General features: G+C 44.9%; 2 protein-coding genes across 4 annotated transcripts; one reads left to right on the top strand and one right to left on the bottom strand.

Annotated features, from left to right (window-relative positions):
• Window positions 1-27811: 27811 nt before the first annotated feature.
• On the top strand, window positions 27812-95365 carry CFLAR (CASP8 and FADD like apoptosis regulator). Of its 3 annotated transcripts, none has more exons than XM_044303174.1 (10): window positions 27812-27888; window positions 65583-65935; window positions 72538-72643; window positions 73620-73755; window positions 74897-74979; window positions 76011-76041; window positions 76448-76479; window positions 91981-92065; window positions 93195-93708; window positions 94834-95365. In XM_044303174.1, exons 1-10 carry the CDS (start codon window positions 27862-27864, stop codon window positions 94955-94957), a joined length of 1491 nt encoding a protein of 496 aa, XP_044159109.1. In that variant the 5' UTR covers window positions 27812-27861; the 3' UTR covers window positions 94958-95365. The 3 variants fall into 3 exon arrangements, with proteins under 3 accessions (XP_044159109.1, XP_044159111.1, XP_044159110.1); XM_044303176.1 differs by lacking the exon at window positions 27812-27888 and adding an exon at window positions 41032-41144; XM_044303175.1 differs by lacking the exon at window positions 27812-27888 and adding an exon at window positions 63763-63901.
• LOC122944655 lies at window positions 78528-86395 on the bottom strand. The gene is made up of 2 exons (XM_044303177.1): window positions 84606-86395; window positions 78528-79641 (listed from the first exon to the last, which is right to left on the bottom strand). Exons 1-2 carry the CDS (start codon window positions 85191-85193, stop codon window positions 79597-79599), a joined length of 633 nt encoding a protein of 210 aa, XP_044159112.1. The 5' UTR covers window positions 85194-86395; the 3' UTR covers window positions 78528-79596.
• Window positions 95366-144179: the final 48814 nt, after the last annotated feature.

Genomic DNA, 144179 nt, shown 5'->3' with positions numbered 1-144179 from the left:
CACAACAACAAGTACTGTATTATGACCATGTGAGGGAGGAAGATCAACTATAAAATCGAGTGATACCCACTCCCAGGGTCTGGAGGGGATCGGCAGATTCATTAGTAGGCCGTAAGGTCGCTTACGGTCATGTTTGCAGGTGGCACAAATTTCGCAGGAGGCGACGTAGTCCTGAATTTCCTGTATCATGTTGGGCCACCAGTAATATCTGCGGACTAAATCCACGGTTTTGGAGGTGCCCGGATGACCCGACATGGGAGTATCATGGCATAGTTGAATTACTTGTGTTGTAACGTTTGGTGGTATGTATAGCTGATCTCCCTTATAATAGAACCCTTCATCATCCATACGGAGTCCTGGAGGTCGATCCCTTTCATTTAGGGTTAAACAGTCCTTGAGTCTTTGTCGTAGAGCTACAGTGGCGATAATTTTTTCGGGTGGAATTACCCACGAAGGGAATTCTGCCCCTGGATGGGGTTCATTCAAACAAGATAGGGCGTCTGCTTTTCCGTTTTTTGAGCCGGGTCTGTATGTGATTTGAAAATCGAAGCGGTCGAAGAAAAAACTCCACCTTACTTGGCGAGAGGATAATGTCTTACCGGTCTTTAGATATTGGAGGTTGCGGTGGTCTGAGTATATGGTGATTGGGTGTGTCGAGCCTTCCAATATATGTCTCCAATTTTCCAACGCGTTTTTTATTGCCAGAAGTTCCTTTTCCCCTATGGGGTAGTTAACCTCGGCCGGATTGAGTGTCCGGGAGAAAAACCCTACCGGGTGTAGGGGCGTCATTAAAGATGAACGTTGAGATAAGACAGCTCCTACAGCATTTTGGGATGCATCCACTTCGAGGACGTACAAGTTGTTAGGGTCAGGTATGGTGAGAATGGGAGCAGATGTGAACCTGTCCTTCAGTAGTTGGAATGCTTCCTGAGCTTCTCCATTCCATATGAACCTCGTGTTGATGCTTGTAAGTTTGGTAAGTGGTTTTGTAGTCGCAGAATAATTCTTGATGAATTTCCTATAGAAATTAGCGAACCCCAAAAACCTTTGAAGTGCCTTCCTGGATTTTGGAGTGGGCCAATTTTGTATACATTCAATCTTTGTCTGGTCCATCTGAATCCCCTCGGGGGAGATTTCTCAAATTTAGCGTACAGGCAATGGGCTCTCAAACGTGCTAATACCCAGCGCACATGTCTTCTATGGTCTTGGATGTTGTCAGAATAGACCAATATGTCATCGAGGTAGACAATGACACAAACATCCAGTAGATCTCGGAAGATATCATTTATAAAATTTTGGAATGTTGCAGGTGCATTGCACAGTCCGAACGGCATCACTTGGTACTCAAAGAGTCCGTAGCGGGTGCGAAAGGCGGTCTTCCACTCGTCTCCTTTTCTGATCCTTATCAAGTTATAAGCTCCTCTAAGGTCCAGTTTGGTATAGACAGTGGCAGTGCTGAGGCGTTCAATCAGTTCGTTAATGAGAGGCAGTGGGTACCTGTTCTTTACCGTCACTTTATTTAGGGCTCTATAGTCGATGATAGGACGGAGACTGGAATCCTTGTTCCGAACAAAGAACATTCCCGATCCTGCGGGTGAAGTAGAGGCCCTAATGAATCCCTTTTTCAGGTTTTCCTCTAGATATTGTTTGAGGTGGTCTAGCTCAGGTTTCGCCAATGGGTAGATTCTCTCCGTGGGTATTTCACTTCCTGGAAGTAGGTCTATGGGACAGTCGTATGTCCTGTGAGGCGGAAGCATCTCCGCATTCTTTGAGCTGAACACGTCGGCGAAGTCCTGGTAGTGGTCTGGTATGTGGGTGGCGCCAACCAGTAATATGGAGTTTGTAGGATAGCAGGTTTCCTGGCAATACCCCGAATCTAACCCTACCCTCCCTTGGTCCCATAGTAGTGTTGGTCTATGTAGTTTTAACCATGGTAGTCCTAGTATGATAGGGAATAAAGGGGAGGGTATAATGTCAAAGGACATAAATTCGGTGTGGTTGTTTTCACACGTCACCATTATAGGTAGGGTTTGGTTTTGAACTGGGCCTGAGGCCGAAGTAGTGCCGTCAATAAAACTCACGGACAACTTCCGGTTCCGGCGCTGGGGATGCAGGAGGCAGCGTGAAGGAGCTCCGGTGACCTCTCACCATACTACACCCTGCTCATACTATACCGGCATTAGGGGGCTGCGACAGGTACGTCCCGGTCCCTGAACATCTAGAGTCCATGAGTATATGGACCGTTACCTACTACGGAGCGGCAAAAGGAGGATCTCCAGAGGACGGGGCAGTGCGATAGACGGCGCGCTCGGCAAGATGGCGGACTCGCGCCCTGCCACCCCCTCTCCGCTGAAACAAGTGCTGCTAGAAGACGGTGCGATGGAGGAGCAGGTTGTCCAACAGACTTCCTCCGTGGACATTGACTATAAGCGGCTGGCCATAGAGGTGGCCCGACATCTGGCCCCGGATATCAGGGACACGCTTACCGCGACTCTGTCAGCGTCCCTGCAGCAGCTTCATGAGGCGGTCTCCCAGCATGACATGAGGCTGGAGGAGCTGGAACAGAGGGTAGTGAGGGCTGAAAACGAAGCGGCAACGTGCAGCCAGAAACTGAACGAGCTCTCTAAACAGAATATGGTTCTATATGACCGGGTAGAGGACCTGGAAAACCGGTCCAGAAGAAGTAACTTGCGTCTGGTGGGACTACCTGAGAAGTATAAGCCGCAGGCCTTGATGGACATTTGTGAGTTTGACCTGCCGAAGGCGCTGGGAGTAGAGGGGCGCTGCAAGGTGGAAAGGGCACACAGAATAGGCCCGGTATTGGAGGAGCAGCAGGAGCGGGCTGGTGCGGCAAGAGGCCTGGGTCCTAAACCGCGCCAGGTCATTATGAAGTATCTGGACTATTGTGACAAGGAGGCCCTGTTGAGAGCGTATAGGGCTAAGAAAGGCCCATTAAAGTTGCTGGGCCATGCTGTACTACTGTTTGGAGACTACTCTGCGGCTGTCGCCAAAAAGAGGAGAGAATTTAGCCGCGTATGCACTCTACTACATCAGAAGGGCCGCAGGTTTCAATTACAATATCCCGCCAAGCTGAGGGTACTACACTCTAATGGTTCCAGCACAGTCTACCATGACCCGACTGCAGCGGAAGAGTGGATTAACTCCATACAGAACCCAGGGGAGTCCATGGATGAAGACCAGAGGAGAGGAAGAGGTCCTTACGGTGCAGAGAATCCAAGTGACTTGGAGCGGAGAAGAGGGGGGGAAAGGGAGAGTGTTGAGCCCGGAGCAAGGGGGCGAAGACTTTCGGGTAGAAGAGCGGACTCGTACCCTAGGAGATGACTTCTGTTACCCGTCTTGTTGTTAGAGGACGTATGAGTTACTACTCGGCTATGGTGGGACTGTTCCGTCTGCTGAGTCGTGTTGGTAGTATCGTTCGGGTATTTTGTCTATGTTGGAGTAGTACAGGTGGATTGCTATATTTGAAGTAGATGATACTAGTTATAGCATAATTAGCCATGGGCGAAGGTTCGGCATTTTTGGGAGGGTGGCCTCTAGCGGGGAAATTGGAATTGCTTGCTTAGTTAACATGGTGGGAGGGAGCTGCAACCCAGAAAAAAAGGGAAGTTACTGCAGTTGTTTAGTGGTGGTTACAGGGGGAGTGTAACAGTGTGGGGAGGTAGTGACGTCAAGAGGGCGTTGCTAAGGAACGAAGAATTGTGGGTTACCTAACGGGTGTTTATTTGTTTGTTTGTCGTTTGTCTACAAGGGATTTCTCTGGGCCTTCTCGGTGAGTGACGTGGACCCCTGACTCGGTAGGTAGATTGGGATACATTAAAACAGAAATCAAGGGTGGGAAAAAGGAAAAGAAAAGTATAAAATCAAAGACAAACAAAAAAAGGGTAAAAGGGAAGACGCCACCGAAATGAAGGTAATAACGTGGAACGTTAAGGGTTTGAAGTCACCTCATAAAAGGTGGATGATTTTGCGACATCTTAAAAAACTCAAACCGGATGTGGTCCTTCTGCAAGAGACCCATCTTGAAGAGCAGGATTTTGATAGAATGAAAAAGCTATGGGTGGGCAAAGTGTTTTGGTCCCCGTCATTCAACCGAAAGGCAGGGGTACTGACACTTATTAGTAAACAGTTGAATTGCCAGGTTTTAGCACAGTCCAGTGACTCCCAGGGAAGGTGGGCTCATATTTTACTACAGGTGCAGAACATGCAGTATAGCATACACAACGTATATTGTCCCAATACGGGGAACTCGTCCTTTCTAAAGGATCTGGAATTGAGGCTGCTAGGGGATGCGTGTGTGAATAAAATTGTAGGAGGGGATTTCAACGCGGTTCTGCATGGTGCAGCAGATCGGAAGAGGGTAGACGGAACGGTGGGGGGGGGGGGGGACCTCCCAAGACAAAGCATTGCAGCAGTTGTTGGTCGGTGGGGGACTAGTAGATGACTGGCGACGAACTCATCCTGACGATAGCAGTTATACCTTCTATTCACACTCCCAAAATTCCTGGTCGCGAATAGATTACCTGCTGGTGACTCACAATCTATTGCACAGGGTGCTACTATCGGACATAGGGGACATTGTGATCTCGGACCACGCGCCGGTGACACTACTGGTTAGGGATGACTTCCCTAGGGGACCTGATTTCATATGGCGTTTCCCCTCTCAGCTCTGCGCTAGGGAGGAGTTCATAGAAAAGCTGATTATTTGGTGGGAGGAATATAAATCAGATAATGCGGATCACCTGGAAACACCAAACCTTTTCTGGAGTGCTTCCAAGGCAGTGCTGAGAGGCAGAATCATGGGGTATCTGGCAGGTCTTAAAAAGAAGGTCCATTTGCAGTTTGATCAGGCGAGCCAAAAGGTTAGGTTGACCTATTTAGCGTTTAAGCAGGACCCCACAGAGGCTAATAGGAAAAAGTGGATAGAGGAACGCCAGGTCTTTGAACACTGTGCTAAAGAGAGAGAATTATTGCGGAGCTCTGAGTTTGAGGCTAAGCTATTCAAGTTTGGAAATAAGTCTGGGAGGCTTCTAGCCAATTTAGCGAAGGGTCAGAGACAGCCGCAGTATATTAACAGCTTGAAAAACTCTGCGGGGAAAATCGTGCATGATCCGGCTCGGATTAACTCCATTTTAGGGGAATATTATGAGCATTTATACAAAGACGGGGGGAAAGTGGATTTGAGTGACACCCTCCTTGACAAAGTTGGCCTACCTAAGATGACCGAGGAACAGCGGAATGCATTAAATGCAGAAATTACGGAGACGGAGTTGCAGGGAGTGATAAAGGGGTTGGGTAACTCTAAGGCTCCAGGACCGGACGGTTATACTGGAGAATACTATAAGGCATTATGTACCCAGGTCTCGCCAGTGTTAGTGAAGGTTTATAACAGCATGTTTGCGGGTGGACCGACCCTGGACGGAACTAGCCTCTCCTATATTAAACTGTTACCCAAGCCGGAAAAGGATCCATTGTTACCGGGTTCATACAGGCCTATTTCCCTGATAAATGTAGATGCAAAAATACTGTCAAAACTCATTGCGGACCGATTGGCCAAAGTGATGCCATTTTTGGTGGGACAGGAGCAGGTGGGTTTCGTCCGGGGTCGCGCCGCGGTGACGAATATTAGAACAGTACTGGCTGTCTTGGATAGGGTGCAACATGATCCGGAGGAGGGTGAGTCACCAGCCATGCTCACATTGGACGCCAAAAAAGCGTTTGATAATGTCAGGTGGGCATGGCTGGAGGCGGTCCTAGATAAAATGGAGATCACAGGTGCCTTTAGGACTGTCTTGTCGCAGATGTACCATAGGCCACAGGCGAGGGTCTTTACGCAGGGGCACTTATCAAAACCATTTAATTTACAAAAAGGGACTCGTCAGGGATGCCCCCTATCCCCTTTGCTATTTAATCTGGCACTGGAGCCGCTGGCTAGAGAGCTATGCAAGTCTAACCTATTTGAGGGGATAAGGGTAGGGAAGTCGCAAGTGAAGGCGGCTTTATTCGCCGATGACATTATATTATTCATGTCCAAACCGCAGGGGCAGATCAATACCGTTTTTAGGGCATTGGAGAGTTTCGGGAAGTATTCCGGGTATAGAGTGAATATGTCAAAGTGTGAACTACTGCCGATCAGCCAGAGGACTAAGTTTGAGGGGGGGCGGAAATAGGGGTGTTATGGGATCCTTGATAAAATCCCAAATTAGGTATTTGGGCATAAAGATTGGGCGGACACCGCATTCTATCTATCAGCTTAACTATCCACCTTTATTTCACAAAATTAAAGAGGATCTAGCCAGATGGCAACCGCTACCGTTATCCTTAATGGGCAGGTGCCATGTAATTAAGATGTTAGCAATGTCCAAGCTGATGTATCCACTCCAGACCATACCGGTGCTCTTAAGGCATGTGGATGTGAGGAATGTGGAGAGATGTTTCACGAAATTCATTTGGAATGGCAAGAAATCGAGAGTCTCACTGAGGAAGTTGAAACTACGGAGGGAGATTGGAGGGTTAAATGTGCCCGATGTCAGGGGTTACAATTTGGCGTGTCTGAGTAGACATCTCCTGGATTGGTTTAATGGGACTTCCCACTACTCGAATCTGAGGTTGGAAAGGCAGCTAGCGGCACCCTGGGATTTAAAGGCCTTGGTGCATACCAAGTTGTCTCATTTGCCCCGCTTAGCTAGGTGCTCGATAATCTTGCGAGACTCCATTATAACGTGGAAAAACCTTAGAAAATCATACAAACTTCCGTATCAGATTTCGAAACACCTCCCTTTGCATGACAACCCAGCCTTTGCACGGGGGCGGATGGAGCGGTCGTTTAGGGAATGGAGGATCAAGGGCATTAGGACGGTAAGAGATCTGTTCCATACTCAGGAGAATAGATGGGCGACTTTACGTGAATTGGAAGATAGGTGGGGACTGACAGGATCCAATTTGTTCCCATATTTACAGGTTAGGCACTATTGCGCTAGTCTGGCTATCAATATGACTGGTGAGTGGAATCAGAATAAATTTGATTCGTTCATTATTTCTGGTAACAGACAATCCATATCGCACCTATATGGCAGTTTGAGGTGCCTTTGGGAGGACTCAACCTCTCAGGGATTGTTTGGAAAATGGGGGAACAAATTGGATTTGACGGAAGTTGGTCCAATTGCAAGAGTTGGTATAGCGGCCTTACACAAGGCAGTGGGGAATGAGACGATGAGAGAAACCCACTTTAAAATTGTCCATCATGCCCTGTATGGATTTGATTTGCCAGTGACGAGTGCGAAACCCAATAGGATGGTAACGTGTCCCAGGTGTTCAACGCCCAAAACTGATCTTCTGCATGGACTGTGGAGCTGCACAAAATTAGTGGAGTATTGGAAGATGGTGGGATTATTTCTTAGAGAGGGCAGTAATTTTCAAGGGGAACTGGATGTACAAAGGGCAATACTGCATGCGAGACAACAGGAGGAGTCGAATGAGGGGGGAGATAGGCAGGATGGAGGTTTCTCAGCAATGGGACATAGGATAGTGCTTGAGGCTAAAAGATGTCTGTTGTCCAACTGGTTGGATTCCAAAGTCCCATCTAAGGATGAACTTCTTAGACGCCTGTGTCACATGCTACACTTGGAGTGGCTGGAAGCAGCAGGTAAAAAGGAAACGGCCGGCAAAAAGCTGTACAAAACATGGAAAAAGTTCATGATTAATTTTATGGAGAGGGCTGAAACAGTGAGGATCATGAAGCCGTTCACCCTGACTGCTTGGTATTTGCAGGAGGACCTCAGGGGACGATTGGGGAGGCTTAAGGTTTGAGTCTTTGATGGTACGGGACGGGAGGTGCAGGAGGGCGTATAGTGGAGTCAGGAGATTTGGTTGATGTTGGTGGCAAAACAGGGGGGGCCCAGAGAGAAATGTTTGTATACCCTTGGTAATCGTATTTGAATTGTATTCTTTATGTGGGGGGTGGGGGGAGGGAAAAGTGTTGTGGGGGGGAGGGTAAAAATTGGAAAAAAGGTATTGCATTATGTTGATGGATCTGAACAAGGCTGTGTCAACTACTTTGTATTCAACGGTTGCTTATGGTTATATGATCTTTATTGTATTTTGGATGATGCTGTATTGTCTTTTATCAAGATCATGATGCAATACAAATAAACATCTTTGAAAAAAAAAAAAACTCACGGACAACGGGGAATTCTTTTTGATCAAAGGAATTTTATTTCGCTTAATCAACAGCGTATCGATAAAATTCCCGCAGGATCCTGTGTCCACCATTGCGTCAACGGTAAGTCGATTTTGGTCCCACTGTAGAGTAAGAGAGGTGTATAAGTAACCCGGGGTTCTGAACTGGGGAACTACATTTTTACCTAGAGCGCATCGCTTACCTTCGGACTTTTTCCGTATTACCGGGCAATCTTCTACCCCATGGCCTTCGGAAGAGCAGTACAGGCAGAGATTCAGGTTGCGTCTTCTGGTTTTCTCTCTCTCTGTTAGGGGGCCCCTGAGGGCACCTATCTCCATCTTGTCTTCAGAGGGGTGCATCTCGGCAGCACGGTGCATCTCGGTTTGTCTACTGGGAGGTACATACCCATAGCACCGCTCTGCTCTGCGTTCACGGAGACGCCTGTCGAGGATGGTGACACGTTGCATTAGATCTTCAAGGGTGAGGGGCATGTCTCCTCTTGCCAACTCATCCTTCAGTGTTTCGGAAAGGCCGAGACGAAACTGGTTTCTGAGACTGAGGTCGTTCCACTCAGTCTCACGAGCCCACCACGTATACTCAGCAATAAAATCCTCAACAGGCCGTCTGCCTTGTTTTATGCTCCTGATGGCGGATTCTGCCGTCAGCTGCTTGCTGTGGTCTTCATACAAGAGGGCCATGATTGCAAGGAATTGGTGGTAGTTGTCTAGGACGGGGTCCTCCCTCTCCAAATAGGTATTTGCCCAGGCTCTGGGCTCCCCCCTAAGAAAGGAGATCATTGTGAGGACTTTTATCCGATCTGTACGGTAAGTCCTAGGACGAAGCTCAAACATTAATTTGGAAGCATTTATGAAATCTCGGAACTGTTTGCGATCCCCTGTGAATAGTTCCGGAGGACTGACCTTTGGCTCAGGTCCATCCCTTGGGGGGTTTGTGTTCTGTGCGACAAGGTCTCTGAGAGGTTCTCAACCTTCTGTGAGAGGATGACGATGTGTCCTGCTAATTCCGCTGGATCCATTGAGGTTCCACTAATATGTAATGCGCCGAGCTGTTTTGTGAGGATCTCAACTGCGGAAGCGCTTTGCATTAACCAGTGCACAAGACCCAAAAGACAAGTGGGGTTATAGATCAGGTTCAGTGGTGGATTCCCAGGCGGCTCTCTCAATCAATGGAGCGGAGAGTTAGGGATCCTAACATCATACACCTGTTCCCTACTCTGAATCTATTATTAACATAGGGATGCTATACCCCCTACAGGTGGATGCAGCAATCCATAGGGTGTAGGCATACAGTTATAGTCCATGAACTTTGTATAGCATGATACACACCTCCCTTGCAATAACTTAAACAGAGAACAGAAGCATTCGATATTATTGCTTAGTTGGAAGGTAATGATAGTCCAGGTTACATTCAGTCACAGGAATGACTAATACTTGCGATTTGGTGGAATCCTGAGAAGTGTCCCGGATTGCCAGGGATCTTAGTGGTGTCAGGAGTAAGGGTCCCAGGAGGTTTGGGGTTCGGCTCCAATGCCTATGGGGAAAGGCTTCCGTGGGAGCATGCACGGCGCACACTCCAAATTAGTGGAACGCCGTGCATAGCTCCCTCGGCGCTTATATCGGGTTGCTCCGCCCCGTGGGAGGAGCCCCTGACGTCATCGCGCACGTTGCGTTCCAGCCTGGAACGCAAACGCCGCTGTGTGCCGAATCCTTACAGTATGCAACATAGGGGTAGGTATACTATAAATTGCGCTGAGAAGTGATGTTAATTATGCTGAAAAGCAGTTACTAGAAAAAGCATAGTATTGAGGATGTGTGATCCAGTTTCACTCTTATATTTTACAATAACTATTTTATGACGTATCACTATCTGTTTTAAAAGTAGGGAAATTGAAATTTGGAAAGTTGTGAATTTTTCCAAATTTTTTTCTCATGACACTATCATGAAGTAAAATGTGTCATGAGAAAAAAAAATCTCAGAATGGCTTGGATAAGCAAAAACGTTCCAAAGATATTACCACATAAAAAACAGCCTGGTCCTTAAGGTGAAATATGGCAGGGTCCAGAAAGGGTTAAAGAAGGTTGGGAGACATGAATTGAAGATGCTGGCAAACCTCTTCTTAGTGGAATTGATGGGAAGCTGGACTGTTCGCCCATTGCACCTGAGATCTATTTCTCCTCAGCTGGTGCTGTCCCGTTCAGGTGTGTAGGTTGCTTTATCTATATGACATAAACAGCCACGTGAGCTTTCCCTGCTTTGCCTACACTGGAGAGAGATAAGCACATGATGTATTCATTTGCCTCAATTTACAAAAAGGTGTCAGGGGACCCCTTTAATTCAAATAGATGGGGGTCCCAGAGGTGGGTCCCCACCTAGAAAAGAAGTGACAGGCAAGGAAATTCAAGAGAAGGGAGAAGCAAAAAGAGGCTGAGTATTTGCATTGAGATCAGAACGCAGGCTTTAAGGCTGAAGTCGTGAAAATGGCGCATTTAAAAATAATGGGGGTCATTTATAAATTGCATCTGTTTTTTAGATTATTTTTTTCTCTGGCATACTTGATTGGCCTTTGTGTGTCCTGCCAAGTATTTATGATGAAGCGCAGGACAGGTGATGAATTAGTCGTGGTGTTCTTTTATTCGTCAGTTTTTAGTTGCACCTAGTGGTTTCTGTCCAATTTAGTACATCTATGTATGAAAAAGTCGCTAATGTGCCGTAGAAAGTCGCATCTTATGGCGTAAATACACCACCCATGCAGAGGCGTATAAATTATACAAAATTTGCGGCTAAAACAGATGACAAAGGCTCAAGTACATAAATCACACTAATTTGGACACGCCAAATAAACCACGCCCCCAAAGTCAGTCAAAAAACTAAAACAGTCGCACCTGGAAAAAGAGACGAAAAACCAGGTGCTAGTAAATGCAACTAAATAATAGACAGACAAAATGAAAACACCCAAAACTAGCCCAAAAAAGTCTGCATCCACGGCCCTAACAAAAAGATAGAGCATGTCCTATTCTTGTCCACAAACTGCGGATCCGCAATTTGTGGACCACAAAACACTACAATTGTGTGAATGCGCCCTTACTCACAGCATCAAAGTGATCTATGATGCTGTGAATATGGGTCAGAAAGTCCCGTGGTCAGGCAGGGACACTATAATTCAGGCACATAAATAGTCTTGTACAATGTATGCCTGAAACTGGCCTTACAGAGGCAGGCTTATATACGAAACGCTTGCAATTCTGCAAAGTTACAGGATGCATGGATCCAGATAATCCCCTTTTAATTTAGGGGGAAATATTTTAGGCTTTCATTTAGGCTCCATTCACACATCCGTAATAATGGGTCCACATACGTTCCGCGAATTGCGGAATTCTCTATGGGGACGGAATGGATGCGGAGAGCACACTATGTTTTTTCTCCGCATCCACATTTCCGGAGCGCGCCACCGATCTTCCGGGCCGCGGCTCCCGAAAAAAATAGAACATGTTCTATTCTTTTCCGCAATTACGGACAAGAATAGGCATTTCTATGGGGGTGCCGGCCGGGAGTATTGCAGATCCGCAATGCACTACGGATGTGTGAATGGACCCTAAGGATACATTCACACGACAGTGTGTAATCCTTTCCGTTTTGCGCCCGCAAATAACAGAATCATGTGTCCGCATTTTGCGGACGATTGACTTCAGTTTTCGTTCCGTATGTCTTCCATATTTTACGGTATTGCGCCTATCTTTTTGCGGAATGGAAGGATCGCTGACCCATTTACTTGATCTCCATGCGCCTGCCTAACGGACGGTGCCCGTGCATTGCAGACCGCAATTTGCGGTCCACAGCACGGGCTTCACACGTTCTTTTTTCGGTGCGGAAGCATGGAACGGAACCCCAGAAAGTACTCTGTAGTGCTTCTGTAGTATTCCGTTCTTTAGTTCCGCATCTTCGGATTTGCGGACCCATTGAAATGAACGGGTCCGCATCCGTGATGCGGAATGGCCACAGAAAGGTGCCTGTGTATTGCGGATCCGCAAATGCGGTCCGCAATACGGCAACAGGCATCACACTTTCGTGTTAACGAGCCCTAAATGCGCAAACACTGTCCGCACATTTTATTCACCCATAGGAAGGAATAAATCCGCATCTATTACGCAAAATGCGGAACGAATGCAGATCGGATGCGGATAAAATTATACGGTTGTGTGAATGTACCCTAGCCCAGGGCAAAGCTACAGTTTGTTACCCTGGCCAAGACAGAATGGTTTGTTGATGATGCCCCCAGCATCTTGGGCACTGCCCTACCTCCACCACCCCCAGTTACACACCTGCCACCTTTCATTCCAATACATGTAGGTGGGAAATTACAGAACTGTGATTCTGATGTGGAAATGTTTGTGTGCTTTCAAATTGCATGGCACAAAACTAATTACGTCATAACGTGAAGAGGATAAAAGTCTGGGCTATAAAGGGGAATTCTGGAGAACACAGCTTTGGAAACCTGCATTTACAGAGGTCCGAGAAACACTCTTCTTCCAGAATATGTCAAGCCAATATTACGTCATCTGCATCATATGATTTTCCCCACTCATTTTCACTTCTCATTAATACATATTTTAAAGTTTTCTTTCTGATCTTTGGTCATATAAACAGACAGGCAAATGAAGCTGAACCCCATGTGACTGAGATGATGGAATTTCAGCATGTCTAAGTAATAACATCTGAAAAAAAACTCAAATTTGTATTCCTCATGTTTTATTACTGCAAAATCTGTATGGTGAGATTGAAAGTTTCGTTATGACAAACATCATTTTTGTCACAGATGTCACAGTTTGTGTTGCTGTGAAGCTTAGGGCAATAATGATGGTAAGAGTCCGTACTATAGGTGCAGTAAATGTGCGAGCCCAGGAACTCAGCTGGTGCCCCAAACAGACCCCCTCCTTTAACAACTACCAGGATTGGATAAAACTCTGATCCCTGCAGTTAGGCCTCTTTCACACGGGCGTTGCAGGAAAACATGCGGGTGCGTTGCGGGAACACCCGCAATTTTTCAGCGCGAGTGCAAAACATTGTAATGCGTTTTGCACTAGCGTGAGAAAAATTGCGCGTTTTGTACCCAAACCCGAACTTCTTCACAGAAGTTCGGGCTTGGGATCGATGTTGTGTAGATTGTATTATTTTCCCTTATAACATGGTTATAAGGGAAAATAATAGCATTCTGAATACAGAATGCATGGTCAAATTGCGCTGGAGGGGTTAGGGGTTAAAAAAAAATAAAAAAAAAATTTAATCCACCTTAATCCACTTGCTCGCGTAGCCCAGCATCCTCTTCTGTCTTCACCTGAGCTTTGTGCAGTAACAAGGACCTTTGGTGACGTCACAGTCATCACATGATCCATCACCATGGTAAAAGATCATGTGATGACTGTGACGTCACCAAAGGTCCTTGTTACTGCACAAAGCTCAGATGAAGACAGAAGGAGATGCCGGGCTATGCAAGCAAGTGGATTAATGTGAGTTAAAAAAAACCTTCCAGCGCAATTTGACTATGCATTCTGTATTCAGAATGCTATTATTTTCCCTTATAACCATGTTATAAGGGAAAATAATAATGATCGGGTCTCCATCCCGATCGTCTCCTAGCAACCGTGTGTGAAAATCGCACCGCATCCGCACTTGCTTGCGGATGCTTGCGATTTTCACGCAACCCCATTCATTTCTATGGGGCCTGCATTGCGTGGATTATCGCACCGCAACGCACAAAGAGGAGCATGCTGCGATTTTCACGCAACGCATAAGTGATGCGTGAAAATCACCGCTCATGTGAACAGCTCCATAGAAATGAATGGGTCGGTATTCAGTGCGGGTGTAATGCGTTCAACTCATGCATCACATCTGCGCGGAATACTCGCCCGTGTGAAAGGGGCCTTAGACAGACGCCCCATCAGCCCTACGAAACGCTATCATGGCGAGTCAGTGGGTTGGCTAGTATCTTTGCACACCTATTAAGATGTATTACAGTGTATGTAACATATAAGTGATTAGAGGAATGCAAAAAGAGGAAAGTAATTTCACCCCCCTCCCAATCACACTTTTTTCTTTCAAAGCCATCAAAAAATTTTAAAACATTTAAACAAAATGTATACATAATTTATATTGCCACATCCATAACAACCCTAGCAATAACATTATCATATTATTTATCGCGTTTTTTGCTCTATTTCCCCCAAAACTGGTGAAACATAATTTAAGACAAGAAAAAAGGAGAAATAGGAAAATGAACGTGAAAGACATCAACTTCAAGTACAGGCTTCTTTCACATCTGTGGCACGGATATCGGGATGCCTAATCCAGAGAATGCTGGGAATCGGCTGGATAAAAACCACAGGGGGGCAGCATTTTGTATGTGGCCGATTTTTGGGGGCAGTGAGCATTCCATTTGCATCTGGCAGCCTGTTCTCCACTTGAACAGCCTGCCATAATCCATGCCGCCACGGGCCGATTGGCCATAGACCTTACAGGGAAATCTCCTGGTGGGCCGATGCTCAGGGGCTGCCTGAGCCCTCCTCACTGCCAGCCAGTGGAAGTTTTTGGGGCAGTATTTTGTGATGGACTGTGGTATTTGGCTCTGTTGGGGTGGTACAATGTGCCACAATATGGTATTGCTGGCCTCGCCTACTTGTGTTGGCATTGCCTTCCATCAATTTAGATCTGACTACTGTACATAATGGGGCCACGTTTGGTATTTTTTCCAGGCCCACGTTAAGTTCCCAGTCCGCCGCTGCATGGCGCAGTAGCCAAACACATCTTACCATTGTCACAAGATAATCGATGTTATTCACTTTACCTGTGTCAGTGTTTTCTGGTAGCACCATGATGCTATTTTATTAAATATATACACAAGGGCAACCTCCTCCGAATAGTGATAAGATATATTACGCTAAATGTAAAAGTACATAATAGTAAAATCTGTGACATCAACAGTCTACTCTTGGACAATATTCTTTGACTGTTCCATTGAGGTGCGTGAAATCATTTATACATAAGAAAGACCCCTATGCGGGTTCATACATGGTATTTATAGGTATCTGTATCAATAAATATGTTTATTTGGATGCTGGCAAATTTTTCATGGAGTTTGGAGGGAACACTTGCCGTTGCATTGGGCAGTTGCCAGTGTACGCCTCTGCTGTCCACACTTCTTCTAGATGGTTGCCAAAAAGCAGTTGAGAATTACAATACACACTACAAACAGTGCATTGTTTGTTGTGTATTTCACTCACTTTTTTTTATAGGTCCATGCCGTGTTGTTTTAAATCCAGCATGCACTGAGCAAAGTCAGTGTTTTGTTTTTTGTTTTTTTTATAGACAGTTTGGGGGGGGGGGGGAATGTCTGAAAAGGTTTTTCAAAAATGTCACCAAAAAGCTTGTAAAAATGTATGACATTCGTGGCATTTTGTACAAGGCAAAAACATTGCATAAAAAAACCTTAACCACTTACCGCTACGCTAACGCCGAAAGGCGTCATCTCTGCGGCGCTCCCAGGCTACGCTAACGCCGATTGGCGTCATCTCGCGTGAGCCGAGATTTCCTGTGAACGCGCGCACACAGGAGCGCGCGTTCACAGGAAACGCATAGTGCACAAGTTCATCTGCAGCCTGCCGGCCGCGATCATTGGCTGGCAGGCTGTAGATTTTTGAATCGTCCAATGAAATGGTTATGTCAGACGCTATTTTGAAAATAGCGTCTGATATAACTGCTGCCTGGTCCTCTGGTGGTCCCTTTCGCTTGGATCGACCACCAGAGGACACAGGCAGCTCAGTAAGTAGCACCAAACACCACACTACACATTAGATATTACCCTGTCATTTATTAACCCCTTATTTAGCACCTGATCACCCATATTAGACTCCCTGATCACCCCCTTGTCCACCCCCCTGTCATTGATCACCCCCCCCTGTAAGGGTCCCTCATCCCTGCCAGGTAGTTAGCTACTTGCTAGGTAGTTTAGCGCCCACCGCACCGCAGTCACCGATTAGTCGCTGATTAGCGTCATCGCTGTCGCTAATCAGCACTAGTACTATATAGTATCTGTAAGTGATCAATACTGATCGCAATCAGATCTATATAAGTACATTAGGGTCACCTTAGGTTCTACAAAAAACGCAGTGTTCGCCCAATCAGGCCTGATCTTGTGCGCACACTTGCGTTCAGTCCGCCCCGCCGCAGTGACAGAATTTTTTTTTTCTGATCACTGCAAAAACACCGTAAAATCGCTGCGGCGCTATAAAGATCACTTCTGAGCTTTTTGGATCTTTATTAGCGATCACAGCTTTACTTCGCAAGCACTCCCTTTTACTAAGCAGGTTTGATCTTTTTACCCGGGTAGTCTCAGAGGAATACCCCCTAAATTTAGTGAACCCAAAATGTCAAACAAGGGGTATTCCGCTGAAGAGGCCTACAGGATTCTGGCCGTGATGGATGAAAGCGATGGGGACGCCTCATCCGCTGAATCCAGTGGTTCAGAATATGAACCTGTAGACAGCAGTGGCACTCTAACGGCTAGTGAGGATGACGAGGTAGAGGTCCCTGCTACGGCCAGACGTACCCGATCCCATGTAAGAGTTCTGCCTACCCTGCATGATGATCCTCATTTGCAGCAGAGTGGTGCTAGCGCTGATCTTGTTTATGGTGCGGCATACACCAGCAGCGCAGCACAGCCTGGACCTTCTACCAGCACTGCCGTATTCCCTGGTGAAGTGGCGAGCACCAGAAGGGCAGTTCCAGCTGGTACGGTGGCACGTGCAATAACTCCCCTGTCGCAGCCACCGCGTTCACAGGCCCGCAGAACCCTTAGTCTCCCAGAGGTGCTGGCAAATCCTAATTGGCAATCCCCTGATTCCGCCGCACCCGTATTGCCCCCTTTCACCGCCCAGTCTGGAGTTCGCGTGGAGACGGCTCATTTAGGATCGGCCCTTCAGTTTTTTTAGCTGTTCTTCACCGCGGATCTCTATGACCTAGTTGTGGCAGAAACCAACCGCTACGCCACACAGTTTATTACCGCCAATCCGGAAAGCTTCTATGCCCAGCCTTTCCGGTGGAAACCAGTCACCGTTTCCGAGTTTAAATTTTTTTTGGGCCTTCTCCTCAGCATGGGTCTAACTAAAAAAAATGTATTGCGGTCATATTGGTCTAAAGACCCAATACATTTCATGCCCATGTTCTCTGCTGCAATGTCTAGGGCACATTTTGAGGCCATCATGTGCTTTATGCATTTTACGGACAATAGCACCTGTCATCCAAGAGGCCACCCTGCTTTTGACCGGCTCCATAAAATTCGGCCCCTCATAGACCATTTGTCATCCAGATTTGCAGATGCGTATACCCCTAATCAAAACATCTGCATAGACGAGTCCCTAGTACATTTTACCGGGCGCCTTGGCATAAAACAGTACATCCCCAGCAAGCGCGCCCGGTATGGGGTCAAACTGTATAAGCTCTGTGAAAGGGCCACAGGCTATACATATCGTTTTAGGGTCTATGAGGGAAAAGACTCAAAACTGGAGCCGGTCGGATGTCCTGACTACCTGGGGAGCAGTGGCAAGATTGTCTGGGACTTGGTGTCACCCTTACTCCACAAGGGGTACCACTTATACGTGGACAATTTTTACTCAAGCGTGGCCCTCTTTCGGCACTTACATCTAGTCGGAATTCAATGCTGTGGCACCGCGCGACCTAGTAGCCGGGGCTTCCCCCAACGGCTCGTTAGTACCCGACTTGCACGGGGGGAGAGGGCTGCCTTGTGTGACCAAGAACTGCTCGCGGTGAAGTGGAGGGACAAGAGGGACGTTTACCTTCTGTCCACCATTCACGCAGACACGACTGTCCAAATTGAACGGGCAACTGGAGTCATTGTGAAACCCCTCTCTGTCCACGACTATAACCTTCACATGGGAGGGGTGGACTTCAATGACCAGATGTTGGCTCCCTATTTAGTTTCCCGCAGAACCAGACGCTGGTATAAGAAGGTGTCTGTTTATTTGATCCAATTGGCGATGTACAATAGTTTTGTTCTCTACAGTAAGGCTGGGAGAACAGGATCCTTCCTAATATTCCAGGAAGAGATCATTTCGGAAATCCTGTATCCAGGAGGGTCCGTGCCCCAAGGCCCTAATGTAGTGAGCCGGCTACATGGCAGACACTTCCCGTCTGTCTATCCTGGTACCCCAACTCAACGTTCCACAAGAAAAAGATGTCGTGTCTGTAGCAGGGGTGGAATAAGGCGTGACACCACCTTTTTTTGTCCTGACTGTCCTGACCAGCCTGCCCTATGCATAGGGGAGTGTTTCCGCAAGTTCCACACTCAGGTACACTATTAGCATAGGGATTGCGTACACAGGACAGGCACACAGGGGTCTTAGGGCCCTTTCACACAGAGCTGCCACAAACCTCTCCTTTCACCTGGGGCAAAGTGCATAATGTACTTCGCTGCATCTCTGGGCGATTTGCGCTTTGCACATTGTCCCATGGGGAAGGAGAGGTTTGTTCAATAAAGGTAAAAAAAAAAAAACTAAAAAAAAAATCACCGGTAAGCAAAAAAGTTATTGTTCTGTTTCAAAAGTTTATAAAAGTTAATGTTAATAAATTTATTGCGTTGCGGCCTGGTTTTTTTTATTTTTATTTACCTTCTAGGTGGACCAAGCGATCAAGCAGCTGCAGCACTGATGTGCATTCTGACAGAAGCATTGCGCTGCTGTCAGATTACACAAAAGTCAGTGTATGCGGTGCTGCAAGACGAGATTTCTCCTCTGCAGTAACAGATACGTTTGCCAAGGCATACGAGCTGAGGAGGAGGCGTCGTTCCTATGCTTTGGCAAACACTTTGTATATAAAAAAAAAAAATCCCGGCAATGATTTATTCATCCACATCGATTGATGTGAATGGAGAAATCGGGTTTGCCAGGGCATACGAGCTAAGTGGGTATGGATGTTGGGCGGAGCTCCTATGTCCTGGCAGACGCCTTTCCCCTCCTTTTTTTTTTGGGCAGAGATTTTTTCATCCACATTGATCGATGCGAATGAAGAAATCTGTGCCGTTCATTTTTTTCTTTCAGCCCAGAGGCTGAACGGGAAAAAAAATCTCATCACCTGTATGCTCAAATAAGGAGAATAGCAGAAACTCCTAATGCTGGCCATACATGTAATGATTGCGGAGACCCTCAAATGCCAGGGCAGTACAAACACCCCACAACTGACCCCATTTTGGAAAGAAGACACCCCAAGGTATTCGGTGAGGGGCATATTGAGTCCATGAAAGTTTTAAATTTTTGACCCAAGTTAGCGGAAATTGAGACTTTGTGAGAAAAAACTAAAAAAAAAATCAATTTCCGCTAACTTATGCCAAAAATGTTTTTTTCTATGAACTCGCCATGCCCCTCATTGAATACCTTGGGGTGTCTTCTTTGCAAAATGGGGTCACATGTGGGGTATTTATACTGCCCTGGCTTTTTAGGGGCCCTAAAGCGTGAGAAGAAGTCTGGGATCCAAATGTCTAAAAATGCCCTCCTAAAAGGAATTTGGGCACCTTTGCGCATCTAGGCTGCAAAGAAGTGTCACACATGTGGTATCGCCATACTCAGGAGAAGTTGGGGAATGTGTTTTGGGGTGTCATTTTACATATACCCATGCTGGGTGAGAGAAATATCTTGGCAAAAGACAACATTTCCCATTTTTTTATACAAAGTTGGCATTTGACCAAGATATTTATCTCACCCAGCATGGGTATATGTAAAATGACACCCCAAAACACATTCCCCAACTTCTCCTGAGTACGGCGATACCAGATGTGTGACACTTTTTTGCAGCCTAGGTGGGCAAAGGGGCACACATTCCAAAGAGCACCTTTAGGATTTCACCAGCCATTTTTTACAGATTTTGATTTCAAACTACTTCTCACGCATTTGGGCCCCTAAATTGCCAGGACAGTATAACTACGCCACAAGTGACCCCATTTTGGAAAGAAGACACCCCAAGGTATTCCGTGAGGGGCATGGCGAGTTCCTAGAATTTTTTATTTTTTGTCACAAGTTAGCGGAAAATGATGATTTTCTCGTACTTTTTTCCATTGGGGGACACAGACCATGGGTATAGCTTAGAGGTATTAGTAGGAGGGACACTATGCAAATGAAAGAGCTCCTCCTCCTCGGGCTATACCCCCCGACTCCAACAGGAGGAACTCAGTCTTTGCTTAGTGTCTGTCCAAGGAGGTGTTTGTTATTTTTTTCTGTTTTCAGATGGGGACGTAGGTCAGCATTGCGCTTTCCTGGCCCCCGTGGAGTGTCTGCCACCGTCTTTCGACGTGTCCTGGCTACCTCCCATCCCCCCACAGAAGAAAAGTGGATCCAGGCTCTACATGTCAGCTCTGGCATCCCACCAGCTGCTGGGACGCCTGCTGCCTACCCTCCTCCAGAGCACTGTTCTCCTGGATTGGAGTCAGAAGTCTGAAGAGGCGCATCCCTGCTGGTCTGGACATCGAGGGAGCATGCTGAGCAGATAAGTATTGCCCAGTCCCTCCCCCTCCCTCTGTGTCTGTTTGTCTGTGGCTACCTGGGTGAGCTTGAAGAAGGATCCTGATGGGGCACTTTCTTCATTTTGGCACTGGAGTACTGGCATCTCTTCCCCCTTAAACTGTGGGCTTCAGCGCTTCTCTCGTCGGGCCTTGGCTGCTGCGCTCTCTCAGCGCGCGCCGGCAGGCCGCTCCTCCATGGCCTCGTTAACCCCTGCTGCACCACGTGAGGGGAGTCGTGGTGTTTGTTTAAATCGCGCGCGCGCGCTTATTTTCGTGCATATTTTCGCGCGTGCGCTTATTTCCGCGCATATTTTCGCGCGTGCTTATTTTCGCGCATGCGCTTATTTTCGCGCGCTTTTTTCGCGCCATAATGACGCGTTCGGGGGGGCGGAGCCTCGGCATGCCGCTCTGGCTCTCCTTACACCGGAGACTCTGTTTGCTCACGGCCGTGCAGCTCCTCATCACTCTACTCCGTTTTGTTATTTTCTTTCTAGATGGGGACACAGGTCGGCATGGCGCCTTCCTGGTCCCCCGTGGAGTGCCCGCCGCCGTCCTTGGACGCTGCCTGGCTGCCTCCATTGCCCCCCAAAGAAGACAAGTGGATCCGGGCTCGACCTGCAGCTCCGGTATCCCACCAGCTACTGGGTCTCCTGCTGCCACCTTCCACCAGAACACTGCACTCCTGGACAAGGAGTCAGAAGCCTGAAGAGGTGCATCCCTGCTGGTCCTGGAGTCGAGGGAGAAGATCTGCAGGAGCAGATAAGTATTACCTGCATCCCTGCCTTACCCCCCTCCTCCACCCCTCCTCCACGTCCCTGGGAGCCTGCGGTCCCCGCTTGGGCATCTGCCATGTCCAGCGCGGCCGCTAAATTGGTCTTAGTCGCCAAGGCAACCATGTCCTTTAATCCTGTGGCGCTAACGACTCCATCTCTCTCAGTGGTCCCCACAGTGGGTGCCTGACTACGAAGAGGCAGCGTGAGCGGCAGCATCCCACCTCGGATGTCTCCGTCTCTCCACCCCCCTCACCTCGCCTGTGGCGCTTTCGGACTGCTCTTCCCCCTCCCTAGGGAGAGTAATCCGAAGGGGAATTATCCGGCTCGGACGAGCCAGGTCCTTTTTGGACTATAGGGCATTTTCAAATCCTGTGACGCCAACCACCTCTCTAAGTGGTTTTCCACAGAAGACGCCCGACTACTAACAGGGAGCGTGAGCAGCAGCATCCCTCCTCGGATGGCTCCGGCTCTTCCCCCCCCCCCTCGTCTAGAGGCGCGTTCGGGCGACTCTCCCCTCCCTTAGGGAGCGCAAGTCTGAAGGGGAATTTCCGGCTCTGATTAGGTCATGGAGCGGGACCCCTCGCCTAAGCTCACCACCAGGGTGGCTGACTTAGTGGCGACTGTCCGAGACACCTTTATTCTCCAAGGGGATTCTCCTCCTTCCACTTGTCAGGAGTTCCCCCTTTTTCCGTCCAGGCAGTCGGAGACTACCATGTTCCCGGTCCATGAGGGATTTTTCCGCGGTCATGTCCAGGGCCTGGGGTAGTCTTAATAAGGTTCTCGACCACCCAGCGCATGAATATACTTTCCTTTCCCTGCTGACCGCGAGGAGAGGTGTCTCCTCCCCCTAAGGTTGGTCCTCCGGTGGCCGGATTAGCCAATTATATAGCCCTTCCTGTCTTAGTCAGTTCCTCTTTCCAGGATGCTGTAGACAGACGCATAGACTCTCTTCCAGGTCCTTTTTTCGCTGGCAGCGCGTCCCTGTGACCTACCTTTCACTCAGCAGGGGTAGCCAGTGCTCTCTCTGTGTGGTTACAGCACCACCACCAGGAACTGGCGGTACGAGATGCGGCTACTGACACACTGGAGTTGGTTCTCCAGATGTCTCAGGCTTCTAAGATTCTTTGCGAAGCTTCTAGGGACATTGTTTCCCTCTTTGCCCGCAGGTTGGCCATCTCTGTCACTCAGCGCGAAGAGATCTGATTGAAGGTGTGGGACGCTGACGCCTCCACCAAGCGTTCCCTTGCTAATCTCCCCTTTGGGGTTTCCAGACCTTATGGGGATCAGCTGGACGAGTTCATCTCTGCATGCCTTTTTGCCGTTTCTCATCTGGTAGGCCGTCGCCTGCTTCCTCCGCCGGGGGTCTCAGGTCGCCCGCAAAGAGGCCTTCCTTTACACCAGCCTTCCCGGCACTAGAGGGCCCAGTCAGCCCGCCCTGCTGCTCCTCGGCCTATCACATGTCCCGATTGCGGAATCCCACCATCGATTCCTGCGCTTCGCCATTACGGGTCGACACTGTCAGTTTGTCGCCCTTCCTTCGGGTTGGCGACCACCCTGCGGGTCCTTGCCACGGTCCTGGACCACTCATGGCGCTTCTTCGTACCAGGGGCATTCCTTTGCTGCCCTATCGGGACGATATCCGGATGGAGGCCCCCCTCTCTACCGCAGACCAAGGACAGCGTCCGGATCACTGTTCAGACTCTGGAACGGTTCGGCTGGCTGGTAACTTTCCCAAACTCCTGCCTCTTCCCGTCCCAGAGGCTCTCCTTCCGGAGGATGATTTTGGACACCTCGGCTGCCAAAGTATTCTGCCAGCCTTCAAGTCCTCCCAGATCCAGGGGGCAGTGTCGCATCTGCTGCGCTCCCCGTGCCTCTCCATTCGGGAATACTTGCAGGTCCTGGGTCTTATGGTAGCCTCTTTCGAGGCCTTCCATATGCCCAGTTTCAGCGGGTTCGGGCAGCTCTCCCTTGGTGGCTGTTCCCGATGAACCTGAGGTCGGGGAGTTCCTTTCTCGCATTCTCCTGGACGATCGCCACCACCGATGCCAGCATCCTGGGTTGGGGGGGCGTTTTCCAGTCTCGCACGGTTCAAGGGATTTGGTCGGCGGCAGAGTCTCGCCTTCCAATCAACTTTCTGGAACTGAGGGTGATTTTTTTCCGCTCTCTCTCTCCTATTGGACCTCTCTCCTTGCGGGCCTCCCAGTGCGGGTTCAAACGGGCAATGCCGCGGCCGTGGCCTATATCGACCATCAGGGCGGGACCCGCAGCCGGATGGTGAAGAGAATTCTGACGTGGGCGGAGACGCACGTTCCGGTGTTGTCAGCAGTTTACATTCCAGGAGTGGACAACTGGACAGCGGACTTTCTAAGCCACAACAAGGTGGATCCAAGCGAGTGGTCTCTGCATCCAGAAGTGTTCGAAGAAATCTGCCACAGATGGGACCGTCCGGATGTGGACTTAATGGCGTCCGGGTTCAACAACAAGATCCCAGTGGTCCTGGCTCGCGCCCGAGATCCGAAGGCGTACGGATGGATGCGCAGGTGTCTCCGTGGCAGGACTTCAGCCTCCTCTGTTTTCCTCTCCTACCAAAGGGTCTACGCCAGTTCGAGGTGGGAGGGAATCCGACCGTTCTCATCGCCCCAGAGTGGCCTCGCCACGCGTGGTTTTTCGGACGTGGCTCGGTTGCTGGCGGACGCCCTATGGCCTCTTCCCGACAGACAGGACCTACTGTCTCAGGGCCCGTTCTTCCACCAGAATTTACGGTCTCTTCGTTTACCGGCGTGACTGTTGAAACCGCCATCCTGATGAAGATGGGGTTCTCGGATTCAGTGGTTAGGACCATGATCAGTCCGGGGAAGTCTTCTTCCTCCCGGATTTACTATCGTACCTGGATGGCCTTCCTGTCCTTTTGTGAGGGTTCGGGGTTCCCTCCCCTTCGTTTTTCCATCTTGATGGTACTGTCTTTTCTTCAGTCTGGGCTTGTGCAGGGACTGTCGCTTAGTTCCCTGTAAGGTCAGGTTTCGGCGCGGGCCGTCAGGGGTCCCTTGCTCTTAAGGGTCCGGTGGTGACCTTTCTTCAGGGGGTGGCGCATTCGGTTCCCCTTATGTTCCCCCTTTGTCTCCTTGGGATCTCAATTTGGTTCTGCGCGCTCTGCAGTCGGCCCCCTTCGAGCCTTTGAGGAGGGTCTCTCTGACTGTTCTCATCTGGAAAGTGGTCTTCCTTGTGACCATAGCTTCTGATACAGCTACATGGCGTAGTGATTAAAGTTCTGGGCTATTATGCAGTGGCTGTGAGTTCACATCCCATCACAAGCTTTTAAGTCAGACTGGTGTCGAAGCTGGCCGCTCTTTCCTGTCAGGAGCCTTTCTGGTTTTCCACCAGGTTTAAGTTGTGCTCCGTCCAGTCCCCTTCTTTTTGCCCAGGGTGGTCTCTCCCTTCCACCTTGATCTTGTCCTGCCTTCCTTTTGTCCTTCTCCGGCTAACCCCAAGGAACGCACTCAGCATTCCCTGGATGTTGTACGGGTCCTGAAGGTGTATCTCGCGGCTACTGCTTCCGTCCGCCGTTCATGGCGCTCTGGATCTGCTTGGCTATTTCCGCGGCTTGTCGCGCTTGTGGTGGAGTTCCCCCTGCTAGGATTGCCGCTCACTCCACTAGGGCGGTGGGGGCTTCCTGGGCAAGACGCAATCGTGCCTCTGCGTCTCAGCTGTGTACGGCGGCCACCTGGTCGTCCTTGCATACCTTTGCAAATTTTTGTCAGTTGCATTCACTGGCTTCGGCTGATGCGGCTTTGGCCGCAGGGTTTTGCAGGCTGTGGTTCCTGTTTGACCGTTGGGCGTTCCTCCTGGCGGTGCTGATATTTTTTCCCACCCCATGGACTGCTTTTGGACGTCTCATGGTCTGTGTCCCCCAATGGAAAAAAGTACGAGAAAAGGAGATTTTTGTGAAACTCACCTGTAAAATCTTTTTCTCGTCTTTTCCATTGGGGGACACAGCTCCCACCCATTATTCCTGTTGCAGGAGGGGTCTTTAGTTCAGTTTTCTGTTTCTGGTTGGACCTTATGGCTTGGTCCGATGGTTTCCAGGATTTTTTCTTGCTCCTTCTCCTACTGCTTGTGCAACGCCTGAGTTCCTCCTGGTGGAGTCGGGGGGTATAGCCCGAGGAGGAGGAGCTCTTTCATTTGCATAGTGTCCCTCCTACTAATACCTCTAAGCTATACCCATGGTCTGTGTCCCCCAATGGAAAAGACGAGAAAAAGATTTTACAGGTGAGTTTCACAAAAATCTCCTTTTTTTTATTTTGATTTTTTTCCTTACAAAGTCTCATATTCCACTAACTTGCGACAAAAAATAAAAAATTCTAGGAACTCGCCATGCCCCTCATGGAATACCTTGGGGTGTCTTCTTTCCAAAATGGGGTCACTTGTGGGGTAGTTATACTGCCCTGGCAATTTAGGGGCCCATATGCGTGAGAAGTAGTTTGAAATCAAAATCTGTAAAAAATGGCTGGTGAAATCCTAAAGGTGCTCTTTGGAATGTGTGCCCCTTTGCCCACCTAGGCTGCCAAAAAGTGTCACACATCTGGTATCGCCGTACTGAGGAGAAGTTGGGGAATGTGTTTTGGGGTGTCATTTTACATATACCCATGCTGGGTGAGAGAAATATCTTGGCAAAAGACAACATTTCCCATTTTTTTATACAAAGTTGGCATTTGACCAAGATATTTATCTCACCCAGCATGGGTATATGTAAAATGACACCCCAAAACACATTCCCCAACTTCTCCCGAGTACGGCGATACCAGATGTGTGACACTTTTTTGCAGCCTAGGTGGGCATAGGGGCACACATTCCAAAGAGCACCTTTCGGATTTCGCAGGCCATTTTTTACAGATTTTGATTTCACACTACTTCTCACGCATATGGTCCCCTAAATTGCCAGGGCAGTATAACTACCCCACAAGTGACCCCATTTTGGAAAGAAGACACCCCAAGGTATTTCGTGAGGGGCATGGCGAGTTCCTAGAATTTTTTATCACAAGTTAGTGGAATATGAGACTTTGTAAGAAAAAAATTAAATAAAAAATAAATCATCATTTTCCGCTAACTTGTGACAAAAAATAAAAACTTCTATGAGCTCACTATGCCCATCAGCGAATACCTTAGGGTGTCTACTTTCCGAAATGGGGTCATTTGTGGGGTTTTTCTACTGTCTGGGCATTGTAAAACCTCAGGAAACATGACAGGTGCTCAGAAAGTCAGAGCTGTTTCAAAAAGCGGAAATTCACATTTTTGTACCATAGTTTGTAAACGCTATAACTTTTACCCAAACCATTTTTTTTTTTACCCAAACATTTTTTTTTATCAAAGACATGTAGAACAATAAATTTAGCGAAAAATTTATATATGGATGTCGTTTTTTTTGCAAAATTTTACAACTGAAAGTGAAAAATGTCATTTTTTGGCAAAAAAATCGTTAAATTTCAATTAATAACAAAAAAAGTAAAAATGTCAGCAGCAATGAAATACCACCAAATGAAAGCTCTATTAGTGAGAAGAAAAGGAGGTAAAATTCATTTGGGTGGTAAGTTGCATGACTGAGCAATAAACTGCTAAAGTTGTGGAGTGCCGATTTGTAAAAAAGGGCCTGGTCACTAGGGGGGTATAAACCTGTGGTTAAAGTGGTTGTTCCACTAACAATATTCTACAGTTTTCAAACCAGTATCTGGATCTGAATATTTTTGTAATTGCTTGTAATTAAAAATGTAATATAGCTACTGAATTATTCAATGAAATCTATCTGTATAGCGCCACCTGCTGTTTGCCCTTTTCCTAATCTCTCTGTCCTGCTCACTGAGATGGAAGCACATGCTCAGTTTCATCCTCCAGCAGAAGGGACCCCCCCCCCACTCCAGTGAGAGGACACATCCCCTAAACTGACAGCTTGAAATAAATCTAGCAGAACAATGAGAGCAATAAAAGGGGAGATCTCTGGATTTATGTGAGGTACAGGGCTGGTTCTAGCTTTGTTAGAAAGAGTTTGTCATGTACAAGATTATGTGTGAATTTTTATGTTTTACATTATTCAATGGATAACCCATTTAATGATCTCTATTTAGGCTTTATTGAAGACTTTAGTTGGTGTAAATATTTTTTGCAGAGGACATGGTAAATCCAGTTTATCTTGTTGGTCTAAGCAAATAAAAGAGTTGTGTCAGCTAGTCACGTTTCCCTGTATCACATGACAATGCTGAAATCATTTAGTGCTCAGATCAGTTCCTGTCTGCTCTCTTATTCTAAAGAAAGTCAGCAACATGACTTCCCTCTTGGGCCCAGTGAAGGTATGTACTCAGATCTGAAAAACGTTCTGTATATCACGCAGCCAATAACTGTGTACTTGACAATGGCTGAGCGAACTAACATTCCCCACAGGCACAACACCTGCTATTAACTGCTTCATAGCCGGGGTACTGGTAGTGGACGGCTTACTGAGTTGGGGTATGAACTGATTTATTGGCTTTATCATTATTCTAAGCTAGGCTATCCCATTCATTTTTGTATCTGTATGACATTGTTTAGTATATTTTTTACATTGTATAGTTTTCTTAAATGTAGGGTTAACCATTGTCTTTTTTATTTTTATCTTGATGTATATTATACAAAGATACAAAGTTTAGTTGGGAACTTAGACTATGCATATTATTGGCATTTTAGATTTTATATATATATATATATATATATATTTACAATATATGTATAAATATATATATTTGCGTTTGCATATATAAATATACAGTATATATATATATATTAAAGAAAAATCCAACGGGAGCACCATCCAGAGAACGGGTGCAATGTCCAGCAATGGGTTACGGCAATACCCAATATTACAAAAAGGAGAAAAAGTGGGACTGCACTCCTGAATTATAGTGAAAACAATAAAAACTTTTATTCACCCATTTTGTGGCAAATTTGCGACGTTCGGCTCACATGAGCCTTCCTCAAGCATAGAAACAGTGAAACTGAGAGTATATAAAGGCATATCATAAGTGACCAACCAATCACAATGTGGTTCAAATCATTGTTAGATTAAATACATCTGATACATGTGCAAAAAAGTAAACAAAGTGCATGTGCGTAAAGTGACATGTGCCATATATATCCTTGTGTATAAATCAAATAACCATATGATATAAAATACATCAGGTATATATAAAAAACATCTTTTATAAGACTGTAGTAGACAAAGAGACTTGATATGCCGGATGAAGATCATAAAGATCCTACCTCCTATATGTCATGGTGCCCACAGAGACCATCGCGCTCCATTGAGCGTCTCAGATACCTCATTGCGCATGTCCAGACTAACATCATCATGTGTGGCGTAGCACATCGATAGAGCGCGTGCGCTCTTGGCAATTATGCTGAAACCACCATGTTGTTTGAAGGCAAACTGCCCCATTGTTCTATAAGTATTTGTTATAGGAATATTCAATGTGCGATGTGCATCCTCAACAATTTACAGAGCCGCCGTAGGTAAATCCTACGTTGTCCAGCATGTAGGGAGAGCTCCAAATCTGCCGAGATGGAACCCAACCCAATAGGTCGCCTATGTCAGAAGGGGACACATCAATGTACCCCGCTGGCACTGACAACCGCAATGCCGGTAATTACGCAGCCCTAAGGGGGATTCTCCATTCATTTTTGTATCTGTATGACATTGTTTAGTATCTTTTTTACACTGTATAGTTTTCTTAGGGTTGACCATTGTCTTTTTTATTTTTATCATGATGTATATTATACAAAGTTACAAAGTTTAGTTGGGAACTTAGACTATGCATATTATTGGCATTTTAGATTTTATATATATATATATATATATATATATATATATATATATATATATATATAGATAGTACAGACCAAAAGTTTGGACACACCTTCTCATTCAAAGAGTTTTCTTTATTTTCATGACTATGAAAATTGTAGATTCACACTGAAGGCATCAAAACTATGAATTAACACATGTGGAATTATATACCAGTTTCTTTGTAGCGCTTGATGGTTTTTGTGACTGCACTTGGGGACACTTTCAAAGTTTTCCCAATTTTTCGGACTGACTGACCTTCATTTCTTAAAGTAATGATGGCCACTCATTTTTCTTTACTTAGCTGCTTTTTTCTTGCCATAATACAAATTCTAACAGTCTATTCAGTAGGACTATCAGCTGTGTATCCACCTGACTTCTCCACAACGCAACTGATGGTCCCAACCCCATTTATAAGGCAAGAAATCCCACTTATTAAACCTGACAGGGCACACCTGTGAAGTGAAAACCATTTCAGGTGACTACCTCTTGAAGCTCATCAAGAGAATGGCAAGAGTGTGCAAAGCAGTAATCAAAGCAAAAGGTGGCTACTTTGAAGAACCTAGAATATGACATATTTTCAGTTGTTTCACACTTTTTTGTTATGTATATAATGCCACATGTGTTCATTAATAGTTTTGATGCCTTCAGTGTGAATCTACAATTTTCATAGTCATGAAAATAAAGAAAACTCTTTGAATGAGAATGTGTGTCCAAACTTTTGGTCTGTACTGTACATATATATATATATTTACAATATATGTATAAATATACAGTGTGTATATATATATATATATATAAAAATAAATAACGAGGCAGCACTTCCAGCTTTAGTGAACGGGTGAAGACCCCAAACTTTAATCCAAGCGATGTTTCGGCCTGCTCAATGAGGCCTTTATCAAGCTACATAACAGTGCAAATAACAGGGTATATATACCCACACTCCAATACAAGTGGATTACAATCAGTGGTTACACATGTTTTCAATCTAGTCACATGATCTCTGACCACATCATCACATGACATTAGTGTATAATAAACATTAGAATATACTCATATTAGAGCGTACAAATGTGTTCATAATAACATCACAGAAGATGGCAGTGTACATAAATATATGTGTGCATCTATAATATATAAAGGATCAGTGTCCGTTACATTTAGTGAACATTATAAAAAAGTGCTCAGTGCATCTAGGGTTAAAAATCCTCAGCTGTCCTTACAGCTGTACCTTATTATATATTAAAAGCAAGAGGGAGCTCACCACATATGGACAGTCTCACTCCACCACGGTTAGCGTCCCCTCGTCGGCGGTGCGCATGCGCCGAGCCAGACGTCTCTGGCCACACCCCCGACGCCGCCGCGCCCCCACGTGAAACCCCAATGGACCGCAGCGTCATCCACTGGAGCGCACCGTACGAGCCGCGGCAGCGAGGGGAGGGAGGCCAGATCATGTGACTCGGCACCAGTCGCATCACAGGCGGGGCATATTCAGTAACCATGGGGATGTGAATGTGTTTAGACAGGCGGACGAACATACCGCAGCCAGAACGTGTACAAGTGCACATAGTCAAAGTAGCAGCACACCCAGGGTATTTGGAAAGGGCCATGGGGGAAGAAAATCAAACTTTGCCATTAGCATAAGTGATTATATCGTCCCCCGTGGCCATCACCACTCCCCCTCATGATGTGTGGTTATAATGGGACACAACCCTCCCATCTACCTACACATAATCTGGTATCGTATATATATCAAGTCACCAACTCCAGGGTGTGTAGCCAGTTAAATATCGTACACCATTATTCCATTCTCGACCGCTATAAAACAATGTTATACATAGTGTGCACTATGTAACCATCCCAGGCATTCAATCGCCGTCCCGCATGTCTCCACACGTTGTTCACTGTCATATCCATATTCAAATTCCTAGGGTGGCTCCATCCAATACATAGAAAAAGGTTCATCAAGCTTGTCAGAATCTTCTAAAATAAATGAAGATAAAGTATCAATATACAGTAGTTATGTTCTCAAAAAAGCGAGCACTGTTATGCATCCCTCACACCAGACAGAATGGTCGAGAACCCCCACGTTAATGAGCACTACACGTATCCCTCATCCATACAGTTCCCATCTACATTCGGCATTGAGGCCATCAGGCTTCTATTGTGTACAGGGGCGGAGTGGCCAAGCCCACCTCACTGCCGCCAGCCAAGTACATAATGATCTGATACTCAAGTACCTGCCTGGCGGCTGCAGATGCCCTCCTGGATTCAGCTTTATAAAAGTTGAATACTACAGCCTTGCATGTCCATATCTTAACTAGAGACAACTGGAGGAGGACAGAATGTGGCAGCTATTGATGGCCGCCACAGAGGGACAGCTTGTGGGGCAGTATTAGTGCTGCACTGCGGTATTTAGTTCTGCTGGGCGGAATTTTGTGTTGCACTATGGTATTGCTGACTCCGCCTTCTTATGTCCCCCTATCTACTTGTGTTGGCACTTACCTAGTTGTTTTGCCAGACCTTCTATAAATTTGGACTCACCTACAATATGGGGGCCACTTTTAGGATTTTTAAAGGGCCACTTTAAGTTTCCAGTCTGCCCCTAGTTGTGTATACCCCAAAAATAATAGAATATACCTTGTACAGTGTAGGAATCACAAGTACAGAGGAAAAGTAGTTTGACACCATCAGCTAAAGCTAATGTGCCTTCTCTTTGACAGGACAGGTGTCATTGACAGTCCGTCTCCCCATTTGCAGACACATTATTTCTCATGCAACTTTGGATAGCCACATATTGCATTATAAGGCCTCATGCACACGACCAGATTTTTCTTCAGTGTGCTATTCACATTTTTTTTTGCGGTCAGTGACCTATTCCATCCTATGGGGCCATGCACACATCCGCAATTTTTTTGTGGATCCGCGTGACCATTCTGCAAATTAAATAACATGTCCTATTATTGTCCTTTTTGCATTCAAGAATAGCCATTTTTATAAATGGGACTTAGAAAAATGGACGTTATCCGTATTTAGCAAATCCGCGTTTTGCAGACTCAAAAACAGATACAGTCGTGTCCAGGAGACCTAATACTACATATTAAAGGGTATAGCATTTATTAATACTTCTGTGATTATGTTAAATGTCAGAAATATTAACACTTGATCTATAATGACAGCTCATGACGTATATGATGACATAGATAAGATGCTGAACTAAAAAAGATTAATACCACCTTGAGGACACTGATCTCTGAACTACAAAGAAGATGAAATATTTTGCAATCGTGCCCCATATGACCCGGTCCACAGGCACTGAACCTGCTGTGTAAATGTAGCCGGAATATAGCATTTCCCTGGGAAGGAATAGATAAGGGAACACCATGTAAGAAAAGCAGTCGGGCTACCAGTTAGGGCTCATGCACACGACCGTGGCGTTTTTTGCAGTCCACAAATTGCAAAAAACGGATGCCGTCCGTGTGCCTTCCGCAATTTGCGGAACGGAACAGGAGGCCCATTATAGAAATGCCTATTCTTGTCTGCAAAACGGACAAGAATAGGACAGGAAATGTTTGCGGGGCCACGGAAAGAAGCAACGGATGCGGACAGCACACAGAATGCTGTCCGCATCTTTTGCGGACCTATTGAAATAAATGGTTCCGCAAACGGAATCAAAATACGGCCCGTATACTGAACGCAAAAAACGTTCATGTGCATGAGCCCTTAGTCACAGTGCCTTCCCGTTGTGACAGAGTGGAAATACCAGCTATGTAATTACAGATTGTCTGACTAAACTGGGAACATCTCACACTTAACCCTTTCACTGTGTGATAGCTGAAAACAATCAGACTGTAATCACTGAAATGATGCCCATGATTAATTTTCTGTACATTATTTTTTGCCCCTTAAAGGGGCCTCCAGGATTTTTATACTGATTGACTATCTCACACCCATTACTTTTTTATTTTGCCGCTTACAGAGTTGTATATGGGCTCTTTCTTTGCGGGCTAGCTTGGCTTTTACTCATACCATTTTGGTGTAAGTGTGAATTTTTGATTACCTTTTTATTGAACTTTTGTAGGGAGATGAAGCTACCAAAAATCTTTGATTCATGCATTTTGATTATTTTGTCTCCATTACAGTGTTCACTGTATGGGGGAAAAAAAATATGGTAATTTTATAATTTAAAGGAGTTTTCAGAGATGTACAGGATAGGTCATCAGCAGGGCCAGCCATGGCAACAGGGGCACCCGGACTGGCCGGGCTGTGCCGACAGCGAGGAGGCTCCTTGGCCGGTGTAGCAACTGCCACAAACACCACACACTGTAACAACATGCAGGACGGCGGCGGCCTTCTCTCATCTCCCGGCAGCGCCCTTACTACTTTATAGATGCCCTGCCTGTGTCACAACTTGCACACTTCTTATTTACGAGATACGAATCCAACGAATCCCAGGCATAGTCATCTGTATTGCCGTCCTCAGGAGAGGGAGAGATGTGTCTGCTGGGATTTGAACCCACACAACCTTCTGTATCAGAGGCAAAGCACTTACCCACACAGCTATAAGAGCTGCATAGCCACTAAATGAAAAAAATATGAGACTTCTACTGTAGACGCTGTTATAGCCAGTGTACATCTATACACATGACAGCTGCCCCAACACTGCTATATCTTTATATGACAGCTGCCCCAGCACACTCAGCTCTGCTATATCTCTATATATGATAGCTTCCCCAGCACACCCAGCACTGCTATATCTAATACACATGACAGCTGCCCCAGCACACCCAGCTCTTCTACAGCTAAACATATAATAGCTGCCCCTTCACACTCAGCTCTGCTATATCTATATATCTCTAAGTATTACTATACAGTAGATAACACAGGAGGCCTCAAATAAAGGTTCTCTAATTGCACTCCTAATAAAATAAAGCATATAGTTCCAGTGCTAAACCCATAATGAGAATTCTAAGTGAATCTTAAATAAAGGTTAGGCTGCCACACACCAACAGTCACCACGCTATGCGATAATAGACAATAACTGTATCTAGCCATATATAAAGACATTGCCAACAAAGGTTGCAAAAACTAGGCAACCAGGTTCAGTTATTTTTGTCTCCTAACTCCTTACAACTGAGAGTTTTAATTTTTCTTTATATTTTCTCTAATCTATGTTTGTGAGTACATATTATAAATAATAAAGTTAAGTTTTTTAACTGTTAAAGAGAGATCCCTAAAGGGATTTTTTTGGTCCCACAGACCAACATAGCATTATACAGTAGATAGATACAGTTGCAAGAAAAAGTATGTGAACCCTTTGGAAAGATATGGATTTTTGCACAAACTGGTCATAAAATGTGATCTGATCTTCATCTAAGTCACAACAATAGACAATCACAGTCTGCTTAAACTAATAACACACAAAGAATTAAATGCTACCATGTTTTTATTGAACACACCATGTAAACATTCACAGTGCAGGTGGAAAAAGTATGTGAACCCCTAGACTAATGACATCTCCAAGAGCTAATTGGAGTTAGGTGTCAGCCAACTGGAGTCCAATCAATGAGATGAGATTGGAGGTGTTGGTTACAGCTGCCCTGCCCTATAAAAAAACACACACCAGTTCTGGGTTTGCTTTTCACAAGAAGCATTGCCTGATGTGAATGATGCCTCACACAAAAGAGCTCTCAGAAGACCTACGATTAAGAATTCTTGACTTGCATAAAGCTGGAAAGGGTTTTAAAAGTATCTCCAAAAGCCTTGCTGTTCATCAGTGTGCACGTCTGATCTGCAACTACAGGAAACGTTTGGTTGAAGTTATTGCTGCCAAAGGAGGTTCAACCAGTTATTAAATCCAAGGGTTCACATACTTTTTCCACCTGCACTGTGAATGTTTACATGGTGTGTTCAATAAAAACATGGTAACATGTAATTCTTTGTGTGTTATTAGATTAAGCAGACTGTGATTGTCTATTGTTGTGACTTAGCTGAAGATCAGATCACATTTTATGACTAATTTGTGCAGAAATCCATATCATTCCAAAGGGTTCACATACTTTTTCTTGCAACTGTATATAGAGATATATAGCAATGATGAGTATGCTGGGGCAGCTGTCATGTGTATAGATGTAGCAGAGCTGGGTGTGCTGGTGCAGCTGTCATGTGTATAGATGTAGCAGAGCTGGGTGTGTTGGGGCAGCTATCATATATAGAGATATAGCAGAGCTGAGTGCACTGGGGCAGCTGTCATGTGTATGAATTTACACTAGCTATCAAAACTATAAATGAGTCTACAGTAGAAGTCTCATATTTTTGGGCTATGCAGCTCTTATAGCCTTGCCTCTGATACAGAAGGTCGTGGGGTTCGAGTCCCAGCAGAAACTTTTCTGAAATACACAAGCACTGACTCCATATATGGACATATAGCGCGGGACACAGGCCGGAAGAGGCTGCATCGCATCACTGACATGGAGGTAAGTATAAGTGTTTTTTTTAAATACCTGACTGTTACTGCCACATGGGGGGAGTGGGAGGCACTTGATACTGGCACATGAGGTTTGGAGGGTTGGCACCTGATACTGGCACATGGGGGGTGGGAAGGAGAGAGGCACTTGATACTGGCACTTTGGGGGGGGGGGCGAGATGGCACTATGATACTGGGACATGATGGGGGGAGCATCTATGGGGACACTTACTGGCACATTATTGGGGGGCATTATGGGGGTCCCTTTTTACTGGCACATTATAAGGCCCTTAATCATACCCAGTGTCACCCAGAGCCAGTCCCCTGCCCCCCTTAATCATACCCTGTCACCTTTACCCAGTATCCTGCCCTTCTTAATCATACCCAGTGTCACCCTTACCCAGTCCCTTGCCCTTCTTAATCATACCCAGTGTCACCCTTACCCAGTCCCCTGCCCCCTCAATTAGACCCTTCCCCCCTTAATCATACCGTGTCATCCATAGCCAGTCCCCTGCCCCCTTAATCATACCCTGTCACCTTTACCCAGTCCCCTGCCCCTTAATCATACCCAATGTCAACCAAAGCCAGTCCCCTGCCCCTTAATCATACCCAGTGTCACCCTTATCCAGGGGTAGGGGACTGGGTAAGGGTGGCACTGGGTATGATTAAGAAGGGCAGGGGACTGGGTAAAGGCGACAGGGTATGATTAAACCCTTAAGGACTCAGCCCTATTTCACCTTAAGGACCAGGCCATTTTTTGCAAATCTGACCAGTGTCACTTTAAGTGCTGATAACTTTAAAACGCTTTGACTTATCCAGGCCATTCTGAGATAGTTTTTTCTTCACATATTGTACTTCAAGACACTGGTAAAATGAAGTAATTTTTTTAAATTTATTTATTTATAAAGAAAATACCAAATTTACCAAAAATTTGTAAAATAGCAAATTTCCAAGTTTCAATTTCTCTACTTCTATAATACATAGTAATACCTCCAAAAATAGTTATTACTTTACATTCCCCATATGTCTACATGTTAGGATCATTTTGGGGATGTTACAAGGCTTAGAAGTTTAGAATCATATCTTGAAATTTTTCTGAAATTTTCAAAAACCCAATTTTTAGGGGCCAGTTCAGGTCTGAAGTCACTTTGCGAGGCTTACATAATAGAAACCACCCAAAAATTACCCCATCTAAGAAACTACATCCCTCAAGGTATTCAAAACTGAGTTTACAAACGCTGTTAACCCTTTAGGTGTTCCACAAGAATTAATGGAAAATAGAGATACAATTTCAAAATTTCACTTTTACATCTAAAAAAAAAAATTCCGGTTACAAAGCAAGGGTTAACAGCCAAACCAAACTCAATATTTATGGCCCTGATTCTGTAGTTTACAGAAACACCCCATATGTGGTCGTAAACCGCTGTACGGGCACACGGCAGGGCGCAGAAGGAAAGGAATGCCATACGGTTTTTGGAAGGCAGATTTTGCTGGACTGTTTTTTTTTTGACACCATGTCCCATTTGAAGCCCCCCTGATGCACCCCTAGAGTAGAAACTCAAAAAAAGTGGCCCCATTTTAGAAACTACGGGATAGGGTGGCAGTATTGTTGCTCTATATTACACTTTTTGTGAGGCAAGATAACAAGAAACAGCTGTTTTGGTACCGTTTTTATTTTTTGCTATTTACAACATTCATCTGACAAGTTAGATCATGTGATATTTTTATAGACCAGGTTGTCACGGATGCAGCGATACCTAATATGTATACTTTTTTTATTCATGTAAGTTTTACACAATGATTTCATTTTTGAAGCAAAAAAAAAATCATGTTTTAGTGTTTCCATAGTCTGAGAGCCATAATTTTTTCAGTTTTTGGGTGATGGGTGATTACCTTGGGTAGGGTATGATTTTTGCGGGATGAGATGACGGTTTTATAGGCACTATTTTGGGGTGATTGTGACTTTTTGATCGCTTGCTATTACACTTTTTGTGATGTAAGGTGACAAAAAATTGTTTATTTAGCACAGTTTTTATTTTTTACGGTGTTTATCTGAGAGGTTAGGTCATGTGATATTTTTATAGAACTGGTCGATACGGATGCGGCGATACCTAATATGTATACTTTTTATTTATTTATGTAAGTTTTACACAATGATTTCATTTTTGAAACAAAAAAAATCATGTTTTAGTGTTTCCATAGTCTAAGAGCCATAGTTTTTTCAGTTTTTGGGCGATTACCTTGGGTAGGGTATGATTTTTGCGGGATGAGATAACGATTTGATTGGCGCTATTTTGGCTACATACGACTTTTTTGATCACTTTTATTACCTTTTTTGGGAAGTAAGGTGGGCAAAATTTCAATTTCATCATAGTTTTTTATTTTTTATTTTTATGCCGTTCACCGTTCGGGTAAAGTAACATGACCGTTTTACAGATCAGGTCGTTACGGACGCGGCGATACCAAACATGTGTAGGGAATTTTATTTTTTTCATTTTTAATCAGTGATAAATGTGTTTTTTGATTTTTACTTTATTTTAACTTTTTTTTTTTACCCAGACCCACTTGGTTCTTGAAGATCCAGTGGGTCTGATGTCTGCATAATACAGTACAGTACAATACAATATATATTGTACTGTACTGTATTTTACTTACACTTTGTCTGAAGCACAGATCTGTTCAGAACCATGGACAGCAGGACGCCTGAGAAGGCGTCCTGTTGCCATGGGAACCTTCCCCGTCTGCTCAGTAGTGGCCAGAACTGCGCAGACGGGGAAGGGGAAGGACGGGACTTCGGGGGGCTTCCTGGGAGCTCTCTCCCTCTCCATTCGGGGGGCTGCAAAGGCACAGCAGCCCCCCGATGGGAGAGGGAGGGAGCTCCCTGAGCTGTTAACCTTTTCCATACAGCGGTCCGTACGGACCTCTGTATGGAAAGGGTTAAACGGCTGACATCGCATCACCGATGTCAGCCGTTTATACCAGGGTGCCAGCAATGTGCTGGCACCCTGGTATACCCACTAGACGCCAACGATTATGCAATGGGAGGCGGGCGGGGGATCGCGATCCTGCCTGCCGCACCGCCCGCAACCCTCCCCCTGCACCTCCCACCAGGCTCAAATAACTCAGGGGTGCAGGGGGGAGGGTTACTGGAACATTTTTTGAATCCTAAAGTTTCTGATCCCCGCGGTCATGGACCGCGGGGATCAGAAACTGCAGAAATCGCAGCAAACCGCAGGTCTGAATTGACCTGCGGTTTGCCGCGATCGCCAACATGGGGGGGTCACGGGACCCCCCCGCGCATTTAGCCTAGGTGCCTGCTCAATGATTTGAGCAGGCACCTGGTTCCGACCACTGCCAGCCGCACGGCAGTGATCGGAAATACACAGGGCGTACATGTACGCCCTGTGTCCTTAAGTACCAGGGCACAAGGGCGTACCTGTACGCCCTGTGTCCTTAAGGGGGGCAGAAAACTGGCTATGGGTGACACTGGGTATGATTGTACTTGTTTGCACTTGTACTTAAATTATCTGTAATAAAAAAAACTGTTTGTTACAAAGATTGGTTTTCCTCTTCGTGTATGTTTAGGTGAACCGGGTTGGGGCGCCACAAGATTAGCTCACACAGAAGGCCTGAACACCTAAGGCCAGCCCTGGTCATCAGTATGTGATCGGTTACCTGGGACCCCCGCCGATCCGCTGTTTGAGAAGGTACCAGCGCTCGCAGTAGAGCTGTGGCCTTCTTGCTGCTTTTGATATGTTTATCGGTCACGTGGCCAAGGAGCAGTTTAGGCCCATAGAAGTGAGTGTCGGTGCCATGTCAAACAGCTGATTGGCAGGGTCCCAAGTGTCAGACCCCCACCGATCAGATACTGAGGACCTGTCCTGAGAAAAGCGGAATTCAGTCCGAAATTTTGGAAAACTTTGATTTGAAAAGAAGCCGAATTTCCTAGCGCTTCGTGGTAGTGAATCAGGTTTCCTAAAATGGTGGCTGCACGTGTTAAAAAATGAGAAGCCCAGGAATGCGAGGTCACCAATATCGCCGTGCAGCCAGCCAGTCTGCAGGTAGCCATTCCCTGTGATATCACAGCCATATAAAAGTCTCATCCTGCGCGGTCTCCACCATTGTCCTGTGAGCTGAGCTTAGGGAGAGGTGTGACAAGCGCTCATGCGCTAGGGACAGTGTTGCTGCAATAATCCATCGGCCATGTTTGATCCATCCTTCATGTTCTGACATCTTGTTTTAACTCTAATAATTTTAAAAGCAAAATACCACTAGTTTTATAGTAGGGAGGGATCCCGTACCTTATAGAGAGATCCACATGGGATTATGGTCATCCCTGTTGTGGATCCCTCAATTGTATTGCTTTGAGGAAGGTTTTGCTGCCTCAATGCTTTGTTGCTGCTGCATACACGCTCCGGGTCCCCAGATCTCCACGGGGGGCAAAAGCACATCCAGATAACCATGGCATCTGGAGGGTTAAAAGGACATTAGTGCCGGGTGTCTGCTCTTAAAAACAGCAGGCACCGGGCGGCTAGGTTCCCGCTGCGCATGCCAGCGGGCGCCATTTTTAAATGCCCAGCTGACAACCTACATTTACTGTCGGCGGTCGGGACACTAATGGTGGCATTAGTAACTCTGGAGGGTACTATTACTTGTGGCACTAATGGGGGCATTAAGATTATTGGGGGGTTCTAAAGGGGGCATTAAGTGAGGCATTAATATTATTGGGGGGCACTATTAATTCTGGGGGGTTATAATGGGGGGCATTATTAATTCGGGGGGGGGCACTAATTGGGGCATTTAATAATATTATTGAAGGCACTAATGGGGGCACTTAATTCTGGGGGGCATTAATGTTATTGAAGGCACTAAAGGGGGCATTACATTCATATTTTTGAGGAGCACTGATGGGAGCATTATTAATTCTGGGGGCTCTAACTGGGGAATTAATATTATTGGGGGTATTATTCATTCTGGGGATGCTAATGGGGGTATTATTCATTCTGGGGGGCACAGTGGGGGTATTAGTGTGTTCACACAGAGAGACGGTTTCCAGCAGGCGGCAGCATGGCTAGTGAATTACAAAACAAAATAAAACCCGCTGTGTGGAATGTGCGCTGCGGCCTACGCACCACAGATGCAGGACTGATAAACACAGGAAGTAGATCCGGTCAGTCACCGCTCCCTCTGCTCTAGGGAGAGAAGTCGCCGCCTATCAGTGCGCTGGTGTGAGGAGAAGACCCCAATGCCTGGAGCCAGTAATGGTGAGCTGCATGCCCGGTTACTGCGCCGATTATAGTCCAGTCAGGGCAGGGATAAAGACGCAACTACAGCCGCACGGCTTCTTAGACAGTGTTCAGTCTGTGCTGCTGACAGGAAGCTTTCTTGCTCTCCTCCGCTGTGAGGAGATATGTGTCACTGTCTCGGTGCACAGACGGGTGCAGGGTGCACTTTGTGGTGTACGCTGGGAAACTCTAGTAAGTTTGCACAGAAAACATTAAAAAGATAAAATAATTTAAATACTTTTTTGTTGATCGGTCCCTTTAAACGTAGAACTGAGCGTAAGTGTGGAGGCTTAAGTTTCGTTTCCTTCTCCTCCCCTTCCTCTCTGCAGACTAGTTTTTCATATTTTTAACACTTTTTTTTTTTTTTTTTACCAGAATGTTATTTTTTTAAGTGACTTAAATATGTGGAGATTTTTTTTTCATCAATATAATTTTTTTTTTTCATCAATATAAATAAATGATAAAATGTTACTGTTTCACATATGCTGACAATGGCCCCAGATGGATGGAAAAAAAGGCAAAAATGTTGCATGCTGCGGTATTTTCTCCGGCCAAAAAACGTAAAAGGGACTGAACTGATGCATCCTGACCGGATTACTCTCCATTCAGAATGCATTAGGATAAAACTGATCAGTTCTTATCCGGTATAGAGCCTCTAGGACGGAACTCAGCGCCGGAAAAGAATAACGCTAGTGTGAAAGTACCCTAAAACTGTCTCCTAGATGTGTTTCAATTCAGGCAATATTCAATCTAGTGGTGCCAAAGGCATGAATGTTTAAAAGTAATCTTTTATTAAATATTAATTAAGGCTATTTTCACACTTGCGTTTTGGGCGGATCCGTCATGGATCTGAAAAAATGGATCTGTTACAATAATACAACTGCATGCATCCGTCATGAATGGATCCGTTTGTATTATCTGTAACAGCCAAGACGGATCCGTCATGAACTCCATTGAAAGTCAATGGGAGACGGATCCGTTTTCATTTGTGACAGATTGTGTAAAGAAAACTGAACCGTTCCCATTGACTTGCATTGTGTGCCAGGACGGATCCGTTTGGCTAAATTTCGTCAGACGGACAGCAAAATGCTGTAAGCAGTGTTTTGGTGTCCGCCTCCAAAGCGGAATGGAGACTGATCGGAGGCAAACTGATGCATTCTGAGCGGATCCTTTTCCATTCAGAATGCATTAGGGCAAAACTGATCCGTTTTGGACCACTTGTGAGAGCCCTGAACGGATCTCACAAACGGAAAGCCAAAACGCGAGTGTGAAAGTAGCCTAATATGCTCCGCTATAGGAGCTTTAAAGGGAGTCTGTCACCAACCTGACCAGTTTTAAACCGATCCCATAGTTCAGTGGGACACAAAGACATGACACAGATGGTACCTTTGTTTTGTTTTTCAGATCATCCAAATTGCCCAATAAGTAGTTTTTACGATGAGCTGTTGCAAGTGCCCAGGGGCGGAGAGTCTGCTGAAAGTGCCTAAGTTCCCCCGCCTCACTCGCACCAAACTCCGCCCCTCAGTAAACTCAGGCCAGCCCTGTGGCTCTGTGACATCATATTTCCCTATAGGCCGTTTGTGCATCGCAGAGGCACAGAGATATGCAGTGCACATGCGCCGATTTTACGCCAGTAACTGGTGCATGCGCACTGCATATCTCTGTGCCTCTTCCCACTATGGGCAGAACACTGCGCATGCCCGGGCCCGGCAGCGATGCGTGAACGGCCTATAGGGATATATAAAGTCACAGAGCCACAGGGCTGGCCAGAGTTTACTGAGGGGCGGAGTTTGGCGCGAGTGAGGCGGGGGAACTTGGGCACTTTCAGCAAACTCTCCGCCCCTGGGCACTTGCGACAGCTCATTAGCATATCATAAAAACAACTTTTTGGATGATCTGAAAAACAAAACAAAGGTACCATCTGTGTCATGTCTTTGTGTCCCACTGAACTATGGGATCCGTTTAAAGCCGGTCAGGTTGGTGACAGACTCCCTTTAATTCATTCCTAATATACACCAAAACAAAAAGACTCACAAAAATGAATGCAGACCCACTGAGCAGCACTTGATGCTTGTCAGATACTGAAGGAATAGAGGGGTCCGGCATCGGGAGTCATGTCCGTACATTGTCCCTTACTAATGCCTCAACCCAGATAAGTACCCTGAAGGTGAGTGCACTCTGGTCCCGTACCTATTCCTGGCTTTCCTTATTATTATCCAGTGAATATAGATGAATGGCGGCACTCGCCTAACGTTGCAAAATGTCCCTTTATTTCAGTAGAGAGGAGGGATACAATACATGATACAATCGCAGGTTACATGGCGACGGCCGTTTTGCGTTGTCCACGCTTTATCTGGCCACGTTTGACTGACTTGCAAGGAGTGACTGCATTTGTATGCACCCAGTAGTACCACAGGTGCTGACTAAGTGCACTAATTGTGGTGTCTGCATCATAGAGTGTCCGCCAAACAGAAATATAGTAACACATATAATTAAAAGCAATAATCGGAGCAGTCGTATTTATGGATGTCACAGAAAAACACTCATGTCCAGTTTCTCATTTAAACCTAAGGGACCAGTGGCTGCGGTGCATATGATCCAGCGTCCTTCTCTTTTCAATAAATTGCGTCCCCTGTCGCCCCCTCTGGGAGCAAGAGGTACCATTTCAAGTCCAGCAAACCTGAGGACAGATACATCACCATTATGTACAGATCTAATATGACGTGGTAACTTTTATAAATCAGATTCCATTGAAAAGAGAAGGACGCTGGATCATATGCACCGCAGCCACTGGTCCCTTAGGTTTAAATGAGAAACTGGACATGAGTGTTTTTCTGTGACATCCATAAATACGACTGCTCTGATTATTGCTTTTAATTATAAGTGTTACTATGTTTCTGTTTGGCTGACACACCAGGGTGCAGTTACGCCCACTCTATGATGCAGACACCACAATTAGTGCCCTTAGTCAGCACCTGTGGTACTACTGGGCGCATAAAAATGCAGTCACTCCTTGCGGGTCAGTCAAACGTGGCCAGATGAAGCGTGGACAACGCGAAACTGCCATCGCCATGTAACCTGCGATTGTATCATGTTTTGTATCCCTCCCCTCTGCTGAAATAAATAAAAGGACATTTTGCAACCCTCCCCCTCTCCTGTCCGCCACACACGCATTGCACACTGACCACTCTCCTGTTTACCACACACACACCGCACCCTGACCATCGCTCCTGTCCGCCATGCACACATTGCACATTGACCATCGCTCCTGCCTGCCACACACATCGCACACAGACCATTGCTTCTGTCCGCCACACGCACATCACACAACGACCACTCTCCTGTCCACCACACATCGCAAACTGACCATTGCTCCTGTCTGCCACACGCACATCAACCATCGTTCCTGTCAATCATACACTGACCATCACTCCTGTCCGCCACGTGCACTTCACACACCATCACTCCTGCCCGCCACACGCACATTGCACACAAACCATTGTTCCTGCCCGCCACACACAGACCACTCTCCTGTCCACCACACACACATCGCAAACTGACCGTCGCTCCTGTCCGCCACACATGCATCGCACACTAACTATCTTTCCTGTCCACCATACACACATTGCACATTGACCATCCCTCCTGTACATCATACACTGACCATCACTCCTGTCTGCCACGAGCACGTTGCACACCATCACTCCTGCCCGCCACATGCACATTGCACACAGACCATCGCTCCTGCCCGCCACACACACATCGCACACAGACAACTCTCCTGTCCACCACACTCACATCGCAAACTGACCGTCGCTCCTGTCCGCCACACACACATCACACACTGACCACTCTCCTGTTCGCCACACTCGCATCACACACTGACCACTCTCCTGTCCACCACACACCGCCACACGCACATTGCACACAGACCATCGCTCCTGCCTAACACACACACATTGAACACAAAGATCATCGCTCCTGCCCTCCACATACACACATCGCACAATGACCGTCGCTCCTGTCCACCACACAGACGTTGCACACTGACCACTCTCCTGTCCGCCGCGACACACACATCGCACACTGACCATCGCTCCTGCCTGACACACACATTGAACACAAAGATCATCGCTCCTGCCCTCCACATACACACATCGCACACCGACCATCGCGCCTGTCGGCCACGCACATCGCACACCGACCATCGCGCCTGTCGGCCACGCACATCGCACACGGACCATCGCTCCTGTCGGCCACGCACATCGCACACGGACCATCGCTCCTGTCGGCCACGCACATCGCACACGGACCATCGCTCCTGTCGGCCACGCACATCGCACACGGACCATCGCTCCTGTCGGCCACGCACATCGCACACGGACCATCGCTCCTGTCGGCCACGCACATCGCACACGGACCATCGCTCCTGTCGGCCACGCACATCGCACACGGACCATCGCTCCTGTCGGCCACGCACATCGCACACGGACCATCGCTCCTGTCGGCCACGCACATCGCACACGGACCATCGCTCCTGTCGGCCACGCACATCGCACACGGACCATCGCTCCTGTCGGCCACGCACATCGCACACGGACCATCGCTCCTGTCGGCCACGCACATCGCACACGGACCATCGCTCCTGTCGGCCACGCACATCGCACACGGACCATCGCTCCTGTCGGCCACGCACATCGCACACGGACCATCGCTCCTGTCGGCCACGCACATCGCACACGGACCATCGCTCCTGTCGGCCACGCACATCGCACACGGACCATCGCTCCTGTCGGCCACGCACATCGCACACGGACCATCGCTCCTGTCGGCCACGCACATCGCACACGGACCATCGCTCCTGTCGGCCACGCACATCGCACACGGACCATCGCTCCTGTCGGCCACGCACATCGCACACGGACCATCGCTCCTGTCGGCCACGCACATCGCACACGGACCATCGCTCCTGTCGGCCACGCACATCGCACACGGACCATCGCTCCTGTCGGCCACGCACATCGCACACGGACCATCGCTCCTGTCGGCCACGCACATCGCACACGGACCATCGCTCCTGTCGGCCACGCACATCGCACACGGACCATCGCTCCTGTCGGCCACGCACATCGCACACGGACCATCGCTCCTGTCGGCCACGCACATCGCACACGGACCATCGCTCCTGTCGGCCACGCACATCGCACACGGACCATCGCTCCTGTCGGCCACGCACATCGCACACGGACCATCGCTCCTGTCGGCCACGCACATCGCACACGGACCATCGCTCCTGTCGGCCACGCACATCGCACACGGACCATCGCTCCTGTCGGCCACGCACATCGCACACGGACCATCGCTCCTGTCGGCCACGCACATCGCACACGGACCATCGCTCCTGTCGGCCACGCACATCGCACACGGACCATCGCTCCTGTCGGCCACGCACATCGCACACGGACCATCGCTCCTGTCGGCCACGCACATCGCACACGGACCATCGCTCCTGTCGGCCACGCACATCGCACACGGACCATCGCTCCTGTCGGCCACGCACATCGCACACGGACCATCGCTCCTGTCGGCCACGCACATCGCACACGGACCATCGCTCCTGTCGGCCACGCACATCGCACACGGACCATCGCTCCTGTCGGCCACGCACATCGCACACGGACCATCGCTCCTGTCGGCCACGCACATCGCACACGGACCATCGCTCCTGTCGGCCACGCACATCGCACACGGACCATCGCTCCTGTCGGCCACGCACATCGCACACGGACCATCGCTCCTGTCGGCCACGCACATCGCACACGGACCATCGCTCCTGTCGGCCACGCACATCGCACACGGACCATCGCTCCTGTCGGCCACGCACATCGCACACGGACCATCGCTCCTGTCGGCCACGCACATCGCACACGGACCATCGCTCCTGTCGGCCACGCACATCGCACACGGACCATCGCTCCTGTCGGCCACGCACATCGCACACGGACCATCGCTCCTGTCGGCCACGCACATCGCACACGGACCATCGCTCCTGTCGGCCACGCACATCGCACACGGACCATCGCTCCTGTCGGCCACGCACATCGCACACGGACCATCGCTCCTGTCGGCCACGCACATCGCACACGGACCATCGCTCCTGTCGGCCACGCACATCGCACACGGACCATCGCTCCTGTCGGCCACGCACATCGCACACGGACCATCGCTCCTGTCGGCCACGCACATCGCACACGGACCATCGCTCCTGTCGGCCACGCACATCGCACACGGACCATCGCTCCTGTCGGCCACGCACATCGCACACGGACCATCGCTCCTGTCGGCCACGCACATCGCACACGGACCATCGCTCCTGTCGGCCACGCACATCGCACACGGACCATCGCTCCTGTCGGCCACGCACATCGCACACGGACCATCGCTCCTGTCGGCCACGCACATCGCACACGGACCATCGCTCCTGTCGGCCACGCACATCGCACACGGACCATCGCTCCTGTCGGCCACGCACATCGCACACGGACCATCGCTCCTGTCGGCCACGCACATCGCACACGGACCATCGCTCCTGTCGGCCACGCACATCGCACACGGACCATCGCTCCTGTCGGCCACGCACATCGCACACGGACCATCGCTCCTGTCGGCCACGCACATCGCACACGGACCATCGCTCCTGTCGGCCACGCACATCGCACACGGACCATCGCTCCTGTCGGCCACGCACATCGCACACGGACCATCGCTCCTGTCGGCCACGCACATCGCACACGGACCATCGCTCCTGTCGGCCACGCACATCGCACACGGACCATCGCTCCTGTCGGCCACGCACATCGCACACGGACCATCGCTCCTGTCGGCCACGCACATCGCACACGGACCATCGCTCCTGTCGGCCACGCACATCGCACACGGACCATCGCTCCTGTCGGCCACGCACATCGCACACGGACCATCGCTCCTGTCGGCCACGCACATCGCACACGGACCATCGCTCCTGTCGGCCACGCACATCGCACACGGACCATCGCTCCTGTCGGCCACGCACATCGCACACGGACCATCGCTCCTGTCGGCCACGCACATCGCACACGGACCATCGCTCCTGTCGGCCACGCACATCGCACACGGACCATCGCTCCTGTCGGCCACGCACATCGCACACCGACCATCGCTCTGCGACCCCATACAATGCAGAAACAAAATCCGTGCTGTCGCTAGTGCACTTGTGGCCCCGGACTACGCTTCGGCCCCATTTACTATAATGGGGCTGGCTGGAGTTCCGGTGACAGCACAGCAAAGAGGCGGCCAGAATAAAACTACGACATGTAAATAGGTCGCATGATTGTAAATGGGTCGCATTTGCAATCACGAAATTTGGTACACGGGTACATCAGGTGTATGGAAAAGTTTTAGACCGGGTCTCAGCTCTCTAGCGCGTAACGTTCCTGAGATATTCCCAACAAATGCAAATATGGCACCATCACATGACCTACATTAGCCAATAGAAGCCTGCAGGTCTTTCTCATATCCCAACTGCCCTACACACGGTCACCTGACCCTTAGGCCCCTTTCACACGGGCGAGTATTCCGCGCGGGTGCAATGCATGAAGTGAACGCATTGCACCCGCACTGAATCCTGACCCATTAATTTCTATGGGGCTGTGCACATGACCGGTGATTTTCACGCATCACTTGTGTGTTGCGTGAAAATCGCAGCGTGCTCCTCTTTGTGCGTTTTTCACGTAACGCAGGCCCAATAGAAGTGAATGGGGCTGCGTGAAAATCGCACGTTTTCACGCACGATTGCTAGGAGACGATCGGGATGGAGACCCGATCATTATTATTTTCTCTTATAACATGGTTGTAAGGGAAAATAATAGCATTCTGAATACAGAATGCATAGTAAAATAGCACTGGAGGGGTTAATAATTAATTTAACTCACCTTAATACACTTGCTCGCGCAGCCCGGCATTGATCTTAGCTCTGTGTAGCAACAAGGACCTTTGGTGATGTCACTCCGGTCATCACATGATCCATCACATGATCTTTTACCATGGTGATGGATCATGTGATGACCGGAGTGACGTCACCACAGGTCCTGTTGCTACACAAAGCTAAGATGAAGACAGAAGGAGATGCCGGCCACGCGAGCAAGTGGACTAAGGTGAGTTAAATTATTATTATTATTTTTTTAACCCCTCCAGCGCTATTTTACTATGCATTCTGTATTCAGAATGCTATTATTTTCCCTTATAACCATTTTATAAGGGAAAATAATACAATCTACAGAACACTGATCCCAAGCCCGAACTTCTGTGAAGAAGTTCGGGTTTGCGTACCAAACACGTGCGATTTTTCTCACGCGAGTGCAAAACGCATTACAATGTTTTGCACTCGCGCGGAAAAATCACGGGTGTTCCCGCAACGCACCCCCACAATTTCCCGCAACGCCCGTCTGAAATAGGCCTTAGTCTCCACATACATTTTTTTTACCAGGTTTCCATAACTCAGCCATTTTCTTCACTGCTGTAGGTCAGCTTTAAAGGGGCAGGGCACTGTGGATAACACTGTTAAGGGAGCGGAGTGCTGTAGAGGTCACAGTTAAGGGGGCAGGTAAGGTGGCCATTCAGGCCACCCTCAAAAGACAGCTTTAATAACCCCTCCCCCAGTCCCGCTAAGCTACGGACAGAGGACAGGGAGTCTGAAAACCGGACTGTCCGACCTAAAACTGGACCTATGTCCACCCTAGGGGCAGGCTGCTGTGCAGGTCACAGTTAAGGGGATGGTCCGCTATGGAGGTCAGTATTAAGGGGCGGGGTGCTGTAGAGGTCACTGTTAAGGGAGGGGGTTTTGTGGAGGTAAAATTTTAAGGGAACAGAGCTCTCTGGAGGTCACTGTTAAGGGGGCGGGTTATTGTGGAAATCACTGTTAACGAGATGCGGTACTGTGTAGGTCACTAATAAAGGGGCGGCCACTGTGGAGGCCACTGTTAAAGGGGAGAGCACTGTGGAGGTCACTGTTAAGGGAGTGGGGTACTGTGGCAGTCACTGTTAAAGGGGCATTCGCTGTGGAGGTCTCTGTTAAGGGGGCTGGGAATAGTGGAGGTCAGTTAAGGAGACTGTAACTTATGATCATTGTTAAGGGGGCTGGCCCCTGTGGAGGTCACTGTCAAGGGGCTGGGTTGCTGTGGAACTCGCTGGTAAAGGTAGGCTGCTGTGAAAGTCAAAGTTGAAGGGAACCTGTCATCTGGATTTTGGGTATAGAGCTGAGGACATGGGTCGCTAGATGGCCGCTAGCACATCCGCAATACCCAGTCCCCATAGCTCTGTGTGCTTTTATTGTGTAAAAAAAAAACGATTTGATACATATGCAAATTAGCCTGAGATGAGTCCTGTCCCTGAGATGAGTCAGGGACAGGACTCATATCAGGCTAATTTGCATATGTATCAAATCGGTTTTATTACATAATAAAAGCACACAGAGCTATGGGGACTGGGTATAGCGGATGTGCTAGCGGCCATCTAGCAACCCACGTCCTCAGCGCTATACCCAAAATCCAGATGACAGGTTCCCTTTAAGGTGGTGGGCTGCGGTGGAGGTCCCATTTTAACCCTTTGGATACCAGAGGTTTGTTTGTTTTTGTTTTTTCATTTTTCTTTCCTATTTTCCGTGAGCCATAAGCTTATTTTTAGCGGGACAAGTTGTACTTTCTAAAGCTCTTATGGCATAAAATGTTGTGGGAAGCTGTAGAAAATTTCAAATGGGGTGAAATTGAAAAAAAAAACGCAATCCCTGCACCGTTTCACGGGCAAAAACTGACCGATACACTTCATTCTCTGCATCAGTACGATTACAACGATACTAGGGATCGACCGATATTGATTTTTTAGGGCCGATACCGATAATTTGTGAACTTTCAGGCCGATAGCCGATAATTTATACCGATATTCTGGGAATTTTCATTTTTGAAAAAAAATTTAAATTCCCACAAATCTGCTGAAAATTAATGTTTATCGTTAATGTGTATTTTTTTTTTTTTTTTTTTTTTTTCATCTTTCTTTTTCATTTATATTTAATATTTTGGTGTTTTTATTTTTATTACTTCTTTTTTTTTTATTTTTTTTTAAACTAACTTTTAGCCCCCTTAGGGACTAGAACCCTTGTCCTATTCACCCTGATAGAGCTCTATCAGGGTGAATAGGAGCTCACACTGTCCCTGCTGCTGTGTGCTTTGTGCTTTGTGCACACAGCAGCATGGAGCTTACCATGACAGCCAGGGCTTCAATAGCGTCCTGGCTGCCATGGTAACCGATCAGAGCCCCAGCATTACACTGCTGGGACTCCGATCGGAGGAGCAGGGGAGAGGGGATCCTGTGGAGGGGCGCACTGCGACTGGGGTGGGAGCGCACCACTGCTTAATACTGGGGGGGAGGGGGGGCGCACTGCGCCACCAATGCTTAATACTGGGGGGGCTTGGGGGGAGGCGCACTGCGCCACCAATGCCTAATATTGGGGGGGGGAGGGGGGGCGCACTGCGCCACCAATGTGTGATACTGGGGGGCTTGGGGGGGCGCACTGCGCCACCAATGAAGCTTAATCTCTAATTCATTCATATACAGGAGGGGGGAGCTGGCTGCAGGATCACATAGCCGGCTCCCGACCTCTATGAGCTGTAGCTGCGATCCGCGGCACCTGAGGAGTTAACTACCGCAGATCGCAGCTACAGCTCATAGAGGCCGGGAGCCGGCAATGTGATCCTGCAGCTCCCGCCTCCTGTATATGAATGAATGATAGATTAAGCTTCATTGGTGGCGCAGTGGCCATAGCTCCTCCCCTCCTCTTGTCCCCTGTCCTCCCATTGGCTGGAGCAGCAGCAGCAGCACAGGGGGAGGAGACACTACTCCTTCTCCCCTGTGCTGCTGCTGAGGGAGCATGGAGAGCGCTGACAGCAGCGCGATCTGTGTTCCCAGGACGTTATCGGAATATCGGCAAAATAAATGCCGATACCGATAACGTTCAAAATCCTGAATATCGGCCGATAATATCGGTAAATCCGATAATCGGTCGATCCCTAAACGATACCCCATATGTATAGGTTCTTTATGTCTAAATAGTGTAAAAATAAATGTAAACGGTGAGAAATTTTCTTAGTTTATTTTTTTTATACCACCATATTCTGGCCCTCATTACTTTTTTATACTTCTGTCTACTGAGCTGTTTAGGGGCAAATTTTTTGCAGAACAATGTGTACTTTTAATTGATACCATTTTGGAGTGTGCATTACTTTTTTTATCGCATTTGATTAAAAAAAAAATTGGGTAAGAGAAGCAATGAAAAAAAATTGCAAATTGGCGATTTTCACCCTTTTTTCCGTTACGCCATTCACCATATTGGATTATTTTTTTTTTCATTTTAATAGTATGGGCATTTTTGATCGCGGTGATACCCATGATGTTTATATTTATTGTTTAGTTATTTTTTAATTATTCAGAAAGGGGGGTGATTTTAAACTTTTAAAATATTTTTAATTTTTCATATTTTTAAAAAAAAATTGTGATCATTATGTGCCTCATATATGAGCGTATTACTTTTTAATTTTTTATTTTATTAGCTTATTTTTCTCACTTTTGCCAATTTCTTATGCTGGCCTGCCAAAATAAGAATTGCAGTTTGAATACTGTTAGGCCTCTTTCACACTTGCGTTGTCCGGATCCGGCGTGTACTCCACTTGCCGGAATTACACGCCGGATCCGGAAAAACGCAAGTGTACTGAAAGCATTTGAAGACGGATCCGTCTTCAAAATGCGTTCAGTGTTACTATGGCAGCCAGGACGCTATTAAAGTCCTGGTTGCCATAGTAGGAGCGGGGAGCGGGGGAGCGGTATACTTACAGTCCGTGCGGCTCCCGGGGTGCTCCTGAATGACGTCAGAGCGCCCCATGTGCATGGATGACGTGCCATGCGACCACGTGATCCATGCGCTTGGGGCGCCCTGACGTCACTCTGGAGCGCCCCGGGAGCCGCACGGACGGTAAGTATGCTGCTCCCCACTACACTTTACCATGGCTGCCAGGACTTTAGCGTCCCGGCAGCCATGGTAACCACTCTAAAAAAGCTAAACGTTGGATCCAGCAATGCGCCGAAACGACGTTTAGCTTAAGGCCGGATCCGGATCAATGCCTTTCAATGGGCATTAATTCCGGATCCGGCCTTGCGGCAAGTTTTGGCTGGAGCAAAAAGCGCAGCATGCTGCGGTATTTTCTCCGGCCAAAAAACGTTCCGGTCCGGATTTCACTCCATTCAGAATGCATTAGGATAAAACTGATCAGGATTCTTCCGGCATAGAGCCCCGACGACAGAACTCTATGCCGGAAGAAAAGAACCCAGATGTGAAAGAGCCCTTAGCTTACTCAGTAAAGCTACCAGTATTCAGCGCAACTATCTATGCCCGGATTGGACACACGGGGCATAGGTAGGAAGCCCGGAAGCGCGAGCTTCTGGGTTTTTGCACATTTAGGTGCCGTGATCTCGCTTGATCACGGCATCTAAAGCATTTAATTACCACGATCAGCGTTATTGCCAGTCACGGTAATTAGCCGCAGGTCTCTGCTGTATGAAACAGCAGAGATCTGCCGGCCATGACGCCCGCTGCACCTGCGAGTGGGCGTCATGTTTACACATCGCACCAGCGCTGTACATGTACGGCGCTGGTAGGAGACAGGGCACTGTGGGAGGTCACTGTTAAGGGGGCGGGGTAGTGTAGATGTCACTTTTATAGGCCAGGGATACTCTTGATATCTTTTAACAACACACAAACATTAAGTAGATGAAATGTACCCGTGCGAAGCCAGGTCCTCTGTGTGTATGTATATATATATATATATATATATATATATATAGGATTTAGACATGACTTGTACTCAGGAGAAATACGCAGCCACCAGATATGTCTGGTAGTGGCTTAATGGAAAGGATACACAGCACCCCATACTGGCAGTGGTGTATCTTGGTTTTGTGCTGCCCTAGGCGAGACTAAACTCGGGCACCCCCCTAATATAAATTTGACCCACCCCTTCCTTGTTAAAAAACAATGTGCAGCTAGAGTTAGTACAGTATTAATCCCTCCCTAATTCTCCCCCCTCTAACCACCCAACGGGTCCCAACCCCCTTACCCCATAAAACAACTAAGGCTACTTTCACACTAGCGTTCGATCGGATCCGTTCTGAACGGATCCGATCATAATAATGCAGACGGAGGCTCCGTTCAGAACGGATCCGTCTGCATTATTTTAGCATATAACAGCTAAGTGTGAAAATAGCCTCGTACGGATCCGTCCAGACTTTCAATGTAAAGTCAATGGGGGACGGATCCGCCTGAAGATTGAGCCATATTGTGGCATCTTCAAACGGATCCGTCCCCATTGACTTACATTGTAAGTCTGGACGGATCCGCACGCCTCCGCACGGCCAGGCGGACACCCCAACGCTGCAAGCAGCGTTCAGCTGTCCGCCTGTCCGTGCGGAGGCGAGCGGAGCGGAGGCTGAATGCCGCCAGACTGATGCAGTCTGAGCGGATCCGCTCCATTCAGACTGCATCAGCGCTGGACGGCTGCGTTCGGGTCCGCTCGTGAGCCCCTTCAAACGGAGCTCACGAGCGGACCGACGAACGCTAGTGTGAAAGTAGCCTTAGTAATTGATTTTTTGTGAATTACTGTAATTTAAGTACTTACAGTTTTTGAAGACAGCAGGCTCAGGGATCAGTGCATTGGTGGCCGGGGCCTGGCCTCAGTGTTCACCTCCGTGTGACGTCACGACGGCAACGTGAGAACGCAAAAGGCAGGGGAGGTCGAGAGAAAGTCAGGAGGGGGAGGAAGTACGTTTTTCAACTCCTTCACTATGTGGCGCCGGCAATGCCGCTTGCATAATGAAGGATTGGACAAGGGGCAAAAAATATATTTAGCATATTGTGTAACTATCACTAAGTAAACAAGGCATTTTGCCGCCCCCTTTTCAAGTGCCGCCCTAGGCAAATGCCTTGTTTGCCTTGTGATAGATACACCCCTGCATACTGGTGGTGCCCAGGTAGGATGCCACTCTAGTAAAGAACTCCGCTCGCACTCCGGCAGCAGCTTAGTCTCATTTACTTATTGAACTTAGATAACAGAGCCAAGATCCCATGTGCTAAAGCAGGGATTCTCAACCTGCAGCCCTCCAGCTGTTGCAAAACTACAAATTCCCAGCACCCCCTAATAGCTGTAGACTGTTCAGGCATAATGGGAGTTGTAGTTTTGCAACAGCTGGAGGGCTACAGGTTGTGTATTCCTGTGCTAGAGGGCTGGAAGAAATAGCTGTTATGAATGAGCAAATCCCTAGCTATTGATTGCAGTGCTCAGTCACATAACATACTATTGTGTAATAGTCAGTAACTTCTGTAGCACAGCTCATAGAATTTCTTCAGCGCTACAATTTTCCTATTAATAACAGCCCTGCCTTTTTTATAGCCAGGTTATAATAAGAAATCTCTATATATATATATATATATATATATATATAAATTTTTTTATAAAAAAAAAAAAAAAGCATAGCTCATATAAATGTAGTAAATGATAAAAAAAAAACAACACGATGCTATGAGCCGTGCGACCCTATTTACTGGCATTGACAGATAATGTTCCATGTAATAAATATGAATAAGCAGTAGTGACGAGCGGGAGGGGCAATATTTGAATTAGTGATATTTTGCGATTATTTTGTAGAATATTCGTCATATATTCAAGAATTCGCGATTATTTTCTTGATTGCAAAAATCGGCAATGTAGTATTCGCATAATGCACACGAAATACAGGCGTGTGTCACTTTTGCTACATTTTCCAATCTGCTAGAAGTTCCCAAGACTGGAATAAATGGTTGGCACAGCAGAACATTAAAAATGGCTTTATATGTAGTTAGTGGTCCAATATATTCGCGATTGCTCTAATCGGCACTAATGATGCGAATATTTTGGCGCAATACGTGAAAATTCACATTTTAGCAGGTCTGCATGTATGTATGGACAGCAGAACCTATCGCACTACCTAACACCCTGCACTGCAACAACTACAGTATATCAGGATATAAATGTAAGGAATTATGTCGCACTAGAGTGGTCAGCGAACCACGTGAGGTGCACCCACTTGCAGATCACCAAGTCTGAAAAAGGGGGTTAATAAAAATTAGAGGGGCACTCTCAAAAGCAGTGGGAGCAGTGGATATTCGTAAATAAACTTTATTGGTATAGGCAACGTTGATATTCAATTCGTTCACAGTGTAGTATTCTTGTATTTTGCAGCATAGATTATAAATAGCATGCTAAAAACCACATTGTGAATAAACAAAAAGTACGAATATAACGTATATAATATACAATAATAGAATAACAATGCAACATTAAAAGATGCCAATCCAGCAATAAAAATCAATCCCAAAAATCGATAGAAATTTTGGATCCGATAAAAACTTCAATCTCTAGTATTAAAACTTCAGTCTCAGGTTTCAATTGATAGCACTCCAATAGTAAGTCATTGGCCTGAAACAGCGGCGTCCCACAGTAATTTACAAAAGTGATCGCTTAATTTTCAAAGACAGTTCGATCTTACCCGGAGGATTTGTTAAGATACATAAAATAGGCATTTTAAAATGAAGATTACAACAAGGCATACAGTCGAATTATACAAAATCTCTTCCAAGTCCATGTTTCAACAATCAACATATAATAAGGCCTTCCCAATAAATTCTGAGACTTTTAGTGGGGAGTGGATGGGGCCTATCACAGAGGAAAAACTGGACAGATATATAAAACTGCTCAGTTGATCATCTGTGAGGGGCGCCCATCTATAGAAAACCAAACAACTGAAACTCGGCATTTAAGCCCTGTGGTAAAAGAGTATTTAATTCGAAAATACGTTTGGTTTCTAGTCGGGACATTTTTTCTATATGATCCCCGCCTCTCCAATCTCTATGAACTCGATCTATGGCCATACATTTCAAACATGTGGGATCTTGTTGATGAGCTATCTTAAAATGACTTGACACAGAATGATTCTCGAAGCCCTTTTTTATGTTCACAATATGCTCCGCAATCAGTTTTTTAAGGGGTCTCTTGGTCCTGCCTACATATTGATAGCCGCAGGGACACTCCATCACATAAATACCAACATCTTCCGTACTACATGTAAGAAATTCCCTAATTTTATGGCAGTATTTATTACTAAAGGACACTAATTCTGTTGTTTTTCTAGGGAAAGAAGTGATCTTACAATTGTTGCACTTTCCACAACGGAAAAAGCCCTGAATGCCTGCCCAACTCTGAATAGATGGTCTTATATCTTTCTTTTGTACGGTAGGTGCTATTTTGATATTTAAATCTGAAGATTTTGTAAATGTGATTTTAGGATTCGGAGATACCAAGGTCCCCAACATTTTGTCCTTCTTCAGAAGGTCCCAGTGCTTTTTAACAATATGTTGTATCTTCCTAAAGTCCCCATTAAAAGGTAGAATCAGATTTAAATCCATATTTCCCATGTCCTTGGCTCTTGTTTTATTTTCAATAAAAAATTCCTCCCTGTTCATATTTCTTACTTTTGTTAGAGCTGTGTTTAGAATCTCGGCGGGATATTCTTTTTTGAGAAACTGTTGGGTCATTTTACCTGCTTCTTTTTCGAATTCCGTTTTATTCTCCGCAGCTGTCCCTGCGGGATATTGATTAACCAGCTCGGAAGATGACAGCTATTAAATTGAATATAACTATTGCATGCTGTGGGTTTAATGAATGTATTGCAATGTAATTTACCATTTTTATTTGAAATACATATGTCTAAAAACTCCACTACTTCCTGACTGGTAGTGCCTGTAATAAACAAATTCCACTCATTGGAATTGATGGATTCTAAAAATCGATCCAATTTGTCTTTTCCCGCCTTCCAGATAAAAAAAAGACATCGTCGATATATCTTTGCCAGAGCACCAGGTCCGTCCCCAGCCTTGACTGGATATGTTCTTGTCAAGGCTGGGGACGGACCTTGTGCTCTGGCAAAGATATATCGACGATGTCTTTTTTTTATCTGGAAGGCGGGAAAAGACAAATTGGATCGATTTTTAGAATCCATCAATTCCAATGAGTGGAATTTGTTAGCCGAGATTCTAAACACCGCTCTAACAAAAGTTAGAAATATGAACAGGGAGGAATTTTTTATTGAAAATAAAACAAGAACCAAGGACATGGGAAATATGGATTTATATCTGATTCTACCTTTTAATGGGGACTTTAGCAGTGGTGTATCTTGGTTTTTTGCTGCCCTAGGCGAGACTAAACTCGGGCACCCCCCTAATATAAATTTGACCCACCCCTTCCTTGTTAAAAAAACAATGTGCAGCTAGAGTTAGTACAGTATTAATCCCTCCCTAATTCTCCCCCCTCTAACCACCCAACGGGTCCCAACCCCCTTACCCCATAAAACAAGTAATTGATTTTTTGTGAATTACTGTAATTTAAGTACTTACAGTTTTTGAAGACAGCAGGCTCAGGGATCAGTGCATTGGTGGCCGGGGCCTGGCCTCAGTGTTCACGGTGACCGTGTGCAGGATCCGCTCTGCACTTGGAGGAGATAAGGCTCACCCTAGCGTTGCCGGCCCGTGACTCCACCTCCGTGTGATGTCAACGTGAGGACGCAAAAGGCAGGGGAGGTCGGGAGAAAGTCAGGAGAGGGAGGAAGTACGTTTTTCAACTCCTTCACTATGCGGCGCCGGCGATGCCGCTCTCATAATGAAGGATCGGACAAGGGGCAAAAAATATATTTAGCATATTGTGTAACTATCACTAAGCAAACAAGGCATTTTGCCGCCCCCTTTTCAAGTGCCGCCCTAGGCAAATGCCTTGTTTGCCTTGTGATAGATACACCCCTGGACTTTAGGACGATACAACATATTGTTAAAAAGCACTGGGACCTTCTGAAGAAGGACAAAATGTTGGGGAACTTGGTATCTCCGAATCCTAAAATCACATTTACAAAATCTTCAGATTTAAATATCAAAATAGCACCTACCGTACAAAAGAAAGATATAAGACCATCTATTCAGAGTTAGGCAGGCATTCAGGGCTTTTTCCGTTGTGGAAAGTGCAACAATTGTAAGATCACTTCTTTCCCTAGAAAAACAACAGAATTACCTTTAGTAATAAATACTGCCATAAATTTAGGGAATTTCTTACATGTAGTACGGAAGATGTTGGTATTTATGTGATGGAGTGTCCCTGCGGCTATCAATATGTAGGCAGGACCAAGAGACCCCTTAAAAAACAGATTGCGGAGCATATTGTGAACATAAAAAAGGGCTTCGAGAATCATTCTGTGTCAAGTCATTTTAAGATAGCTCATCAACAAGATCCCACATGTTTGAAATGTATGGCCATAGATCGAGTTCATAGAGATTGGAGAGGCGGGGATCATATAGAAAAAATGTCCCGACTAGAAACGTATTTTCGAATTAAATACTCTTTTACCACAGGGCTTAAATGCCGCGTTTCAGTTGTTTGGTTTTCTATAGATGGGCGCCCCTCACAGATGATCAACTGGGCAGTTTTATATATCTGTCTAGTTTTTCCTCTGTGATAGGCCCCATCCACTCCCCACTAAAAGTCTCAGAATTTATTGGCAAGGCCTTATTATATGTTGATTGTTGAAACATGGACTTGGAAGAGATTTTGTATAATTCGACTGTATGCATTGTTGTAATCTTCATTTTAAAATACCTATTTTATGTATCTTAACAGTTTTAATAGTTTTTTACAGAAATCTATCAAAACCGCATAGGAACCGCAATGGGTTTGGTGCATTTTTTACACCATATGATCTGGGACTGATTCATTAACAAGTGTATGTAAGGATTTTTACCTTTTGAGACTGCTAAATGCCAGATTTGGCAAATCTCAAGTCTATAATGATAATGACAATATATGTCCATAAGAATATTTTGTGATGTTCTTTAATGCATGATCGGACAAATACAATCCAGCATGACAACCATTTGCTCTGATTAGAGTCTACAGAGTTTCGGATCAAAAAAATCGAACAATCCAGGACCAGGTTTTCTCAATCAGTAGCCCTATAAAAGGAGGTGCCAAAACAGGGGGACACTAGCCACTGATGAAGGGGTCAATTGCTCTAACCCCGAAACGTGTTTGGTAAATGGACCCCCGCACTTGAAATTGAGACTTTCGATCTATCGATTTTTGGAGGTGAATACTTTAATACTACAACGACCCTGAGAACGCCGACTGCAGGAGGCCTTTGCTGGATAAGGGAAGCTCACCTTCAGCGAGATCACGTGGACTTCCGGCATTGGCGTGGGTCTCCATTGAAGATTTAACAGCCCTCGAGACCGTAACACCGATACATTAAACAGGTGCATCGAGGCGAGGGTAGGAGATCTTCGTTGAAAAACCCTCCGGGTAAGATCGAACGGTCTTTGAAAATTAAGCGATCGCCTTTGTAAATTACAGTGGGGCGCCGCTGTTTCTGGCCAGTGAGTGGGACGCCACTCTGTGTATAGCCAGCAACTAAACCGAGACTTACTATTGGAGTGCTATCAATTGAAACCTGAGACTGAAGTTTTAATCGAGATTGAAGTTTTTATCGGATGCAAAATTTCTATCCATTTTTTTTTTTTTTTTTTGCTGGATTGGCATCTTTTTAATGTTGGATTGTTATTCTAGTATTGTATATTATATGCATTATATTCGTATTTTTGTTTATTCACAATGTGGTTTTTAGCATGCTATTTATAATCTATGCTGCTATATACAAGAATAATACACTGTGAACGAATTGAATATCAACGTTGCCTATACCAATAAAGTTTATTTACGAATATCCACTGCTCCCACTGCTTTTGAGAGTGCCCCTCTAATTTTTATTTATATCAGGATATAACCTACACTGACTATCTGTATTAGTGTATGTATGTGTGTGTGTGTGTGTGTATATATGTACAGAACAGACCAAAAGTTTGGACACACCTTCTCATTCAAAGAGTTTTCTTTATTTTCATGACTATGAAGGCATCAAAACTATGAATTAACACATGTGGAATTATATACATAACAAACAAGTGTGAAACAACTGAAAATATGTCAGATTCTAGGTTCTTCAAAGTAGCCACCTATTGCTTTGATTACTGCTTTGCACACTCTTAGCATTCTCTTGATGAGCTTCAAGAGGTAGTCACCTGAAATGGTCTTCCAACAGCCTTGAAGGAGTTCCAGGAGATGCTTAGCACTTGTTGGCCCTTTTGCCTTCACTCTGTGGTCCAGCTCACCCCAAACCATCTCTATTGGGTTCAGGTCCGGTGACTGTGGAGGCCAGGTCATCTGGCGCAGCACCCCTTCACTATCATTCATGATCAAATAGCCCTTACTTTCAAAGTTTTCCCAATTTTTCAGCTAAATGATTGACCTTCATTTCTTAAAGTAATGATGGCCACTCGTTTTTCTTTACTTAGCTGCTTTTTTCTTGCCATAATACAAATTCTAACAGTCTATTCAGTAGGACTATCAGCTGTGTAGCCACCTGACTTCTCCTCAACGCAACTGATGGTCCCAACCCCATTTATAAGGCAAAAAATCCCACTTATTAAACCTGACAGGGCACACCTGTGAAGTGAAAACCATTTCAGGTACCTCTTGAAGCTCATCAAGAGAATGCCAAGAGTGTGCAAAGCAGTAATCAAAGCAAAAGGTTGCTACTTTGAAGATCCTGGAATATGACATATTTTCAGTTGTTTCACACTTTTTTGTTATGTATATAATTCCACATCTGTTAATTCTTAGTTTTAATGCCTTCAGTGTGAATCTACAATTTTCATAGTCATGAAAATAAAGAAAACTTTGAATGAGAAGGTGTGTCCAAACTTTTGGTCTGTACTGTATGTGTGTGTAATATATATTTCTAATGTAGTGTGGAAAGCACAGAGCACAGCGATGTCACTGCTCTCTCTCAGAACTTAAAAAAACTGTAGAAAATGGCTGCTGTGGAGGTTCTTATATAGTAAGGGGTAGGCAACTTTCCTATTGGTTGCTAGGGATGTTGCTAAGCTCAGACAAAGACATTGCAGCCTTCTCATTGTCTCAAAAGCAAGAAGCAGGGAGGGATCATGGGTTCAGAACTTCAGATGAAAAAAAAATCTAGAATATTCGATAATACGAATATATATATCACTATATTCTAAATATTAGCGAATTCTCGAAGTGCCGATATTCGCGATTAATATTCATGATTTCAATATTTGCGCCTAATACTAATAAGTAGGTAACACAGGTACATTTTTCTGAGATCTTTCTTTTTTGGCACAATTTTATTTTCTTTGGTTTTCTGAATTAAGCCAAAAATGTTACAGCTTTGCAGTAATTTTGAAAAAGACGCAAAATAATATATAGCTGTCCCTAAATAGTGTAGAACAGTTGTTACGTGGCTCCCTGCCTTTTCAATAGCGAGGGCTCAATGCTAGCAGTAATTCATGTATCTGCCTTCTTGTGACACATCGCTCCCGGTATACAGACTGTCACAGGAACTATACAGATATAGCAGCCACATCGCTCCCTGTATATAGGCTGTCACAGGAACTATACAGAGATAGCAGCCACATCGCTCCCGGTATACAGACTGTCACAGGAACTATACAGATATAGCAGCCACATCGCTCCCTGTATACAGGCTGGCACAGGAACTATACAGAGATAGCAGCTACATCGCTCCCTGTATACAGGCTGTCACAGGAACAATATAGAGATAGCAGCCACATCGCTCCCTGTATACAGGCTGGCACAGGAACTATACAGAGATAGCAGCCACATCGCTCCCTGTATACAGGCTGGCACAGGAACTATACAGAGATAGCAGCCACATCGCTCCCTGTATACAGGCTGGCACAGGAACTATACAGAGATAGCAGCTACATCGCTCCCTGTATACAGGCTGTCACAGGAACAATATAGAGATAGCAGCCACATCGCTCCCGGTATACAGACAATTTTTTATTTAGCTGAGGTCACTGTTGCTCTGAGGGGGTCGGCACCAATGAGGTCACTGTTGCAGTGATTTTATGAGGTTTAAAGGGTTTGTCCTAAGATCGATCGTTAAAGAGGACCCCCTCACCTCTCCGGATTTGTCTGTTTTGGTAACTACTTGCACCCCCCATGTAATAACAATCCTGGAGCATCTATTCTTATGACTTTCTGTTGCACCATTCCTCTTATTTCTGCTATTAGTTATGAATGAACGGTCCTTAAGGGGTTAAAAGTCTAGGTCCACCTGTGTTTTTGTCATGTTCTTTCCGAACATTTCATTGCTCTGTGGTTAGTACTACAATAGTTTTTGACTTTCCAATGCATAAGTGGAAAATTAATTAGTCCCTTGATTGAAGCTGTGACGTGAACCCACACAAGAGATGGAATTTCTGAGGGTTTTACACTGTATGTATATTACTACGCTGCAGGAGAACTTTTACTTTCATTATTCACTACAGACTTCACAGCAGTGTTAGTGCTGGACATCAAAGCTTACTATTATTTTTGTCACTGTTCGTGGCCCATTAACTAGTGGATCAGAGAAATCATTAATTTTGTTGTTGACGTATACTAGAAAGAAGGGATCTGTTAAAGATGCGAACTGACCCTGAGGTAAGTGACCAGTTTGACTGCTAGTGCAAATGGCTTACAGAATAGATCAGGGATCAGCCACCTCCGGCACTCCAGCTGTTCTGAAACTACAACTCCCAGAATCCTACTTTCACTTCTGTGGGACTTACAAGAACTGCCAAGTTAATTGTGCATGCTGGGAGTTGTAGTTTCACAGTAGCTGGAGTGCTGAAGGTTTCTGATCCCTGGAATAGATGGTAATGATTAATCACCAATTAGGTCATAAATTGTAACAGCAACTGTTACTGGGATACTCAAAATATTGATCTCAACCACACTGAGTAAATACACGTCCCTTAAATTTTTAAAAATATTATATCCTTTATAAAATCACAATTTAGACATAAGACACATATAACACATTGTACATTTTAGTAATAAATAAGCATTTAGTGAATGTATCCAATACAAAACACCACCTATACTCAATGTAAATATAACTCTGGCTAGGAGTAAAATATCTGTGGTAAACACTCTGCCAGACGGTGAGAAGAGTACTGATAACCTGTAAAATGCTGAGACTAATGTGAGCTAAACGCTCTATATAAGTTGCTCAGCATGGAATCAATATCTACCCTTTTCCACAATCGGCGTACACAATGACAGAGTAAAAGTACATGAAAATATTCCCAAGAGATAGCCAGAGAAAAGCTCAAGTCATACCAGTAAGAGTCAGGTGTGTTAAGGCTCCTCGACGTACATTTCGCCGTCTGCGTCCTCCTGTGGAAAAGGGTAGATATTGATTCCATGCTGAGCAACTTATATAGAGCGTTTAGCTCACATTAGGCTCAGCATTTTACAGGTTATCAGTACCCTTCTCACAGTCTGGCAGAGTGTTTATCACAGATATTTTACTCCTAGCCAGAGTTATATTTACATTGAGTATAGGTGGTGTTTTGTATTGGATACATTCACTAAATGCTTATTTATTACTAAAATGTACAATGTGTTATATGTGTCTTATCATGTCTAAATTGTGATTATTTTGAATAAAGGATATCATATTTTTAAAAATTTAAGGGACGTGTATTTACTCATTCAGTGTGGTTTAGATAGATAGTAATGATACGATACTGCTCCTGTCAGGCTGCTCAGCCATAACAGAGGAACATATCGCTGCTCTCTATTGTAGAGCAGAGTTCCTGCTCCACAACAGGTAGAACTGCAGCGATGGTACGCTTAGCAGACACAGCTCATCAGTGTGAATAGACAGCAGCGCCTCAGCGCAGTTCCACCCCCTCATACCCCTAAGTAGCTGTAGAAAAGGAGGCAACCTGCAGAGAACGACTTTAAATAAAATACTGGAGCAAAAAAAGATGTTGTTCATCAAGGAATATGGAAATCATAGAGGGGTTGTCCCTTGCTTGGCATCCCCCATCATTAGTCATAGCAAGGAGCACTGAAAGCGATGACTTTTGCTCCAGAGAACCACAGACCATAGGGTGATGTGTAATTTCCCATGTGTCTGTGCAGTCAGCATCCTCCAACCAAAGTTGACTACAGGGGGCACAAGCATGCAGACCTTGGTGATCAGCTCATAATCGGGACACTACCTAGGGTATTTGTGTATAGTCTCATGTCATTCCTTCATTGTATTTCATTAATCAAAGTCCATATATCTGAGTGATAAGAGAGAGTTAACTTTTCTTTTTTTCCACTGTAGGTAACTAGAGATGTAGTATTTTATACTCACAAAAAATACGCCCTGGCCTGTGCCGCAGCAGCAGATATTGTAATGAGCAGTGTCCGTGTATCTGATCGGACCCTTGTACAGATTGTAGAAGAATTTGAATCTGATGAAGAAGAAGTAATAAGGTTTGCTTGTCGGGACATCACGTCTACCACTAACATACGGGAGCTGCTAAGTGAACTGAATGACAGATATTCACATCCAGTAGTATTGGAATTGTTGTGTCTACTGAAAAGGTTTGATCTTATCAAAAAGCATTACAGGATCACCAAACCAGAAGTAGAGAGGCTGTTGAAGAAACAACCCAGCTTCATTTCAGATTACAGGTAAGACTTTGCATTAAATATCTCTGTACATTTTATTGTATATTTCTTGACACTGCATGGACTGAAAACATGACACAAACCTACCTTACCTTGTGCCCCATGGAAGTGCACAACAAGATCCATAGCATATACAAAAAATTTTATTCGTATAGAGCAGGGGCTTATACAGATCTCAGAGTCCCACAGCAAAAGTTATTATGGACCACTTGCCCCACCCAGTTTCCCAGTATATGTACCTCAATTAGTCCCAGGCAATCCAAAACGCAAAGCTCAGTGCTCCTCATTTCTAATGAATTTACTTATTTTTATTAAGGGGAAGACTTTTTATTTTTTTATTACAGTTTTTTTTTAGTTCAGTTACACCTGGTATCACCTGCTTTACCTGACGTCTATGTCACAAAAAGCGGAATAGGCACTCATTCTGAACAGCATATTTATAAACGTATTTTTCACCAGAAAACTGACAAATACATTGATAAGTCTTGTGATTCCCTTATGTTACAAAGCTGGTTATCTGCAACCACCACTAGGGGGAGTGCAGTGCAGAGCGTAATGCAGTTACTATTGACTTAAAGGGGTATTCCCATCACAAACAATGGGGGAATATCGCTAGGATATGCCCACATTGTCTGATAGGTGCGAGAACGGAGCGGGGAGAGCTGTAGCTGGAGAACCCCGGACCCTCGTCCTCTGATTCAGAATGTTTGGGGGGGTGAGGCATCCTCCTCCAGACAGTGGGTCGAGGAGGACTCCTTATCAGACGGTGAAATATCTGTGTATCTGTGGGAAATAAAAAAAAATAAAGTACTTCTCTGAGAAGGACCTGAATGACCTTTTGAAAGCAGTCAGAGCCACCATGTGGGTTCAGAAAACCCATTCCATCCAAGAATACATGTTGGGGGTCTTGGGGTTAAACGAGCTTGGATTTTCCCTATTAATGAAAATATCAGAGATGTGATCCTGGAGGAGTGGCTTGATCCTGAATAAAGACTAGGGGTTTCCAGAGTTCCAAAATCATCTGCTTTTTGATCCATCAGGGTCAAAAATATTTGACGATATAACAAAAACTGATGTACAAGTTGCTAAAGTAAATAAAAAGACTTCCTTACCCTTTGAGGATGCTTCCCAACCAAGGGATACTATGTATAAGAAAACAGACTGTCCAATTCATTTAACCAAAGGTACATAGATCTTACGACCGAGGTTGCCACGATGTTGGCCGCCTCCCAGGATTTTCGCAAGAGACAATCATCTAAGAAACAAAACCCCAAGAGACTAGATAATAAATTCTATCCCCTTACTTAAATCGGCAATAGCTCTTTTAGCTGACTTATCAGTCTGTGATATTTTCAGCAACAGATGCGGGCTTGTCTAATGTGGCTCATCGAGGCCTCTGGAGTATGGAGTATGTATTTGGACCGGTTTTAGCCAAGATTCTTGAGAAGGCAGCCAATAAGAAAAAGGGTTTTCCGGAAGACTTGCCATATAGGAAAAAATTACCCTTTTGTCCCTATGCTAGCCAAGACAAATCTTATAGGGTAAAAGGGAAGTCAGGTCGCTGGAGCTACCCCAAAGGGGGTAGAAGAAAAGTGTCACGACTATGGTTTGGTCGTGACTCTTTGTGTCGCATGCAGTTGTCAACGGTCTGCTTGTTGTCTACCGCAGGTGAGGGCAGTTAGTATGTTGTCTCACGTGTTATTGCCGCTGGCAACAAGTTGTTGGCAGTGTAGCAGCCTGAGCTGGTTGCCAGGCTGCTCGCTGTCAAGGCATGCAGTTGCATCTTGCAACGTGTGTTTGTATGTGTTCACTTTCCATGTTTGGTTTGCACGGGATTTAGTTGTGTGTGTGCATTTCCCCTTTTAAGTGACACTTTTCTTGTCTGGTGTTGGAAAGGTGTCCTTTTCTAGTATGTGTGTGGGGGTGTGGCTGCTTGGGCTATATAGCTCCTGCTGGATGCCTGTAGCTGAGGGGTACTCCAGCCATGCTTTATGCTGGGGTCATCCTCCTGGTCTCTTATGCCATCTATCCAGTGAGGGCCACCCTTGTGGTCATAAAAAATATATGTATGATGTTAAGAAGATGTTTTTATGCTCTTTATATTTATTGCAGCTATGGATGTCCTGGATACCTGTGTGATTTGTGTGTGTGCTATGTCCTTAATGTTTCTGTGGACATCAGTACTTGTGCACGGGTTCCAGTCAGCGTGTCTGTGGCAGGTATATGTAGTACTGCTTTATCTCACCTGCCATATCCATATGCTGTATATGTTTCCCCTCTCCTTGCTCCTTGGCCAGTGAGACTCCTGTGCGTCCGTGTCTAGGAGTAACAGGTTGTCTTACACTGCTCCTAGTCCAGGGATTTCCTGAGGGCTAGTAGGGACCCTAGGTTCCGGAGTATGAGCCCTCCTACCATCTGGGTTGGCTCATACGGTTAGGAGTCAGGGTAAGAATTAGGGACGCGCTAGGAGGTGACCTGCTCCCTGATCCTGTCGTCCTGGCCTAGCAGCTACCCTTATTCTATTGACATCGCACGGTTGAGGGTTTCCCCCGCTCTCAGCCGTGACAAAAAGTTTTTCTCCCTAATCCCCCAAATAAATCCGGAGATAAGCAGTGATGCCAGGATAGGCGGGAGGCTGAAGAATTTTCTTCCTCCTTGGAAAAAAATAACCTTCAATCCATGGGCCCTAGAGGTGGTCAAAGCTGGTTACAAAATAGAATTTTCTTCAGTCCCCCCCCCCCCCACCTGCAAAATGTAGGAGTGGTTGTTCCAGTTTCCCAACAAGATCAGCTCTATTATTAAAGTCCTTTCGCACCATAATAAATCTAAGGCTACTTTCACACTCTCGTTTTGGGCGGATCCATCATGGATCTGCAAAAACGGATCCGTTACAATAATACAACCGCATGCATCCGTCATGAACGGATCCGTTTGTATTATCTGTAACATAGCCAAGACGGATCCGTCATGAACTCCATTGAAAGTCAGTGGGAGACAGATCCGTTTTCTATACTATGTTACATATGCAGGGTACATGTGCCATATACTATGTTACATACGCAGTGTACAGGACCATGATATATTTACAGTATATAGGACTATGACATACAGTGTACATGTGCAGACACCTCAGGCTCCTGCCTCACTTGGATGAGAGTAGTTTGCACTGGGGGCGGGTAGTTACCTGCAGGTGAACCTGAGAGCCACGAGGAGGGCGCAGGTCAGCGATATGGCCCCGCACAGCAGGTCAGGCCTCAGGCCCATCAGACAGAGCAGCCGCTTAACATACCGCCAGGCCGGACTCTGCATTCCGCTTATAGAACAGATGGGTGGCCCGGGCCCACTGGGAGCAGGACGGAGCTTCTCCTCCTCACACCCCGGGGCCACCACCAGCGCGAACCGAGCGCCGCCATGTCTGTCACAGTGGACTTCTGCGGTGTACGCTCAGCCATGGGCGGGGAGCGTGTCCAAAGAGCAGCTGCGTATAGGGAACCTAAGGCACCGTAGCACAGCTCTCCGCTCATCTCCACTCCTGCTGCCTTTGGACAGAACGGGCCCCCCTCCGGCGTTCCGCAACAGTCGCCCGGGCACCTTTGAAAACGGGCTTTTCTAATCGCTCTCTTCTGGCCAAAGAGGAGCTGGTTCTCCCTACTCAAAAGACTTTCTCCAACCCTTAGATCCTTCCTCTCAGGAAGGACATTCTTCATTAAGGTCCCATTCTGCATCCCCACCCAGAGTTTCTCAAACTTGCAGCTTTGATCCTGAGGTCGAAGTTTTAAAGCGCCAGGGACTTTTAGATAAAGTGATCTCTACACTTCCGCCATTTAAGCCTCATGCACACGTCATTTTTTTTTTCACGGTCTAAAAAGCGGGGTTCCGTTGTTCCGTGATCTGTGTCCGTTTTTTTTTTTTCCGTATGTCTTCTGTGATTTTTAAGGGATCACCAGACATGAAGGAAAGTAAAAAAAAATGTTGTTTTGGTGTCCGCCTGGCCGTGCGGAGCCAAACGGATCCGTCCTGACTTACAATGCAAGTCAATGGGGACGGATCCGTTTGACGTTGAGCAATATGGTGCAATTGCAAACGGATCCATCCCCCATTGACTTTTAATGTAAAGTCAGGGTATATTTTAACTTGAAGCGTCCCCATCACCATGGGTACGCCTCTATGTTAGAATATACTGTCGGATTTGAGTTATATCGTGAAAACTCAGATCCGACAGTATATTTTAACACGGAGGCGTTGCCATAGTGATGGGGACGCTTCAAGTTAGAATATACTAAGAACTGTGTACATGGCTGCCCCCTGCTGCCTGGCAGCACCTGATCTCTTACAGGGGGCTATGATACGCACAATTAACCCCTCAGGTATGGCCGCCAGACTAAAAAGGTCGGACATGCAGGACTTTTAGTCCGGCGGCCTTCCTCCGCGCAGTGCCGTACTGCGCCGGAGCGCCGCCCCCGTCCCCATTATAGTCAATGGGGACGGAGCGGCGGCACGGCAAAACAGCGGAAGGACGGATCCGACAGGGTGAACAGCCTGTTGGATCCGTCCTGCCGCAAGTGTGAAAGTACCCTAACTGCTAGGTACTGCTGGATAACCGCCAGATCTCATTACAGTCAGTGGGGATCCGGCAGTGAAGTAGGGAAGCTGGCCCTCCTAGATCTGGTAGGCTGCTCTGTGCCGGAACAGTCTGCTGGCTCTCCTTGATGGAGATGGGAACTTGGCCTAAGTCTCCTTGTCCTCATGCTGGAGTACGATTAATAAATTTGCATAGATGTGTCTTTTAATAAATCTTGCATTCAAAATGACATAAGAGACGCCATTCTTAATAAAACTATAATGCCTAGGTAGTGATCATTTAATGGCACCCCCTGATGTTCTTTAAGTTCTGTTTTGGAACGACCACCTAATCTATTCAGTGCAGGTGGTCACATGTGCTCAGTAGGTCAGTCCGATGAGCAGGCCAGGCTAGAAGAATCGGCACACTAGACAGCGCTTCCTTTGACTCCTATTTGCAGTGTCCAGTGCTAGAGAATGAGATTGTGGGGTGCCGATGTCAGTGCAGGCAGGCAGGCAGGCAGGGGCTTAGTGATGGATTCAGGCCTGCCTGCAGTGTGGCCTGGCAGGCTGCGCCTCTCTGGCACAGCCTAGTGATGAATGTGAGTATAGCTCTGACAGTGAAATACATTGCACTGCATTAATAGTGCAATGTATTTTAGACAAAATCAAAATATCGCCTATTTTAGTCCCCTTGTGGGACTATTAAATGGTTAAAGGAAATCTGTCACCTGGGTCATTGCCAACACTTTTTCCTTATGCAAATGTCAGTTTTGTTCAGAGGGGCCCAGGAACGCCCCCATCGAGTGCCCAGGCCCGTTGTTGCCCCCCCCCCCCCCCTCCGTCACTAGCAGCAGATAACCCCGCCCACTCTTGCTTTCAGCGTTGCTGACAAATCTCGCCACACTTCTTCTCCTCTTCCAGCAGTCACAGGCAGGGAGAAGGAGACGCCCACTGAGAAGAGCTGAGGTCTCCTCCTCCCTGTACTGATGCTAGTAATTAGCATCTGCTCAAGGCATACTACAGTATAAGGCAGGGGTGTACAACCTGCGGCCCGGGGGCCACATGCGGCCCTTGATACCATTCTGTGCGGCCCCCAACCATCTGGTAACAGACATGTATGCCTATGTCTTGTGGCTGCTCACATGTATTTTTCATGTATTTCTCCCATTAGATGGGAGTCCTGGAAGTGTAACTAGACATTAATGGTATATAATGTGTGTTCAATATGCCATAAGTACAATATTTCAGTTGTTAATAAATCTTTAAATTTTAATTTCGGCCCTCATCATTGGTTCAGCATGGCAATGTGGCCCCCAACCAGGAAACGTTGTGCACCCCTGGTATAAGGTATTGATTTTAGAAAAAAAAATGCGGTAACAGGTCCTCTTTAAAAGTCTGCAGATTTGGTCCAGGTTCAGTTTGGATAAAACCACTGAAGTGGGGATGAAATGCCATGTGCCTGACTTTGAGACAGAAGATGGCGCTTGACAAGATAGCGTGACCCTCTCAAATTGCTGATTTACTAGTTTTTTTTATTATGTTTCCTTGTGATTGTGTTCTTGACACACCTTATATTCACTAATAGCAACTGATTGTTGTTTACGTGCCATAGGCTATCTGAGTATTGCTGTTGACAATGTACATCTCTTTATGGCCACAGAGCACTCCTCTTGTAATAGTTGTAATACCATAGCAGTATACACATAGGACTGGTTCTACAAGCATTACACATGAGCTCATTGTACTCCCAACTGTGGGGTTGTGTCTTATTAACGTGGCCTGAAATGTTTTGAAAACCAGATAGAATTTGTCCCTTAAGCAATTCAAGCCATTAGGGGCAGAGGGGTCCTAACCAGTGTCAGAAAAGTTTTACTGACCATCTGTAAACGGATCGGTAAAGCAAAAAATACAGATACCATTGTACAAAACATACAGCATACCAAAGGTGCCAGCTTACTGATATCATTATCATCATTTTTGGAAAAAAATGAAACCTAATGCATGCATAAATGTTAACTATACTAATGATGCTGTTTTTACAGGTCTTTTATGGTAAAGCTCAATGAGCAGATTGAAGAGAAAGACTTGGATTCCATTGTGTTCCTAATAAAAAATGACGTGAGAAATGGAGGAAAACTAAAAAACAAGGTATACCTATACAGCCTAATGGATGCATACACTTATTTTGTGTACAATTGTCATAATTTACAGAATTCTGGAAGAGGATTTATGATGGGACGTGTGCCAGTTTCACATTTTGGTGCATGCCAGCTTCACACAAAAATGATCAAATTATTTTTTTTCACTGCTCTTGCAAACTTTCAAAAAGTGGCTAGGACTAATTGGGAGGGGTTGGCCTCTCAGTTAGTCATATTTACTGTAACTTATGTCGTAAAGTGGCCTAGGTTGTAGTGCAATACTCATAACTGCTGTAGTTTTACTTTTCTGGAGCTTGGACTGACAGAAGATGTGACAAATTTATGATAAGGGTGTGACCATTAAAGAAGTTGTTCACCTTTTGGGGGTGTTTGGGCAGACCCCTTTCTCCTGCAATAGGAAGCATACTTACCTGCTCCCCGCCACTGGGTCCGGTCTTCTTCGCACCCCTGGCACATATGCCTTTCTAAGGTCCCCCGCTGTCAACATCTGCTTTAGCACCACTGCAGCCAATAACTGGCCACAGCGGTGGCCCGCCCCCCTTTTGTCAAAGCAGATCTTGACTGGGGAACCTGAGTGAGGTGGCAGAGGAGTGACCCTGCGGCAGAAAGCAGGTAAATCTACTTTCCTTTGTAGGTCTGCTAATATCAACAACTCCTTTTTAATAAATTTGCTGCATAATGCTGCAGTTCTCTTCTAATTAAGGCTGGCACATGAATTAATAAATTCCCTTCTATGTTTTTTGCTCCTTCATTTAAACAGGGCCCCTCAATAAACCTAGTGGGCTGTAGGATGGAAGCATCCTTATTATCCAGCTTCTGCAAAGTACTAAAGTAACTTGAGGTACTAAAAAGTAACTAATGCAGTGTGCCAACAGATCGTTTACAGCTCGGTCTCCTGAGATTGTTTTGAAGGTATCAAAACAAGTAAATCACAATATAACTAATTTATACTCCCTTTTCCATAGACATTCTTGTCTCTCATAGTGGAGCTTGAGAAGAATCAATTAGTAACAGCAAGTAACTTAAAACTCTTAGAAAATCTGTTCCAAACCATTCACAGAGTCGACTTGAAAAAGAGGATTCTTGAATTCCAGCAGAAAGGTAAGAGAAAGCTGGAATATACAATCTCTTATTTGATCTAATTCAGTAAGTAGTTATACAGTCTTGCTAAGGTAGCTATACTTTTATACTGATGGTCTATCCTTAGGATAGGTTATCAGTATCAGATTAGCAGGGCTTTGACTCCTGGCACCCTGGCGGATCAGCTGTTTTGCAGGAGCTCCTGCACCAGAACTAAACGGCTCCATCCGTTTTCTAGTAGACGGAACTGGTCAACCAGATGATCGCCGGGGGACCCCTGTCTATTGATGACCTATCCTAAGGGTAGGCCATCAATATAGAAGTCTCAAAGTATCCCTTTTAAGTTTTGTCTCATTTATTTATTTATTTTGAGTAAAAAGGGTTTTCTGGGATCAATATCAGCCGACACAGCACCCTGCCGATCAGCTGGTTGAGTAGAAGGCTGCGCTCCATGCAAGCACTGCCTTCCCTTCATTGTTTACCCATTCAACATTGCAGTGGTGAGCGGTGTAATTACATCTCAGCCATCCCATTCACTTCAATGGGACAGCTCTGTAGTATACACTTGAATAGGAAGGAGCCGCCCCATAGAAGTGAATAGGACGGCTTCTTGTAATTACAGCTGCTCACTGCTGCAATGTCGAGCAGGTAAACAATGAAAGGAAGGCTGTGCTGCACGGAGTGCAGCCTTTTCTTCAACCAGCTGAATGCCAGGCCTGCCAGGTGTCGGACCCCTGCTGATCTGATAGGTCATCAATATAAAAATCCCAGAAAACCGCTTTAAGCTGGCCATACACATTAGACGGCCTGACCTGCCAACCATCTAATGTGTATGACGGCCTCCCCAGTTTTCGTTGACGTCCAGGATAGCTGTTTGCCGAACAAGCATAAAGTGTATGACCAGCCTGAGTGCAGTGTCATCTCTCGTGTCTGAACAAGCAGATGTAGGAGATATGTGTCTTTCCAACGTGCATGTGTCAAATATTTCCATTATTATGTAGTCATTGGATATAGTTGATGAAGGAGGTGGAAGTCAATGTAGATTCTAAAATAATTATTATACCCTTGAATTGCTTATGTGATGTTACTGTACTAATGATAGGATTATCTTCATTCCTGACCTGTTCATTTTAAAGTTTATGAGCTTATAAATATGTTGCAGGTAATGCAAATAGTGGCGGTCCTTACATCAATGCCTATGCTGCGTCACCCTCCGCGTATAGTGGATCCATATGTTCCCCTATGGTAAGTCTGTCAGCAAAATACAATCAACATTGTTTTGTTGTTGAAAGCCATGATATTGCTTAGGGAGAGCTCACATCACCGTTATTTTTCCATTCTTCTGATCCGTCAGAAGAAGAGAAACAAAAACTGATCCTGTAAAAAAAAAAAAAAAACTGATCCTGTGCATCAGTTACCAACATTTGGCATCTGTTTGAGCTATTTCCGTCCGAAATCCTTTTTCCAGATGGAAAAAAAAGTCCTGCATTCAGATCCCAGATAGAAATGGCTCAAACGGATGTCAAATGAGCATAACTGATGCACAGGATCTTTTTTTTTTTTTTTTCTTTTTTCTTTCTGTTCATATCTCACACAGAAGCATTGTAAGTGTTAAGTATTCCTAATCTATTCTCCTCAATATCTGGTCGGCAGGGGCCGACTCCTGGCATCCCCACTAAACAGCTATTTGAAAGGGACGCAGCACATGGAGACGATTGGGTCGACCTCTTGATGGCACAGTGCTGTACATTGTGTAATGACTCTGCAGGGGATTGCTAATTCTCATTCACTTGAATGGGACTGAGCGGCAGAAAGGCCATGTAACTGATGGATGTGTGATGTCACAGGCAGAGTAAAAGGGTGCAGCCTGGACACCTCAGGCCCTTCCAACAGATGATTGGCAGGGATGCAGGCCTTCAGTATGTCCCCCCCCAAAAAACCTTCAAAACCTAATCCGTGTACAGGGAGAAGCAGCAGCGGCGATGCGGGAACCAGGAGCGGCGAGGGGAGCAGGATATGTATATTACCTGTGAGGGGCCCGGCACATGGTGGGGGGGCTGTTTTTGAAATTTGATAACCCCTTTAAGGAGACATGACGATAAAAAGTGAGAGGTTCACTTTGAACTCTGTTTTCACAAGGGAGTAGGAGCTCTCAAGTGAATACATGGTGCGTGATTAGTGTAAAATGTACTGATGGAACAGATTATCTTTAATTTGCTAACAGTCTGTTTTATAATTATTTCAATTTATAATTTTCTTTCTTTTTTTCTCATTAGAATACACAGTTTGCAGGAAGCAGTAAAAACGGTAAGAGTCTCATTTATGTTTCATTTGTATGTTGCCTTAAAATCTATTCACATCCACCTTGTTTATTGTTGGAAATTCCAATAAAATATAAATAAATAAAAAAAATAAAAAATCTATTCACATCCCTTGGTATCCGTCACATTTTATTAATAACAGTGAGCGGTGCTCAGCGACGGAGTGTGGCCCCCCCATGGCCCAACACATTTACTATAATTTTTTTGTAAATGAGAGAGCAAAACTAACGCAGCTTGTTGACTGCAGATTGTCATGGCTCTGTGATGTTTTGCCTCGGTTTTCTTGATCTGTTGGACACAAATCTCTGCATGTGTGGGAACTATAAATATTATACTGAAAGTTACTGCATGTTTAGAATGCTGATTACCTTTCTTCTTAATACCAAATGTAGGTGCAGCCCCTGTACAAGAAACCCTGTTACAGGTAATTGTGCTCAGAATCCATTTTTACATTGAAATCATCGAAGCTTCTTGTTATGCTTTGGGTACCGCATAGAAATGGGTACAATATAATGACTGTGTGCTAATGCATTGTTGTGTAGCCACAATAGGGCAACAATTTCCCTACAGTTTCATCACCAAATTCATGGAGGGCATTGCATTAACTTTGTTTTCTGGTATACAGAAGTCCCAGTTTTTGGGTGCTAGTGGTGTTTTGTGTCAAAGTTTTCCACCCCTTTGCCACTTTTACAAAAAGTGGGCAGGAGGAGGTAGGACTCCTAGAAAACTGGTGTACATTAGACCAGAAACCTACACCAGCTCTCATTTCTTTTTCTGGCGCATGGACCTCCCAACGATGTGCCAGAATTATAAGCTCTTAATAAGGCCTCTTGCACACAAACGTTTCCTTTCAATTTTTTTATTTTTTTTGCGTTCCGTATACGGAACCATTCTTTTAAATGGATCCGCAAAAACAACGGAAGGTACTCCGTATGCCTTCCGTTTCCGTATTTCCGTTTTTCCATTCCGTTCAAAGATAGAACATGTCCTATTATTGTCCGCATAACTGACAAGGATAGTACTGTTCTATTAGGGGCCAGCTGTTCCGTTCTGCAAAAAACGGAATGCACACGGACGTCTTCCGTACTTTTTGCGGATTTGTTTTTTGCGGACCGCAAAATACTGAAAAAAACATAGTCGTTTGCAACAGGTGGAAGAAACACTATTCTTAATAACATTCACTCCATTGACTTTTATAATGGGTTGTAATGTGGAGTACATTAACAGAGTGAGGCTGTTATAAAAGATCTTTGCTGTTTCTCTGTAATATTTAACCCTTTTACTGCCAAAAAACATACCTAATCCGTCATGACTTTGAACATTTGCTGTGAGTAAAATATAAGGGCCAAAGCATGATGTTGGTTAGGAGATAACATTTTCAAATTCCTACTTCTGTGTCACTATAAGGAAGGTGGGCTGGGGGGTGGTAGATGCTGCAGGTGTAATCTGGAAGTAAGATCTCAGCCTGTAATCTGTCCCTTGTACAGCCCCCATTGACCCCAGGAGGGGGGTCTCCAAGTTATCACCCCTATTACCCAATTAGACAGGATATGTATATTTCTTTTTCTACTAAAGGTGTGTGAATTATGTTTGGATAGTGTTATGTGGCCAGCCCCTCTGTCACTGATTTGCCACCAGTGATGGCCAGTTCGCATTGTTCGCCCACGAACACATGTGGGCTGCCATCTTTTCTCACAAGTCCGGCGAGGCACAGGTAAGCCCTTACCTGTGCCTGCGCCGCAGCCGTTCTGAAACAAATGCGGTCAGCGGGAGCAGGCAGTTCTGAGAACAGCCCGATGAAGGCCCCGGCCTGTGCCTCGCCGGACTTGTGAGAAAAGATGGCAGCCCGCATGTGTTCGCATGCGAACTGGCCATCACTGCTTGCCACTGCCTGGCCCTATCAATCAAAGCGGCATACAATGAGACTAGTTTAAGTATATTGTCTAAATATCTCAATCTAGTTCTGTGGTGCATATATGGATCCCAGGGTGTGTAAAGGAGGGGTATTTTGCTTTGTATGTTTTACGGTTATTAAAAATATTATTTGAGTAACCCGGTAAGCAGACTAGTAATAAATGGAGAGCTATCAGAGACCTTCCCTCTTCACAGAGGTACGAGACAGGGATGCCCCCTGTCACCACTCCTATTCGCACTAGCAATTGAGACCCTGGCAATTAAAGTGAGAAATAGCAATAATATAACAGCGAAATCCGTATATGATTATATGCAGACGACATGATTCTATATTTGTCATCACCCAGAACATCTCTTAGAAGTGCTATAGGGCTGATAAATGAGTTTGGAGAGTTTTCGGGTCTAAAAATTAACTGGGGGAAATCAGTATATATGCCTCTGGGCAAGACAAATTGGACTGGCCCATCCCATGTGGAGAGAAAAACACTCTCAGGCCTTATCACTTCATATTTACCCCTAAATTGGCCATATACGGAATAAACTTCATAATTGGAAGACTCTGCCCATTTCTGTGGCAGGACGTATCAATCTAATCAAAATTATTATACTTCCAATAACCCTCTATATCCTTCAACACTGAGAGACTTGTATACCCAAATCGCTCTTTAAAGAAATAAATGCACTGACTAGAGTCTTTGTCTGGGGCAGATCCCGACCTAAATTAAGCATGGATACATTAAAACGACCTAAAACAGTGGGAGGTATGGCATTGCCTGACTATAATTTGTATTACTTGGCAGGCAAATTGAGGCTTATTAGCGCCTGGTACTCCTCGGAGGAATTACCCACCTCGGAATATTTCCCAAAAAATGATCTCAACTGCAATACACTTTGGTCAGTCCTGAAAATGCCCCCTAAGTTTCAGAAACAGTTGTTGCCACTACACAGGCTGGCACAAACATCTTTGAGAGAAGCCAAATCATTATCCCGTTTTACATAGGTTGTTTCAGATATTCTCCTGTGGGACAACCAATCGCTACCACAATTGCAGAGGGTAATGGGGATGGACAGATTGCAGATGATGTGGGTTAAAACCCTCGGAGACGTATATGATCGAGGAGTGTTAATGACATATGAAACATTATCCCAGAAATACCAAATCCCTCGAACTAATTTTTTCTCATACCTGCAACTCCGTTCAGCTACACAAAGTAAATTCCCAAATGCCAACACTACGGTTTCTAAATACCCACTCATAGGAGTTGTTAAAACCCAAGGACCCAGAGGGCTATTATCAGCGATATATTCACATCTAGTACAGGCAAAGGTTAGCGCGTATCCTCTTGCAATTATAGACAAATAGAAAAGACTGATACCCACAATTATGGAACAATGTATATCAACTTTTTTAGCATCGCATTTACATGTATCACCAGCAGCCAATAACAAAATAATACAACTATACATCATTCATCAAACATATCTCACGCCCACTAGGCTGTATAGAATGGGCAGAGCACCATCCACGGCCTGTCCTAGATGCGGGGAAATGGAGGCAGATTTCTGGCACATGATTTGGAGGTGAGGCCCGATTGCTGCATTCTGGGTGGAGGTGACATCTCTTCTATCAAGCCTTGTGCCAGTTAGGGTAGAATGCACACCTGAGATATGCCTGTTGGGAATATTGAATGAGGATACTTGGGATCACTATATGACAACGTTCTTAAAATTAATTTTTATTCATGGCACATAAAAGCATTGCTCTAAAAGGGTACAACCCCAATACACCGAACCTGACCATGTGGAAACAACAAATAAATCAAATCCTAACATACATAGTGCTGGTATTTAAGCACTGTAACAAACCACAAAAATTTGAGTCTGGGGTTTGTGGTGTGACTCCCCCCAAACACAGTACTCCTCCTCGAGACTGCGACAGGCTATATTTTCAGCTCGAGGCTTCATAGCTCAATCGGTATAATGGGAACATGAGACTGATATAGACCTAGTATGGCAATATACAGGTGCATGGAGCCGTCGTCAGTGCAGTGGGAAATTGTATATTGTAAAAGTAAAGGTTTACGGTTTGATTTGAAGTTATCAGACATTCATAAGAACACTGTAAAGATTGGTACTTTGACATGTATCAAGAACATGTATATCAATATACTTTTAGTCCGGCCACCTCTTGGCATGTGCTGCCGCAGGAACTCAGCCCCCATTATAGTTAATGGGGACGGAGCGGCAGTCCGTGGGCACATGTGAACTAGCGGCAGGACGGATCCGACAGGCTGTTCACCCGCCGGAACAGCCTGCAGGACTCCCCTGCCGCTAGTGTGAAACTAGCCTAATAAAAAGTTTAAAAAATAATTATTTGATTTAAATGAGTTTCATCACTGCCCACAGTGTATGTTGCAGGTCGCGTGACTGTCATCAGATTTATACCTATGAAACCGGCTAACCTGTTTCATGTGCACTTGGCAGCTGAAGGCATCTGTGTTGTTCCATGTTCATATGTGTCATCATTGCTAAGAAAAATGAGGTTTTAATATATGCAAATGAGCCTCTAGAAGCAATGGGGGCATTGCCATTACTGCTAGAGGCTCTGTGTTCTCTACAACTACAACACTCTCTCCACTTTGATTGGCATGGACAGTCAGTGAAAGAGTCATGGGACCAACACAGATGCCTTCAGCTGCCAAGCGCACATGCAACGGGTCAGCCAGTTTCATAGGTACAAATCTGACAGATGCCCTTTAACAATTTGGCTTTTAAAAGGTTTTCCAAGGGAATAATTTTGATTACAAACTGGGTCAGAGTACTTACTTCATAGATCCCCGACACTGCTCCGATCCCTGCTTCTGGTCTCTGGCTCAGCATTGCAGGAGATGGCCAGTTACTGGGCACAGCAGTTACCCACCTCAGCCAGTGATTAGCTGAGCAGGCATTCCCAGCCATCTTCTGCATGTTGAGACCAGGAGGTGGAAAGGAGTAGAGATCGGAGCAGCGGCTGAACACCAGCAACAGGGATCTGTAAGGTAAGTACTGATTATTTTAACACACTCCATTTTTGACTAAAACTATTGTCCTGAAAAACCTCTTCAATCAAGGTTAACAATATGGATTGTGTGTTACAGCCTATCCTCATAAAAAAAAAGTCTATAGTTGTTCTCACACACTTGTGAAATGGGTTTTAGAGCTATTGGATGTAGGGCTGAAACGATTATTTGAATAACTCGATTAAATCGAGTCAAAAAATTCATCGATGCAGTTTCCCTGCATCGAGGAATCGTTTACATCACGTGATCACGGAGCGGGAGTGAAATTAAGCGTCTCACTCACCGCTTCCGTGTCCTCCGGAGGTCAGAGAGGCAGGACTGAGCGGCCGGCACAGCGGAGGGGGGAGGAGGGAGTCTCTCCCTCCCCACTGTGCACGGCTGCCGCTGAACACCAATGAGGACAGAGTAGGAGGAGGAGGGGAGGGACTGTGGCCACTGCGCCACCAATGAATGTGCCGGCCATATCCCACAGGGTCCCCCCCCCCCCCCCCCCCCATCATTGGTGGCAGTGTCAGTTCCGATCGGAGCCCCAGCAGTGTAATGCTGGGGCTCTGATCGGTTACCATGGCAGCCAGGACGCTACTGAAGTCCTGGCTGCCATGGTATGTTAGTGAGCAGAGAGCAGCGCATTATACTCACGTGCGCTGTGGCCGCCGGTCGCTCCTTCTTCTGTCTGTGCGGCGGATTGCTAATGCTTACAGCATTAGCAATGCGCCGCACAGACCTATGAGAAGGAGCGACCGGCGGCCACAGCGCACGTGAGTATAATGCGCTGCTCTCTGCTCACTAACCTACCATGACAGCCAGGACTTCAGTAGCGTGACTCCTGGCTGCCATGGTAACCGATCGGAGCCCCAGCATTACACTGCTGGGGCTCCGATCGGAACTGCAAACTGCCACCAATGATGGGGGGGGGGGGACCCTGTGGCCACTGCCACCAATGATTAATACTGGGGAGGGAGGGGGGGGGTTGCGTTACCAGAGGGGGGAGGCAGATCAGAGGCTGGGGGGAGGCAGATCAGAGGCTGGGGGGGAGGAAGATCAGAGGCTTGGGGGGGGGGGCAGATCAGAGGCTGGGGGGGGGAGGCAGATCAGAGGCTGGGGGGGGGAGGCAGATCAGAGGCTGGGGGGGGGAGGCAGATCAGAGGCTGGGGGGGGGAGGCAGATCAGAGGCTGGGGGGGGGAGGCAGATCAGAGGCTGGGGGGGGGAGGCAGATCAGAGGCTGGGGGGGGGAGGCAGATCAGAGGCTGGGGGGGGAGGCAGATCAGAGGCTGGGGGGGGGAGGCAGATCAGAGGCTGGGGGCAGGCAGATGGAGAGAGAGTGGTTAATGGAGGCTGCAGGCACCACCTTGGCATGTATAAAGTTATTGGTTTAGAGAGGGGTTAATGAAGGCACCTCCAAGGTGCTTTCATTAACCTCTTCAAACCAATAACTTTATACATGCCTAATGCCAAGGTGCTTCCATTAACCCCTCCAAACCCAATGGGCATGTATAAAGTTATTGGTTTGGAGGGGTTAATGGAAGCACCTTGGCATTAGGCATGTATAAAGTTATTAACCCCTTCAAACCAATAACTTTATACATACCTAATTACGTACGTTATTTTAAGTAGCTTTTTCTTATTAGATTACTCGATGAATCGAGAAATATAATCGATAGAATACTCGATTACAAAAATATTTGTTTACTGCAGCCCTAATTGGATGTCTGTGTCAGTAAGTTGATGGCAGGTTAAGAGCCTGCATGATGGTGGAAACTCTGCATTCACCTTGCATGTAAAGTGCCAGTTTTCTGTATTCTTTACTATGCTGTTGTACTAGATCACTGTCATGCTTCAGTGGTTAGCAATACTAAAAATGCATATCTGCATGGGCGGATGTCGTGTGCAAAAGGGGAATTACAGGCTGGCCAAAGTCCAAGTTTCGTTTCTGACTGCTTTTAAATGGAATGGTAGAGGACAAGTAGTTCTTGGTTTGGCTATTTTGATTACACATTAATGCGCTGGGGATTTCCATACCAGTGTATGAATGATTGATTACATTTTTGTGAGATGTGTAGTTTGTCCTTCCTTACTTTTCTCTTTAACCCCTTGAGGACCCTGCCACTTTTCACCTTAAGGACCAGGCCATTTTTTGATGTGGTGATAACTTTAAAACACTTTTACTTATCTAAGGTATTCTGAGATCGTTTTCCCGTCACATATTGTATTTCATGACGGTGGTAAATTTGAGTCAAAATATGCAATTTGCAATTTTCTAAATTTCAATTTCTCTGCTTTTAAAACAGATAGTAATACTTCCTAAAATAGTTATTGCTTTACATTTCTGATATGTCTATTGGATAATTTTGTAAATTACATTTTCTATTTTTGGGGATGTTAGAAGGCTTAGTTTAGAAGCAAATCCCACTTTTTAAGGACCAGTTCAGTTCTGAAGTCACTTTGTGAGGCTTACATAATAGAAACTGCACATAAATAGCCCCATTTTAGAAACTACACCCCTCAAGGTATTCAAAACCGATTTTACAAACTTTGTTAACCCTTTAGGTGTTCCACAAGATTTAAAGGATTTTAATCCATTTTTTCCAGTAACAAAGCAATGTTTAACAGCCAAACAAAACTCAATATTTATTGCCCTGATTCTATAGTTTACAGACACACGGTACGGGCACAGGGCAGGGCGCAGAAGGAAAGAAACGCCATATGGTTTTTGGAAGGCAGATTTTGCTGGATGGGTTTTTTAGATTCCGTGTCCCATTTGAAGCCCCCTTGAAGCACCCCTAGAGTAGAAACTCCAAAAAAAAATGAGGTATTCAAAACTGATGTTACAAACTTTGTTAACCCTTTAGGTGTTCCACAAGAATTAAAGGAAAATGTAGATGTTTTAGTGTCTCCATAGTCTGAGAGCCATAGTTTATTTTTTTATTTTTTGGGCGATTGTCTTTGGTAGGGTATCATTTTCGCGGGATGAGATGACTGTTTGATTGGCACTGTTTTGGGGTGGATATGACTTTTTGATCGCTTGCTATTACACTTTTTGTGATGTAAGGTGACCAAAAACTAGATTTTTGTACTTGCCATAAAATCTATTTCTCTTCCGTTCATTGGGGGACACGGGCTAGACCATGGGTGTAGCTGTTGCCGCTAGGAGGCGGACACTAAGCACAAAAAAAGTATAAGCTCCTCCCCTTGAGCTATACCCTTCCTACAGGGACTAAGCTAAATCAGTTAGTGCAAAAGCAGTAGGAGAAGCGCAACAAAAACAGGAAAACCAACTATGTACAAACCCAGAACCACACAGGCCTGAAAAGGCCCATCAACAAAGAATGGAAAAGTGAATGGAATGGAAAAGAAATAGATTTTACGGTAAGTACAAAAATCTATTTTTCTCATCCGTATCATTGGGGGACACAGGCTTGACCATGGGATGTTACAGAGCAGTCCCCAAGGGTGGGCATAACAAAGAACCGTCTGCAAAATTCTACGCCCCTGAGACGCGTCAGCAGACGCAAAGTTGTGCACCCTGTAAAACTTGGAAAAGGCTTGAAAAAATGACCAGGTCACCGCCTTGCATACCTGAAGGGCCGAAGCCCCGTGATGCACTGCCCAAGAGGCCCCCACTGCCCGAGCCGAATGAGCAGTCACCCGGAAGGATGGGGCCCGGTTCTTAACGTGGTACGCTTCCACAATAGCCATACGAATCCATCGGGAAATGGAAGTCTTTAACGCTGCCAGCCCTCGTCTCGGCCCTTCTGGAATCACAAACAGGGAATCTGTCCTCGAGAAAGATGACGTCTGCTCCAGAGACTCATCCGCAGACGCGAAGATGTGCACCCTGTAAAACTTGGAAAAGGTGTGCAAAGACGACCAGGACGAGCTTCTGGAATCACAAACAGGGAATCCGTCCACCAGAAACACGCCATCTGTGACAGATAGACGCGAACGACCTGTACCAAATCCAGAGTGTGGAGCGACCTCTCCCAAGGATGAGACGGGTCCGGACGAAATGAAGGGAGAATAATCTGATTTAGTTCTGGGAACTGTCCCAGCTGGACAGTGGCTCGCTGAAGCGTTCTGGTATGGAACTGAGCATAGGGAGCTGCTTTGAAGGCAGAGACCATGTGACCCAGAGCCTGCATGCAGCAATGAATGGGAACAGGACATGGCCGCAACAAGGCGAGAATCTGAAGACTGAGAGCAAATAGCTTCTCCGGAGGCAAAAACACCTTGGCCTGAAATGTGTTGGGCACCATGCCCAGATAAGTCAGCCGCTGCGATGGATAAAGACAGGACTTTTACCTGTCCAGAACTATGCTCAGGCTATCCGCCATCACCTGGAATGACGGACCCTTCACCAGGATGTCATCTAAGTAAGGGAACGCTACGATTCCCCTGACATGGAGCAGGGCTGTGTCTGCCACCAGAACCTTCGTAAAGACCCTAGAAGCCGTGTCCAGACCGAACGGGAGGGCTACAAACTGGAAGTGACATGGCCCCACTGCAAACAGGAGAAATCTGACGACTGACTCATATGGGCATGTGAAGATAAGCATCCTTGATGTCTATCGAAGACAGGTTCTCCCCTGGTTCCATGGACACAATGGCCGATCTCAGAGCCTTGAGGTCCAGAACGGGACGGACCGTCCCTTCTTGTTTTGGGAATCACAAAGAGATTAAAGTAAAAACCCCGAAAACGGTTTTACGCAGGAACCCCCTGCCACAGCAGCATGCAAATTGCCTGAAAAAAGGAATTTGCAGCCGAGGGAGACGCCAGGGATGACGACCGAAAAAAATGAAACGGAGGGGAAGACTTCCAGCTTGTAGCCATCTACAATGTCCCCCCTCACCAACGCTTTCGAGACATGAGCCATCCAGGCATGTCGAAACAAATGCAGCCGGCCGCCCACCGAACATGCAGAGTTCTTGGGGTTATAGGACTTGGAGCCTTGTTGACGGGGACCCCAGGAAGGGCAAGGCTTGAAGGAAGGTTTGCGCTTCTGATCCGTGGCCGACTTGTTGGATGCCCTCTTGGGGCTGGAAAAACTCTGAAAGGGGCAAAAAAAAAGGCTTCAGTTTTTTCGACCTATTAGACGGACCCCTGTTCTGTGGTAAATGCGTGCTCTTACCACCTTTAGCGTCCAAAATGATCTCATCCAGGCGCTTACCAAAAAGTTTGCTGCCGGTAAAGGGGAGCGCTGTCTGCTTCCACTTTGAAGCATTATCTGCCGCTCAGCAGGAGAACCATAGGGTATGGCGGATAGCCACCAACAGGGCTGATGAGAGAGCCATAAGCCTGGCCGCGTCCAAATATGCTTCACAAGTATACGCACTGGCATAAGAGAGCTGCAGGGCCATATCTGCTAGTTCCCCCGAGAGGACTCCCGAGTCGAGACCCTGACGTAAATTATTTACCCACTCCTTGCTCACCCATGTGGAGGCATAAACTGGCTGCAGTGCTGTGCCCACTGCCTCAAAGGAAGACTTTGCAAACGCTTCCAGTTTCTTATCCCTGATATCAGAGAAAGAAGCCCCATCCTCCATTGACAAGGTAGTATGCTTAGCCAAGCAGTAAACCAGCGGGTCCACTATAGGTGAGGATGACCAATCATCCGGAAATGAATAAAGGACGTTTTAAGTGTTGTGGCAAAGCAAAACGTCTATCAGGAAAATTAAAATTCCACTCCTTGGCAATAGAGGTATCAAACTCCTGGTGGTTGTGCGAGCGATGGGACCTTCTAAAGGAAATGCCCAAGCTGGCAGATGAAGGTGCAGGTTCCTCAACCTGAAACGTCTTAATAACCACCGTAATAAGATTGTCCACCATGGAGGACAGTTTGGACGACTGATCCCCAGGCGAGACAACACCCTCATCTGCCCCTTTCTTCTCAGAACATGCCTCTTCCACTAAGGACATGTCTGAGTGAGACTCTCTAGTAGGAGGAGGAGAGGCCGAGGAAACGGGAGACACAGACACCCTTTTGGGGGAGGATGTTCTGGATCCCCAGAGTCGGACCGGTCAGAGGACTGCCTTGCTGACAAACGCCCCAATATTTCCACAATGGCTTTGTTGGTATTGGAGACATCCTGTACCACCCTAGACAGAGAACGCCCCCACTCTGGTTCTACCATAGGTTGGAAAGCAGGGACCATTGGGTCCGGGGCCGAGCCACTTGATGGCGGAGCAGCACATGCAAAGTATAGGGAGTCTCACTGAGGGGATGGAAATTTTGCCCGACACGACGAACAAGCAAAATGACGCACAGAAGGGACCACCTGCCTCGGGGCTTGGGGTCTGGGCTCGGACATATTGACAACCCTGCCGTCCTTAAGGAGGGAAGAGGAGGAAGGTTAGACCCTGTAAGAAGGGAGAAACAGCCTTCCCCGATCAGCGTCCCGCCGCATGAGCCTTTAAGAATTGGAAGTGGGTGGAGCCAGCAGTCCTCATACAGATCCTAACTTGGCTGCCGGTGTGGGAGCGGGAATAACTGAAGCCCCGCCCCCAAAATGACTCCGGCCCTCTGTCCCCTCCCCTCTTTTCCTGCTCTGCGACCCTGCAATAAGGCTGCAAATAAGCCGGTGCCTCAATTATACAGGTCCTTCTAAAAAAATTAGCATATTGTGATAAAGTTCATTATTTTCTGTAATGTACTGATAAACATTAGACTTTCATATATTTTAGATTCATTACACACCAACTGAAGTAGTTCAAGCCTTTTATTGTTTTAATATTGATGATTTTGGCATACAGCTCATGAAAACCCAAATTTCCTATCTCAAAAAATTAGCATATTTCATCCGACCAATAAAAGAAAAGTGTTTTTAATACAAAAAAAGTCAACCTTCAAATAATTATGTTCAGTTATGCACTCAATACTTGGTCGGGAATCCTTTTGCAGAAATTACTGCTTCAATGCGGCGTGGCATGGAAGCAGTCAGCCTGTGGCACTGCTGAGGTGTTATGGAGGCCCAGGATGCTTCGATAGCGGCCTTAAGCTCATCCAGAGTGTTGGGTCTTGCGTCTCTCAACTTCCGCTTCCCAATATCCCACAGATTCTCTATGGGGTTCAGGTCAGGAAAGTTGGCAGGCCAATTGAACACAGTAATACCATGGTCAGTAAACCATTTACCAGTGGTTTTGGCACTGTGAGCAGGTGCCAGGTCGTGCTGAAAAATGACATCTTCATCTCCATAAAGCTTTTCAGCAGATGGAAGCATGAAGTGCTCCAAAATCTCCTGATAGCTAGCTGCATTGACCCTGCCCTTGATAAAACACAGTGGACCAACACCAGCAGCTGACATGGCACCCCAGACCATCACAGACTGTGGGTACTTGACACTGGACTTCAGGCATTTTGGTATTTCCCTCTCCCCAGTCTTCCTCCAGACTCTGGCACCTTGATTTCCAAATGACATGCAACAGTCCAGTGCTGCTTCTCTGTAGCCCAGGTCAGGTGCTTCTGCCGCTGTTTCTGGTTCAAAAGTGGCTTGTCCTGGGGAATGCGGCACCTGTAGCCCATTTCCTGCACACGGCTGTACACGGTGGCTCTGGATGTTTCTACTCCAGACTCAGTCCACTGCTTCCGCAGGTCCCCCAAGGTCTGGAATCGGTCCTTCTCCACAATCTTCCTCAGGGTCCGGTCACCTCTTCTCGTTGTGCAGCGTTTTCTGCCACACTTTTTCCTTCCCACAGACTTCCCACTGAGGTGCCTTGATACAGCACTCTGGGAACAGCCTATTCATTCAGAAATTTCTTTCTGTGTCTTACCCTCTTGCTTGAGGGTGTCAATGATGGCCTTCTGGACAGCAGTCAGGTCGGCAGTCTTACCCATGATTGCGGTTTTGAGTAATGAACCAGGCTGGGAGTTTTTAAAAGCCTCAGGAATCTTTTTCAGGTGTTTAGAGTTAATTAGTTGATTCAGATGATTAGGTTAATAGCTCGTTTGGAGAACCTTTTCATGATATGCTAATTTTTTTAGATAGGAATTTGGGGTTTTCATGAGCTGTATGCCAAAATCATCAATATTAAAACAATAAAAGGCTTGAACTACTTCAGTTGGTGTGTAATAAATCTAAAATATATGAAAGTCTAATGTTTATCAGTACATTACAGAAAATAATGAACTTTATCACAATATGCTAATTTTTTGAGAAGGACCTGTAAGTGGCCCCGGCGGTGCCCCTTACAGATCCGATGCTCCAAGCATAAAAGGAGTTGGAAACTGACACCCCCTTGCGACGCCGAGACAGGGACCAACTCCTGGTCCAGGGAGGTCTGCCTCCTACAGACACTAAGCTAAAACTGATTTAGCTTAGTCCCTGTAGGAAGGGTATAGCTCGAGGGGAGGAGCTTACTTTTTTTTGTGCTTAGTGTCCGCCTCCTAGCAGCAACAGCTATACCCATGGTAAAGCCTGTGTCCCCCAATGATATGGATGAGAAAATAGTATTTTTGACACCGTTTTTATTTTAGCTTTTTTACGATGTTCACATGAGGGGTTAGGTCATATTGTATTTTTATAGAGCAGGTTGTTACGGACATGACGATATCTAATATGTCTACTTTTTTAATTCTTTTATATTTAACACAATAAAAGCATTTTTGAAACAAAAAAATCATGGTTTAGTGTCTGCATAGTCTGAGAGCCATCGTTTTTTTTTATTTTTTTGGGCGATTGTCTTAGGTAGGGGCTCATTTTTTGCAGGATGAGGTGACTGTTATATTGGTACTATTTGGGGGGGGAGGTCCTTAAGGGGTTAAAAGCTGGATTTACATCTTTAGCTTTTCTGATGCTTTTTTTGGAGTCAAATCCAGAAGTGGATAAAAAAAAAAGTCTAAATAACATCTGTCCTTTTATATTTACTCTCCCTTTATGATCCACACCTGGTTTTGGCTTCAAAAACTGCATCAGAAAACCTGACGCTGGAACCCAGCCTAGTAATGAGGTCAAGTTATGGTTTAGTACTGCTCTGAAACTTCCTGGTTTTAAGACTGGTTTACACATTGCTTTTGTTTTGCTTTTTAAAAAACACATGCAATTTTACCATGATTATTTTTCCAGGTCAAAAATGTTAAATCAGTTCGTGAAATTTCTCAAAACTGGTGCAAAGGAAAACTGGCTTAGTTGCCCATAGCAACCAATCACATTCCATCTTTGATTTATTTATTTTTTTTAATTTATTTTTTATCGCTCCTTTGGAACTATGATAGAATCAAGCTGATTGGTTGCCATGGACAACATTGAGCAAAATTTTACAGGTTAATAGTTGCATTAGAAATGATGACCAGTTTGCCAAATAGGCTTCTTAGTCCCAAAAAAACAAACAGGAGAGAAAAGTTGATGTGGTCAAGCAGTAAACATACTTTTATACTCATTCATCAAAGACAAAGGGTTAAAGGGGTCGTCCAATTAAATTTTAAATTTGCCTATGCCGCCTAATGCTTAAAAAAAAATAGTACTAACCTCTTTCTCCCACGCTTTTCTCTGTCGTTCTGTGTGCCACACCTCCAGACATCCTTCTGCTCTTTTTATGCAAGACTGCAGCAGTGACATGCAGGTGTACAGCACAGGACCGCTGCAGCCAGTCACTGTCCTCAGTGATCTCCTGCCACATACTGCTGAGGACAGTAATTGGCTGCAGTGGTCATGTGCTGTATACATGCACAGCTCTGTTGCAGCTTTATATACAAACAGTGGGAGTAGGACCGGACGTGCCAAGAATCACGGGAATCAAGTGAATATATATATTTTTTTTTTAAGCATTAGGTGTCATGGACCAGACTTATTATTAACTTGGATGCCCCCTATAAGTCTGGGACTACATGGTGATTTTGTCTGGGATACCTGTCAGGCAACCAAACATTACTGTGTAGCAGTGCAACTGCTGAACTGAATCAGGTCACAGCGCAACTTTAAAAATTGCCAGATTGACCCCAAATTCAAAGCAGTGTTGTTGTTTTTTGTGATTCTAGGGTCGTGGTTGCCACAAGTTGCTCTCCGACCCCATTCAATGTTTGCACTGCTACACAGTGATCCTTGGTTACATGGCTGGTGTTGTAGCTAAGATCACTGTGCAACCCGGGCCTTTTGGGTGCACAAATTAGAGGCACAAATGTACGGGTGATAATAACAATCTTAAACAGAAATTATAGTTGTCCAGTTCATATTCACATACAGCTCTGATTCCCTCAGCATTAATTATTGTAGGAGCATCAGGCACTTATGCACCTGCCCTTCTAAATTCAGTTGTATTGTTATTCCCAAATTGCAAACTGACAGTGGTAAAATTTTGTCTTTTTCAAATGTAATCTACAAATAAATAAACAAATTTAACTAATCGGCCATGACATATCTAAGGCTAGTTTCACACTAGTGGCAAGGAACTCCGACAGGCTGTCGGATCCGTGCTTCCGCTAGTGCATGCGTGCCCCCGGACTACCGCTCCGGCCCCATTGACCATAATGGGGGGGGGGGGGGCCGGAATTCCAGTGGCAGCATGGCAAACATGCCGAAAGGCGGCCGGAATATAGTCAATGGTGACAGAGCGGTAGTCCGGAGGCACGCGCGCACTAGCGGCAGCACGGATCAGACAGGCTGTTCACCCGCTGGAACAGATTGCCGCTAGTGTGAAAGTACCCTAAAGCGGCTATCAAAATGGAGAATCTAGTTAGATAAAATGTGGTATGTTAGAAAAACAAGTAGAATAACAGCAGCCAGAGTTTGCCAATTCATTAACTGCAACCATTAATGCAAACGAAACAACAGGAAATGCAGCCATATTGGTTGTCACTTTTTAATCACTATTTTATCCATCTAGGGTTAAGTCAGGATCTGTTATAAAAAATAGATCGGAGCAGCTCTGCCATATCCGCCATGGCTCCTGTGATAATGGATTGATTGCCAATATTGTAACAATAATGTTATAATGATCTAAACTGTACATGTTTCTTCATAGATTGGAGACCATGATGACAGATATCCAGTCAGAAGGCAAACAATGGGCTACTGTGTTATCATTGACTGTGTTGGGAATGACGCTGGTAAGTTTCTTCTTAATTATCTTTTTTATTATAATTCTTGGGAGTAGGACCGGACGTGCCAAGAAGTTGCCACCTTTCCCAGCAAAAAATACTGGCATGGTGGGCATGGGTTAACACTGGGTGTTATTTTAACATTTATTAAGTATCTATTTTAAAGTTGTCTCTGCTGGATATTGAACCCACAACCTTCTGCATTAAAGGCAAAGACTCTAACCACTGAGCCATAGAGCTCAGTGCTAGCAAGTTAATGATTTTCTATAGTATTTTTTTCTATGTTTTAATGTATTATTCACATATACAATGTATTGGAATGTAGCATAGTGAAAGTCAGATTTTCAGTCACATGACAGGTGTTGCAGCTAAAAATACTATGTAGCCCCAGCCTTGATATGCAATTTTATAGCGTATTAGGGATTTTGAAATCAACAGCATGTCCTGATTTTTGCTAACAATTTCAAGGTTTGCATACAAGGAGAAAAACCAAACGCAATGCAACAACACTCTAACTTCTGCAATGATTTATCGTGCATTCACTCGAGAATTCTTGATTCAAAAAGATGCATAATGGGACTTTTTGGACTAGCTTCAAAAATTTCCACCTTTTGCATTTTTATACCAGTTGCCCCAGTTTTGAAATATGGGTGAAAAAGTAGGCATGGTTAGCTATGTTACTAATTTTCCATCCAGATTTATCACTCTGTTACTTAGCTGTAGCCTCTGTGGATGATACATAGCCGGGTAATGATTTGATGTTTGGGGTAACATTCTTCGTGGTATACCTGTACTATGGCGTAAATACTTAGCCCACATGTAAAACACATTCATGTCACACAAAATGTCTAAAATTAGTGTGTGCGGGTTTATAGAAATGTGCTTTTTTTTTTTTTGTTTTGTGGGGAGCGGCAGGGGGAACAATAGCACTCAATAGAAGGTGCTATGTTGAGGCTTTTTTTGTGACAGGGAACTTGTTAGCTGAAACCTGGTGATGGCACACAAACTACAGAATTCTGTAGGGCAGTGCTATTAGCCTGTTAATTTATTTGGTCCTGATGGGAAGGGGTTAATTGCTTTTGTTCTGTGTGCACTGTCAACTTTAATGCTGATCAGTTTGGTTTCTTTACTTTTACAGAGATGCTCCAGGCCTTATTTAGATCTCTAAATTTTGTTGTTCAATGTCATTTCTATAAAAAAGTTGATGAAGTGGAAGAAATTCTTCAAGATGTGGCAAATATGGAACAGCACAGAAACCATGATATTTTTGCCTGTGTTATTATTAGCCGGGGGAACGCGGATTCTCTTTTCTGTGTAGATGGAAATCTGCCTGGTCTGTCTTTAGATAGAATTAGGAATTTTTTCACTGGACAGTCTTGTCCAAACCTTAGAGGAAAACCAAAACTCTTCTTTATTCAAAACTATTTTGTCAGTAATATTGAGGCTCATGAAGGAAGTACTATAGAAGTGGACGGTCTTAGAGATGATGCTTCAAGTCGCAATTGGATTCAAGACCATTCAAAAATACCCGGTGAAGCAGACTTCTTTTGGAGTCAGTGTCAAGTGGATGAGTTGGAACTGCAGAGGTCTTCGAGCTCTACTTCTTTATTCCTTAGGTCTCTGCGGGATTTGTTATCTGAAAAGAAAAACAGGTAATGTCTTAACTCTATCTGACATGTTTCATCTTTAATTTGCAATAAAGACGACAGAAGGCAAGGATTAAAGGCATTGTCCAGCTTCACCGTTTTCAGGGCAAACGGCAGGGAGTCTGTTAAAATAATTAAAAAAGAAAAATTAAACTAACCATTCTGGAGTCTTCTCCATCTAACACCGATGCTGTTCTCTACCAGGCTGCACCTATGATGTAAAGTTTTTACTGCAGCGGTGCCCGTATACCGCACATGATCTCTGTAGTCAATCACTGGCCTCAACGGTATATGGCGCGGGATCGCTGAGGTCAGCATGCTTCTAAAACAGTTTACTTGTAGAACTTGGGTCGTCACTCTGATCCCTTCCAATTTCAGGCTTTAGGCAAAATTAGTGTATCTGGTCTCTCAGTAAAGACAAAGCAATGGGGAGGTGGATGAAGATCTGTTATTGCAGACAAAGCAGGCCATGGGGGCGGGCTTCTGCTACGATCAGTTACCATACAGCCAATGATAAGTTCATGAAAAGAGGAGGAGCTATGCCTGTTATCCTGGGACACATAGAAGAATTATTTATACCTAAATGAGACAAAATAGGGGGACAGAAAAATAAAATATTAAGGAATAATTGACTGTGTTTTTCTATTTCCTACATTTAACATTTAGTAATACTTTAACACTTCAACAGTAAAAGGGATCAAAGAGTGAGTTAAAAAAATAAAACAAGCAATACTTGTCCCATCTCCCTCCTCTAGTGTTCTGACCCTGCTAGTCTTTACTCCCTGGTCCTGTATCAGCACACAGGGAATGCCACGAAATATGTCAAGATGGGACTAGGAAATAAAGACCAGGGGGGACCTGCTAAGAACAGTCATTGTTAGGGATTTTTTTTTAACCTACTCTGAGCCCTTTTACAATTTATTTTTTTTTGTCCTGGTAGACAACTGAATTAAACCAAGAAATATTATTTTTCATGAATATTTGGTTTCCTTATTCGTTACGGATTGAGTTTCCTGTCATAAGACTTTATTTATGTAAAAATGGAAAATTCTATTAACTGTTGGCAGATAAGTACCTACTGTAGCAGTTGTGTCCTGATACTAACTAGAAATGTTACTATTTTTTTCACAGGAAACATCGGGATTTACAAGATATTCACACAGAGCTCATCCGTATCATCTATGCAAAGAAAGCCGGATACTCTTTGCAGCTGAGTCATACGCTCACAAAAAAACTGTTTCTGTATCCAGCATGAAAATAGCTTGTTTATCACCCATTTGCCATCACCACAAAAGAAATGAAATATGTGGTCTGATTTATTTAAATATTTATTTATTTATTCAGCAGTCAATAAAATAATATAAAGAAAAAAGTAGTTGTTACATATCGAGCATTCCCATGACCATTTCTGCACAGTAATGTATTGGTAATTCATGATGTGATCTGACAACCCGACTGAAAAAAAAGGTGCCATCTAAGATCATATACATAGTTAACAGCTTGACTAAAATGCTCTGGTTTCAGTATCGCCTACTAATTTGTCACTAGTGATGGACGAACATCTGCCGGGACGGTTCGCGAACCCGATAAAATGTTCGCGAACCACAAGTTCGCAGCGGGTCCCCATCATTTTAATGGCAGATGAACCTGAAAAACCTTCAGTTCCTATTTGCAGCCAAGAAATAATTACTAGAAGTGCACAAATAGTACCACAACATGGACAGTGACATACCAGATGTATTATTCGAATTTGCGATCTCCATTCATTATTTTTTTTCAATGCGAAATATCGGCAATATAATTTTCGCTTACGCGCATGCACACACCAGTTATAATTATTTTTTCCAATACAGTTTGTCACTGTGTGTAGCAGAGGGAACGCAGCAAAATCGCAGACAAATGCTGCCGTACCCAAATGCACTATATAGAAAGTATATTATTGGTATATAGCACCCCGCTTCTATCAGTTTTTTTGGGAGGCGACTGGTATATCACACCAGTTATAATTATTTTTTCTAATTGCGTTTATCACTCTGTGTAGCTGCAGTATCGCTGCAGAACCGCTCCCCACTGCTGTACAATACAAATACACTATAATATGCTTTCTATGTTAGAAAGTATATTAGGAATGTATTACACCCCTCTGTACTGCACACCTATCAATAGTACACCTATACCAGTCCTTTAAAAGGACTTTTGTGGACCTATTTGATAGCGTTTTTGTCCCGAATAGCCTGTCCCTGCTCCACACAGCAACCGCTCCCTACACTGACAAGACTGAATGTAAAATGGCGGTCAGAGCGGGTCTATTTATAAGGTAGGGGGTATGTCCATGTGCTGAAACTTTTCGATTGGCTGTCCTGTACCACCTGATGGACGTGTCATGGGTCAAAGTTCTTCACAATGTAAAAGAATATGGTGGGCACAAATATCGCTATATATTCGCATGTTCAGCGAATCGCGAACGAGCAAAGTTCACCGCGAACCGCAAGGCCATCACTATTTGTCACACTCTTTACAGCGCCTCATGTAATGTGGAACTCACATGAGCAACTCAGAGCTAGGAGGTATTCTTTCAAGACCCCATGCTTTGATAAAATTTATAAAATTGTGTACTGAGTAATGTTGTAAATTGTCAATATCATACTTCCTTTTATACCACTTTATATAGGATTTCACAGAAGAACACAGATGTTTTTTATTGCTTTAGGCCCCATGCACACGGCCGTGTTTCACAGCCGTGTGCGGGCCGTGGAACCGCGGCCTGGATCCCTCCTGAGAGCAGGAGCGCACGGCGTCACTGGTTGCTATGACGCTGTGCGCTCCCTGCTGCCGGCACAGTACAGTAATACACTGGTATAGATCATACCAGTGTATCACTGTATTGCGGCGGCAGCAGGGAGCGCATGGCGTCATAGCAACCAGTGACGCCGTGCGCTCCTGCTCTCAGGAGGGATCCAGGCCGCGGTTCCACGGCCCGCACACGGCTGTGAAACACGGCCGTGTGCATGGGGCCTTAGATTGATAGAGAAGCATAAAATAAACTACTTACATATTTTCTTGTTCCCCAGGGCTAAACCTTAACTAGTTTTGATGGACATTCTCACTGTGACTGCTATGTAAGGGTAGAATACATGTGCAATATTGAGCAGCTGAGGGCAACTCATTGATCGAACTCTCCTCATAATGCTCCTTTTCCAATGGGATGCTCTGGTTTCTCACAGGATTTCTTTACCTATTTAGTATTGATGAACAGTAATCCTAGATTGTACGTGCAGCATAAGGGTTCTATAAGGCTAATATTAATACTACATGTTTATAGAGGACTTGTCACTATGAAATGCAGTACAATCTGCAGGCAGCATGTTATAGAGCAGGAGGAACTGAGCAGATTGACATATAGTTTTGTGGGAAAAAGATTCAGTAAAATGTGTAATTTATACATTTATTTCTCATCAGTATCATTGGGGGACACAGGCCTTGACCGTGGATATAGCTGTTGCCGCTAGGAGGCGGACACTAAGCACACAAAGTGTAAGCTCCTTCCCTCAGCTATACCCTTCCTACAGGGACTATGCTGAATCAGTTTTAGCTTGGTGTCTGTAGGAGGCAGACCTCCCTGCGTTGCAGGTCTGCTGGTTTTTGTTCTTTTTCAGCTGAATTTGGCTTCCCTCTTGGCGGTTCAGACTTTTCTGCAGGGGGTGGCACATGCTGCGCCCCCTTTCCGTTGGATCCTTGGGATCCTAATCTAGTGTCTTACAAGGGGGCATTTTCACAGATCCATAGTGGTTTTCACAGATCCATAGACCCATAATGGGCGTGATGGATCCGTGAACATGGACAAAATAGAGCATGCTTCCATGCTAAAACAATAATCCCAGGACCATGCTAAAACATGGATCTGTGAATACACACATTAAAATGAATGGGTACATGTACTGTCTGTGGAGAACACATACAGCACACGTCTGTGAATCAGTGAGGTGTGAATGCGGCACTACACAGAGTATCCGTCACTGATAACGCCTCCCACATGAACAATGAAGTTGGAAATAGCAGAGATATAAATGTATTTAATGCTCAGCTCCTCCTTCTCTATAACGTGCTGCATTTAGTGGTGACAGGTCTGCTTTAAGGCAGCTCTGGTAATATTTATTTTGCTCAATCAGATGCTTTAGATGATATTGTCTTTTGTACTTTATATATAAACTTTAATATTATGTCTAATTGAATAACTTTTTACATCTATTCTCTTATGTTTGACACAGCTACTTTACTGGATATCTATGCAAGTTAGTTCCTTTATTGTAGATGTAGTGTAAAAATATAGACATGTAAGGGCACAGCAATGCAAAAAAGACGAGGACGCTTAAATCTTTTTCATACAAGCCAATATCGATGACCAGTATCAAGACTAAGATTTGCTTTAGAATAGTTTGGAGCTGGGTTGAAAATCTAATGAAGGTGCATTTCGGTAGAGGGTCTGTAACTTTTCTTTTAATTCGAGGGAGGTATTTAACAATACAGAATTTTTTGAAATGTGTTGGCAAAGCATGATTACCTCAATCAACAAGCTCTAACCGAAGGTTTGTATATTTTAATTAGTCATGATTTTAAAGAAAGTTGTAGTGAAAGTGTAAGTAATTTTGTGATAATGATTTTGTGAAAGAGAACTCTGAGGAAGAAAGTGAGCATTTACTGGACTTTTTGGGAAGGGAATTAGATTAGCTACGCAGATGAGGTTGCAAGTATCAGACCATGTACAGTGTGTTAGTTGAAAATCTAAATAGAGGTTTAACATTCAGTACTATTATATGAACATAAATATATAGCTAGAAAAAGGTAATTTTTACATAAAGACTAATGTAGGTTTTAATGTGTGGCACTAAGAAATATAGATTTGAGTAAAAATTTTCATTAGGCCTCCTACACATGATCGTATCCGTTTTGTGAAACTACAAAATACAGATGCCGGGTGTGTGCATTCTGCACTTTTCTCGGCCTTCATTGTAGAAATGCCTATTCTTGTCTGCTGTCTGCAAAACAGTCAAGAATAGGACATGTTATATAATTTTCAGCACGACCATGTCCTGTCTCCATTTTTTGCGGCCCCATGAAAAATGAATTCGTCTTCGTGCAATCCGCAAAAAATGTTGTGTGCATGAGGCCTTATGTAGCATGTATAAAGATGGCTTGTGTGGAGGGACTGTTATATGGATGGGAAATGATAGCACACGAAGTTAGTAAGGGCTATATACCATAGTTGTTCTTGGATATAGAAATCAGCTACACAGCAACCAAATACAGGATTAGTTAGTTACCTGAGCAATTCATCACACATTTAATGGTGTAACAATGGTAACAACTAGGACCTTTTATGTAACAATTGTGGTCTTTATTTTTACCAGCTTTTCATGCTAAACTATTTACTTGTATTAAGGCTAGTTTCACACTAGCTGTATGTCGTAGATTTTTCCGGCCGCCTCTCGGCATGTTTGCCGTGCTGCCGCCAGAACTCTGGCCTGCCCCCATCATAGTCAATGGGGCCGGCGCAGACTTCCAGCGGCACGCATGCACTAGTGGCAGCACAGATAAGCCTGCCAGAGAAGACTGCCGCTAGTGTGAAAGTAGCCTAAGGTGTGTTATTGAGGTATTCCAGTGTTATAAAGGCCATCAGAACCCCTGACAGAGGCATTCGGGACAAATGTGGAAAGAGCATAGCTTGCTAATATTATAACCCATCTAAGGGCGTATTAGACTACCTGATATTTGTGCAGGACGAGCCACAGTGGACGATTAAATTCAATTGTCGTCACTCCTTTGCAACGGCCTATTAGACTTCACACTTGATCAGTTATTTCTATCAGTTATTGTGAGCCAAAATCAGTAGTGAAGCCTACACAGAGATAAAGTATAATGAAAAGCTAATCACCTGTTCTGTGTTTTTGACCCGCACCTGGTTTTGGCTCACAATAACTGATGGAATTAACTGGACAAATAACTGAAGTGTGAACCTGGCTTTACATGGGCTGATGCTAAGTGAATGTGGGAGGAACGACTGCTATTGCAATCATTATTCCCCCATTCAGTTGTAATGATTATCAGCAGCACAAGAAATGTTTTGAGGATAATCGAGCATCTTTCATCCCATAACTTCCATAAGGGCTCAATCAGATCACCGTGCTGTATTTTGTGGTCCACAAATTGCAGATCCGCAAAACACTGATACCCTCCGTGTGCGTTCCGCATTTTGAAGAACGCTCAGGGCCGGCACTATATAGAAAATGCCTATTGTCCGAATAGGACATGCTCTATATTTTTTGTGGGGCTGCGGAACGAAACAATGGATGCGGACAGTACATGGTGTGCTGTCCGCATCTTATGGAGCCGCACCGATTCCGCAAAAGTGCAGAACGGATGAAGACCCATTCATACGGACATGTGAATGAGCCCTAACTTTAAGCACCATGCAGATGGCAGAGCATATATGGCTCCTTAGTACTGTACAGCCTCAATGCACTGCCATAACTGTAACTGGAGTCCTGTTATAGCACTGTAAAAAAATAGGTGATCTTTTTACAATAAATGAGCTCAATGACCACTTTAAATCATATTTGTAACATATATGTAATGTATTAAGTTTTATTATTATAATAATAATGTCTTACATTTTCACATACTGACATTGTGTAGAGTTTGTCACTATAAAGCTTTATAACTTATGTACATAAATCATACTGAAATAATGATTTGCTGTATTTTCTTAATAAATGTATATTTATTAGTATTTTTGATTACTTTTACTTTTCTTTTCTTTTAATAATATTGTGAATTTAAATGTTATAGGTTTTCACTTTATGTATATAAAAGTTGTATATATTCTGAATTATCACTCATATGGCACAGTTCTGAATCAATACTTCTGCTTTAGTTCTAGGTAAGGATGAGCGAACCGGGTTCGGTCTGAACTTTGCTATTTTTTGGATGGCAGACGAACCAGAATATTTTGCACTTAGGCACTTAGCGTCATTTTAGTGTACATGTTGGCAGGTAAAAAGCACTAGGGAGGAAGAAGGGGTCTCGCATGATCCTGAGAGGAAGTGTGGAGAGGGCTTGCCTTGATTTGGCTCCGAGGCTTACAGACAACCTGGATGAGCCAAACAGTGCTGCAGCAGGCAGGAAGGTGTCCTAGCAGAATGCCATTCTGTGCTGGGATGTGGATGAGGGTGGTTGGGTGTGACCATGTCTGCCTGGAAAATGATCTTAGGGAGTCGGGGAGAGTGAAAAAATCAATCGGGGACAGTCAGAAATGAATCATGCCTATTGCCAGGGAGAGTGAAGGGAAAGGCTAGGATTCCAAAGAATTGTGTGTGTTGTGTACAATAGAGAGAAGCAGTGCAGCTGACAGTAAGAGAGGAGACAGAAACTGTGGCTGTGCCTGTCAGAAGTGCAGGTGCACCTTAAAAGCAGCTACCTGCAAGCAAATACTTTCATTCCCCCCCTCATTTTCACAGAAATTGTATTTTTTATTTTTTCTAAAGTTTAATTTAATTAAGCTGCATATATACGTGATTGCTGCAGTAAAACCCCTGGTGTGGCCGCAATCTACCAGTGTGTATTGAGTTGAAATTTAGTCTCAAGCCTAAATCATCTGTTTCCGTATATTCCGTTTCCACACGCTTGGAATTTTTATATTTTTTGGGGATTGTTAAATGTAATTAAACCAGCATACATATGTGATCACCACAAGACACCGGGTATAACGACAATCTACCTGTGTGTATTAATGAGAAATTGAGCATCAAGCCTCAATCATCCGTTTACGTATATATTCAGTTTTCACACGTTCGCAATTTACATTTTTTTGTGTGGGGGGGGGGGGGGGTCGTTCAATTTAATTAAGCTGCATATATACATGATTACTGCAGCAATACACAAGGTGTGGCAGCAGTCTACCAGTGTGTATTAAGGTAAAATTTAGCGTCAAGCCTCAATTGTACGTATATACAGTTTCCACACAGTTGCCATTTCACTTTTGGGGGTATTGTTAAATATAATAAAACCAGTATATGCTTGCTGCAGCAATCTGCGTGTGAGTGATAACGAGAAATCGAGCGTTTAGGCCTCAATCGTCCATTTACTTATAGGTCGCAATTACATTTGTAGTTTTTTCTTTTTTTCGGGGGGGGGGGGGGGGTGTTGATTAGAATTAAGCTGCATATAGGTGATCAACACCAATACACAGGCCTAAATCAGTTTCCCTTTAATTCTCTGTTCACAAACACGTTTACCATAAAAAAAAATTATTTTATTGGGCACTGATTATATTCAAACTGGCAGCATATATACGTGATTACTACACCAATAGACAAGGTAGCACACAAAAGTATCTGGAAGTGATAAAGAGTTTAGGCCTAAATCAATTTCCCTATATGGGGAAGGGGGGGGGGGGTATTCAAAGTAGTAGCATAGGTGCAATTTTTTGTTTTGGAGAAAGAGGATGACAGAGGTGATTTCAGAGTCCAACACCATGCTGTCGAGCCAGGGGAGTTGGGCTAGCAACAGTCAGGGAAGGGGAGGGGGCCAAAGAACCCACCATGATATCCTACAGTCTGACAGAAGCGAAAGCGAGGGTGAGGACTCCGATTACAATTGTGTGCTGCACAGGACCTGGAAACTGGATCAGGGTGCTGAGGAGGAGGAGGAGGGTGGTGATGGCGGCAGCAATAAAGATAAGAGGCCACATACCTTTCAGAGAACAGCCAGGGCCACTTCAGCTTTGGGATCTGGTGATGACATTGTGGGTGACTTAGGTCCAAAACATGCCACAGCGAAGCCCAGCTTGGCTGCCTCTACATCTGCTGTGGGAGTATCTCCCATCTGGCATTTTTTTGTCTCCACGACAAAAGCATTACCTTGTGCAAGCTGTGTAAGAGCAAATTAAGATGTGGGCAGGCAAACACAAACCATTGAACCATATAAAGCAGCATCACCTCATCCCGTGGGCAAAGGTGGTAGCTAGTCATCGCAAAATGAGTTCCCTCCTTCTCCCAGTCCCTCTTGCGTCAGCCAGGCCACGAGAAGTGTCTTTTACATCATCCCTTTCCACTACTCCCATTCAGACTCCTCCTCTCCATCGTCAGCCATCGATAAAGATGAGCGAAGTTTTGAAAAATTAGATTTGGCGAAGTTGGCCAAGAAATTCAATTAGTTACGAATGAATAAATCATGAACCGCTATAACTCGGGTATACCCAGGCCACTCTGCCTTGGGGTACAACGACACGGAGCGGCCATGCTGCGGCGAAGAGCCACGTGGCCAATTAGCCCGCAGCTGCTTTTCATTTAATAATGAAGAGGGTCCGCTGCTGGTATGTTGTTTGGCTGGTGGGGTCACAATATGCAAATGATTGCTGTTCTTGCCTGCAATCTCCTGCAGGTTATTTGACAGTAAACACAGAATATTATTCAGCTTTGGCATACCCACTTCTCCAACTCCAGCGCTCTCCTGCCCTACAGGTGGGAGCCCTTCTTCTGCCATCTTCTTTTCCTCCTTTTCCATATCATCTAATATCAATAAGAATGTCATCATGAACATCCTGCTCCACCTCCCTCTGCATCTTGCTGGCTTTTCTAGGACATAGAGACTTTGATGGATGATTTGGAAGAAGTAAAGCCAGCAAAAGATGAGGATGGTCGTTATTAAGACCTTGTCTCCCTAAGGGGTGCAGACTTGATGGTATTGGTTGGCATGCTAGCACCAGAATAATAAATGCTTCCATCTTACTGGTATTGAGTTGCATATCTTAGTTTACAGCTGATGTAGGAATAAGTACTGTATTTTTTGCCCTATAAGACGCACTGGCCCAAAAGATACACCTAGGTTTTAGAGGAGGACAATTAGACTTCAGGTTAAACCACCAATAAGACCCCTAATGTTAATAAGATCCCCAATCAGACCTCGGATAAGAGCCCTATGCCTCTCATCAGCCCCCAGCAGCCTCTTTTCAGCCCCCAGCAGCCTCTCATATCAGTCAGATAAAATAAACACTTACCGCTCTGCATGCCGCCGGCTGTGCTGTGAAGAGACATCCATAGCGTGAGGTCACAGAGCACCCTCACTCTGTGAACAGCATAGCCGAGGAAAGAAAGCGGTATAGAGCCTTCACCGCTTTCCGGTCTTCCGGTACTAATGAGTACTTCCATAATGGGAAGTATTCACTCCCATCAGACGCAGGGACATTTCCCCCGACTTTTTTTTTTTGGGGGGGGGGGGGGAATGCGTCTTATGGGGCAAAAAAATATGATAAGTGTAGGAATAAATAAAATTGACATAGAATAAGTCTCACTGCACTCTCGCTCTCCAATATTCTTCTATTCTCCCTATGCTCAGCTCATAGGACAATGGTGGACACAGAGCAGGATGAGAGTTTTATAGGGCTGTGATATCACAGGGGGATGGCAATTTGCAGACTGGCTGGCTGCATGGCATTATGGGTGATCTCATGTTCCCAGGCTTTTCACTTTTTAAACTGATTTGTTACCACGAAGCACGAGGAAGTTCGGATTAGTTGCGAATCAGTTTTCCTAAACTTTGGACCAAATTGGGCTTTGAATGATTTGCTTTGCTCAACACTACACATGATGTACACATTAAAAAATGCCTCAGATGGATGCCATACAGTCACATCGGTTATCTTAGGGTCCTGTTGTAAAATAAATCATATGTTAATGTATGTTTTTTGCATCCTTTTTCCACAGCATATGTGTCAAATGTTGGATACAATCGTAGTAAAAGTAATAAAAGTCCTTTTATAATCCGTAAAATGTAGCAAGAAATATATAATCAAAAACAGGATATCTTGTATAGGGTTGAGTAAACCCGAACTTTAGGATTTTTGGACCCCGAACCCAAACATTTCAGTAAAAGTTCGAGTTCGGTGTTCAGCGATTTAATGGTGCTTTTTGAAAGGACAGCCAATCAACAGGTGTTTAACTCGTGTGCCCCCTACTAATGGCTGTGATTGGCCAGTGCCGCATGTGACCCAGCCTCTATATAAGCTGGAGTCACGTAGCGCCGCACGTCACTCTGCTCTTACTAGTGTAGGGATAGGATGCTGCTGCTGTGAGGGAGAGATTAGGAAAGAATCTCTGTTATCAGAACTTGTTATCTCTGCGATCTACAGCGATTTTATTTTTTTGTGGTGCAATGCAACATTTTTGTACCCTGCCCTGAGCTCAGTGACACAGAAAAATACGTTTTATCAGTCAGTTAGGTGGGCATCAGCGGCTATTTTGTGCAAGTTCAGTGCACCAGCACTGCATATGTGCCAGGGACAATAATTTTACCCTGTTCTTTTAGTTCAGTGGGCAACATATACCCATTTATTAAAGGGAACCTGTCACCTGGAAAAGACAATTTACACTAATCACAGTACCTTAAAGTATCTCTCATAGTGTGCCCAAAGATGTATTCATATCTTCTTTTTGCTTTGTGCTGTCCCATAAAATCGACTTATAAAACTGTGTTTGGCACCTTTTTTAAGTCGTGCTGAAGTCACGGGGGCAGCGGCCTCCTTGACTCAACCGTCGGATAAGCCCGCCCCTATGCCGCTCCTCCGCATATTGATGGACATTCTTCCCTGTAGCCGTGACCGCGCTCTTCTCGCGCATGCCTCGTGCGTGTCCTGCCACAGCATAATCCCGGCTACGGCTCCCTCCCTCCCTAGCATCTTCTTGTTCACTACGCTTGCGCCGTTCCTATACAGCGCACTCGCACCCATCGCTTCTCCCCTGCGGCGTGAGCGTGATCACTGTCTGCTTGCACTGCAGCGCAGGCGCAGTGAACATGCATATACCAGGGAGGGAGCCATAGCCGGGATTACGCTGCGGCAGGACGCACACGGTGCATGCGCGAGAAGAGCGCGGTCACGGCTACAAGGAAAAATGTCCATCAATATGCGGAGGAGCGGCATAGGGGCGGGCTTATCAGACGGTCGAGTCAAGGAGGCCGCTGCCCCCGTGACATCAGCACGACTTCAAAAAGGTGCCACAGTTTTACAAATCGATTTTAGGAGACAGCAGAAAGAAGATATGAATACATCTTTGGGCACACTATGAGAGATACTTTAAGGTACTGTGATTAGTGTAAATTGTCTTTACCAGGTGACAGGTTCCCTTTAAGTGCACCTGCACTGCATATGTACCAGGGGAAGGGAAAATAATATAGGGAATCCGTCTGAGCGTTCAGGGACCCAGGGGGGTGACATTCACATATTTTTTTTTCTGTAAAGTACAATCCAAGTAAATCCATCTGTTAGATTCTGTGGGGACAAATGTATTTATTTTTTCTAAAAAGTACATTTGCGCCCTGCACTGCATTTGTTATAGTGAAAGAAAATCAGTTAAAGCCATCTGTTTAATTGGGGGGTGAAAAAAATCATTTTTTTTTCCATAAAGTACCTTTGCTGCATTTGAGACAGTCCAATACAAGTGTTAAATACTGCTGTTATATTCTGCTTTTAAAAAACCAATTTTGTCCTAGATACTACATTTGGGGCCTATGCTGAATTTGTGACAGTCCAATACAACCGGTCAATACTGCTGTTACATTGTTGGTTGACAAATTAACATTTTATGTGACCATGAAGTAATTGTATAAAATTCGCCTGTCACGCTGTTGTGTGACCAAGAAATGTTTCCTCTTTATGACACTGGCACTGCCTTACTATCAATGAACTTAATTGTTGACTATGGGTGGTTACATTGTCGCCTGACAAACCATCTGTTAGTTTGGTGGGTGAACGCAAAGAATGAGGAGAGCGTCAAATAAGGGACGTGGCCCGGGTCATGGTGCTGCTGGTGTTGGTGAAGCTCCTGTTGCAGAGAGAGGATGTGGTCAACCTGTGCCAGCTACACACACAAGTGAAACGCCTTCCGCAGGTGGGAGTAGGCAACAGAACCTTCAGCGTTATTTGGTAGGGCCAAATGCGGCTCTACGAATGGTGAGGCCAGAACAAGTACAGGCGATAGTGGATTGGGTGGCTGAGAGTGCCTCCAGTTCCTTCACATTATCTCCCACCCACTCCCTTGCTGAAAGATCAGAGTTGGCACCTGCAGCTCATGGCCATCAGTCTTTCACCTCAACCCCTTGCCAAGCAGTCTGATCCCCCAAGTCATGCAGCAGTCTCTTATGCTTTTTGATTACTCTGCTTACAGGGTTTCCCAGGGCCATCCACATAGCCCTGCCCCAGAATTGGAAGAGATTGAGTCCACCGATGCCCAACCACTTATGTTTCAGGATGAGTACATGGGAGGACCACCGCAGCACATTGAGGATGATGATGATGAAACATAGGTGCCAACTGCTGTGACTTTCTGCAGTGTGCAGACCGACAAGGAGGGCAGGGGTAAAGAGTGGGTGGAAGATGATGTGGAGGATGATGAGGTACTAGACCCTACATGGAATCAAGGTTATGTGAGTGACCTGTCTAGTTCGAAGGAAGAGGTGGTGGTCGCACAGAGCCACCAGCACAGCAGAAGAGGGAGCAGGGTGCAAAAGCGGAGCGGCCATCCCCTAGACAGTATGCCTGCTACTGCCCACCGCACCAAGGGACCAAGCACACCAAAGCCACCTCCAAGGAGTTCCCTGGTGTGTCAGCAAACAATGTGCTGACGACAAGACATGAGTGGTTTGCACGCTGTGCAATCAGAGCCTGAAGCAAGGCATAAATGTTCTAAACCGGAGCACAACCTGCATGACCAGGCATCTAAGTGCAAAGCACAAGCTCCTCCTGCTTCCTCTTCTGCTGCAGTCTCGGCCTCATCCCCCTCTGGAATGACAGTGGCACCTGCCACCCACGCAAACAGAGGATGTGCCAGTAATGTCACCAAGCATCTCTACAATGTCCCATGGAAACGTTCAGCTGTCTATCTCCCAAACATGGAGCGAAAAAGGAAGTACCCCCCTACCCACCCGTGATCCCTGAGCCTGAATGCCAGCATTTCAAAATTCCTGGCCTTTGAAATGCTGTCATTCCGTCTGGTGGAGACAGAATTTTAAAAGCCTTATGGCGGTGGCTGTCCCACAGTATGTCGTTCCCAGCCCGCCACTACTTTTCCAGACGAGCCATCCCTTCTCTGCACAATCAAGTGGGGTACAAAATGAGGTGTGCACTGCGCAATGCCATCTGTGGCAAGGTCCACCTAACTACAGATACGTGGACCAGTAAGCGAGGTCAGGGATGTTATATCTCAGCACACTGGGTAAATGCAGTGGCGACTGGGCCTGAGGCGGATAGCAGTTTGGTGCATGTCCTTCCACCACCGAGGATTGCAGGGCATTTCTCTTTGCCTCCTGTTGCTTCCTCATCCTCTACCGCCTCCTCATCCGGTCAGTGTAACACCTTCACCACCAACTTCAGCACAGCCAGGGGTAAACGACAGCAGGCAGTTTTAAAACGTATCTGTTTGGGGGACAAACCCCACACTGCGCAGGAGCTGTGGACGGGCCTTGAACAACAGACCAATGAGTGGTTTGTGCCAGTGAGCCTCAAGCCCGGCCTGGTGGTGTGCGATAATGGGCAAAATCTCGTAGCAGCTCTGTGCCTAGCCAGTTGGACGCACATCCCTTGCCTGGCGCATGTGCTGAATTTGGTGGTGCGGAAATTCCTTAAAAATTACCCCAATATGACCCCAATATGTCAGAGCTGCTGCATAAAAAATAAATTTGTCCCCACAGAATCTGTGCATGCTTTCGGCGTTCTCACCCTGCTGCTGCTCGCCTGTCAGCGCTGCAGCGTAACTTCGGCCTTCTCGCTCACCGCCTCATATGCGACGTGCCCACAAGGTGGAACTCCATCTTGCACATGCTGGCCAGACTGTGCAAACAGCAGCAGGCGATAGTGGAGTTTCAGCTGCAGCACGCACGGGTGAGTCGCTCTGCGGAACAGCACCACTTTACTACCAATGAGTGGGCCTCCATGCGAGACCTGTGTGCCTTGTTGCGCTGTTTTGAGTACTCCACCAACATCGCCAGTGCCGATGACGACGTTCTCAGCGTTACTATCCCACTTCTATGCCTCCTTGAAAAAACCGCTTCGCGCGATGATGGAAGAGGATGTGGCATAGGAGGAAGAGCGATCATTTACAAGGGTTTCAGGCCAGTCATTCACAAGTGGCTCCGAGGGTGGGTTCCTTCACCAACATACGCCAGGTACACAGTTGTCCAGCCAGGGCACAGTTCTGGAAGATGACGAGGTGGAGGAGGAGGAACTGTGTTTACAGCAGGGTGGCACCCAAACCAGCTCATGGCCATCACTGGTGCATGGCGGGGGGGGGGGGATACAGTGGACACAGACGATACACCTCCCACAGAGGACAGCTTGTCATTGCCTCTGGGCAGCCTGGCACACATGAGCGATTACATGCTGCAGTGTCTCCACAACGACCGCCGTGTTGGCCACATTCTAACTTGTGGTGATTACTGGGTGGCCACGCTGCTGGATCCCCATTACAAGGACAACGTAACGTCCTTAATTCCATCACTGGAGCGTGATCGTAAGATGCGCGAGTACAAGCGCACGCTGGTAGACCCGCTGCTGATGGCATTCCAACCTGACAGCGGGGGCATAGTGGAAGCACGAGGCAGTGGAAGAGGTCGCCAATGCAGTTGGGGCACCGCCAGCACCTCAGAAGGCTGGGTTAGCATGGCCGAAATGTGGAAAAGCTTTGTCAGCACGCCACAACAAGCTTATATGGAACATCTTGGCAGGAGGCAGCATTTCAGCAACATGTTGGAGCAGTATGTGTGCACACGCCAACACGTACTGACTGATGGATCTGCCCCCTTCAACTTCTGAGTCTCCAGATTGGGAACATGGCCTGAGCTTGCCCTTTACGCCTTGGAGGTGCTGGCCTGCCCTGCAGCCAGTGTATTGTCTGAATGTGTGTTTATTATGGCGGTGGGTGATCACAGACAAGCGCAGCCGCCTGTCCACAGCCAATGTGCACAAGCTCACGTTCATTAAAATGAGCCAGGCATGGATCCCTCAGGACTTGTCTGTCCCTTGTGCAGAATAGACATGTATACCGGCCTCACACAGCCATTGTTGTACTCGGGGTGTACCCTAATTTAAACAAAAAAATAATAATTTAAAACCAAAAAAGTGTTGGCTACCTCCTCCACCGCCACTTCCACCTACACCACTATGTCCACCGCCTCCTCTAACTCTTACTCCATATGGACCTCCACCTCCTAGATCAAGATTATTATTTTTTATTTTTATGTTATTTTAAGTCATTTCACTAATTTGTCTGATACATTGTTGGGTGACGCATTCCAAATTTTGGGCTGTGATATAACCCTGCTATACATTGTGGACAGGGAAATATATTTCAGTAATTCGTCTGTTACATTGTTGTGTGACACTCACCAATTTTTGGCTGTGATATACCCCTGCTCTACCTAGTGGACAGGGAAATACATTTCACTAATTCGTCTGTTACATTGTTGAGTGATATTCACCAATTTTTGGCTGTGATATACCCCTTATCTACTTAATAGACAAGGAAATACATTTCACTAATTCATCTGTTACATTGTTGGGTGACAAATGCTCATCTTTTGCGCTAGAAAGTACATTTGCGGCCTACACTGCATTTAGGACAGTACGAATGGTGAGGCCAGAACAAATACAGACTATAGTAGATTTGGTGGCTGACAGTGCCTCCAATTCCTTCACATTGTCTACCACCCAGTCCCCTGCTGAAAGATCAGAGTTGGCACCTACAGCCCATGGTCATCTGTCTTTCAACTCACCCCCTTGCAAATCAGGCAAGCAGTCTGAGCCCCAAGTCATGCAGCAGTCTCTTATGCTTTGTGATGACTGCTGGCAGGGTTTCCGTGGGCCATCCCCATAGACCTGCACCAGAAGTGGAAGAGATTGAGTGCACTGATGCCCAAACACTTATGTTTCAGGATGAGGACATGGGAAGACCACCGCAGCATGTCTCTGATGATGATGAAACACAGATGCCAACTGCTGCGGCTTTCTGCAGTCTGTAGACCGACAAGGAGGGCAGGGGTAAAGAGTGGGTAAAGGTGATGTGGAGGATGATGAGGTACTAGACCCCACATGGAATCAAGGTCATGCGAGTGCAGTGTGCAGTTTGGAGGAAGAGGCGGTGGTCGCACAGAGGCACCAGCACAGCAAAAGAGGGAGCAGGGTGCAAAAGCGTCTGTTACATTCTTGGGTGACATTTTACAATTTTTGCCATAAATAAACCCCTACTCTGCATAGGTGACAGGGACCAAAATTTCTAAAAATCGTCTGGTACATTCTCAGGTGACAGTTTACCTTTTTTGCTATATATAAACCCCTGCTCTGCATAGGTGACAGGGAACTAATTTTTGTAAAATGGTGGGTGACATGAACTCAGTTTTGCCGTAAATTAAACCCCTGCTCTGCATAGTTGACGGGGACCGAATTTTTTAAAAATCGTCTGTTCCATTGGTGTGTGACATTAACCCATTTTTGCCAATAAAAATCCCCTGCTGTGGATAGGTGACAGGGACTTAAATTTCAAAAATTCGTCTTTAATTGACACGCGCCCCCTCCTTTCATTCGATCCTTCCGCTTTAACAACTTGTCCCACATTTCCACTCAATCACATTTCAGCTATTGACCTCCCTTTGGATGTGGTATCCCTTTCTCAGGCTCCCTCTCCGGCATGGAACCCTGATTCCCCGTTACCCGTGATCACCATGGTAGGCGCATAAAAGAACATTGAAAGTTGATAGAGAAGATATCTAATTGGATCATGGACGTCACGGAGACGTGCGATCAGGCAGAAGTTATCTAGAGTCAACAAAGCGGCAGCATGGCCTCTCCTGTCTAACATTTCCAAATCCAAAATTACCCCAGCGACATTCTGTGTAATTTTTTATTAATCATTCCAATAACAGGGCATCGTAAGAGTCCTCTATTGTTATTTATAGTCACTACCTCCCCAAGTTGGGAGTGGGTAATTGCCGCGCGCCCCCTCCTTTACTTTGCTTCTGCTTCAATAATTTGTCCCACATTTCTGCTCGATCACATTTCATTTCATCCATTGACCTCCCTTGGATGTGGTATCCCTTTCTCAGGCTCCCTCTCCGGCATGGAGCCCTGATTCCCTGTTACCCTTGATCACCATGGTAGGCGCATAAAAGAACATTAAAAGTTGATACAGAAGATATCCAATTGGATCGTGGATGTCACGGGGACGTGCGAAATGGTTGAGCAGTATGTGTGCACACGCCTACACGTACTGACTGATTGGTCTGCCCTCTTCAACTTCTGGGTCTCCAAATTGGGCACATGGCCTGAGATTGCCCTTTACGCCTTGGAGGTGCTGGCCTGCCCTGCAGCCAGTTTATTGTCTGAACGTTTGTTTAGCATGGCAGGAGGAGGTTATCAAAGAGAAGCGCAGCCGCCTGTCCACAGTCAATGTGGACAAGCTCACGTTCATTCAAATGAACCAGGCAGGGATCCCACAGGACTTGTCCGTACCTTGTGCAGAATAGACATGTATACTGGCCTCACCCAGCCATTATTTTACTCCAGCGCACTTCTTTGTTTTATTTTTTATGTTTCCCATTGTTTTGGGGTCTACTCAAATTTAAACAAAAGTAAATAAATAAAATAAAACCAAAACCAAAAACCAGTGTTGGCTACCTCCTCCACCGCCGCTTCCACATCCACCGCATTCTCAAGCTCCTACTCCATATGGACCTCCTCCTCCTAGATCAAGATTATTATTTATTTTTACGTATTTTGTTATTTGAAGTCCTTTCCCTATCCACATTTGTTTGCAGAGCACTTTCCATGTTCTTAACCACATTTTGCTGCATTTTGCAGCCCTCTAGCTCTTTCCATGACTTTAGAGACGTTTTAGTGCTCCAAAGTTCGGGTCCCCATTGACTTCTTCAATGGGGTTCGGGGTCAAGTTCGGGTCCCGAACGCGAACTTTTTTGTGAAGTTCAGTCGAACCCCAACATCCAGGTGTCCACTCAACTCTAATCTTGTATACTTATTGACACAATAGATACACTGCACGAAAAGGCGCTGTTTCATTTACTTTTACACTGGGAAACTTGTGATCCTTTGAACTACTGTCCATTTCCATTACAAGCTACAACACCTCCCCGACTCTCACAAGGGATGTACTGCTGACAAACGATTTTTGCATTTTTATAAATATGTGATGTCAGTGATAATTTACTGCTCATTGTTAAATTGCTTAACATGTATACACATAGTCAGGTCCATAAATATTTGGACATTGACACAATTCTAAAATGTTTGGCTCTATACACCACCACAATGGATTTGAAATGAACAAGATGTGCTTCAACTGCAGACTGTCAGCTTTAATTTGAGGGTATTAACATCCAAATCAGGTGAACGGTGTAGGAATTACAACAGTTTGCATATGTGCCTCCCACTTGTTAAAGGACCAAAAGTAATGGGACAGAATAATAATCATAAACCAAGCTTTCACTTTTTAATACTTTGATTGACTTGGCCATTGCGTAACATTCCACTTCTTTCCCTTAAAAAAAAAAATCTTTGGTTGCTTTTGCAGTATGCTGTAATTGAGTGCAAAGGATTTGCAACCAAGTATTAAAAAGTGAAAGCTTGGTTTATGATTATTATTCTGTCCTATTACCTTTGGTCCCTTAACAAGTTGGAGGCACATATGCAAACTGTTGTAATTTCTACACCGTTCACCTGATTTGGATGCAAATACCCTCAAATCGAAGCTGACAGTCTCCAGTTAAAACACATCTTGTTCGTTTCATTTCAAATCCATTGTAGTGGTGTATAGAGCCAAAAATGTTAGAATTGTGTTGATGTCCCAATATTTATGGATCTGACTGTATATGGACAGTTAGCAGGAACAATCATTCCTACAAGCAATCTTTTAGGTGATAATGGCCGTCTATAAAAGACCCTTTAAGGGGTTATCCGGCAAATGATAATGATGACCTATCCTTAGGTCAAGCCCAGGAGAGGCAGTTCTGTTAGTGTTAGGAACCCATTGGCAGAAGCCACCTTGATGCCTGGTAGATGGCCCGACACCCTTTTGATCAAAAGTGTGCGCAAAGAGCTTCTATTTTTTTAATTTACAGTAGGTATAATACCACTTTAATTTAGTATAATCCCTATTTCCCAGTTTTAACGTTTGTATGTGAAATTTTGTGCTGCCATACCTGTTTTTGTTTGCTTCCTGCATGCTAGCTTTATAGTCTAAATTTTCTTGTAGTGTCTATCCTGAAGATAGGTCATCATTATCAGATCGGTGGGGGTATGAGTCCCAGTGGTTATGCACTGTTTTTCTGTCTGTCCCCATTTCATATTTTTGACTACCATGAATTAAATTTACTATATTTAATTACAACTTAACCCCTTTAGGACACAGCCTTATTTCACCTTAAGGACCAGGCCAAAGTGTCACTTTAAAGCTGGGTTCACACCTGAGCGTTTTACAGCGTTCCTACGCGCTGTAAAACGCTCAACAGGCAAGAACCAATGATTCCCTATGGGGATGGTTCTCACCTGAGCGTTTTACAGCGCGTACGATCGTGCTGTAAAACGCCCGATGCCCCAAGAAGTACATGAGCTTCTTTGGGGCGTCTTGTCGCGCGTTCCCGTACATAGACTTCAGCGGGAACGCGCGACAATAGGCGTTCGCTTGTCTCTGTATGCACGATTGCAAACGCCCGTACAATCGCGCATACAATCGCGCTCCACTTAGGCTGGTGTCAACCCAGCCTAAGTGGTGATAACTTTAAAACGCTTTGACTTATCCAGGCAATTCTGAGATAGTTTTTTCGTCACATATTGTACTTCATGACACTGGTAAAATTAAGTCAAAAAACAAAATTTTTATTTATAAAAAAAAATACCAAATTTAGAAAAAAATTGAAAAAAATAGCAAATTTTCAAGTTTCAATTTCTCTACTTCTATAATACATAGTAATACCTCCAAAAATAGTTATTACTTTACATTCCCCATATGTCTACTTCATGTTTAGATCATTTTGGGAATATTTTATTTTTTGGGGATGTTACAAGGCTTAGAAGTTTAGAAGCAAATCTTGAAATTTTTCAGAAAATTTTCAAAAACCCAATTTTTAGGGACCAGTTCAGGTCTGAAGTCACTTTGCGAGGCTTACATAATAGAAACCACCCAAAAATTGCATTATTCTAGAAATTACACCCCTCAAGGTATTCAAAACTGATTTTACAAACGTCGTTAACTCTTTAGGTGTTCTACAAGAATTAATGGAAAATAGAGATACATTTTCAAAATTTCACTTTTTCCATTTTTTATATTTTTTTTACTTTTACAAAGCAAGGGTTAACAGCCAAACAAAACTCAATACTTATGGCCCTGATTCTGTAGTTTACAGAAACACCCCATATGTGGTCGTAAACTACTGTACGGGCACACGGCAGGGTGCAGATGAAAAGAAATGCCATACGGTTTTTGGAAGGCAAATTTTGCTGGACAGTTTTTTTTTTTTTACACCATGTCCCATTTGAAGCCCCCCTGATGCAACCCTAGAGTAGAAACTCCATAAAAGTGACCCCATCTAAGAAACTACACCCCTCAAGGTATTCAAAACGGATTTTACAAACGTCATTAACCCTTTAGGTGTTCCACAAGAGTTATTGGCAAATGTAGATGAAATTTCCGAATTTTAATTTTTGGGCAAATTTTCCATTTTTAATCCTAAAATGGATTAAAATGGAAAATTTGCCCAAAAATTTCAAGCAAGGGTTAACAGCCAAACAAAACTCAATATTCATTGCCCAGATTCTGTAGTTTACAGAAACACCTCATATGTGGTCGTAAACTGCTGTACGGGCACACGGTAGGGCGCAGAAGGAAAGTAATGCCATACGGTTTTTGGAAGGCAGATTTTGCTGGACTGTTTTTTTGACACCATGTCTCATTTGAAGCCCCCCTAGAGTAGAAACTCCAAAAAAGTGACCCCATTTTAGAAACTACCGGATAGGGTGGCAGTATTGTTGGTACTAGTTTAGGGTACATATGATTTTTGGTTGCTCTATATTTTTGGTTGCTCTATAGGTGGATTTAGATGGGCTGACTGAGCATTCCTTGCTGACAGTCAGCTGCTCGTTCAATGAAGGAGACGCGCATTTACATGAAGCGATCTCCACTGTATGAGGATATAGCGATCCCTCGTCCTCATACATAATCATTGCTTCTGAGCAGTAGATCGCTGTTTAGACCACACGATCTGCTGCCCAGAAGCCATGATCAGTGGTGCCTGCACAAGTGTCAGGATCACCCGATCAACAAGCGTTTCGCACATTTAGATTGCCAGATGATCGGGAGCGACAGATAATTTCCCGATAATTTGGACGATTATTAGTGCGTCTAAATACACCTTTAGTCTTGGAGCTGTTCCTGCTCCTGTAAGCATCTGCATACTTGTATTATATGCTGCACGTCATCCAGTTTTAGGCCTCGTGCAGATGACCTTGTGTGTCTTATGGATCTGTGATTCTGCTTTTATGTCCATTGTGCATCCGTAGTACGTAGTAGTCATATTCCACCCTTAATTTTTGAAAGTTCCTTTGGAAACTGAAAGGTGCAATCTGATTGGTTTCTTTGGGCAACTAAGCCATTTCTACTTTACACCAGTTTGATAAATGACCCCACTTATCTCTAAATTTCTAAAAGGTCCTAAACACATTTTTATCAGTAAAATAAGAATTGAGCTATAAAAATCAGAGATAAGGAGCCGTCAACTGAGCTGCCTGACGGAACACAATAAAAATACAGAACCTGGTATTAGAGAATCTCAAGGTTGTACAGAGAAAGATCAACTAAAAAATTGAAAAAAATGGTTTTAGCTCAAAATGAATACAATGTAAAAATAAAAAAAATTCCCCAAAGATGTACATAGCCTTTATTCTCTGTGTCATGCAATGCCCACTTTACTAGAATGAGGGCTGACCTGCAGTGACCCGTGAACGGCCATTAAACAGTGTATGGGGGTGTTTCCTATCTGCTCTGTTCACCGCGTTGGTTCCGGTCACCGCAGCTCCTACTGGCTGCTGATTTGTGATTGTCCCCTACTGATCTGTTATTGATGACATCTTAAAGGGATTCTGTCATCAAGATTTTCGATATGGAGCTGTTCATATCATCCTCTCAGTCTCCATTATCTAATTAAAAATATATTAATATGCTAATTACCTTACAAACATGCCCAAGGGGCTGTCCCTCCGGCCGTTTGTGCCCAGCCGCGCCCCTTATCTCGTAGCCCAGCGCCTCCCCACTAATTATGCACTCCTCTCATCGCCGATGGTGCGCCGTAATCTCGCGCATGCGCCCTAAATCCTCTGGTCAGCACCCACGGCAAGGGGCGCGGCTGGGCACAAATGGCAGGAGGGACAGCCCCTTGGACGTGCTAGTAAGGTAATTAGCATATTAATAAAACCGATTTTTATCCAAAATGAAAGGACAGGTGGGGGTAAAACTAGTATAGCTCCATATCGAAAATCTTGATGACAGAATCCCTTTAAGGACTGGTTATCTTTAAAGGAATGTGCCTATCTGAAGCATTTAAGGGACGTGCAACAGTATTGGATTCTGCAGTGGAGGCTCCTTTCTGAAGCTCTGCCACAGATGTGAACCTAGCCCCCATTGACAGTTAAAGGCCTCATGCACACGACCGTTATTTTGGTCCGCATCCGAGCCACAGTATATTTATGGCTAATATATAGTTATATTAATGGCTGTCCGCGCCGTTCTGCAAATGGCGGAATGCACACGGACACCATCCGTGTTCCGCGGATCCACAATTTGCGGACCGCAAAACACAACGGTCGTGTGCATGAAACCTTAGTTTGACTGGCTTCTGTTGCATAGAGTAAAGCTTGCATATTTCTGCTACTCTAAGGTACCTCCCTGTCAGAAAACGGGTAAGGTGAAATTGATAAAAGTGTGGCTTTAAGGAGTGTTTATGAGATCTCTGGAATGCAAAGATAAGGGTTGCAGCCAGTCCTTCAGACATCATCTGTGACATAGACCCCTGTGAAGAGATCAGAGTCTCCGCAATATACCTGAAAGCACGCAGTCTGCAGAGGAAGAATATTGAAAAGTTTTAATAAAACTCGAATTTAAAAAAGGGCAATAATTAAATAAAAAAAATGCATCTAAAGGTGTTTATAGCTTTTCAAACAGAAGTTCCTTATTGCCCACGGTAACTAAGCATAAAGTTTATGACAGTCTTATTTCTGGTCATGTTATTTTTTACCCTATGATAACTTACTCTCATTGTTACAGTTTAAGTGCTTGAATTAAAAACCTTAATGAACCGGTTTACATTCTATCAGGTGAAAAATTCTGCTTCTTTTGTTTGCAGATGTAGGAGCAACAAATGTGTTTGAAATTAGGTTTCACTTTCACTTACAATTAACTGATCTCTATTATATCATTATGCTGAGGTAAGACCGCCATCTATGGACTGTACAGTGCATTGGAAGTATAACATTTGCAGTAAGATAAAAGTGGTTCAGATAGTGTAAATGAGCCCTATAATTGTGCTAATATCCATAAAACAAGTGTATTTAAAGTATTAAAAATGACAGGATTGCAGTATTTGCAATACGATGCATACGAGTCTGATAGGGCCATAAGCAGGGTTATTAACCATCCAGAAATTCCTGTGTCTGTGAAAAAAATTGATGTCCCTGATTTTTTTTATTTTTTTTTAAGGCCGGTGGTACATTTGCGGGTTATTTTTGTGGTAATTATTATTATTTCAGTTTCCAGTTACTACTAGTAATAAGTTCTTATCTGCACATAGAGCTATAGACCTATATTACTTATAACTTTTATTATTCTTTATGGTTTTCCAATTTGTCCATAAAAATGTTGGCTGTCAATGATTTTTGGATACATTGTCCAGAAAAAAGAAAAATTCTGGATGGCAACCCTGGCCATAAGGTATGAAGGGCTGATGTGGTCCATTGAAATCAGTGACACCTGTTTGCCAGTCTGTGCCATATAATGCATGATTTTTCCTACAATCCAAACCACAAACCTCTTATTATTAACCGCTTGCCGCACACTTAACGCCGATAGGCATCCGGGCGGCAGCACTCTCAGGGCTCAGCAACGCCTATTGGCGTCATCTCGAGAGACCCGAGATTTCCTGTGAACGCGCTCTCCTGTGAGCACACAGGATCGCGCAGTTCACAAGTTGATCTACAGCCTGCCAGCGCTGATCATTCCCTGGCCGGCTGTAGATGTTTAAAAAAATCGCATCAAAAAGGTATATTAGACGCTGTTTTGTTAACAGCGTCTGATATACCTGCTGCCTGGTCCTCTGGTGGTCCCTTTTGCTTGGATCGACCACCAGAGGACACAGGTAGCTGTGTAAAGTAGCACCAAGCACCACACTACACTACACCCCCCCTGTCACTTATTAACCCCTGATCACCCCATATATACTCCCTGATCACCCCCCTGTCATTGATCACCCCCCTGTAAGGCTCCATTCAGACGTCTGTATGTGTTTTGCGGCACAACATGGACACCGGCAATGTGCTTTCCGCATTTTGCGGATCCGCACATTGCCAGAACTATATAGAAAATACCTTTTCTTGTCCGCAATTGCGGACAAGAATAGGACATGTTCTATATTTTTGCGGAACGGAAGTGCGGACCCGGAAGTGCAGATCCGCAATTCCGGATCCAAGCGGGACAAAGTCTGTCCCCATAGAAATGAATGGATCTTTATTAGCGCAAGCACTCCTATGTCCTTTCCCCTGTTTTTTTTTTCATCCACATTGATCGATGCGAATGAAGAAATCTGTGCCGTTCATTTTTTTTTTCAGCCCAGAGGCTGAACGGAAAAAATAAAAAATCTCATTACCCGTATGCTCAATATAAGGCCTCATGCACACGACCGTGCCGTTTTTTGCGGTCAGCAAACCGCGGATCCGCAAAAAAAGGAAGTCGCCCGTGTTGCCTTCCACAATTTGCGGAACGGAATGGGCGTCGGCAATATAAATGCCTATTCTTGTCCGCAAAGCGCGGACAAGAATAGGACATGTTATATTTTTTTTAGCGGTGAGTGCTGTCCGCATCTTTTGCGGCCCCATTGAAATGAATGGGTCTGCATCTGAGCCGCCAAAACAGCGGCTCGGATGCGGACCCAAACAACGGTCGTGTGCATGAGGCCTAAGAAGAATAGCAGAAACTCCTAATGCTGGCCATACATGTAATGATTGCGGAGACCCTCAAATGCCAGGGCAGTACAAACACTCCACAAATGACCCCATTTTGGAAACAAGACACCCCAAGGTATTCGCTGAGGTCCATTGAAAGATTGAACTTTTTGTCACAAGTTAGCGGAAAGGGAGACTTTGTGAGAAAAAAATAAAATAAAAAACTTGTGCCCAAAAAAATAAAAAATCTTCTATGAACTCGCCAAGCCCCTCACGGAATACCTTGGGGTGTCTTCTTTCCAAAATGGGGTCACATGTGGGGTATTTATACTGCCCTGGCATTTTAGGGGCCCTAAAGCGTGAGAAGAAGTCTGGAATCCAAATGCCTAAAAATGCGTCACTCATGTGGTATTGCCGTACTCAGGAGAAGTAGGGCAATGTGTTTTGGGGTGTATTTTTACATATACCCATGCTGGGTGAGAGAAATATCTCTGTAAATTGAAAACTTTGTATTAAAAAAAATTGAAAAAGTTTGTCATTTACAGAGATATTTCTCTCACCCAGCATGGGTATATGTAAAAATACACCCCAAAACACATTGCCCTACTTCTCCTGAGTACGGTGATACCACATGTGTGACACTTTTTTGCAGCCTAGGTGCGCAAAGGGGCCCAAATTCTTACTTTTACTTTTAGGATTTCACAGGGCATTTTTACGCATTTGAATTCCAAACTACTTCTCACGCTTTAGGGCCCCTAAAATGCCAGCGAGGTATAAATACCCCACAAGTGACCACTGTGAGGAATATGGATTAATATTTACTGTCAGCCATGTCCTCACACCCCCATCTGCTGACAGATAGCAGGGGTAGGGAACTCCACAGGAGGGCCCTGCTTCAAAGCCCCCAGGGGGTCCAGGCTTCAAGGAGAAGATCACACCTCCGTGCACCAGTTTGGAGCCAACTGAATCCTGCAGGAAAACCCTCAGCATGGGGTATCCGCCCTTGCCCAGGATCAGGAGACCTCCCAGACATGTTGGCACCTACCTTTCATAAGGAATTATGAATCGCCTGGCCATCGCAGGCGCAAACCGGATACATATTTGTGTCCCTGTGGCCACGAAGTACGTTCCCATGGTCTTTGTTTATTGGGACAAGGTCGGGGTAGGGAGATACCCATATCTCCCAATAGAAACGACATAGCGGTACCAGGTTTGGGCTCTACTTGTAGCCGGAACCCAGGCAGGTCCATTAGTCCCAGAACCATCTCCCTGTGACCCTCTGGTCTGGAGCTATGAACCTAAAGTGTTTTGTGGGTCATTTGCTGCCAGCCCAGAAGAGGGGGAGTGGACCCCTCCCTGAGGAAGGGAGGGGAGGGGCCGGCTCCAGGTTAAAAGTCTGGTGCCAGCAAGTAGGCGGGTCTTTCTCTGAAGAGGGGTCACATCCTACACATTTGTTTAGAGGGACCCAGGAAATAGCTGAGCTCACGGCCCTTCATGTGGACTCCAGCAAAGAACATCTCAAAGGAACTTTCATCATACTCGGTAACTGACTTTTACACTACTTAACCCCGTTGTAACCATATAACCTGTATCTGTAACCTCAGACCACTGTATATATTGTCTGTGTATATTGTGTTATATCTAGTGTGCTCTTACAGCGATTAAATCTATAATTTAATCTTGTGCTATCTTGTATCTCGATCATGAATCCCCACGTCCGTGTTTTGGCCTAGTTATAAGCTACCGCGGGTTGGTTTCTGACCCTATATAATCCCGTTAGCGGACCGGGCTTATATCAAACGAGAACTGGTGGCAGTTACCCGAGCTGAGGGCGTGCTGTTTTCACTGCGGCAGTGAAAAGGCTCTCTTAGCTTGTTGCCTCTCTGTGCCCGCGTGGACAGGAGGTGTGTGTGTAAACTATACCAGCCTGACCTCACGTGCTCCTTTGGAGGGCGTAACTTCACGTTTTTGGTGGCCCCGTGACCATACCAGGTCTCGTGAGCTCGACGTAGTTGACGTCGAGTGGGCACGAGGTGTGGTATTCATCACAACCACATTTTGGAAAGAAGACACCCCAAGGTATTCCGTGAGGGGCATGGCGAGTTCATGTAAAATTTTATTTTTTGTCACAAGTTAGTGGAATATGAGACTTTGTAAGAAAAAATAAATAAATCATTTTCCGCTAACTTATGCCAAAAAAAAAATCTTCTATGAACTCACCATGCCCCTCACGGAATACCTTGGGGTGTCTTCTTTCCAAAATGGGGTCATTTGTGGGGTATTTATACTGCCCTGGCATTATAGGGGCCCTAAAGCGTGACAAGTAGTTTGGAATCCAAATGCGTAAAAATCCTAAAGGTACTCTGGTATCGCCGTACTCAGAAGAAATAGGGCAATGTGTTTTGGGGTGTATTTCTACATATACCCATACTGTGTGTGAGAAATATCTTTGTAAATGACAACTTTTTACATTTTTTTAATACAAAGTTGTCAATTTACAGAGATATTTCTCTCACCCAGCATGGGTATATGTAAAACACATTGCCCTACATACACCCCAAAACACATTTCTCTACTTCTTCTAAGTACGGCGATACCACATGTGTGACACTTTTTTGCAGCCTAGGTGCGTAAAGGGGCCGAAAGTCCAACGAGTACCTTTAGGCTTTACAGGGTTGTTCACAATTTAGCCCCGCCCAAAATGCCAGAACTGTAAACACACCCCACAAATGACCCCATTTCGGAAAGTAGACACCCCAAGGTATTCACTGATTTAGTGTCTGACATTAAATCAGAATAATCCTTTCCTGTTTTATCAATTAGGATTACTATAATTATTATTTGCCAAATACCAGAATAATGAGAGGGAGAATGTTTTAAGGGATTTTTATTACTTTCTGCTAGGGCTGCACGATATGGGGAATTTTGTGCGATTGCGATTAGGGCCCTAAAAATTGCGTTAACGGTATGCGATGCGATATTTTAAAGGGAATTGTGCTAGAGGTCTATTTGCTTGGATTTTCAAGGCAAAAGCACACACAAATTACTGATAATGCTGAAATGTAGTTATGCTTAACTCAAGAACTGAAATGCACAGTGTTTTTTTTAAATAAAACCTCTTTTACTAAATTAAATAACATATTTGCATTACTGCAAAAGTACAAAATACTAAACTTGCCATTTTCTTAATAGCACTGCACAGAACAGATAAATAAAATAACGACTTGCCTCCAGCCTCTCTCCCTCCCCATACTGTAACTGATGTATCGCCGGCCGTGCTGTGCAGCATAGCGGCCGGCGATACATCCGTGTCAACCACAGCTTTATAAGGCGCACTGCCATTTTCCCCTTTTGGGGGGGAAAAAAAGTTTGTCTTATAAAGTGAAAAATATGGTAATATAATTGCAGCATTTTTGGGTCCGCCAATTTGCGATTGCGATATGGCGATTAATTGCGATTGCTTTGGCGATATATTGTGCAGGCCTACTTTCTGCAATGCCAAAAGTTTACATACACTAATATTACTATGCCTTAAACCCGTAGGATACGGCGCTGATATCCGGGACAGAAGTCCCAACGCTGTACAGCTACGGCACTTTGATTGGGGGGATGCAGGAGCTGCGCCTGCCCGATCAGCAGCAGGGGTCCGGCAGTCACTGATAGCCGGACCCCAGCTGTATGCGCCGGCATCGGTGAAAACACTGATGGCGGCACATTAACCCTTGCACTGCCGCGGTCAGTGCTGACAGCGGCATGTGCGGGACCCTGCCAGGTGCGGGTGGCCATCGGGTCCTCGGGCTGCTCTGACGGGGACCCTATGGCAGGGAAGGCAGCCCGATGCCTTCCTTAGGCATCGTGGCTGCCTTCCGTGACGGCCTATGAGATCCAGCCCCCTGGATCTCACAGGAAGCAGGCTGAAGTGTATTACATTGAATAATACTCTTACTTCTGTATTGTGATGCAATGGCTGTATTGTGATGCATTGTAAAGGGAATATGACCCCCAAAAGTTGTGGCAAAAAAAATAAGTTAAAAAAATAGTTTTACAAGAAAAATTGAACGTTTAAAGTTAAAAAAAAGCGTCTTTTTCCCAAAATAAAGTTACATTATCATTTTTTTTAATTAGGGAAAGAAAGTAACCCCTCAGGTGCACACCGTCAAAAAAATGTAATAAAAACTGTGCTAAAAATGCATTTTTTTTTTCACCTTACATCACTAAAAGTGCAACACCAAGCGATCAAAAAGGCATATGCCCCCCCAAATAATACCAATCTAACTGTCACCTCATCTAACAAAAAATGAGCCCCTACCTAACATAATCGCCAAAAATAAGAAAAACTATGGCTTTCAGACTATGAAGACACTAAAATTTTGTTTCAAAAATGATATTATTGTGTAAAACTTACATAAATAAAAAAAGTATACATATTAGGTATCGCCTCATCCATAACAACCTGCTCTAAGAAATACCACATGACCTACCCCCTCAGATGAACACTGTAAAAAAACAAAAACTGTCAAAAAAGCCATTTTCTTGTCACCTTACATCACAAAAAGTGTAATAGCAAGCGGTCAAAAAAAGTCATATGCATCCCAAAATAGTGCCAATCAAACCATCATCTCATCCCGCAAAAATGATACCCTACCTAAGATAATCGCCCAAAAAATAAAAAAAACTATGACTCTCAGACTATCGAGACACTAAAACATTATTTTTATTGTTTTAAAAATTATATTATTGTTTAAAACTTAAATTAAAAAAAGTATACATATTAGGTATTGCCACGTCCGTAACGACCTGCTCTATAAAAATATCGCATGACCTAACCCCTTAGGTGAACGCCTTAAAAAATAATAAATAAAAACTGTGCCAATTAAGCCATTTTTGTCACCTTACATCACAAAAAGTGTAATACCAAGAGATCAAAAAGACTTATGTACCCCAAATTGGTACCAATTAAACTGTCACTTCATCCCGCAAAAAATGAGCTCCTACATAAGACAATCACTTAAAAACAAAAACCGCACCCATAAACGTATTCATCAAACTCTGCACCGCAAAAGCCATATGGCGCTCCTTCCATTATGAGTCCTGCCATGTGCCCCAACAGCAGTTTACCACCACGTATTCAGAAGAAAATGGGTAACAAATTATGGGGTGCTACCCCTTGTGAAAATGAAAAACTTGGGGCTAAAGCAACATTTTATTGGAAGAAACTAAACTTTTCATTTTTACAGCCAAGTGTTTCCAAATTCCGTAAACCGCTTAGGGGGTCAAAGTGCTCAGTACCCCCTTAATATATTCTTTAAGGGGTGTAGTTTGCAAAATGGGGTCACTTTTTGAGGGTTTCCACTGAAGGGTTACGTCAGGGTCTCTTCAAATACAAAATGGTGCCTAAAAACCATTCTAGCAAAATCTGCCTCCAATATCCATATGGCGCGCCTTTCCTTATGACCGCTGCCATGTACCCATAGAGCAATTTACCACCACATATGGGGTATTTCTGTAAAGTTCAGAATCGGAGTAATATATATTGAGGTTTATTGTGCTGTTAACCCTTGCTGTGTTGCAAGAAAAAATTGATTAACATAAAAAATCTACCAAAAAAGTGACATTTGAGGGATGTAGTTTCTAAAATGGGGGTCATTTATGGGTAGTTTCCATTACGTAAGCCCCTCAAAATTACTCTATTTCTGAATTGGTGCTAAAAAAAAACAATGGTTTTGGAAATTTTGTTGAAAATTAGAAAAATTGCTTCTAACTTTCTAAGCCTTCTAATGTCCTAAAAAAATAAAATGACATATAAAAAAATTATGCCAACATAGGGGTAATGTTAAGTAATAAATATTTTATGAGGTATCACTTTCTGTTTTAAAGGCAGAGAAATTGAAATTGTTAAAATTGCTAATTTTTCATAATTTTTGCTAAATTTGGGATTTCTTCATAAATAAAGGTGAAATATATTGACTCAAATTTATGACTGTCATGACATACAATGCGTCACAAGAAATCATTCTCAGAATGCCTTGGACAAGTAAAAGCGTTCCAAAGTTATTACCACATATAGTGACACATGTCAGATTTGTAAAAATCGACCAGGTATTTAACCACCTCCGGACCGCCTAACGCAGATGTGCGGTCCGGAGGTGGCAGCCCTGCGCACGACGACGCATATACGCGTCATCTCGCGAGGGCCGGGATTTCCTGTGAACGCGCGCACACAGGCGCGTGCGCTCACAGGAACGGAAGGTAAGCGAGTGGATCTCCAGCCTGCCAGCGGCGATTGCTCGCTGGCAGGCTGGAGATCCGAATTTTTTAACCCCTAACAGGTATATTAGACGCTGTTTTCACAACAGCGTCTAATATACCTCCTACCTGGTCCTCTGGTGGTCCCTTTTGTTAGGATCGACCACCAGAGGACTCAGGTAGGTCAGTACAGTCGCACCAAACACCACACTACACTACACTACACCCCCCCGTCACTTATTAACCCCTTATAAACCCCTGATCACCCATGATCACCCCATATAAACTCCCTGATCACCCCCCTGTCATTGATCACCGCCCTGTCATTGATCACCCCCCTGTCAGGCTCCGTTCAGACGTCCGTATGATTTTTACGGATCCACGGATACATGGATCGGATCCGCAAAAAGCATACGGACGTCTGAATGGAGCCTTACAGGGGGGTGATTAATGACAGGCGGGTGATCACCCATATACACTCCCTGATCACCCCCTGTCATTGATCACCCCCCTGTCATTGATCACTCCCCTGTCAGGCTCCGTTCAGACGTCCGCATGATTTTTACGGATCCATGGATACATGGATCGGATCCGCAAAACACATGCGGACGTCTGAATGGAGCCTTACAGGGGGTGATCAATGACAGGCGGGTGATCACCCATATACACTCCCTGATCACCCCCCTGTCATTGATAACCCCCCTGTAAGGCTCCATTCAGACGTCCGCATGCGTTTTGTGGATCCGATCCATGTATCCATGGATCCGTAAAAAATCATGCGGATGTCTGAATGGAGCCTTACAGGGGGGGTGATCAGTGACAGGGGGGTGATTACCCTGATCACCCCCTGTCATTGATAACCCCCCTGTAAGGCTCCATTCAGACGTCCACATGCGTTTTGTGGATCCGATCCATGTATCCATGGATCCGTAAAAAATCATGCGGATGTCTGAATGGAGCCTTACAGGGGGGGGGGGGTGATCAGTGACAGGGGGGTGATCACCCTGATTACCCTGATAACCCCCCTGTAAGGCTCCATTCAGACGTCCACATGCGTTTTGTGGATCCGATCCATGGATCCGTAAAAAATCATGCGGATGTCTGAATGGAGCCTTACAGGGGGGGTGATCAGTGACAGGGGGGTGATCACCCTGATTACCCTGATCACCCCCTGTCATTGATAACCCCCCTGTAAGGCTCCATTCAGACGTCCACATGCGTTTTGTGGATCCGATCCATGGATCCGTAAAAAATCATGCGGATGTCTGAATGGAGCCTTACAGGGGGGGTGATCAGTGACAGGGGGGTGATCACCCTGATTACCCTGATCACCCCCTGTCATTGATAACCCCCCTGTAAGGCTCCATTCAGACGTCCGCATGCGTTTTGTGGATCCGATCCATGTATCCATGGATCCGTAAAAAATCATGCGGATGTCTGAATGGAGCCTTACAGGGGGGGTGATCAGTGACAGGGGGGTGATCACCCTGATTACCCTGATCACCCCCTGTCATTGATAACCCCCCTGTAAGGCTCCATTCAGACGTCCACATGCGTTTTGTGGATCCGATCCATGTATCCATGGATCCGTAAAAAATCATGCGGATGTCTGAATGGAGCCTTACAGGGGGGGTGATCAGTGACAGGGGGGTGATCACCCTGATTACCCTGATCACCCCCTGCCATTGATAACCCCCCTGTAAGGCTCCATTCAGACGTCCGCATGCGTTTTGTGGATCCGATCCATGTATCCATGGATCCGTAAAAAATCATGCGGATGTCTGAATGGAGCCTTACAGGGGGGGTGATCAGTGACAGGGGGGTGATCACCCTGATTACCCTGATCACCCCCTGTCATTGATAACCCCCCTGTAAGGCTCCATTCAGACGTCCGCATGTGTTTTGTGGATCCGATCCATGTATCCATGGATCCGTAAAAAATCATGCGGATGTCTGAATGGAGCCTTACAGGGGGGGTGATCAGTGACAGGGGGGTGGTCACCCTGATTACCCTGATCACCCCCTGTCATTGATAACCCCCCTGTAAGGCTCCATTCAGACGTCCGCATGTGTTTTGTGGATCCGATCCATGTATCCATGGATACGTAAAAAATCATGCGGATGTCTGAATGGAGCCTTACAGGGGGGGTGATTAGTGACAGGGGGGTGATCAGGGAGTCTATATGGGTGATCACCCCCCTGTCATTGATCACCCCCCTGTCATTGATCACCCCCCCTGTTATTGATCACACCCCCCCCCCCCCCCCGGTAAGGCTCCATTCAGACATTTTTTTTGGCACAAGTTAGCGGAAATTTTTTGTTTGTTTTTGTTTTTTCTTACAAAGTCTCATATTCTACTAACTTGTGTCAAAAAATAAAATCTCACATGGACGCACCATACCCCTCACGGAATCCAAATGCGTAAACATTTTTAGACATTTATATTCCAGACTTCTTCTCACGCTTTAGGGCCCCTAAAAAGCCAGGGCAGTATAAATACCCCACATGTGACCCCATTTCGGAAAGAAGACACCCCAAGGTATTCCGTGAGGGGCATATTGAGTCTATGAAAGATTGAAATTTTTGTCCTAAGTTAGCGGAAAGTGAGACTTTGTGAGAAAAAAACAAAAAAAATCAATATCCGCTAACTTATGCAAAAAAAAAAATAATTTCTAGGAACTCGCCAGGCCCCTCATTGAATACCTTGGGGTGTCTTCTTTCCAAAGTGGGGTCACATGTGGGGTATTTATACTGCCCTGGCTTTTTAGGGGCCCGAAAGTGTGAGAAGAAGTCTGGGATCCAAATGTCTAAAAATGCCCTCCTAAAAGGAATTTGGGCACCTTTGCGCATCTAGGCTGCAAAAAAGTGTCACACATGTGGTATCGCTGTACTCAGGAGAAGTTGGGGAATGTGTTTTGGGGTGTCATTTTACATATACCCATGCTGGGTGAGAAAAATATCTTGGTCAAATGCCAACTTTGTATAAAAAAATGGGAAAAGTTGTCTTTTGCCAAGATATTTCTCTCACCCAGCATGGGTATATGTAAAATAACACCCCAAAACACATTCCCCAACTTCTCCTGAGTACGGCGATACCAGATGTGTGACACTTTTTTGATGCCAAGGTGGGCAAAGGGGCACATATTCCAAAGTGCACCTTTCGGATTTCACCGGTCATTTTTTTACAGATTTTGATTGCAAAGTACTTCTCACACATTTGGGCCCCTAAATTGCCAGGGCAGTATAACTACGCCACAAGTGACCCCATTTTGGAAAGAAGACACCCCAAGGTATTCCGTGAGGGGCATGGCGAGTTCCTAGAATTTTTTTATTTTTTGTCGCAAGTTAGTGGAATATGAGACTTTGTAAGGAAAAAAGAGAAAAAAAAAAAAATCATCATTTTCCGCTAACTTGTGACAAAAAATAAAAAATTCTAGGAACTCGCCATGCCCCTCACGGAATACCTTGGGGTGTCTTCTTTCCAAAATGGGGTCACTTGTGGCGTAGTTATACTGCCCTGGCAATTTAGGGGCCCAAATGTGTGAGAAGTACCTTGCAATCAAAATGTGTAAAAAATGGCCTGCGAAATCTGAAAGGTGCACTTTGGAATATGTGCCCCTTTGCCCACCTTGGCAGCAAAAAAGTGTGACACATCTGGTATCGCCGTACTCAGGAGAAGTTGGGGAATGTGTTTTGGGGTGTCATTTTACATATACCCATGCTGGATGAGAGAAATATCTTGGCAAAAGACAACTTTTCCAATTTTTTTATACAAAGTTGGCATTTGACCAAGATATTTTTCTCACCCAGCATGGGTATATGTAAAATGACACCCCAAAACACATTCCCCAACTTCTCCTGAGTACGGCGATACCAGATGTGTGACACTTTTTTGCTGCCAAGGTGGGCAAAGGGGCACATATTCCAAAGTGCACCTTTTGGATTTCACCGGTCATTTTTTACAGATTTTGATTGCAAAGTACTTCTCACACATTTGGGCCCCTAAATTGCCAGGGCAGTATAACTACCCCACAAGTGACCCCATTTTGGAAAGAAGACACCCCAAGGTATTCTGTGAGGGGCATGGTGAGTTCCTAGAATTTTTTATTTTTTGTCGCAAGTTAGTGGAATATGAGACTTTGTAAGAAAAAATAAACAAAATAAAATCATCATCATTTTCCGCTAACTTGTGACAAAAAATAAAAAGTTCTATGAACTGACTATGCCCATCAGCGAATACCTTAGGGTGTCTACTTTCCGAAATGGGGTCATTTGTGGGGTTTTTCTACTGTTTGGGCATTGTAGAACCTCAGGAATCATGACAGGTGCTCAGAAAATCAGAGCTGTTTCAAAAAGCGGAAATTCACATTTTTGTACCATAGTTTGTAAACGCTATAACTTTTACCCAAACCATTTTTTTTTGCCCAAACATTTTTTTTTTATCAAAGACATGTAGAACAATAAATTTGGCGAAAAATTTATATATGGATGTCGTTTTTTTTTGCAAAATTTTACAGCTGAAAGTGAAAAATGTCATTTTTTTGCAAAAAAAATCGTTACATTTTGATTAATAACAAAAAAAGTAAAAATGTCAGCAGCAATAAAATACCACCAAATGAAAGCTCCATTAGTGAGAAGAAAAGGAGGTAAAATTCATTTCGGTGGTAAGTTGCATGACCGAGCGATAAACGGTGAAAGGAGTGTAGTGCCGAAGTGTAAAAAGTGCTCTGGTCATGAAGGGGGTTTCACCTAGCGGGGCTGAAGTGGTTAAGGTGAAAGTGGCTTGGTAGTGAAGGGGTTAAACAATTCTGGACTGCCCATATGATGATATCATGTGTTTGGAAGCTTCTGTTAGGTTTGTTGGCAACATCTGAGTTAATGAGGGACACGCCTGTGGATGTGTTTAAATGCACACCTGAAACACACTGCTTCTTTGTGTAGTATCATGGGAAAGTCTAAAGAAATCAGCCAAGATATCAGGATGAGAATTTTGGACTTGCACAAGTCTGGCTCAACCTTGGTTGCATTTTCAAGATACCTGAAGGTGCCTTGTTCATCTGTACAAACAATTATACGCAAGTACAAACAAGATGGGAATGTCCAGCTATCATACCGCTCAGGAAGGAGACGGGTTCTGTGTCCCAGAGATCAACGTGCTTTGGTCCGACATGTGCATATTAACCGAAGAAAAAAGGAAAATAACTTGTGAAGATGATGGTGGAAGCTGGTAAGATTGTGTCAATATCCAAAGTAAAACGAGTACTGTATCAACATGGGCTGAAAGGCCACTCTGCCAGGAAGAAGCCATTACTCCAAAAGAAACATAAAAAAGCCATATTAATGTTTGCAAATGCACACAGGAACAAAGACCTACATTTTTGGAGACATGATGTGGTCTGACAAAACTAAAATTGAACTTTTTGGCCATAATGACCATCGTTGTTTGGAGGAAAAAGGGAGAAGCTTGGAAGCCTGAGAACACTGTCCCAACGGTGAAACACGGGGGTGGCAGCATCATGTTGTGGGGTTGTTTTGCTGCAGGAGGGACTGGTGCACTTCAGAAAATAGATGGCATCATGAGTAAAGAAGATTATGTGGAAATACTGAAGCAACATCTCAATACATCAGCCAGGAAGTTAAAGCTTGGGCGGAAATAGGGTCTTCCAAATGGACAATGACCCGAATCATACTGTCAAACTGGTTACAAAGAGGCTTAAGGATAACAAAGTCAATGTTTTGGAGTGGCCATCACAAAGCCCTGATCTCAATCCTATTGAAAATGTATGGGCAAAGCTGAAAAGGCAGGTGTGAGCAAGGCGACAAAACATTGCTCAGTTACACCAGTTTTGTCAGGGGGAATGGGTCCAAATTCCGACCAACTATTGTGAGAAGCTTGTGGAAGGATATCCAAAACATTTGACCCAAGTCAGTCAGTGTAAAGGCAATGGTACCAAATATTAATGAAATGTATGTAAACTTTTGACTTTGCAGAAAGTAATAAAAATCCCTTAAAACATTCTCTCTCATTATTCTGGCATTTGGCAAATAATAATAATTATGGTAATCCTAATTGACCAAAAACAGGTGCATGTCAAACCGGATCTAGATGCAGAGATAACTATAGAGGAGAGAAAGAGATACAGTCAGGTCGATTAAATATTGGGACATCGACACAAATCAAAAATTTTTGGCTCTATAAAGAAAAAAGGGGGTCAGTCAGCACATCCTAAAGCGCAGGAGCACGTCGCCATGGCCGAAAACAAGACTGTCAAACAAAACATGCAATGCAACAGCTCACTGCAAACCAAATAAAGTACAAAATTGAGTCACAATTGCAAATGCTATACTAATAAGTTAGAGATGCTTGGCAAATCAAATCATTTTGTACAAAATTATTTGAGCCCGTCTGCCGCACGTCAAGGCGATCCCTAGTTAGATGGGTTCCAACACTAAATTCTATTTGCTATGTGCCATAATGGCTGCCATATAATTCAGCAAGTGTAGGTTCCACAAGCATGCTGGGCCCGTTTTAATTTCTGTCATTTTTTTGTGCCAAAATGGCCTCTATTATATCCTAGGAAAGCAGGTACCAACATGCATGCCGGGCCCAACATGCATGGCCTGCTCCCCCCACTCACTGAAGCCATCTGGCACCAGGAGAGAGGTAGGTTGTGGACTCTCATTGCAGTCCTTGGTGGCCATTTGGTGCCGGGAGTGATGTGGAGTGGGCCTGGCATGCATGTTGGTACCTGCTTTCCTAGGATATAATGGAGGCCATTTTGACACCAAAAAATGGCAGAAATTAAAGCGGGCCCAGCATGCATGTGAACCTACACTTGCTGAATTATATGGTAGCCGTTATGGCACATAACAGAATTTAGTGTTAGGAACCCGTCTAACTAGAGATCGCCTTGACGTGCGGCAGACGGGCTCAAATAATTTTGTACAAAATGATTTGCCAAGCAGCTCTAACTTATTAGTATAGCATTTGCAATGATGATGCAATTTTGTACTTTATTTGGTTTGCAGTGAGTTGTTGCATTGCATGTTTTGTTTGACATTTTTGGCTCTATACACCACCAGAATGGATTTGAAATGAAACGAATAAGATGTGCTTTAACTGCGGAATGTCAGGTTTAATTTGAGGGTATTTACAATGGGGCAGAATAATAATCATAAATCAAACTTTCCTTTGCAGTCAATCACAGCCTGAAGTCTGGAACGCATAGACATCACCAGACGCTGGGTTTCTTCCCTGGTGATGCTCTGCCATGCCTCTACTGCAACTGTCTTCAGTTCCTGCTTGTTCTTGGGGTATTTTCCCTTCAGTTTCGTCTTCAGCAAGTGAAATGCATGCTCAATCTGATTCAGCTCAGGTGATTGACTTGGCCATTGCATAACATTCTACTTCTTTCCCTTAAAAAAACCTCTTTGGTTGCTTTTGCAGTATGCTTTGGGTCATTGTCCATCTGCACTGTGAAGCGCCGTCCAATACGTTCTGAAGCATTTGATTAAATATGAGCAGATAATATTGCCCGAAACACTTCAGAATTCATTCTGCTGCTTTTGTAAGCAGTCACATCATCAATAAATACAAGAGAACCAGTTCCATTGGCAGCCATACATGCCCACGCCATGACACTACCACCACCATGCTTCACTGATGAGGTGGTATGCTTAGGATCATGAGCAGTTCCTTTCCTTCTCCATACTCTTATCTTCCCATCACTCTGGGACTAGTTGATCTTGGTCTCATCTGTCCATAAGATGTTGTTCCAGAACTGTGAAGGCTTTTTTAGATGACGTTTGGCAAACTCTAATCTGGCCTTCCTGTTTTTGAGGCTCACCAATGGTTTACAGCTTGTGGTGAACCCTCTGTATTCACTTTGGTGAAGTCTTCTCTTGATTGTTGACTTTGAGTGTTGCTGAGCTCACCGGTGTGTTCCTTCTTTTTAAGAATGTTCCAAACAGTTGTTTTGGCCACGCCTAATGTTTTTGCTATCTCTCTGATGGGTTTGTTTTGTTTTTTCAGCCTAATGATGGCTTGCTTCACTGATAGTGACAGCTCTTTGGATCTCATCTTGAGAGTTGACAGCAACAGATTCCAAATGCAAATAGCACACTTGAAATGAACTCTGGACCTTTTATCTGCTCATTGTAATTGGGATAATGAGGGAATAACACACACCTGGCCATGGAACAGCTGAGAAGCCAATTATCCCATTACTTTTGGTCCCTTAACAAGTGGGAGGCACATATGCAAACTGTTGTAATTCCTACACCGTTCACCTGATTTGGATGCAAATACCCTTAAATTAAAGCTGACAGTCTGCAGTTAAAGCACATCTTGTTCGTTTCAAATCCATTGTGGTGGTGTATAGAGCTAAAAAAGATTTGTGTCGATGTCCCAATATTTATGTACCTGACTGTAGTCATTATGATTCCCACCGAAGATCTGGCCAACCACACGGCGCTCCTTTCCCTCTACGCCCTACCGTGTCCCCATACAGTAGTTCACGACCACATATGGGGTGTTTCTGCAAACTACAGAATCAGGGCAATAAATATTGAGTTTTGTTTGGCTGTTAACCCTTGCTTTGGTTACTGGAAAAAATTGATTAAAATTGAAAATTTGGCAAAAAAATGTAAATTCTTAAATTTCATCTCCATTTACCAATAACTCTTGTGGAACACTTAAAGGGTTAACAAAGTTTGTAAAATCTGTTTTCAATAACTTGAGGGGTGTAGTTTCTTAGATGGGGTCATTTTTATGGAGTTTCTACTCTAGGGGTGGATCAGGGGGGCTTCGAATGGGACATGGTGTAAATAAACCAGTCGGCAAAATCTGCCTTCCAAAAACCACACGGCGCTCCATTCCCTCTACGCCCTACCATGTGCCTGTACAGTAGCTTACAACCACATACAGACTCAGGGCAATAAATATTGAGTTTTGTTTGGCTGTTAACCCTTGCTTTGTTACTGTAAAAAATTGATTAAAATTGAAAATTTGGCAAAAAATCGAAATTCTGAAATTTTATCTCCATTCACCAATAACTCTTGCGGAACACCTAAAGGGTTGACAATGTTTGTAAAATCAGTATTGAATACCTTGAGGAGGATAGTTTCTAGAATGGGGTCATTTTTGGGTGGTTTCTATTATGTAAGCCTTTTTAACCACTTCAGCCCCGCTAGGTGAAACCCCCTTCATGACCAGAGCACTTTTTACACTTCGGCACTACACTACTTTCACCGTTTATCGCTCGGTCATGCAACTTACCATACAAATGAATTTTACCTCCTTTTCTTCTCACTTATAGAGCTTTCATTTGGTGGTATTTCATTGCTGCTGGCATTTTTACTTTTTTGTTATTAATCAAAATGTAACGATTTTTTTGCAAAAAAATGACATTTTTCACTTTCAGCTGTAAAATTTTGCAAAAAAAACGACATCCATATATAAATTTTTCGCCAAATTTATTGTTATACATGTCTTTGATAAAAAAAAATGTTTGGGCAAAAAAAAAATGGTTTGGGTAAAAGTTATAGCATTTACAAACTATGGTACAAAAATGTGAATTTCCGCTTTTTGAAACAGCTCTGACTTTCTGAGCACCTGTCATGATTCCTGAGGTTCTACAATGCCCAAACAGTAGAAAACCCCCACAAATGACCCCATTTCGGAAAGTAGACACCCTAAGGTATTCGCTGATGGGCATAGTGAGTTCATAGAACTTTTTATTTTTTGTCACAAGTTAGCGGAAAATGATGATGATTTTTTTCTTTTTTTTTCTTACAAAGTCTCATATTCCACTAACTTGCGACAAAAAATAAAAAATTCTAGGAACTCGCCATGCCCCTCACGGAATACCTTGGGGTGTCTTCTTTCCAAAATGGGGTCACTTGTGGGGTAGTTATACTGCCCTGGCAATTTAGGGGCCCAAATGTGTGAGAAGAACTTTGCAATCAAAATGTGTAAAAAATGACCGGTGAAATCCAAAAGGTGCACTTTGGAATATGTGCCCCTTTGCCCACCTTGGCAGCAAAAAAGTGTGACACATCTGGTATCGCCGTACTCAGGAGAAGTTGGGGAATGTGTTTTGGGGTGTCATTTTACATATACCCATGCTGGGTGAGAAAAATATCTTGGTCAAATGCCAACTTTGTATAAAAAAATGAGAAAAGTTGTCTTTTGCCAAGATATTTCTCTCATCCAGCATGGGTATATGTAAAATGACACCCCAAAACACATTCCCCAACTTCTCCTGAGTACGGCGATACCAGATGTGTCACACTTTTTTGCTGCCAAGGTGGGCAAAGGGGCACATATTCCAAAGTGCACCTTTCGGATTTCACCGGTCATTTTTTACAGATTTTGATTGCAAAGTACTTCTCACACATATGGGCCCCTAAATTGCCAGGGCAGTATAACTACGCCACAAGTGACCCCATTTTGGAAAGAAGACACCCCAAGGTATTCCGTGAGGGGCATGGCGAGTTCCTAGAATTTTTTATTTTTTGTCACAAGTTAGCGGAAAATGATGATTTTTTTTTTTTTCTCTTTTTTCCTTACAAAGTCTCATATTCCACTAACTTGCGACAAAAAACAAAAAATTCTAGGAACTCGCCATGCCCCTCACGGAATACCTTGGGGTGTCTTCTTTCCAAAATGGGGTCACTTGTGGCGTAGTTATACTGCCCTGGCAATTTAGGGGTCCAAATGTGTGAGAAGTACCTTGCAATCAAAATGTGTAAAAAATGGCCTGCAAAATCTGAAAGGTGCACTTTGGAATATGTGCCCCTTTGCCCACCTTGGCAGCAAAAAAGTGTGACACATCTGGTATCGCCGTACTCAGGAGAAGTTGGGGAATGTGTTTTGGGGTGTCATTTTAAATATACCCATGCTGGATGAGAGAAATATCTTGGCAAAAGACAACTTTTCCCATTTTTTTATACAAAGTTGGCATTTGACCAAGATATTTTTCTCGCCCAGCATGGGTATATGTAAAATGTTACCCCAAAACACATTCCCCAACTTCTCCTGAGTACGGCGATACCAGATGTGTCACACTTTTTTGCTGCCAAGGTGGGCAAAGGGGCACATATTCCAAAGTGCACCTTTCAGATTTTGCAGGCCATTTTTTACACATTTTGATTGCAAGGTACTTCTCACACATATGGGCCCCTAAATTGCCAGGGCAGTATAACTACGCCACAAGTGACCCCATTTTGGAAAGAAGACACCCCAAGGTATTCCATGAGGGGCACTGCGAGTTCCTAGAATTTTTTATTTTTTGTCACAAGTTAGCGGAAAATGATGATTTTTTTTTCTTCTCTTTTTTCCTTACAAAGTCTCATATTCCACTAACTTGCGACAAAAAAAAAAAAATTCTAGGAACTCGCCATGCCCCTCACGGAATACCTTGGGGTGTCTTCTTTCCAAAATGGGGTCACTTGTGGCGTAGTTATACTGCCCTGGCAATTTAGGGGCCCATATGTGTGAGAAGTACTTTGCAATCAAAATCTGTAAAAAATGACCGGTGAAATCCGAAAGGTGCACTTTGGAATATGTGCCCCTTTGCCCACCTTGGCATCAAAAAAGTGTCACACATCTGGTATCGCCGTACTCAGGAGAAGTTGGGGAATGTGTTTTGGGGTGTCATTTTACATATACCCATGCTGGGTGAGAGAAATATCTTGGCAAAAGACAACTTTTCCCATTTTTTTATACAAAGTTGGCATTTGACCAAGATATTTTTCTTACCCAGCATGGGTATATGTAAAATGACACCCCAAAACACATTCCCCAACTTCTCCTGAGTACGGCGATACCAGATGTGTGACACTTTTTTGCAGCCTAGATGCGCAAAGGGGCCCAAATTCCTTTTAGGAGGGCATTTTTAGACATTTGGATCCCAGACTTCTTCTCACGCTTTAGGGCCCCTAAAAAGCCAGGGCAGTATAAATACCCCACATGTGACCCCACTTTGGAAAGAAGACACCCCAAGGTATCCAATGAGGGGCCTGGCAAGTTCATAGAATTTTTTTTTTTTGCATAAGTTAGCGGAAATTGATTATTATTTTTTTTTCTCACAAAGTCTCACTTTCCGCTAACTTAGGACAAAAATTTAAATCTTTCATGGACTCAATATGCCCCTCAGCAAATACCTTGGGGTGTCTTCTTTCCAAAATGGGGTCAGTTGTGGGGTGTTTGTACTGCCCTGGCATTTGAGGGTCTCCGCAATCATTACATGTATGGCCAGCATTAGGAGTTTCTGCTATTCTCCTTATATTGAGCATACAGGTAATGAGATTTTTTTTTCCGTTCAGCCTCTGGGCTGAAAGAAAAAAATGAATGGCACAGATTTCTTCATTCGCATCGATCAATGTGGATGAAAAAATCTCTGCCAAAAAAAAAAAATGGAGGGGAAAGGCGTCTGCCAGGACATAGGAGCTCCACCCTACATCCATACCCACTTAGCTCGTATGCCCTGGCAAACCAGATTTCTCCATTCACATCAATCGATGTGGATGAATAAATCATTGCCGGGATTTTTTTTTTGTATATATATATATATATATATATATATACAAAGTGCTTGCCAAAGCATAGGAACGCCGCCTCCTCCTCAGCTCGTATGCCTTGGCAAACGTATCTGTCACTGCAGAGGAGAAAATCCCGTCTTGCAGCGCCGCATACACCGACTTGCGTGTAATCTGACAGCAGCGCAATGCGTCTGTCAGAATGCACATCGGTGCTGCAGCTAGTCAATCGGTTGGTCCACCTGGAAGGTAAAAAAAGAAAGAAAAAAAAAAAAGAAAAAACCAGGCCGCAACGCAATAATTTTATTAACTTTGCAACAGAACATATAAACTTTAACTTTTTTAACTGAACATTAACCTTTTTGCTTACTGGTGTGTTTTTTTTTTTTTTTTTTTTACCTTTATAGAACAAACCTCTCCTTCCCCATGGGTCAATGTGCAAAGCGCAAATCGCCCAAAGATGTGGCGAAGTGCGTTATGCACTTTGTCCCATGTGAAAGGAGACGTTTGCAGCAGCAGTGAGTGAATGGGCCCTAATAGCCCTGTGTGCCTATCCTGGTGAGATGATCCCTATGCTAATAGTGTACCTGTGAGTGGTACTTCCGGAAACACTCTCCAAAGCATAGGGCAGGGTGGTCCGGACAGTCAGGACAGAAATAGTGGGTGTCACGCCTTATTCCACTCCTGCTACAGACACGACATCTTTTTCGGGGTGACTGTTGGGTTGAGGTACCAGGAACGACATTGGGGAAATGTCGCTCGTGTAGACGGCTAACTACACTGGTGGTTGGGGCCACGGAACCTCCTGGATACAGGAGGTTCTCGATGATCTCTTCCTGAAATTTGAGGAAGGATCCAGTTCTCCCAGCCTTACTGTAGAGAACAAAACTATTGTACAGAGCCAATTGAATTAAATATACAGACACCTTCTTATACCAGCGTCTGGTGCGTCGGGAAACTAAATACGGAGACAACATCTGGTCATTGAAGTCGACCCCTCCCATGTGGAGGTTATAGTCGTGGACTGAGAGGGGCTTTTCAATGACACGGGTTGCTCGCTCAATTTGTATTGTCGTGTCTGCGTGAATGGAGGAGAGCATGTAAACGTCACGCTTGTCTCTCCATTTCACCGCGAGCAGTTCTTCGTTACACAGTGCGGCCCTCTGCCCCCTTGCAAGACGGGTGGTAACGAGCCGTTGGGGGAAGCCCGCGCGACTAGTTCGCGCGGTACCACAGGCGCCAATCCGTTCTAGAAACAAATGCCTAAAGAGGGCCACACTTGTGTAAAAATTGTCCACATAAAGATGGTACCCCTTGCCGAATAAGGGTGACACCAAGTCCCAAACTGTCTTCCCACTGCTCCCCAGGTAGTCAGGGCAACCGACCGGCTCCAGGGTCTGATCTTTTCCCTCATAGACCCGAAATTTGTGGGTATAGCCTGTGGCCCTTTCACAGAGCTTATACAATTTGACCCCATACCGGGCGCGCTTGCTTGGGATGTATTGTTTGAAGCCAAGGCGCCCGGTAAAATGTATCAGGGACTCGTCTATGCAGATGTTTTGCTCTGGGGTATAAATATCTGCAAATTTCTGGTTGAAATGGTCTATGAGGGGCCGAATTTTGTGGAGCCGGTCAAAAGCAGGGTGGCCCCTGGGACGGGAGGCGGTGTTGTCACTAAAGTGCAGGAACCGCAGGATGGCCTCAAAACGTGCCCTGGACATGGCAGCAGAGAACATGGGCATGTGATGAATCGGGTTCGTGGACCAATATGACCGCAATTCATGCTTTTTTGTCAGGCCCATGTTGAGGAGGAGGCCCAGAAAAGTTTTAAGTTCGGAAACTTGGACTGGTTTCCACCGGAAAGGCTGGGCATAAAAGCTTCCCGGGTTAGCGGTGATAAATTGTGTGGCATACCTGTTTGTTTCGGCCACAACTATGTCTAAAAGCTCCGCAGTCAAGAACAGCTCAAAAAATCCCAGGGCCGAACCGATCTGAGCCGTCTCAACCCGAACTCCAGACTGGGCAGTGAAAGGGAAAACTACAGGTGCGGCTGAAGTTGGGGACTGCCAATCAGGGTTTGCCAGCACCTCTGGGATTCTAGGGGCTCTACGGGCACGTCTTTGCGGTGGCTGCGACGGGGTCACTACTGCACGTGCCACCGTACCAGCTTCAACTGCCCTTCTGGTGCTCGCTACTTCACCAGGTTGTACGGCAGTGCTGGTACTAGGTCCAGGGAGGGCTCGGCTGCTGGTGTATGCCTCACCACGTAATCCGACAGCACCAGCCCCACTCTGCTGCTCTTGAAGCGGATCCTGCGCAACCTGCGGTCTAGCGACACGGGGCCGGGTACGCCTGGTGGTATCAGGGACCTCAGCCTCCTCGTCCGAACTTTGGGTCAGAGAGCCACTGCTTTCTACAGGTTCGTATTCTGACCCGCTGGATTCATCAGATGAGGGTTCCCACTCCTCATCCGACTGGGTCAGAAGCCTGTAGGCCTCTTCAGAGGAATACCCCCTGTTAGACATGTGGGCAACTAAATTTAGGGGTATTCCCTGAGACTACCCAAGAAAAAAAAAGCAAGCCTGTCTTACAAAGGGGAGGCTAGCGAAGTACCGGAGGCCGCTGCGGTTGATAAAAAATATCAAAACTGATTTTTTTATCGCCACAGTGCGTGTAAAGTAAATGTGCAGTGATCAAAAAATATATTTTTTTTGTCACTGCGGTGGGGCGGGTGTGGGCGAACGCACGTGTGGGCGACCGATCAGGCCTGATCGGGCAAACACTGCGTTTTGGGTGGAGGGCGAACTAAAGTGACACTAATACAATTATAGATCTGACCGTGATCAGTTTTGATCACTTCCAGATACTATAAAAGTACAAATGCTGATTAGCGATACGCTAATCAGCGAATAACGGACTGCGGTGTGGTGGGCTGGGCGCTAACTGATCGCTAACTACCTAACCAAGGGACCTAAACTATACCTAAAACCTAACGGTCAATAACAGTGAAAAAAAAAGTGACAGTTTGCACTGATCACTTTTTTCTTTTCACTTGTGATTGACAGGGGTGATCAAAGGGGTGATCAAAGGGTTAATTGGGGTTCAGGGGGGTGATCAGGGGCTATAGTGTAGTGTTTGGTGTACTCACTGTGAAGCCTGCTCCTCTGCTGGATCCAACCGACGAAAAGAACCAGCAGAGGAGCAGGCAGCCATATAACAGATCATATTTACTAATATGATCTGCTATCTGGCACTTTGATTGGATTTTTTAAAAATCAGCAACCTGCCAGCCACGATCATTGGCTGGCAGGTTGCTGAAGAAATACTTCTGTGCGAAATGCTGGCGCGAACTGCGCATGCGCGCGCGCATAGTCGCGTCATCTCGCGTCTCGCGAGATGACGCGTATATGCGTGACTGTGCGCAGCGCTGCCACCTCCGGAACGCACATGTGCGTTAGGCGGTCCGGAGGTGGTTAAGGGTTTTTAAAAATTTCTGAAAAATTTCAAGATTTGCTTCTAAACTTCTAAGCCTTATAACATCCCCAAAAAATAAAATGGCATTCCCGACCCTATGTCCTTCCTGCTCAATGTGGTACCTCGTCAAATTAAAAAACACACACTTAAGTTGCTACTAATGATACTTACAGCAGCCCGTTGTCTAATCTCTCGATGTTGGAAAAGCCCCGAACCGCCCAGGGTTTCTGATTTGTACGCTAGGGTGACGGAAGTCCGAACCCTGGAATACTCTACGGCTATGTTTCAGGACAAAATTGCTCTCTTCAATGCCATATGGGATCCCTGGGACGTTTACTGGGCTACGAGACATCCTTAGAGAGCTGCTGAGATTAGGGTATCTCCCCCCCCCCCCCCTTTGTGTCTTTGTTCTTGTCGTTACCCTTGTCCTGTTGTTATTCAGTGGTCCTATAATGGACTAATTAAAGATAGACGCAGTATTTTTTTTTTTTCTCATCTGTGCGCTTTATTGTTATATTAATGATTGACATTCCTTTTTATGTTGTGGAATATTACTGAATGTTATTACTGCCTAGGTTACTGTGAATTTGGTGCTTCGTATGTTGTGCCTCATGTCTTGTACTAATGTGCATAGATCTGTTGTGAATATGCTTTGTCATTTCTTCACTCTTTAATAAATATACAATTATAAAAAAAATGGCATTCCCAAAATGATCCAAACATGAAGTAGAGATATGGGGAATGTAAAGTAATAACTATTTTTGGAGGTATTACTATGTATTATAGAAGTAGAGAAATTGAAACTTGGAAATTAGCTAATTTTTTCCAAATTTTTGGTATTCTTTTTATAAACAAAATGATTTTTTTTTACTCTATTTTACCAGTGTCATGAAGTACAATATGTGACGAAAAAACAATCTCAGAATGGCCTGGATAAGTAAAAGCATTTTAAAGTTATTCACACATAAAGTGACACTGGTCAGATTTGCAAAACTATGCCCTGGTCCTTAAGGTGAAATATGGCCGTGTCCTTAACCCCTTTCAAGAAATTTAAATTCTCAAATTTCATCTCCATTTGCCAATAACTCTTGTGCAACACCCTAGAGGATTAACAAAGTTTGTAAAATCAGTTTTGAATACATTGAGGGGTGTAGTTTCTTAGATGGGGTCACTTTTATGGAGTTTCTACTCTAGGGGTGCATCAGGGGGGCTTCAAATGGGACATGGTGCCAAAAAAAGGACATCAAAAATTGCTGTTTTGGCACAGTTTTAATTTTTATTTTTTTTGCCGTGTTCATCTGAGGGGTTAGGTCATGGGGATATTTTTATAGAGCAGATTCTTACAGATGCGGCAATACCTAATATGTCTTTTTTTTTATGTATTTATGTTTTACACTATATTATCTTTTTATAAAAAAAAAAATATATATATTTTAGTATCTCCATAGTCTAAGAGTCAGTTTTTTTTTGTTTTTAGACGATTATGGGGCTAATTTTTTGTGGGATGAGAGAACGGTTTTATTGACACTATTTTGGGGGGGGGGGGGGCTTATGACTTTTTGATCGCTTGCTATTACAATTTTTGTGATGTAAGGTGACAAAAAATTCTTATTTTTTGACCGTGTTCATCTGAGGGGTTAGGTCATGGGGTATTTTTATAGAGAAGATTCTTTCAGACGCAGCAATACCTAATATGTCAACTTTTTTTTTTTTTTATAATATTTTTGAAACTTTTCTTTTTAGTTTTACTGTCAAGTCTGAGAACCATAGATTGTCAGTCGCTAAATTGGGGAAGGGGAATATAAATTTAGTACTCCATGGAAGTGTGGTACTCCCTGAAGCAACCGTCAATGCGGAGACCCGGATGATCGGGGCACGTGTCACACTGAGTGGTGGTGTCCTTCCGTATCCCCCCTCCTGTGACACACTCACTTTTTTGGGGTCCATCCCTTCTTTACAG

This window comes from Bufo gargarizans, chromosome 8 (assembly GCF_014858855.1).
Source record: "Bufo gargarizans isolate SCDJY-AF-19 chromosome 8, ASM1485885v1, whole genome shotgun sequence".
Lineage (NCBI taxonomy): Eukaryota > Metazoa > Chordata > Amphibia > Anura > Bufonidae > Bufo > Bufo gargarizans.
The sequence above is the reverse complement of the archived record's forward strand: the minus strand, read 5'-3'. Positions and strand labels throughout refer to the sequence as shown.

Coding starts and splice junctions, on each gene's coding strand:
- CFLAR (XM_044303174.1), top strand. CDS start 27,862: ATGACTTCCCTCTTGGGCCCAGTGAAG. Junction 73,756..74,896: donor TCTTGAATTCCAGCAGAAAG/GTAAGAGAAAGC, acceptor AATATGTTGCAG/GTAATGCAAATAGTGGCGGT. Junction 74,980..76,010: donor GATCCATATGTTCCCCTATG/GTAAGTCTGTCA, acceptor TTTTCTCATTAG/AATACACAGTTTGCAGGAAG.
- LOC122944655 (XM_044303177.1), bottom strand. CDS start 85,193: ATGTCCTGTTCCCATTCATTGCTGCATGCAGGCTCTGGGTCACATGGT. Junction 79,642..84,605: donor ACGGGGCTTCGGCCCTTCAG/GTATGCAAGGCG, acceptor TATTCCCAACAG/GCATATCTCAGGTGTGCATT.